Source organism: Herpailurus yagouaroundi, unplaced genomic scaffold, assembly GCF_014898765.1.
Source record: "Herpailurus yagouaroundi ecotype Mexico unplaced genomic scaffold, PumYag 187, whole genome shotgun sequence".
In the NCBI taxonomy this organism is placed as follows: domain Eukaryota; kingdom Metazoa; phylum Chordata; class Mammalia; order Carnivora; family Felidae; genus Herpailurus; species Herpailurus yagouaroundi.
Genome location: NW_024412418.1, coordinates 2518594 through 2650742, shown reverse-complemented (window position 1 = coordinate 2650742; position 132149 = coordinate 2518594). Strand labels below are relative to the sequence as shown.

At 40.3% G+C, this 132149-nt stretch overlaps 3 protein-coding genes, 1 long non-coding RNA gene and 1 pseudogene across 8 annotated transcripts; 2 read left to right on the top strand and 3 right to left on the bottom strand.

Moving 5' to 3' along the window:
• Positions 1 to 21035: 21035 nt before the first annotated feature.
• LOC121043913 (ribonuclease P protein subunit p20-like) lies at positions 21036 to 21445 on the top strand (annotated as a pseudogene).
• Positions 21446 to 33863: 12418 nt separating this feature from the next.
• On the bottom strand, positions 33864 to 54555 carry GLYAT (glycine-N-acyltransferase). Of its 3 annotated transcripts, XM_040495065.1 has the most exons (7): positions 54308 to 54403; positions 48070 to 48077; positions 46183 to 46278; positions 42728 to 42835; positions 36780 to 36906; positions 35238 to 35409; positions 33864 to 34820 (listed from the first exon to the last, which is right to left on the bottom strand). In XM_040495065.1, the coding sequence occupies exons 3-7, from the start codon at positions 46261 to 46263 to the stop codon at positions 34418 to 34420; spliced, it is 891 nt and encodes a 296-aa protein (XP_040350999.1). In that variant the 5' UTR covers positions 46264 to 46278; positions 48070 to 48077; positions 54308 to 54403; the 3' UTR covers positions 33864 to 34417. The 3 variants fall into 3 exon arrangements, with proteins under 3 accessions (XP_040350999.1, XP_040350997.1, XP_040351000.1); XM_040495063.1 differs by lacking the exon at positions 48070 to 48077 and having other exon boundaries at positions 54308 to 54554; XM_040495066.1 differs by lacking the exons at positions 33864 to 34820; positions 48070 to 48077 and having other exon boundaries at positions 35234 to 35409; positions 54308 to 54555.
• Positions 54556 to 56806: 2251 nt separating this feature from the next.
• Positions 56807 to 82143, top strand: LOC121043388 (uncharacterized). Its single transcript, XR_005796821.1, has 2 exons — positions 56807 to 57456; positions 81844 to 82143. It is a non-coding gene; the product is annotated as an uncharacterized LOC121043388 (long non-coding RNA).
• Positions 73864 to 94963, bottom strand: LOC121043387 (glycine N-phenylacetyltransferase-like). Of its 3 annotated transcripts, none has more exons than XM_040495067.1 (6): positions 94758 to 94954; positions 83387 to 83476; positions 80460 to 80567; positions 77255 to 77381; positions 76218 to 76389; positions 73864 to 74363 (listed from the first exon to the last, which is right to left on the bottom strand). In XM_040495067.1, the coding sequence occupies exons 2-6, from the start codon at positions 83462 to 83464 to the stop codon at positions 73961 to 73963; spliced, it is 888 nt and encodes a 295-aa protein (XP_040351001.1). In that variant the 5' UTR covers positions 83465 to 83476; positions 94758 to 94954; the 3' UTR covers positions 73864 to 73960. The 3 variants fall into 3 exon arrangements, with proteins under 3 accessions (XP_040351001.1, XP_040351002.1, XP_040351003.1); XM_040495068.1 differs by lacking the exon at positions 94758 to 94954 and adding an exon at positions 90515 to 90536; XM_040495069.1 differs by lacking the exon at positions 73864 to 74363 and having other exon boundaries at positions 76214 to 76389; positions 94758 to 94963.
• Positions 94964 to 102475: 7512 nt separating this feature from the next.
• On the bottom strand, positions 102476 to 110192 carry GLYATL2 (glycine-N-acyltransferase like 2). Its single transcript, XM_040495765.1, is given in 5 exon segments — positions 102476 to 103222; positions 106256 to 106427; positions 106521 to 106647; positions 108844 to 108951; positions 110079 to 110192. Coding segments are annotated over 5 exon segments (894 nt in total). The 5' UTR covers positions 110157 to 110192; the 3' UTR covers positions 102476 to 102813.
• Positions 110193 to 132149: the final 21957 nt, after the last annotated feature.

Genomic DNA, 132149 nt, shown 5'->3' with positions numbered 1-132149 from the left:
CCGCCCCGCGCCTCAAGCAGCCAGGGAGCGCGTGGCCCGCGGAGTGGCGCGGGGCGGGGGGGCGGAGAAGTGCGTGCAGGTGCAGGCCCGACCGGCCGAGGCCGCGCCTACCGGAGGCCGCGGTGCTCGCGCAGGTGCCGGCTCTGCGCCTGCCCCGACCGCGTGGGCAAACGCGGCGGAGGCGGCGCATGTGACGTCGCTCTACCCGCGGGCCATGCGGCTCCAGCCTCTCGGCGTCCTCTGGGGTGAGTACGCGGGCGCGCGCGCGCGGGCCTCGGCACGGCGTCCCTGTTAGAGGCTTGGCCTCTCGGCCTCGTTGGTCACCTACGCGCGCAGGGTCAGCAGGTGCTGCGGGATGGCGGGCTGGAAGAAGGGGGACGGGCTCGGAGCCCTCCCCGAATAGGTGCGCCACACACCCCTGGGCCCAGGCTGTAGCACTCGACGTCCCGGCAGCGGACGGAGAACGCACCGTGGAGGCCGGGGAGGAAGGAGCGTGGGATATTGACGGTGTCCTCCCAGATGTCAGGTGTCGGTGCAGCCGAGCCTGTGGGCAGTGAGCTCGGACACGTGTCTCCCGCCGCCCTCCCGCCACGCCCCACGTGCACGTGGTCTGGGGTGAGGTTCTCGCTGCTTCCGTGGTGCAGAGGCCCCAGGCTCCAGGTTGCGCAAGTTGTTCCCACCCCCCACCCCACAGCGCTCCAGGCAAGCCCAAGGCCAGAGCCTGCTTGCGGCCCTGTGCTCCGGGCCGCCATTCCCCACCCCCTCCCGCCCCAAAAGCAGGGCCTGAGGCAGGGGCAGAAGCTGGAGAGCTTTACCTTGGCAGCCTGCAGCCCTTCAGCAACTACATGGCCCCGGGAGCCGAAGTATGTCCAATCACGGGACAGTGACTCAGCAAGACTTAGGCCCCTCCCCAGTGAGTAGTCCCTTCTCAGGCTGCCCCCCTTGACATGTTCAGAGGAAAGCATGTTCCTGATCAGAAGCACCAAGGGGAGTGAAACTCGGCATAGGCCCAGGGACAGGTGGACCATGATGGTGGAGAGCAGGCTGCCCCAGGGCCCTCCCAGTTGACCTCTGTGAAGCAAATCAAATCTAATTGAGCACCCACTATTTTAGTCTCTCACTGGCTTCTGGCCACGGGGTGCAGGTAGGGTCCTGCTACTGCTACTGCACTGAATGAGGAAGTGGGTTAGGGGCAAAGCCTGGAAAATTGGGTCTTTTGCCCATTGACCAGGCAGCTCGTGTGTGAGGCACTGTGGCTGGGAGGTCACATTTACTGCAGGCTGATTTCCTTGTGGGCCTTTGGCAGATATTCCAGAAAGGAGCTCCTTTCTGGCTGGGGCAGGCTCTCAGTAGCTCTAAGAAGTGAGGGGGGGGGGGGGGCACGGGGCACTGCATCATTGCTTCAGAGCCCTGGTGTATGGGCAGGACTGAACTTCTAAAGGCTGCTTCTGAATAGTCCAGGGTCCAAGAACTTTCATCCTTCTTTTCCAATTTGGAGGTCTCCATCTCCTCTCCCTAAGATCAGCAGCTCTTCTAAATGTGACTCTGGCTGAGATGTTGTATAATCCTAGTTTAACCTGTCACCAGTTGCCTTTTACATTTGAAGAATCTGAGGCCCAGAGAAGTCAGGTAAAGTACCAGGGTTACAGTTCAGTACGCAGTGGAGCCAACATAGAAATCTAGGTGCATCGAATGCCAAAGCACAGTTTCCATCCACTGATCTGTGCCTGCCTTCCTATTCAAAGTCAGGGTCTGGATTTGGGGAGCGCTTAACCCAGTGGTAGCACTCCTGGTTAGACTTGGTTTCCACAGTGTGCTTGGAGCAAATTTACCCCCCCCCCCCCCGCCCCACCTCCTGCATCATGTGTGGGAGAGGGGGCACCAGCCAGAGGAATGGCTGCTGGCCTTGACTTCCCGATATGAGTTGGAATCTGGGCCCTAGCAATTTCAACGTTTATTTATTTTTGGGACAGAGACAGACAGAGCATGAACGGGGGAGGGGCAGAGAGAGAGGGAGACACAGAATCGGAAACAGGCTCCAGGCTCCGAGCTAGCAGCCCAGAGCCTGACGCGGGGCTCGAACTCACAGACCGCGAGATCGTGACCTGGCTGAAGTCGGACGCTTATCCGACTGCGCCACCCAGGCGCCCCCCTAGCAATTTCATCAGCTGAGCCCTCCCACATTGTGGCTTTCTTCCCAGAGTCCCACTTCTCTCATTTGTTACACGTTGAGAACAATACAAACCTCTTCAGGCTTGAGCTGTTAGTGTAAAATGCCCAGCAGAGTGCCTGGCACAAAATAAGGTGTCCATTTAGTAAAGTGGGTTAAGTGACTTGTTCAGGGTTTGGATTTGCACCCAGGTTGGTCTGAGTCCAAAGCCTAGTGCTCTTTCTACCTACATGTGGTTCCTTCCACTCTCTATTTTGGCATTCTGTTATTAAAAAGTGTAATTGATTTCTCATAAGGTAATTTGGGGTGGATTATTTGCTAGAGAGAAGACTGTTATCTTGGGGAGACAGTAATGCCTTGTTCCCCTGTTGGTGTGTCTTCCTATGACAAGGACAAGTAATCATGCTGCTTTCCCACATCCCACTCAGTCCTTTGGGCGTGTGACTTAAGAACAAACACCTGTGTCATTGTAAATCCAAGAGTTTGGAAATTCATCATGTTTGGTGATAGCTCTTTCCCAGGACCTGGGGAAGGTTTGGGCATTTTATAGCAGTGGACACTAGAGAAGATAAACGCTGGGCGGTGGGTAAGCATTTGCTATGGGGGTCAGATGCAAGCAGGAGAAGGGCAAGGAAAACTTTGCAGATGTTTTGTTACCAGCCCTGGGCAGCATTTGCTGAGGCCCAGGGATTAGGGGGTCAGATAGTGCCCAGAACTCACATCCCCTAATTGTTTAGAGGCAGCATACAGAACATATAGGCAGGACAGCCTTGGGTTAGATGCCAAGGCCCTGTGACCTCGGATAAGAAGTGTGATTTCCTGCAAAACAGGAACAAATAGGACTTTCTTTGCTATTAACTTCAAAAATTACAACAAATGGCTGTGCCTGGGTGGCTCAGTTGGTTAAGTGGGTTAAACGTCTGACTTCAGCTCAGGTCATGATCTCAGGGTTCACAAGTTCAAGCTCTGCGTCAGGCTCAGTGCTGACAGCTTGGAGCTTGCCTCAGATGTCTCTCTCTCTCTCTCTCTCTCTCTCTCTCTCTCTCTCTGTCTCTCTCTCTTTCTCTGCCCCTCCCCTGCTCACACTCTGTCTCTCTTTCAAAAATAAATAAGCATTTAAAAAAATTACAACAAATGCTTGTTATGAAAAATTAAAAGAGTAAAAAGATTAGATAAAGTTAAAAAGACCTCCTTCAGCCAGTTCTCCTCCCCAGAGAGACCCACTGTGAACTGATGGGTGTATCTCCTTTCACACATGTTTCTGTGTGTGCACCAGGCACATTTACACACAGTGTTTTCTTTTACAAAAATGGTACAGGCCTTCCACACTTTCGCTTTACCCACAGAGAAACTGATTCCCAGAGAAAGTGGTGTGCACAAGGTCACACAAAAGGTAGATTGTAGCAGGGCTGCATCTAAGTCCCTGCCTTTTGACTCCAGGTCCCAGGTTCAGGCCACGCCCAGCACTGCCTCACAGCCTCAGGGCCCAGCATAGTCCAGTAGAGCACTCTAGGGGACACCCATACAGTTACCCTTGTGGATAAGCAGAGGAAATAGTCCAAATATTTAACACCCTGCATGATGCACTCCCAGCCCATCAGAACCCATACTGGTTGCAAATGGCCTTCCTGAGGTTACTGGCTGGATATTGGCCCTGCATGTAGGGGTCTAATTTCACACTGTACCTGTGTCTCAATGCATAGTTGGGAAGGGGATACAGGAATGGAGGGAGGGAGAGAAGGAGAGAGGAAGGTGGGGAGAAAGGAAGAAAGATGCAAAATGGTCTTAAATAACACCACAGAGGAAGAAAGAAAATGCTAGGAATTTGTCCATTTCTTCCAGGTTGTCCAGTTTGTTGGCATATACTTTTTCATAGTATTCTCTGATAATTGTTTGTATTTCTGAGGGATCTGTTGTGATAAGTCCATTTTCATTTGTGATTTTATCTATTTGGGTTCTCTCTCTTTTCTTTTTGAGAAGTCTGGCTAGGGGGTTATCAATTTTGTTTATTTTTTTCAAAAAGCAGCTCTTAGTTTCATTGATCTATTTTACTGTTTTTTTTTTTTTATTCTATATTATTTATTTCTGCTCTGATCTTTATTATTTCTCTTCTGCTGGCCTTGGGGTTTCTTTGCTGTTCTGCTTCTAGTTTCTTCAGGTGTGCTGTTAGATTTTGTATTTATGATTTTTCTTGTTTCTTGAGCTAGGCCTGGATTGCAGTGTATTTTCCTCTTAGGACTGCCTTTGCTGCATCCCAAGGGGTTTGGACTGCCGTGTTTTCATTTTCATTTGTTTCCATGTATTTTTTAATTTCTTCTTTAATTTCCTGATTAACTCATTCATTCTTTATTAGGCTGTTTTTTAACCTCCATGCATTTGGAGGTTTTCCAGACTTTTTCCTGTGGTTGATTTCAAGTTTCATAGCGTTGTGATCTGAAAATGTGCATGGTATGATCTCAGTTCTTTTCTATTTATCGAGGGCTGTTTTGTGACCCAGTATGTGATCTATCTTGGAGAATGTTCCATGTGTGCTCGAGAAGAATGTGTATTCTGCTGCTTTAGGATGAAAAGTTCTGAATATATCGGTCAAGTCCATCTGGTCCAGTGTATCATTCAAGGCTATTGTTTCTTTATGATTTTCTGCCTAGATGACCTGTCCCTTGCTGTAAGTAAAGTATTAAAGTCCCCTGCAATTACCACATTCTTATCAATAAGATTGCTTATGTTTGTGATTAATTGTTTTATATATTTGGGTGTTCGAGTTGGGTGCATAAACATTTATAATTGTTAGCTCTTCCTGATGGATAGACCCTGTAATTATTATAGAATGCCCTTCTTTATATCTTGTTACAGCCTTTAGTTTAAAATCTAGTTTGTCTGCTATAAGTATGGCTACTCCAGCTTTCTTTTGACTTCCAGTAGCATGATAGATAGTTCTCCATCCCCTCACTCTCAATCTGAAGGTGTCCTCAGGTCTAAAATGAGTCTCTTGTAGACGGCAAATAGATGGGTCTTGTTTTTTTTTTTATCCATTCTGATACCCTATGTCTTTTGGTTGGAGCATTTATTCCATTTACATTCAGTGTTATTATTGAAAGATATGGATTTAGAGTCATTGTGTTATCTGTAGGTTTCATGCTTGTTGTGATGTCTCTGGTCCTTTGTAGCCTTTGCAACATTCCACTCACAGAGTCCCCCCTTAGGATCTCTTTTAGGGCTGGTTTAGTGGTGATGAACTCCTTCAGTTTTTGTTTGTCTAAGAAAACCTTTATCTCTCCTTCTATTCTGAATGACAGGCTTGCTGGATAAAGGATTCTTGGCTGCATATTTTTCCTATTCAGCACATTGAAGATTTCCTGCCACTCCCTTCTAGCCTGCCAAGTTTCAATAGATAGATCTGCTACTACCGTTATGTGTCTACCCTTGTAGGTTAAGACCTATTTGTCCCTAGCTGCTTTCAGAATTCCCTCTTTATCTTTGTATTTTGCCAGTTGTACTATGATATATCATGCAGAAGATCGATTCCTGTTACATCTGAACGGAGTTCTCTGTGCCTCCTGGATTTCAACGTCTGTTTCCTTCCCCAGATTGAGGAAGTTCTCAGCTATGATTTTTTTCAGGTACACCTTCTACCCCATTTCTCTCTCTTCTTCTTCTGGAACTCCTATGATACAGATATTACTACATTTCATTGAATCACTTAGTTCTTTAATTCTCCCTTCATGGTCTAGAATTTTTTTCTCTCTTTTTCTTAGCTTCATTTTTTCCCATAATTTTATCTTCTATTTCACTTATTCTCCCCTCTGCCTCTTCAGTCCTCACTGTCACTGCCTCTAGTTTATTTTGCATCTCATTTACAACGTTTTTTAATTCATAATGACTATTTTTTAGTTCCTTGATCTCTGCAGCAGTAGATTCTTTGCTGTCTTCTATGCTTTTTTTGAGCCCAGCGATTAATCTTATGACTATTATTCTAAATTCTTGATCAGTTTTATTGTTTATATCTGTATTTATCAATTCTTTAGCTGGCATTTCTTCCTGGAATTTCTTTTGAGGAGAATTCTTCTGTTTCATCATTTTGACTAGTTTTCTGTGCCTTATGTGTTTTAAAAGCTTGTTATGTGTCCTGCACTTGTGAGCACTACTATGTTAAAGAGGGGTCATACACTATCCACGGCCTGTCCCTTCAGGAGCTGTTTTTTGAAATGTGTTACTTGCTCTCTGTTGTTGTAACTCTGTGCTTTGTCAGATGTGCTTTGATTTGTTCGTTGAAGTAGCCCTGGAAAAGAAAACAAACAAAAACCCCACAAAAAACAAACAACCCCCCCCCGCCCCCAACACCAACAACAAAACACCAGCAACAAAAAAACAATGAGATGGGGATGGTGTTAATGGAAGAGGCCTTATCCCATACAAAGAGAGAAATGACAGGGGTGGGGAAAAAGAAAAGAAAAGAAAATTGACCAGGCAGAGAAACTATATGGCTTGGTCCAGAGAGAGAGAGAGAGAGAGAGAGAGAGAGAGAGGAAAATAACGAAGGAGATATAGAACAGGTATAGAGAGAATAGATTAAATATGTCTGCTTAAATAAACCAACAACCAGAATAACCAGACTAGAGGAGGGAAGAAATAAGGAGAAAAGGAAGAAAAAGAAATATATACATATAATAAGAATTATTCAAGAATTAAATCAGGAAATGCAAAACTGGTGGGAAGCCGTGGCAGCGCTGGGCTGGAGGAGGGGCTGTCTGGTTGGTCAGCGTCAGTCCCTCTCTGGCTCTGGCGGATCCGCAGTTACCAGGTGCGGAGGGGCGTGGCTTGGTGTGGGCGGGGCCCGCCTCCACTGTGGGCCCGCTGACCTTTCCCTGAGGCCCCACCTTGTTGGTGATGGGGAGAAGAATGGCGACACCCCAGTCTCTCCTCCACCGACCGGGTGTCCCAAAGCAGTCTGTACCGCCGGTGCGAAGGAAGTGGTCTGTCCCGCTCCGCCGAATCCCGTTCCTCCCTGGCGCTCGGCTGGGATTTAAACCCCAATGTCTTAAAGGGTCCCACTCCGTGCGCCCAGGTTTCGGGGAAGCGCTGCTGTGTGCAGCCGTTGTATGACCTCTGGCTGGTGGGTGCAGACGGTCTTTGTCCTTTGAATGGTTGTATACCTTCTTCCCACAGCACTTCAGGGAGTGGATCGCTTTCTCCCATTGCGGACTGTGCTTCTGAGCTAGTTACTGAGCCATGGGCTGGCTCCCCTCCTCCCCAGGTATGAGAACTGGGAAGTCAGCCCCAGTCCAGAGAAAGCTCTGCAGTTAGAGATTGGATCTTTCTCCATCCTGGTCCGTGGTTTTTCTCTTGTCCAGATTCAGTCCTGCATTTTTACAGCTTCTCTTTCTCTTCCCTTTGTCTCTCTGCAGAAGGGGAATCCCTCCCCTCTGTGCCTACTCGACTTGGTTTATCTCTCCCAGTTCGCCATCACGCACCTAAGACCCACCAGGTTGTCCCGGTGGGTCCCTGGAGACGTCTCTGTCACTCTGCAGCCCGGACTCTTGGAATTCAAAGTCCTTTGGCTTCAACACGGTTGTGTTTGAGGGGCAAGGGAACTTTGGGCCCCCCTACTTCTCTGCCATGTTGGATCTCCTCGCTGTCTGTTTTTAAAAATAAGAACAAGGGAGATCATGTTGCTTGAGAAAAGCATGCTTCTCGTGAGAGAGGAAGAGGCAATAATGAAAAAGGAAATAAATAGGAAGAGTTTGCCAGAACTGCATTTGGGATATAGGTTTGCACTCAGTGGCTCTGTGACCTTGGGCAAGTGACTTAATCTCCTTGAACTTCCTTTCTGTAAACATCTATGAATGTGACAGGGAGGAAAGGAACAAAGTAATTTAACCAAGATTACATCAGCTGAGTGTCAGATAGGCTGAGAGGTCTGGGGGACTTTCAGTCTGGGGGGCTCATATGTAGTTCAGTCAGGGGTGGTCCAGGGGGCCCGAATTCCAGATGGGGGTCTTAAGGCTCTTCTCACCCTGAATTAAAGCTGATGGTGATTCTGGGTTGAACCCCTAAATAAGTTTCATTCCTTATAACATTTCTTAAAAGCTTATTTATTTTGTTTTTTATTTAAAAAAATTTTTTTAACGTTTTATTTATTTTTGAGACAGAGACAGAGCATGAATGGGGGAGGGGCAGAGAGAGAGGGAGACACAGAATCAGAAGCGGGCTCCAGGCTCTGAGCCATCAGCCCAGAGCCCGACGCGGGGCTCGAACCCACAGACCGCGAGATCGTGACGCGAGCTGAAGTCGGACGCTTAACCGACTGAGCCACCCAGGCGCCCCAAAAGTTTATTTATTTTGAAAGAGAGAGAGAGAGAGAGCCAGCATGAGCAGGGAAAGGCTGGGGGGTGGGGGGAGAGAGAGAGAGAGAGAGAGAGAGAATATGAGAGAGGGAATCCCAAGCAGGCTCCTGTCAGTGCAGACCCAGATGCAGGGCTCAAACTCACAGACTGAGCCAAAATGCAAAGTTGGGCACCTAACCAACTGAGCCACCGAGGCGCCCCAGTAAGTTTCATTTTTAAAGTCCTATGGTTTGTGTGGTAGAGGCTGGGATGACTGTTGAGGGATATGGAGGTATAATCACAGGGGCAAGTATAAGAGGAAAAAGTGAAGAGTGGGGTGGCTTTCAACCTTTTCAGTTTATGGGGCAAGCTTTTGACTGAGTTTTTACACCATGAGCATACTTTTTGCCTGCTTTAAAAGCCACGAGTGACGATAAAATAAAAGACTTGTGGAGCGGTGAGGGTTCAATTTTGTTATAGAAGCCCGGGATTTTCCTCACTGCATCAGCTTCACTGACCAGCAGAGGGCAGTACAGACAGTGACATCACTGCAGGTGGTTTGGTGTGATGGAGCGACTTTTTAAAATTTGTTATCCGAATTGTGGTAAAAACGCATAACATAAAATTTACCGTTGTAACCACTTCTAATTGTATAGTTCCTTTGTTCCTTAGCGTTAAGTATCTTCACATTGTTGTGCAAACAGTCTCCAGAACTTTTCTATCTTACAAAACTGAAGGCCATAGATCGGGACCAGGACAACTCCCCATTTTCTCCTCTGTGTACCCCCTGGCAAGCCACCATTCTACTTTCTGTTTCTGGCAATTTGAATGCTCTAGAAAGCTCAGATAAGTGAAATCATCCAGAGCTTGTCTGTGTTTGGCTGGCTTCTCTTAACATAATGTCTTTCAAGGTGCATCCATGCTGTGGTATGCTTTGGACTTTAACTTCCCTCTTGAAATGATTAGTTTTGCCTTTTGCACAATATGCAGATGGTGCAAATCTCCTCTTCCTCGATTTGCACACTTCTTGGTACGTCATGTATTTGGAAGTGGGGGCATTAGTGTCTTCCTTCAACTTCTGCCTGTGTGAGCCACATCCATGCATTCACTGGACCTGTGGGGTTAACTGAAGGATGGGAAAGGAGCAGGAAATCAGCACACCCATTCAGCGGGCAGCCCCTGCGAAGGGCGTCTTGGCTGTATGCATAAGACAAGATGTTGTTCATATGCCCCTTGTAACTCGGTGTTTCCACATCTGGGGATCCAATTAAAAGAAATGACTCAAGGAAGAAAGAAGAATTCACATTCAAAACATTGAGAGTGGCATCAGTGGTGAGGTGCAGCTCACATCTCCCTGCAAGGGGGAATGTGCTGTGAGGCTGGTGGTGAGCTCACAGCCTCCAGCTGCTGCCCATTTGGGATCTGACCCACATTTGGGCCAAGTCTATATTCTTGTAGGCAACTGGAAGAGACGTCCCTTAGCAGGTGGGCGTTAAGCTAAACCCTGAAGGATGAACAGAATTTACTCAAACAGCACATAGAAGGGTGTTCTAGCAGAAAAGTTAATTCATTAGTCAGCCTAGTAGCAGAATTTCACCCCTCCACCTTGGTTGCCACGGTTTGTGCTCCCACTGGACCAATCTTGTTCTCACAATGGCCCTGAACATGCCCTCACCTTGAATCTGCAAATGCTGCTTCCAGTGAATGATTCCTGGCCAGCCAGGGATCTCTTGTAAAACCCCTGGATCTTTAAAATAGACTTGCTAAGTGTTGGTGTAGTGATCAAGGTCATATGTCATCTCCTAGGTGAGTTAGAAACAGAAAAGGAAGTAGAATGGACTTTGGAACACTGGGAGAATCTATGCAAACACAAAATGTGTTCATTTCAGCTCTGGTGTAAATATCATAGAGGAAAAAGCTCAGATTCCAATAAGAGAACAGCCACTCCTGCAATCCCTATCAAAATAACACCAGCATTCTTCACAGAGCTAGAACAAACAATCCTAAAATTTGTATGGAACCAGAAAAGATCCTGAATAGCCAAAGCAATCCTGAAAAAGAAAACCAAAGCTGGAGACATCACAATTCTGGACTTCAAGCTATATTACAAAGCTGTAATCATCAAGACAGTATGGTACTGGCACAAAAACAGACACTCAGATCAATGGAACAGGATAGAGAACCCAGAAATGGACCCACAAACATATGGCCAACTAATCTTTGACAAAGCAGGAAAGAATAACCAATGGAAAAAAGTCTGTTCAGAAAGTGGTGCTGGGAAAACTGGACTGTGACATGCAGAAAAATGAAGCTGGACCACTTTCTTACACCATACACAAAAATAAACTCAAAATGGATGAAAGACCTAAACGTAAGACAGGAAGCCATCAAAATCCTAGAGGAGAAAACAGGCAACAACCTCTTTGACCTTGGCTGCAGCAACTTCTTACTGACATGTCTCCAGAGGCAAGGGAAACAAAAGCAAAAATGAACTATTGGGATCTTATCAAAATAAAAATCTGCACAGCAAAGGAAATCAGCAAAACTAAAAGACAATAGACAGAATGGGAGAAGATATTTGCAAATGACATATCAGGTAAAGGGTAAGTATCCAAAATCTATAAAGAACTTATCAAACTCAACGCCCAAAAAACAAAGAATCCAGTGAAGAAATGGGCAAAAGACATGAATAGACACTTCTCCAAAGAAGACATCCAGATGACTAACAAACACATGAAAAAATGCTCAGCATCACTCATCATCAAGGAAATACATATCAAAACCACAATGAGATGCCACCTCACACCAGTCAGAATGGCTAAAATTAACATAACATTAACAAATCAGGCAACAACAGATGTTGGCAAGGATGAGGAGAAAGGGGAAGGCTTTTGCACTGCTGGTGGGAATGCAAACTGATGCAGCCACTCTGGAAAACAGTATGGAGGTGGCTCAGAAAATTAAAAAAAAAAAAAAAACCTACCCCACAACCAGCAATTACACTAGTAGGAATTTACCCAAAGGATATAGAAATGCTGATCCAAAAGGCACATGCACCCCAATGTTTATAGCAGCACTATAAACAATAGCCAAAGTATGGAAAGAGCCCAAATGTCCATCAGCTGATGAATGGATAAAGAAGAGTGGTATGTATACTCAATGGAATATTACTCAGGGATCAAAAAGAGTGAAATCTTACCATTTGCAACAAGGTGGATGGAACTATGCTAAACTAAGCAAAATAAGTCAGAGAAAGACAAATATCATATGATTTCATTCATATGTGGAATTTAAGATACAAAACAGATGAACGTAAGGGAAAGGAAGGAAAAAGAAGATAAAAACAGAGAGGGAGACAAACCATAAGAGACTCTTAAATACAGAGAAAAAACCGAGGGCTGCTGGAGGGGAGGTTGGTGGGGGGATGGCCTAAATGGGTGATGGACATTAAGGAAGACACTTGTGAGGATGAGCACTGGGTGTTATATGTAAGTGATGAACCACTAAATTCTATTCTTAAAAATATATATATATATTTTTATTAATAAATTAATAAAATGTCAGAAGTAAAAAAAACAAACAACAAAAAAAAACCCAGCCATTCCTGCCTGCTCTTGTGGGCAGAGGATGACTGTGTTAACTTAGGCCACCCATCTGCCAGCACCTGAAGCTCCAGTGACCCCCTCTGGTTTACATGGAAGATTGCAGCATAAACCTGTAGCAGCCCAAATAAGAGGGAGACTCCAGACATGGGAGCATGTGAATAAATCTTGAAATAAATTCATACCAGGGCTGCCAAGGTTGGGCTGTGTGGACAGCATCTTCACCACTGCAACCTTTTCCACTTGGCAAGGCTGGCACGCTGCCTCCGGAGTCCAGCTTCTGGTGTGTCCTGGAGGAGTACGATGGGAAGGCAGGAAGGCAAGTGTGGATATAAAGTTAACATAGGAGCTTGGCTTGTCCCCCATGTGATGTGTCTTTCTCTCTCAGGCCTAAATTGCCTGGTACAGGAGCTGAAGTCTTGGAAAACTGCAAACAAGGTGTTGCACCCAAACATTCCTGCATTTTCAAAGAAACTCCAGGAGTGAGGGTGGCTCAGCAGTGCCACACCTTCGAGCATCCACCTTTGCCTCTGTCAGTGTGGGGAAACTTGCCAGGACATGTTGGAAATGGAGTGGGATAAATAAAAGAAGAGCCACATGCCTGGCCCCAGTACATGCTCCGGGACAGACATGCTCCAGGCCTGTCTCTAGGAAGCCTGATTCCATGTGGTTCCCTATCACAGGCGGGCTGGGAGCTTGTAGCTCTGCTCCAAGGCACCCCTCCTGGTCAGTGACATTGTAGTTCATCCATTTTTGCCTGGAATCCAGTGACTGGACGAGCACTGGGCAGCATGAGTTGTTAGCAAAAGGGCTGTAAACATCTCCTTCCCAACTGACCAAATGTGCAATGGCCAGGGGACTTGGGGAGTGTGTGCTCATGCCCCTTCGTTTCCTGGAACAGGGGTTCTTTGATAACACATTTTGAAATAGGCTGGGAACTTTGGTGTAAGACATCTGTTTCAGAGACAGGAGGGGTTTAAGGAGGAGCCTCTTCCCTACTCTCTCTCTCTTCCTTTCTCTTTCTGTCTCATTTTAAACCACTTTTATAATGTGAATGCTCTACTGTTTATTTCTCCTTATACTCATATCCTGGCAACCGTTATAGAGGCCAAACACAAAAAGGGCTAAAAAAAACAAAAAAACAAAAAAGAACCCATCAACCAAGAGAACAGAAGAGAATAGTCATGCCAAGTTAGGGCAGGCTTAACGTTAGAAATTGGTATAAAATAGCAAAGAATAAATTAAAAAGATGGTATTAAAAGTCTAAGCATCCAAAAACAGGAAGAGAGAACATTTTTAGTGAGAGCAAAATTTAAATAAAATTCATCAATAATAAGATTGAATAAAGGAAAAGAATATTTATTCATAACAATAGCTATCAATAGCCAAAAACGTTTCTGTAGTTGTACATGAGGCACTGTCTAAGCACTTCATGGGTCTCACACGCTCCTCACAAGAACTATCCAAGAATAACAGTAGTTATTCCCACTGAAAAGATAATCACCCGGAGGCCTGACAGATAAAACAACTTTTTCAGGGTCAGTTAGGGAGCGGCAAAGATGGGATTCCAACCCAGGAAGTCTGATTGCAAAGCCTACACTCAAAATTGGATGAAAAGCTTCAGCTGTTTTCATTCACATTACTACTTTTGTTTTTCCTTTTGAGAGAGAGAGCATGAGTAGGGGAGGGAGGCAGAGGAAGAAAGAGAGAATTCCAGGCAGACTCCACACTCAGCATGGAACTGGATACGGGGCCTTGAACCCATGACCCTGGGATTGTGACCTGAGCAGAAATCAAAGAGTAGGAAGCTCAACCAACTGAACCACCTAGAAGCCCCCTATTCACATTACTTCTGACATCAAATGAGAGTGCTTTTCTTTTCCTCCTAACACCAACTACATAGTGTCTTTTCCAACACCACTTCTTGGATTCTCTGATGCCAACTGGATGTCCAGCAATTCTGTCACTACCCAGAGTTGGCACAGATGCACAGGTTAAGGACTCAGTTCCACAGGACATTCCCCACTTCAGATGTCCGTCTTAAGTCCTGGGCACCTGTACTCCTGGCAGATCGGCTCTACATCCGATATTCCCATGACCCCCTCCTCAGCCTTGATAATTTGCCAGTTGGCTCACAGAACTCAGGAAGGCACTCTGTTTATGTTTACTGATTTATTAGGAAGGATACAAATCAACAGCCAGATGAAGGCATATACAGAGAGTTCCAGAAACATCTGTGCAGAAGCTCTAGTCCCTGTGGTGTTGGGACGAGTCATGTGAATATGCTCACCAAACAGGAAATTCTCCAAGTCCTATCATTTACGGGTTTTTTTTTTTTTTAATGTTTATTTTTGAGAAGGTGAGTGGGGGAGGGGCAGAGAGAGGGAGGAGACAGAGGATACAAAGCAGGCTCTGCACTGATAGCAGAGAACCCCATGTAGGGCTCGAAGTCATGAACCATGAGATCATGACCTGAGCCAAAGTCAATGCTCAACTGACTGAGTCACCCAGGAGCCCCTCATTTAAGGATTTTTATGGAGGTTCCAATACATAGGCATGACTGATTAAATCATTGACCATTGGTAACTAAATAAAAGATTTCTCCTGTTATCCCATTGCTTAAGAAATTCCAAGGGCTTTAGCTCAGTGCCAGGAACTGGGGACAGACCAAATATATACATTTCTTCTTATGTCACAAAGCAAAGCAAAATTAAGAGAAGTATTGTGTCATCAGTTCCCAAAACCACTCTCAGGTTCAGTGATTTGTTGAACAGACTTCCAGAGCTCAGAAAAACTTTTCTTCATGGTTGATTTATTACAGTAAAAGGATACAGATTAAAATCAGCAAAGAGAAAAAGGCACATAGGGTAGAGTCCAGGTGAAAGCAGGCATGACCTTCTAGCTGTTCTCTCCCAATGGAGTTGTACAGTGATGTACTACCAGTGATGTGTGACGGCATGTACAACGGCCAACCTGGGAAACTCACCTGAGTCTTGGTGTCAGAGTTTTTTTTTTTTTGGATTCAGTCATATAGGCATGGAGGCCAGCCCCAGAGGTCAGACTGAGACAGTGTGGCTCAAGACTTCAGGTGAATGAAAAGAAGGATTAATCATAAATCACATCGTTAGCAGAAATTATCTAGCAGAGGCCACTGTCTCAGATATACAAAGACATCCTTATCAGGCTGGATAGTCCAAGGGCTCAGAGGTTATCTGCCAGGAGCTGCTGGTTTGGGAATGTGCAGGGTACTAGCAACCCAAGCCTGTTGAGTTAATCCTCACTGCTCAGTTATGTTTAAGATAAAAGTAAAAAATACACAATAAAAGGCAACGATGTAAAGCAACTGAGGGTTAACAGCATCCAAAAATGGTTTAGAAAAAGAAAGAAAAACGAAATTAGATATTAGACTTGAGGTCTATAAGAAGTTTTCTGAGAAATCCCTCAGAAAAAGATCTCTTGGGGTGCCTGCCTGGTTCAGTTGGAGGATCATGTGACTCTTGATCTCAGGGTTGGGAATTTGAACCCCACATTGGGTGTAGAGATTACTTAAAAATAAAATCTTTAAAAAAAAAAGAAAAGGAAGGGCACCTGGGTGGCTCAGTTGGTTGAGCATCTGACTTCAGCTCAGGTCATGATCTCATTGTTTGTGAGTTGGAGCTCCACATCAGGCTCTGTGCTGACAGCTGGGAGCCTGGAGACTGCTTCAGATTCTGTGTCTCCCTCTCTCTCTCTCTCTGCCCCTCCGCCTCCCCTCAAAAAAGAAAAAATAAACATTTAGGAAAAAAAAAAGATTTCTTGCTGAGCCCCAGGCTCTTTCTTCCTGAGCTATAGCTTGGTGGAGAGCCTTGACCTACCCTCTTGGCTGCCAGGCTCTGTATCTTGTGTTCTGATTACGTGTCCTTTACTGTGGATGGGGTGGAGATAGCGGGGCTAAGAGCCACTGGTCCCAGCAGCATCTCTGAGCTGGTCCCAGCAAATGTACAGTGAGGCTGCCTGGGTCCTTGCAGAGGAGAATCTCCATGTTTCTGAAGCAAGTCACTGCAGATGGGAATTGAACAAAACCAAACTGTTTTCTGACAGCTGAACCATGCAGAGAAAAATTACTGCAACTGACTTTAAAGCACAGCAGTTTATTATATGGCTTTAGCATGATATACCCCGAGGATAAAAATAAATAGAATTGCAATAACAGTTTATAAAATTTTCAGTGATAACGTTATTAGTAATGCTATCAACATTATTGTTCTGAAGTTGCTATATATATATACACACACTTATACATGATTAGGCAGTTAAGTAAACAATTATGTTAGCAATCTAAATAATTATACTAATGTCATTAGGATCCAAGATTGTCACTGTAAGAGGGAAGAATTACAGATAAAAACAAAGACAAATAAAAACCATGAAATCTGAAATTTGCATTGGAAAAGATCAGTGTGAACTCATGAAGAATTTTACCCTTAGGAAAAATAAAGTGCAAATGCATGTTTTCAGATCACACATATTTTTCATGTCCAGGCTGGAAAAAACCCAGAAACAATGACCAACCCATGTTATGATCTCTTAAGATAATTTCCCAGTGGAAGAAACCATTGCCCTTGAAGAAATGGTTGATTGCAGGTCTGAGAAAGGGAATTAACAAGATAAGCCTGGAAGACCTTTTTGAAGCTGAAGGAAAGGAAGTTGTCAAAGAATAGTGGAATTGTGTCAAAGGGCTCAGAAGCTAACATGAAGGGAGTCCCACTGACCAAGAACTCAATGGACAGAAACTTTTCGAAGATGACAAAACCCAAGGGTTCATAATGATACCACAAATATAAAGATCTTTGCTAACCAACTCATTGTTCTGAAAGCTGCTAAGTAAAGGAAAAGAGTTAAGAATTGATTCTGCTTTTCCTGTCCTAATTAATTAATGCTGTCTCACCAAATAAGTATTATGGGACATTTCTCTAGAGGAGAATTCTAGCTGGTGAATGCAGAAGGAATAACAGAATTAGAATATCACACACATTGGTTTGTGTTCTATGGCTGTTGGACGGCACCTCTCTGGAGCATGGTTTTGAAGGAAACCGCATGGATGGTCCAGCTCACCATGAGGCCAGAAGGTGCTGCTGAGAGTGGACACAGAGTTTGATTTGGAGCGGTGCTTTGCAAAGGTTGGTCCCTCAGACAGCATCATCGGCATTACCTGGGAATTCTTAGACTCCCAAGAATACTCTAAAAAATAAAGCCTATCAATCTAAACAAAACAAAACACCAATTGTTAATGCACTCCAGCAAATGTCATCAGTGGCTCCTAAAACTGATAGGCGAATAGCCAGCGGGGAACTTTGTAATGGTTGGAAAAGTCTGATGAAAAGTCAGGACCCACGGATCAGTACTGACCATCACAAAAATAGAGATGGTCACACTTTATGTGTACCCTAATGAGAGGCACTAGGAAGTTCACAACCACAGTCAGGCAGTGTTCTTGCTATAGAATTAAACCCGATCCTGATTAAGATTCTCCATCTAATTGCAAGTTTGCAGGAAGTACAAATTGCACAAAAACAGGTTAAACAACACATAGGCTTCAGAAAAACAGGTTACACAAATCCAGAATGTGGGAACGTCTATTGGACAATTTTTTTCAACAAATAATTTGAATGAAGATAAGAACACGAGTGAGAAATCTTGTTTGAATTTTGATTCAAACAAATCAACCGTAAAGAGGTGCTTACAGGCAGATTAAACCCTGACAGGATGTTCTGTAACAGCAAGAGATTATTAATTATTTTATCCATGTTAATTGCATTGGGTATATTTTCAAAAGTCATCTTTTATAGATACATAATGAAGTATCTGCAGGTACTATGATACGGTATCTGGAATTTGTTTCAAAATAATCCATACTTGATGGTATGTATTGCGGGAAGGTTTACTCTCTTTTGTGTTTGCCATTCTATCATGGATGCTCAAAATTTAAAAGCCTTTTAAAAATGGAGCATGTTCCCACCCTCCAAGGCAAAGCCAGTCTCCCAATATTGAAGGTGTTGAAAATGCTGACTACAGGGGCTCCCAGCCTCATTTATAGCTAGGACACAGGCACCAGACACAGACTCTACCAATTATATGTGCTGTTCCTTGACTTTGGATAAGCAGCCTGGTGGCCAGAGACTTGGGAGTATCAGCAAGCAGTTCTAGTGGCAACACTTAATATTCTTGATCAGAGGCGTCTGGGCACAGTAACAATGGGGCTTCCACAGGGCACCTGCAACACGATTAGGGAGATGATTGCAGACTAAATAGCATTTAGGCTATATCCTAGGAGACATTCCAGCCCAACTAGAGGGAGATTCAGGTTGTTCACCCATTTTCTTTTCTTTTTTTTTTTTTTTTTCAACGTTTATTTATTTTTGGGACAGAGAGAGACAGAGCATGAACAGGGGAGGGGCAGAGAGAGAGGGAGACACAGAATCGGAAACAGGCTCCAGGCTCTGAGCCATCAGCCCAGAGCCTGACGCGGGGCTCGAACTCCCGGACCGCGAGATCCTGACCTGGCTGAAGTCGGACGCTTAACCGACTGCGCCACCCAGGCGCCCCTGTTCACCCATTTTCTATTCGTTTCCTGCTTAAAGAGAACTTCCATGAATTACCACAAGATGGCGGTCTAACACCCCACCATCTGCTGCACATCCTCTTCCAAGCTACCCATGAATACAAGTGAACCTTACTTCCTTTCTGCTAAAGCCACCCCCACTTGCCTTCTCAAGAATATCACTTTAGCCATTTCCCCCTTTTCCCAGAATCATTGATTTTTCATGCTCTTATTGGGTCATTACCTCCAGCATACAAGACTGTGATTTTTCCTGTCGTAAAAGAAATAACTCCTCGAGTCATTTACACTTCATTCCTTTGCTCCTATTTGTCTGTATTTGGTGTCTCCGTTTCCTCTTCTACAGTTGTCTCTTTGAACAGCTCCAGTCAGGCTTCAGTCCCCCTCAGTTTATGGCGGGGCATCATCAGAATTTACCGGTAACTTCCACCTTCATACACCCAATGGTCAACAATCAGTTCTCATTTTATTGGACACATCAGTAGGATTTGTATATTTCTCTTTCCTTGATGAACACACTTGTCTTCAAGGGTTCCCTGAATTCTTCCATTCTAGTGAAAGAAGAAGTGCGAGGAGGAAAAAGGAAAGGGGAAGGGAAAGCAGATGTTGAGTATTTACTAAAATTCAGACACTGCTCAGTATTTTATATATAAATTACCTCATTTAGTATTTATAGCAATTGAGTGAGATATGTGCTATTTCTTCAGATTCTGCAGATGACAATGTGCTCCACAGAGATTAATCTCTATGTGGCTCCATAGAGATTATGGTCTCTAAAACCATTTTCACACTGAAAAACTTGTTGGAAAAATAGCTGATTTCACATTTGGATAAGGCAGATTTTTATAAGACCAACTTTTTTTTTTTTGTAAGTTCTAGGAAGTTTTTCATTCTACAATGCAAGAAAATGTCTTAAAATTAATGAGGTCATGTCAAATGAACACAGCAGCTGACCTAAAAGGGAAACCACGGACCAAAGTTGTCACAATTTGAGCTCAGAAAGGAGAGTAATGATTGTAGAATGTAGGAGGGTGTTCAATCTGAGTCCACAACGATCCACAGAAAGTTACAGAAAAAAAACATGAATGGGTCTAAAAAAAGTTGATGAGTATTGTTGGTTCATTTATTTCATTTTTAAAAATCAGAAAATTTCTAATGCTAAATATCTTTTTTGTTGTTGTTACGATTGTATGTTTGAAGAATTTCAGACCTAATGAAGTCCATGAGCTGTAAATTGAACAGCCTGGTACTCTTCATTTGGAGTCAAAATCATCAACATTTGGCACATTTTTAGGCGTCATGATCCTTTAGCCCCTAACTAGTGTATAAATACAGTGATATTTTTTTATATAACCACAAAACAGTTGGCTTTAATCAGAAAACTTGGCTTTAATACAATATAATTAACAATATTATTAATACATAGTCCATATTAAAATTTTTCTAATTTATCTCAATAATGCCCTTTATAGCAATTTATTTTTCTGGCAGCTTCTTATCTGTTGACACACTTTGCACTTAACTGCAATCACTTTAGCCCTCTCTAACCTGAGACTGTTTTTCACATTTTCATTTTCATTCATGATGGTGATGTTTTTGAAAAGTGTAGGCCAGTGTTTTTCAGAATACCCCCAATTTGGGTTTGAATGTTCACTCATTAATCGATTCAAGTTATGCGGGACATACTTGATGTACAAACTCAAGATTGTGTTTTTCTCAATGCATTGCATCAAAGCACAGGATGTTGGTGACTTTGATGGCTTGGCTATCATGAGATAGCCTCATGAGATTGTGTTTTCTGACGCAAGGAGAGGTGGCGGTAGAATGACACTGATAAAGCCATGTGAAATGTCCAAAATTCTGTTCATTTTATTTATTTGTTTTTTTTAAATGTTTTAACGTTTATTTATTTTTGAGACAGAGAGAGACAGAGCATGAACGGGGGAGAGTCAGAGAGAGAGGGAGACACAGAATCGGAAACAGGCTCCAGGCTCCGAGCCAGAGCCTGACGCGGGGCTCGAACTCCCGGACCGCGAGAGTCCCCTGTTCATTTTAAATATCCTCAGTAGTTGTATGCTCCTGAGACTAGGAGAGAATGAAACATTAGCTACAGAGAGAGGTCTTCTATATTTGCATTTCTTAAGAATCCATCCACTTTGTGCACACTCCCGGCAGCTGGCTCTAGAGCCCAGGGCTTCCCATTACGTGCTTTCTTTCCTTCTTTTCCCCTCCTGGGGTCCCGGGGTCATGCACACCACGCTGAGTGGCCAGTTGTGGGAAGGGGTGAGTGGGCTGCGTGAATGTGGAGGACAAGGCACGTGGACTGGAGAGAGGCACCCAGCATGGCAGGAAACTGAGAGCCCCGTGGGACCCTTGAGACAGAACTGGACCTGGTGGAGCACACTCTTCGGAAGCAGTTCCCCCACTGACTGCCCCGGAGGCAGTGACATTTATGTCAACGTGAAGACTGACTTAAGGCCCAGCTGGCCCGCTGCCAGAAGCTACTGGAAGGACTTGGAGACAGAACTGGTCCAGCGAGGTCCGCATTCACCCTTGAGCCTGGCCATCAACCCTGCCATCAACTTTGCCCTACCACTGCAGGTGGACAGCCTCCAGTCCTTGCAGGTGGCTGCCAGTATGCCCCCTGGGGAGCTTGTAGAGGAGCTGGAACCAGTGTTTCACAAGAACCCCTGACCCAGATCCACAACTCGGCCATCCATCTCCTGGCTTCAGGGTCACACCAAGTAACTGAAAGTAGGCTGGCCATCTTTATACAGCCAGCCCCACACAGCCAGGCCCAGATGTGGCCCCACTTGTACGGAGTTCTGTCACGGACCTCCTACCAGAGCCGTGTAAGAAAAAAAAACCAGTCCCCTTCACAGCTCAGGGGACTCTGAATTGAGAGGGGGAGCAGTGGGTCTTCCTGTGTCTTCCTCTCCCTACTCCGTTACCCAATAAACTCTTTTCAAATGCTTATTTTTTAATGTTTGTTTATTTTTGAGAGAGTGTGCAAGAACACATGTGGGGAAGGGGCAGAGAGAGAGGGAGACACAGAATCTGAAGTAGGTTCCAGGTTCTGAGCTGTCAGCACAGAGCCCTACACAGGGCTCGAACTCATGAACCGTGAGATCATGAGCTGAGCTGAAGTTGGTCGCTTCACTGACTGAGCCATCCAGGCGCCCCTAAACAATCATGTGGGGACTGATCATATGGTTGCTGAGGAAAGGCAGGCTATCCCTACTGAAAATAGTACAGAATTAACTGGACTTGTCTTTTCCAATATTTATCTAGTTTAGAATGCAAAATATTGCAATCCAGTTTGATGGAGCTATCCGTTGTGACACGAGCCTGTGGGTGAACAGATCATACCCATAGATGATGGGATATAATGGGACATTATCAGCAATACACCAAGTGAAATACTGAGATGTGCAATAGCACTGATGTGTCTCACAAGCATTTTGGTGAATGGAAATCTCAGGCATAAAATGGTACCCAGTATGTGGTGCTAATTTTATGAAGTTCAAGAACTTGAAAAACGAATCACTAAGGAAATCTTAACCATGGTTGTGTCTAGTAAGGCTGTGAATTGACTGGCAAGGGGGCATAAAAGAACTTTCAGAGGTGATAGAATTGTTCTATTTTTTGGAAGGGATGCGGGTTTCAAGAGTGTAAGCTTGTTTCAACTCTCTGAACTATAACCTAAGATCTGTGTGTTTGTAAATTATACCTCATTTTATTTATTTATTTATTTTTTATTTAAAAAAAAATTTTTTTTTTCAACGTTTATTTATTTTTGGGACAGAGAGAGACAGAGCATGAACGGGGGAGGGGCAGAGAGAGAGGGAGACACAGAATCGGAAACAGGCTCCAGGCTCTGAGCCATCAGCCCAGAGCCTGACGTGGGGCTCTAACTCATGGACCGCGAGATCGTGACCCGGCTGAAGTCGGACTCTTAACCGACTGTGCCACCCAGGCGCCCCAATTATACCTCATTTTAAAAGACTCTCTGTGTTAAGCTTTCCAAGTTACTGTATGTGCAAAAAATTTTTTAATCTGTCCTTCTAATTAAGTGTTTTGCCTGTCTTTATGACTGTAGTTGGCCTTAAATTAAACCTTATAATTAGAGCTGAACGTTTCCTGAGAACTTAAATGTTATCACTTCTCTGGTAAGTATCTGGGGCTGCTCATGAGGACCCTGAAGTCAGTGTGATTGTTATTCTTCTGAACATAACCAGCCTGTTCCCTCTTTCTGGAGGCTTATCATATCTTGTCAGCATCATTGATGCTGGAAATTCCATAGTAATATATCTAATGAGTTCTTTTCACACTCAGCTTTTAAGTGAGTTCTTTCAATCTGAAGGCATTCTTCATTTTTTGAAAATCTGCTGCTTCTGCTACCTCTTTCCTCTTTTTCCTTTTAAATTGTTTATATCACCCCATTTGCTCTGTTCTCATTTTTTGGAATTCCATTTGGATGGATGTTAAGACTTGTCAGCGTTGTTCGCTTCTCTTTTCTTTCGTGTTTTCCATCTCATCTTCATTTTCAGGTTGTGTTCTGAGAGAATCTTCTAGATCTTCCAGCTTTGTGATTGTCAACTCTATCCACTTTGCCACTTTGCTGTTCACTCCCTCTATTGAGATTTTTTATTCAGAGTTCCAGCATTTCATTTCCAAAATCTATACATGATTCTTTTTTATGCATGTAACAAATAGCACAGTTACACTTATTTGAGGTCTTCTAATTGCTCTGTTTCTCTCTTAGCAGATGTGACTTCATCTACAGGTGAGTTTCATTCCTCTCTCTGGTTGTCATGTCTTTAGTTATTCCTGGTTTTCTTTTCATCTTTGAGAGTTCCTCTTCACACTTTTAAAAAGGACATTACTGTTGCCTGTCCTGGCATGGGGTGGGGGGGTGGGATGGGACATGTTACAAAATGTGACTACAGTTTGCCATCTTTGTGTGAGGCCCTCTGCTCTTCCAAGAGTCAGCTACGGTTGCTCTCAGTCCCCAGTACCCTTCCTAACTGCCTCGTGTTGCAGTAGTCCTCACACCGGCAATACACTTGGCAAAAAATCAGTATAGAATCAAGGGTCAACCAGCAAAGCATTGCATCATCTAGCTCTGATAAATAATAGCCCTGAGCTGTGTTTGCTAAAACCTGTATGCCTATTGACTCTGGACTGAATGTGCCTCTTATGCTTTCCTTCCTTCCTTCCTTCCTTCCTTCCTTCCTTCCTTCCTTTCTCCCTCCCTCCCTCCCTCCCTCCCTCCCTCCCTCTTTCTTTCTTTCTTTCTTTCTTTCTTTCTTTCTTTCTTTCTTGTTTATTTATTTTTGAGAGAGAGAGGGATGGAGGGGCAGAGAAAGGGAGACAGATGATCTGAAGCAGGCTCTGCACTGACAGCAGGGAGCCTGATATGGGGCTTGAACCCATGGGCCATGAGATCATGACCTGAGCCGAAGTTGGATGCTCAACTGACTGAGCCATCCAGGTGCTCAGAACCAAGACCTCTTGACTGAGTGATTGATTCTATGTTTACCTGTATAGAAATGCGAAGTACATTGAGCCATTTTATGTGTCAGAAAGCAAGAAAGCTTTCAAACATTAATGAGGCCATGTCCAAAGAATTAGGAATTAAAGACCAGACGAACAGGATGTTCTACAGGCTGAAGCTATAATAATGGAGAGTTATGACTGAGGTTCAAATACACTGAATCTGAAAATTATGAGTCTTGTGACACACAAAAAGATACTCAGGGAAAACTGACAAAGTCTCAAAAAGTGTGATATTATTTACCTATTGAATCATTGAAAAATGTGAAAATTAATCTTAACTACAACAGACAGTATTTTCTTTTCTTTTTTTTTCGAGTTTTTATTTAAGTTCTAGTTAGTTCAGATATGATGTAATATTGGTTTCAGGTGTAGAATTTAGTGACTCATCACATACATATAACACCCAGTGCTCATCACAAGTGCCCTCTTTAATCCTCATCACCTATTCAACCCATCCCCCATGCACCTCCCTCCATCAACCCTAATTTGTTCCCTATTATTAAAAGTCAGTTTGGTTTGCTTACCTTTTTTCCCTTCCCCTATATTTATCTGTTTTGTTTCTTAAATTCCACATATGAGTGAAATCATATAATATTTGTCTTTCTCTGACTTATTTCACTTAGCATGATACACTCTAGTTCCATCCATATGGTTGCAAATGTTAAGATTTCATTCTTTTTTGTCATTGAGTAGTATTCCATTGTGTGTGTGTGTGTGTGTGTATACCACCTTCTTTTTTAAAAATTTTTTAACATTTTATTTTTGAGAGACAGAGAGAGAAAGAGCGCGAGCGCATGATCGGGGGAGGGGCAGAGAGAGAAGGAAACATAGATTCCGAAGCAGGTTCCAGGCTCTGAGTTGTCAGCACAGAGCCCAAAGCAGGGCTTGAACCCACAAACTGTGAGATCATGACCTGAGCCCAAGTCGGACACTTAACCGACTGAGCCACCCAGGCGCCCCTTTAACACCACTTCTTTATCCATTCATCGCTCGATGGACATTTGGGCTCTTTCTGTAGTTTAGTTATTGTTGATAATGTCCTATAAACTTTGGGGTGCACGCGGCCCTTTGAATTTCTAGTTTTGTGTCTTTTGGGTAAATATCTAGTAGTGCAATCGCTGGATCTCAAGGTAGTTCTAATTTTAAGGAAATATTTTAAGTTCTATTTTGAGTTTTTGAGGAAGCTCTATACTGTTCTCTAGAGTAGCTGCACCAGTTTGCATTCCCACCAACAGTGCACTAGGGTTTCCCTTTCTCCACATCCTCCCTAACATCTATTGTTTCCTGAGTTGTTAATTTTAGTCATTCTGGCAGGTGTGAGGTGATATGTCATGGTGGTTTTGATTTGTATTTCCCTGACGATGAGTGATGTTGAACATCTTTTCATGTGTCTATTAGCCACCTGTATGTCTTCTTTGGAAAAATGTCTGTTCATGTCTTCTGCTCGTTTCTTAACTGGATTATTTATTTTTGGGTGTTAAGTTTGATAAGTTCTTTATAGACTTTGGATACTAATCCTTGATCAGATATGTCATTTGAAAATATCTTCTCCAATTCCATAAGCTGTCTTTCAGTTTTGTTGATTGTTTCCTTTGATGTGTAGAAGCTCTTTATCTTGATGAAGTCCCAATGGTTCATTTTTGCTTTTGTTTCCCTTTCCTCAGGAGACATATCTAGAGAGAAGTTGCTATGGCTGATGTCAAAGAGGTTGCTGCCTGTGTTCTCCTGTGGGATTTTGATGGTTTCCTGTCTCACATTTAGGTCTTACATCCATTTTGAATTTATTTTTGTGTAGGTAATAAAGTTGTCCAGTTTCATTCTTCTGCATGTTGTCCAGTTTTCTCAGCACCATTTGTTGAAGGGATTGTCTTTTTTCTATTGGATATTATTTCCTGCTTTGTTGAAAATTAGTTGACCATAGAGTTGTGGGTCCATTTCTGGGTTTTCTACTCTGTTCCTTTGATCTATATGTCTGTTTTTATGCCAGTAGCATACTGTATTGATGACTATAGTTTTGTAATATCGCTTGAAATCTGGAATTGTGATACCTCCAGTTTTGTTTTTCTTTTTCAGTATTGCTTTGGCTGTTTAGGGTCTTTTGTGGTTCCATACAAATTTGAGGGTTATTTGTTCTAGCTCTGTGAAAAATGCTGTTGGTATTTTGGTAAGGATGGCATTAAATGTGTAGATTGCTTTAAACTGTATAGACATTTTAACAATTGTTCTTCCAGTCCATTAGCATGGAATATATTTCTATTTCTTTGAGTCTTATTCAGTTTCCTTTATCAGTGTTTTATAGTTTTCAGAGTACAGATCTTTCGCATCTTTGGTTAGGTTTATTCCTAAGTATCTTACGGTTTTGGTACAATTATAAATGGGATTGATTCCTCGATTTCTCTTTCTGATGCTTCATCATTCGTATATAGAAATACAACAGATATATGTACATTGATTTTATATCCTGGGACTTTGCTGAATTCATTTATCAGTTATAGTAATTTTTTGTTTTGGGTTTTTAAAAAAAGTTTTTTTATTTATTTTGAGAGAGAGAGAGAGCATGCGCAGGGGAGGGGCAGAGAGAGAGAGAGAGAGAGAGAGAGAGAGAGAGAGAGAGAGGAAGAGAGAATTATAGGCAGGCTCCATATTGTCAGCATAGGTCTTGATCCCACAAACTGTGAAATCATGACCTGAGCTGAAACCAGGAGTCGGATGCCTAACTGACTGAGCCACTCACACACCCCATTTCTAGCAATTGTTTGGTGGAGTATTTTGGGTGTTCTATGTAAAGTATGTCATCTGAAAATAGTGAAAGTTTGACTTCTTTGCCAATTTGGATGCCTTTTATTTCTTTTTGTTGTCTGTTTGCTGAGGCCAGGACTTCCAGTACTATGTTAAATAACAATGGTGAGGGTGAACATCCCTGTCTTTTTCCTGACTGTAGAGGTGAAGCTACCAGTTTGCTCCATTGAGGATGATATTAGCTGTAGGTCTTTCATATATATGGCCTTTATGATGTTGAGGCATGTTCCGTCTGTCCCTACTCTGTTGAGGGTTTTTATCAAGAATGGATGCTGCATTTTGTTAAATGCTTTTTCTGCATCTATTGACAGAATTATATGGTTCTTATCTTTAATTAATGTGGTGTATCACCTTGATTGATTTGTGGATATTGAGCCACCCCTGCAGGCCAGGAATAAATCCCACTTGACCATGGTGAATCATTCTTTTCATGTACTGTTGGATTCAATTTGCTAGTATCTTGTTGAGAATTTTTGCATCCATGTTCATCAGGGATATTGGCCTATAATTCTTCTTTTTAAAAAGTGAGGTCTTTGGTTTTGGAATGAAAGTAATTCTGGCCTCATAGAATGAATTTGGAAGTTTTCCTTACATTTCTATTTTTTTGAACAGTTTGAGAGGAATAGGTATCAACTCTTCTTTAAATGTCTGGTAGAATTCTGCTGGGAAGCCATCTGGCCCTGGACTTTTGTTTCTTGGGAGATATTTGATTACTTATTCAATTACTTTGCTGGTTAAGGGTCAGTTCAAATTTTCTAATTCTTCAGGGGAGAGGGGAAAATGGGTGATGGACATTGAGGAGGGTACTTATTGGGATGAACACTGGGTGTTGTATGTAAGCGATGAATCATGGTAATCTACCCCCAAAACCAAGAGCACACTATATACACTGTATGTTAGACAACTTGACAATAAATTATATTAAAAAGAAAATTGTTGTAAAAATTAAACAAAAATTTTTTTCTATTTCTTCCTGTTTCAGTTTGGCGGTTTATATGTTTTTAGGAATTTGTCCATTTTTTCCAGATTGCCCAGTTTTTTGGCATATAATTTTTTATAATATTCTCATGATTATTTGTATTTTTGTGGTATTGGTTGTCATCTTTCCTCTTTTATTTGTGATTTTATTTATTTGCGTCCTTTCTCTTTTCTTTTTGATAGGTTTGGCTAGGGGTTTATCAATTTTATTAATTCTTTCAAAGAACCATCTCTTAGTTTCATTGATCTGTTATAGTGTGGTTTTGTTTGTTTCTATATTATTTATTACTGTTTTAATATTTATTATTTACCTTCTTCTGCTGGCTTTAGGCTTTATTTGAGGTTCCTTTTCTAGCTCCTTTTGGTGGAAGATTAGGTTGTGTATTTGAGACTTTTCTTGCTTCTTGATGTAGATCTATATTGCTACATACTTCCCTCTTAGGACTGCATTTGCTGCATCCCAAAGTGTTTGGACTGTCATGTTTTCATTTTCATTTGCTTCCTTGTATTTTAGATCTCTTCTTTAATTTCCTGGTTAACCCATTAATTCTTTAGTAGTATGTTCTTTAACCTACATGTATTTGTGGTTCTTTCTGATATTTTTCCTGTGGTTGACTTCAAGTTTCTTGGAGTTGTGGTCTGAAAATAAGCACAGTATGATCTCAATCTTTTTGTACTTGTTGAGGCCTGATTTGTGACCAGTATGTGATCTGTTCTGGAGAATGTTCCATGTGCACTAGAAAATAATGTGTACTTTGCTGCTTTAGGGTGAAATGTTCTGTATATATCTGTTAAGTCTGTCTTGTCCAGTGTGACCTCAGCCGAAGTTAGATGCTTAACTGATTGAGCCACCCAGGTGCCCCATCCCATTCAGTACTTTGAATATATCATGCCAATCCTTTCTTGCCTGCCAGGTTTCTGTGGAGAGCTCTGCTGTGAACCTGGTTTGTCTTCCTTTATAGGTTAAGGACTTTTTTCCCCTACTGCTTTCAGGCTTCTTTCCTTGTCTGTGTATTTTGTAAAATTTAGCACAATATGTCTTGGTGTTGGCCAGCTTTTGTCGATTTTTATGAGACTTTTCTGTGCCTCCAGGATTTTGATGTCTGTTTCCTTCCCCAGATTAAGGAAATTTTCAGCTATAATTTGCTAAAATAAACTTTTTGCTCCCCTTTTCCTCTCTTTTTTTGGGGACTCCTATGATACTCATGTTATTATGCTTCATGTAGTCACAGAGTTCTCTAAGTCTACATTTGTGATCTGATACTTTCCTTTCCCTCTTCTTTCAGCTTCAGTATTTCCCCTAATTTTATCTTCTTTATCACTTATTCATTCCTCTGCTTCTTCCAACCTTGTTGTCATTACATCCTATCAGTTTTGCATCTCAGTTATGGTATTTTAAAATTTTTGCCTGACTAGTTTTTAGTTCTTTTATCTCTGCAGTAAGGGACTCTGTAGTGTCTTATATGCCTTTCTCAAGCCCAGCTAGTATCTTTAAGATTGTTGTTTTAAATTCTGGTTCAGGCATATTACATACATGTTTTGATTAAATCACTGGCTGTGACCTCTTCTTGTTCTTCTTTTGGAGTGAATTCCTCCATCTTATTTTTTCTAGGTGTGTGTGTGTGTGTGTGTGTGTGTGTGTGTGTGTGTGTGTGTTAGGAAAGCCTGTTTTATTTCCTTCTCCTGAGAGTAACGGCTATGTTAAGAAGAGGTCCTATACTGTCCAGGGCCTGATGCTTCAGGAAGTGTTTCACAGTGTGTACTCTGCTTTTGTGTTTTGGCTGCTCTTACCCTCAGTTGATCCTCTGCAGAGTTTCTCCTTGCCTGCAGTGGGGTGTTTGGACTTTGTCCAGTGTGTGGCATTTTAACTAGTTATGCTTTGGTCTCATTGTTAAAATAAGTCTGATCCTATATGCACTAGAGCTGAAGCTTTTCAGCACTCTATGAACAGTAGACTTGGTGTGTGCAAGGGTTTGTGCTGGTCGTCTAGGGTAGGAGCCTGCTGCACTGGTTCTCAGGCACACTTGCCCTAGTCCAGAAGCATCTGCAGAGCACAGGGTGCAGGGCATGGTATAAATGGCTCCAGCCTCCACTGGGGTGCTGTGTTGCTCATGGAAGTCTGTCAGCAGTGCTGATGGGAGAGGGGGAAAATATTATTTCCCTGGCTTTCTCATCCCTGGAGAGGAGCATTCATGCCTGCTGCTGTTCAGGAAGCCCTCACAGAAGAGTGAAGAATCTCCCCTTTGTGTCCCTGGCTTCTATTAGATCCCTGCCTTCATCCTGTGTCCAAGCCAGTCCTGTGTTATACCTCAGGTGCATGCTAGGTTTCAAAACTCCAAATTTTGGGGACTGGCACATTGTGGACTCACACTGATCATCTGGGGGAGGGTCTTACCATGCTGTGGCTGGTGCTAGTTTGTCCCAGAAAAGCAGTTGCACAATCACACAAGGGCTCAGACTACATGGTAAAGCACTGAAAGAAGACAGCACCAAGGTTTGCTACTCTCATCTGATGTCTCTGCTCCTATGTTAATGAACAGGGCAGCACATTGGTGCCTGCCAGCATTTTTGCCTCCTGAGAGGCTGTGCCACATCTCCCAAATGCATTCCAAGAGGGGAACTGTCTTTTCCAGTGCAATCCAAAGGATCTCAAACCACACTGTCCACTCCGGGGCCTCTGGCTCCTTCCCCACAGGAGTACCACTATTGCTGCCAGGCTTTACCTGGGGGTGGTGCAGACTCCTAAAACTTCAGACTTTGAGCTTCCCTGCTTGTAAAAACTTGTGATAATCAGCCTCTCTACTTTTCCTAGTCAATGGTTTTGGGGGAATGTTTCTCTTGTGCAATTTCCTGTGTGTCACCTTTTCTCTGTTTCTCTCTCTCTTTCTCCTCTCTCCAAGATCAAGGCTCCCTCCCCTCTGCAGCACCCACAGTTCTTTTCTCCCCAGTCATATCTCCACAACTTTTATCTTCCACAGTGTGGCTTCTTTTCTCCCTCTGGTTCTGCAGTTTGTTCTCTCAGCATTCAGATAAATTTCTTGGGTGTTTGGAGTGATTTGGCATTTATATAGCTGTGTTTGAGGGACAAGGAAAGCATAGGACCCCCTACTGCTCCACCATCTTAACTCCTTTTCTGTATGTCCCAGCATTTTCTTTTCTATTTGAACTTTTATTTTGTTAAAAAAAAACTCAGAAAAATTGCAAAAGCATTACATTAAACACACACATACTCTTCACCTCTATTCACCAATTAGAGTTTGCCATATTTTCTGTATAAGTCTTTTAAATTCTTATGTAGGCTACAGACATTATGACAATTTATTCCAAATATTTTAGCATGTATCATGGAAGTATAGGGATATTCTCTTATATAACCATAGTATAATGATCAAATTCATAAAACTTAATATTTCTCTACTACTCGTAACTAATACACTGACCATGTACAATTTTTGCCAATTATGGCAATAGTATCCTTTATGGAATTTTTTTTTCTGATCCAGTATCCAATCCTGAACCTCAGATTGCTTTTAGATGTTGTGTTTTTTAGATTCATTTTCTCTGGAACACTTCTTCCACCTTCCTTCTTTCATGATATTTAGCATTTTTACATGTACATGTCAGTTGTATTATAGAATGTCCTTTAATTTTGGCTCTTGTATTCTTTTCTGAGGTATTTAATTTTTTCCTATTGACCATATTCAGGTTATAAATTTTATTTTTTTCAGGTTATGCATTTTAGATGGTAATATATTAACATTATTATTTCTTCACTGGTGAATCACATCCAGAGACCCATGATAGGTCCTACGGTTGATGATATTAAATTTTGTTCACCTGGCTAAGGAGGCACTTTAAAAAACTCATATGTTGTATTTGAAATCTCCAAAGCCATATGAAATATCCAAATTTTAGAGATTTTTTAAAAGATATCCTTAGGAGTTGTGATGTCCTAAGTACAAAAGAATACAAGCATCCCTCAGTGGTTCCCTTCAGATCCAAAAAGTTCTCCAAGTTTATAGTTTTGCATCTGAAAACACTAAACCCAATTAGTTCTCAAGGAACTTTGAGGAATGCCAGATTGTAGATATGACTGATCATGGAGTGGTGTGAAGGACCTTCAAGACATGGGACTGGGAAGCTGAGCTGGTGCTGAGCAGTGTAGATGGAGAATGTGGCCTTGAATTGAAGCCATGGAAGACAGTAAAGATGTTACTCTGAATACAAAAGATCCTTCAGGTCACATTTCCAACTCATAGCACTGAAAGATCTTGTTTTTCCATGGCACAATTCTCAACAGCTGAAGATATTATTTTGCTTTATTAAAAATTAATCTATGCTATTTTCTAGTGACCACGTTTTATGAAGAAGTAGTGAAAGTGTAGTTTGATGTCTGCCTAATGCACTCTTTAATGACAATGTTTATAGAAGCTTTAAGAATTTGTAATGAAGTAATATTATCAATCAATTAAAGCACAATGTAAATTATAATTACAAAAGTAAAATGATATACCTAAGTAGTGTGCAATATGAATTTTCATCTATTGTTCTAGGACATAAAATATGTTCAATTATTTCTCTAAACCAATGGTTTTCAAAGCCCGATTCGTGGACCAATGCCAGTATCAGGATCACTTGGAAAGGTGTTAGAAATTTAAATTCTGGGGCTCTACCCAAAATCTACTGAATCAGAAACTTAGGAGATAGGCCTCACAGTCTGTGTTTTAACAGGTCTGACAGTTAAATCACAGTCTGTGATTCTGATGCAGGCTCAAATTTGAGAATCCTTCCTCTAGACCACTGGCTCTCAGTCACAGGTGACTTTGCCTTCAAGGCACATTTATCAATATCTGCAGACATTTTTAGTTGTCATAACTGGGACAGAAGTTGCTACTGGAATCTAGTGGATGGATGCCAGGGGTGCTACTAAGTATTCTAAAAATGCACAAGACAGCCCTCACCCCACAACAAAGAATTGTCCAGCCTAAAATGTCCATTGTGCCAAGGTTGAGAAACGCTAACTCTCCAAGAAATTAAACCTCAGTCAGTTTCTGAGGGTTGGAGGGACTTCATTCTCAATCTGTAGCCTAATGCCAGGCTTAGGTGGACCAGAAGGAAACAGGTTCTTAATCCAGGTGATTACCTTCATTCCAGTGTTCTCTTTGCTATTTCTTTTGAACTGTTGGGGCAAGGACCCCTCCCAGCTCACCTGTCACCACTAGGAAGAATATCCCTCCACACTCCCAACTAGACTCTCCCATGAGACAATTATCAGAACTTCACAGAATCCAGGCATCCTGAAATAACGTGCCCAGGGCAAGTGGGGGCAATGGGTAACCATGCCCTCCCCATCACCTTCTGTCTCTCTCAGTTAATATCCACTCCCTAGGTCTTGGCACTCCTACTTCTCTCTCTCCATAAACTCACCCATGCGCTCTCCATTATGAATCACTTTGTTTCAACCTATACAGTGAAACACAAAATTTTTTTATTGTCTGGGGTTTCAGGTGGGTTTAGGAAGGTCTGCTTTTAGAAACAATATTGAGCCAGGGCACCTGTGTGGCTCAGTTGTTTAAGCATCCAACTTTGGCTCAGGTCATGATCTCACAGTTTGTGGGTTCGAGCCCCGGCGTTGGGCTTGGTGCTGACATCTCAGAGCTTGGATCCTGCTTCGGATTCTAGGTCTCTCTCTCTGCCCCTCCCCACTTGTGCTCTGTCTGTCTGTCTCTCTCAAGAACAAACAAACATGAAAAAAATTTTAGAAACAATATTGAACCATTTTCCCTGGTGTGAGTGTGAGGAGGGGACAGACAGGCTAACATTAAGTCTTTGTCTTATTAACCCTCTCTGCTATATCATGTGTATCACATTTAACCTAATTTCTCCTATGTACTTGTATATATTTAGTCTACCTCTAAAGCAGTAATCAGAGGAAAAGATAATCTCTACAGACCTAATGAGCAGAATATGCTTGCTGAGTACTAAGGAAAAGGCCATAGAAAGAAAGAGGAATAAGTTATAATGCCCAGGAAATATTACCCTTTCCTGGAAGATTTGGCAGGGCTCTACCAATCCATATACTAGGAGTTCTAGGAGAAGCTATTTGGGGCACCAGGTAGCTGATGAAGGAGCATCACAGAGATCCCAGAAGTATGGGAGGCTAAATTCTGTGGGGCCCAGTGAAGGAGTACCTGGGCTGCTTCATAGTGATAAATCTAAAGGAATCCCATCTGCAGTTCGAGTGCAGGGACTGGGGTGGTCTTGCTGACCAATCACACTGCTTCCCTGGAGCCCAAACAGTGCCATTCCTTTACTGATGATTACAATTATAACTTATTCTTTGTGTCTTCCCAGGCCTATCTGACATGGTCTTCTGTGCAGGGCTGCTTCACAGGGGCACACAGTGCCACTGGTTCCAGCCACAGGGTATGGTGATATGGTCAAGTTTCTTACAAACTTTCTGCATAGTTTTGTTACTCTTGTCAACGTGAGAATATATGGGGAAGCCAAGTTTGTTTAGATAGTGACTATGGGAATAGATGACTTGGGTGATAAGGCCATGGGCCCGGTACTCAGGCAGGGTACCCGCCATCCGTAACTCTCCTGTCTGGTCCATCAGGTTCCAGGATACAGGCGTCCTCTCAGGCCCCAGCAGGCAGAAGGTGGGGAAGTTCTGGATACAGCGCTCGATGAATCTCTGGCTCCTCTCATTGCCGCCAAAATGCCAGAATTTATTCACCAAGGCAGCGTGGGTAACATCCAGGGAGGAGGGTTTAAACATCTCTTGGCAGCTGTGGAGGAAAAGCAAAGTCTGTGAGTATGGAGGTTTTTATTTGTTCTTCCCTCTACTGTTTTGAGAGGCAGAGTAGGTAGAGGAAATAAGAAACACAAAGCCCTGGAGTGTAGGTGAGTTTGTGATGACAAAGGGATGGAAAAGTCCACTGTTGTTGGAATGAGTGAGCAGGAAGAACAGGATAGGTCGAAGAAGCTGGCGGAAATCAGATATATTCCAGATGAGAAAAGAAATGGTGGAGTACTTTAAGCAAAGGAGGAATATGGTATGAATTACATCTTAAGAAAAGATTACTCTGACTGTTTTGAAGAATATTGACTGCAGATGGGCCAGAGTGAAAGCAGGGTGGGAAAATGGGAGGCTGTCTCAGTACTGAGAGCAGTAAGTGATGCAGAGTGATTTGTATCCAACTCACATGGCCTTGGGTTTGCCACTGTTGGGTGATAAGTTCTTTCCCTCCAGCAGGGAAGGAACTAGTTTCTTTATCGTCTCAGCCATCATATAGAGAATGCAATGTGTTTGCTTGACTTGGAAGGATTTAGTAGCTGCAAGATTTTGTATCACCTCATTCAGGCTGGGCTGTGAACCTAGATGGGATTATGAGGAGAGACAATGATTTAATAAGTATATGCTGTGGAGAAGCTCCCCATTGGAGTAGGAAGTGTCTGGGATTTACAGTCAGAGAACCTAGGTTCTGGGCTCAGTGCTGCTGCTGTGTAACCAGAGTCAAGTAGTCAGGATTTGTGCAATTTTCCCTGGTTTATGTAAGGGAAAACATGCCCAGAAATTCATTAAGCCATTGGTGGCAAAGCGAGACTGGAACCAGGTTTTCTGGGCTACATAATCATGTAGTTTTGATAATTAAAGGAGAGAAGTTTTTTTTAAAAAGTAGTAGCCAATATCCATTGTGTATTTACTATGTTCCCAGTGTAGTAGATTGTTGCAGTAATGGCCTATATTTGCCCACATCTCCTTGTATCCATTCCTTGGGGTAGTCCTCGCCTGCACTGCATCTGACCTTGGCCATATGATTTGCTTTGGCAATGGGGAAGAATGAACTTGATGCAGAGAGAAGCTTAAAAGTGCTTGCACATCGGGGTTTGCCCTCTCCTTGTGATCTCAATTACTTTGAAACCAATACCATACAAATAGGCCTAGGCTAGCCTGCTGAGGTCAGGTGCTCCTATCATTCCATCACCATGGCAGCCAACGCTGACAGCCAGAACCATCATTCAGACATGTGACTGAGGCCATGTTAGAGCAATCAGGCCATAGTCCACCCATCAACTGATGGCAATTGCATGAGTAAGCCCAAGAGACACCAGCAGAACTGCCTTGCAAAGCCTAATACAAACTGTAGATTCACAGAATTATGCAGCAAAAGTCAACTACACATCCAGGTATTATAGTAAGAAATCCCTATTCAAGATTTCATTTAATCTTTTCAATGCCCCTGTGTTCTAGGAACTATTGTTATCCTCATTTATGTATATGAAAGTCATGGTCTCCAAGAGGATAAGTCATGTGGCTAGGATCACATAGCAAGTAACAGGCAGATGCCATCCTAGGGAGTCTGACTCGGGGCAGGGGGCATATCCACACCATGACAGTTGTCCTTTATGATCTGGGAGGTGCTTTATGGCACAAGTCATCATTCTCATTCCAGGAATGGAAGACCTTGGGTGAAGCCCTCCTTTGGTACCCAGTTACCCTAAGGGATCCTGCATATGTCTACAAAATATGCCATAAATCGTTGGCTATCCAGGAATTATATTATGTTCCCCTATATGAAGCCCATTTTTTGCAAGCTTTGAAGGTGTTTTTTTTCTCCCTTTATGAGGGAGTTAAAAAATTGGCAGCAGGCTGAGGGTCTGGAGCTTGGGGGCAGGAGATATGAGTCATAGGGAAAATTGTTCAGGACAGAGAAGTGAGTCCGCACCCATCCCATTTCTCTTACTTTGGATCTGCAAATGCTGTTTCCAGTTGATGACTTCTGGTGAGACAAGACATTTCTGACAGTTCTTGAGGTCCTTGGAGTAGATTTGGTAAGTATTGGTGTAGTGATCAAGATCATCTGTCATCTCCTATGATCATTGGGAAAAGGGAAATAAAACAAATTACTTATATTTCACTATTGCAATACTTTTTCTAAATTCCACTATACTGTGAGTTTTTAACATTGAAATATTGTTGACACACAATGTTACAATAGTTTCAGGTGTACAATATAGGGATTCAACAAGTCTATACTTTATGCTGTGCTCACAATTATAGCTACCATCTGTCACCATATAACACTATTACACCACCACTGACTATATTCCCTATGCTCTACCTTTTATAGCATGAGTTATTCATGCTGTAACAGGAAGCCTGTATCTCCCACTACCCTTCACCCATTTTGCCCATCCCTCTGCCCTCTTCCTTCTGGCAACCACCAGTTTGTTCTGTGTATTTATGGGTCTGTTTCTGATTTTTGTTTGTTCATTTGTTTCTTAGATTCCACATATGAGGGAAATCATACAGTATTTGTCTTTCTCTGTCTGACTTATTTTACTTTGCATAACACCCTCTAGGTCCATCCATGTTGTTATAGATGGCAAGATCTCATTCTTTTTACGCCTGAGTAATACTCCATTGTGTGTGTGTGTGTGTGTGTGTGTGTGTGTGTGTGTGTGTACACACTACATCTTCTTTATCCATTTTTCTATCGGTGGACATTTGGGTTGCTTCCACATCTTGGCTATTGTAAATAATGCTATAAACATAGGGGTGCATATATTTTTTCAAATTTGTGTTTTTGTTTTCTTTGGGTAAATACCCGGTAGTAGAACTATTGGGTCGTATGGTATTTCTAGTTTTAATTTTTTTTCTATTTTTTTTTTCTTTTAGAGAGAGAGCACAAGCAGGGGAAAGGGGCAGAGGGAGAGAGAGAATCCTGAGCAGGCTCCATGCTGAGCATGGAGCCCCATGTGGGACTCGATCCCACGACCCTGGGATCTTGACCTCAACTGAAATCAAGAGTCAAACCCTCATCTGACTGAACCACCCACATGCCCCTCTATTTTTAATTTTTTTTGAAAAACATCCTTACTGTTTTCCACAGTGACTATACCAATTTACATTTCCACCAACAGTGCACAAGGGTTCCTTTTTCTCCACATCCTCACCGACACTTGTTTTTTGTCTTTTTGACTATAGCCATTCTGACAGCTGTAAGGTGATACCTCATTATGGTTTTGATTTGTATTTCCCTGGTGATTAGTAATGTTGAGGATCCTTCATGTTTCTGGGCTATGTGTATGTCTTTTTTGGGAAAATATCTAATTCATGTTGTCCTATTTTTTTCTTTTCTTTTTTAAATTGTATTTAATTTATTTTTTAAATTTACATCCAAGTTAGTTAGTTTATAGTGCAACAATGATTTCAGGAGTAGATTCCTTAATGCCCTTTACCCATTTAGCCTATCACTACTCCTACATCCCCTCCAGTAACCCTCTGTTTGTTCTCCATATTTAAGAGTCTCATATTTTTGTCTCCCTCGCTGTTTTTATATTATTTTTGCTTCCCTTCCCTTATGTGCATCTGTTCTGTGTCTTAAAGTCCTCATATGAGTGAAGTCATATGATATTTGTCTTTCTCTGACTAATTTCACATAGTATAATACCCTCTAGTTCCATGCATGTAGTTGCAAATGGCAAGATTTCATTCTTTTTGATTGCTGAGTAATACTCCAGTGTGTGTGTGTGTGTGTGTGTGTGTGTATAAACATAAATAAATATAAATATATATATATATATACATCATATATATGTGTGTGTATATATATATGAGTATATATATACCCCACATCTTCTTAATCCATTCATCCATTGATGGACATTTGGGGTCTTTCTATACTTCGGCTATTGTTGATGGTGCTGCTATAAACATTGGGGTGCATGTGCCCCTTTGATATAGCACACCTGTATCCTTTGGGTAAATATCTAGTAGTGCAATTGCTGGGTCATAGGGTAGTTAGAATTTTAATTTTTTGAGGCACCTCCATACTGTTTTCCAGAGTGGCTGCATCAGCTTGCATTACCACCAATAATGCAAAAGAGATCCTCTTTCTCTGTATCCTCACCAACATCTGTTGTTGCCTGACTTGTTAATGTTAGCCATTCTGAAGGTGTGAGGTGGTATCTCATTGTGGTTTTGATTTGTATTTCCCTGATGATGAGTGATGTGGAACATTTTTTATGTGTCAGTTGGCCATCTGGATGTCTTCTTTGAAGAAGTGTCTATTCATGTCTTTTGCCCATTTCTTCACTGGATTATTTGTTTTTGGGATGTTGAGTTTGATTAAGTTCTTTATAGATTTTGGATACTAACCCTTTATCTGATATGTCATTTGCAAATATCTCCTCCCATTCCATTGGTTGCCTTTTAGTTTTGCTGAAGTTCCCTTCACTGTGCAGACTTTTTATTTTTATGTGGTCTCAATAGTTCATTTTTGCTTTTGTTTCCCTTGCCTCTGGAGATGTATTGAGTAAGAAGTTGCTGTGGCCAAGGTCAAAGAGGTTTTTGCCTGCTTTCTCCTCTAGGATTTTGATGGCTTCCTGTCTTACATTTTGGTCTTTCATCCATTTTGAGTTTATTTTTGTGTATGGTGTAAGAAAGTGGTCCAGGTTCATTCTTCTGCATGTCACTGTCCAGTTTTCCCAGCACCACTTGCTGAAGAGACTGTCCTTATTCCATTGGATATTCTTTCCTGCTTTGTCAAAGATTAGTTGGCCATACATTTGTGGGTCCATTTCTGGGTTTTTTATTCTGTTCCATTGATCTGAGTGTCTGTTTTTGTGCCATTGCCATACTATCTTGAAAATTACAGCTTGGTATTACAGCTTGAAATCCGGGATTGTGATGCCTCCTGCTATGGTTTTCTTTTTCAAGATTGCTTTTGTGGTTCCATACAAATTTTAGGATTGTTTGTTCTAGCTCTGTGAAGAATGCTGGTGTTATTTGATAGTTATAGAATTGAATATGTAGATTGCTTTGGGTAGTATCAACATTTTAACAATATTTGTTCTTCCTATCCAGGAGCATGGAATGTTTTTCCATTTTTTGTGTGTCTTCTTCAATTTCTTTCATAAACTTTCTATAGTTTTTGGTGTATAGATTTTTCACCTCTTTAGTTAGAGTTTCCTAGGTATTTTATGGTTTTTGGTGCAATTGTAAATGGGATTGATTCCTTGATTTCTCTTTCTGTTGCTTCATTGTTGGTGTATAGGAATGCAACCGGTTTCTGTGCATTGATTTTATATCCTGCCACTTTGCTGATGAATTCATGGGTCAGTTATAGCAGTTTATTGGTAGAATCTTTTGGGTTTTCCATATAGAATATTATGTTATTTGCGAAGAGTGAAAGTTTGACCTCCTCCTGGCCGATTTGGATGCCATTTATTTCTTTGTGTTGTCTGATTGCTGAGGCTAAGACTTCCAATAGTATGTTGAATAACAGTGGCAAGAGTGGACATCCCTGTCTTATTCCTGACCTTAGGGGGAAAGCTTTCAGTTTTTCCCCATTGAGGATGGTATTAGCATTGGGTCTTTCATGTATTTATGCCTATTTTTAAATTGGATTCTTTAGGTTTTGGTGTTTAGTTAAAAGTTCTTTATGTATTTTGGATATTAACTCCTTATGGTAAAAAACTGAGAACTTTTCCTGTAAGGTCAGGAAGAAGACAAGGATTTACACTCTTGCCACTTTTATTCAACAAAATACTGGAAGTTTTAACCATAGCAATCCAGCAAGAAAAAAAAGAAAAGGCATCCAAATTGGTAAAGAAGAAGTTAAACTGTCACTATTTACAGGTGATATAATCCTATACAAAGAAAACCCTAAGACTTCACCCACAAACTATTAAAAGTAATAAATGAATTCATTAAAGTTCCAGGATACAGAATTCACAGAAATTGGTTGTGTTTCTATACACTAACAATTAGGTAATAGAGAAATTAAGAAAACAATTCCATTTACAATTGCATCAGAAAGAAAGAAAATACCTAGGAATAAACTTAGGAAGTGAAAGACCTGTACTGTGAAAATTATGAAATATTGATGAAAGAAATTGAAGATGACACAAAGGAAAAGATATTCCACATTCATGGGGCAGAGAAATTAATATTGTCAGAATGTCCATACTACCCAAAGCAGTGTATAGACTCAGTGCAATCCAAATCAAAATACCAATAGCATTTTTCACAGAACTGGAACAAATAACACTAAAATTTGTATAGAACCACAAAGACCCTGAAAAGCAAAAGCAGTCTTGAGAAAGAAAAGAAGTAAACTTATGCTTATGCAGTCCATTGTTCTATGACAAAGCAGGAAAGTGTATCCAATGGGAAAAGGATGGTCTCTTTAATAAGTGGTGTTGGGAAAACTGGACAGCTACATGGAAAAGAATGAAACTGGACCACTTTCTTATACCATACACAAAAATCCATTCAAAATGTATTTAGGACCAAAATGTGAGATATACTGTGATTTTTTTAAGTGCTAAAATGTTGGTATTTTCATTGGTGCATTACAATTATTCCTGAATCATTTAAATCATGAGGTCAGGAGGAGAGATTCAAGTATTCAATTTATGATGGAAAATTACATAACAATACTGCTATCTACCCACATATTGCATTAAAATTTCAAATCAAACAAAGACACAATTATTAGGAAGCATTCTTCTATACTTCTATTATTCTCAGTAGGAAGAAGAGAAAAACATTTGACAAGGAAAAGCAAAACTTCTGTTGCAAGAATGCATGTAGTAAACAGTTCAGATAGTTGCAGAACATGCCAACCATGAACATCACAGTATTAAATTTAGTTATAGATATTTCTGGATTAAAATCTCCATCTATACTTAATGAAGCCAAAGAAGATGAAAACCAATTAGAAATGCTTCCTTAAAACAATGCTATAGTTAAACAAACGGTAGTTCCAGAAAAATAAAGAGAGTACTTATTTAAGAAGACCCTCTCAACTTACTAAACAGATGAGATTATTGGGAAGTGGGAGGCACAAGAAAATATTACCACAACTCAGTGCAGAATTCAAAAGCTTTTTAAAAAATGGTTGGAAAATGTTGCCCAAAAATACACTGACAAGTCAGCAAGGATATCCACTAATACATTTTATTACTTAAGATCACATTTAAGATAAAAGATCAAATAATTTTATTTCAGGTCAGTTGTTACTACTAATACAGATTTCTTTATATATTGTTTAACTTAGTGGTTTTCAAATCAATTTTTATTTCTATGAAAGGTATAATATGTGTATTTTTATAAATTTATAATTTTACTGAATGTTTAAAAATAAGCTTGTGAATTTTTGTCTTTGAAATGTGTTTACTATTTAGTTTTGCTAGTTTTTAAATGTTTCCTCAAAATGCATATGGCGATTATAGTATTATAAGTTTGCTTTTTATAATTGCCCTAACTCACTGTACTGTCTCACACCTTCCTATCTTTACCCCTTGTGTTTTCTCTGTTGGAATGTCCTCTTTTTTTTTTTTTGTCAGCCTAACAGTATCTACAAAATATGTACAAGATCCAGTGCAGGTGAAACCTCCCATCGGGAAGTGTCTCAGACCTTAACCTTCATCTCCAGCCTCCGTTGTTGAATCAGCTTTCGCTATTTCTGTGTTGTACATCTTCTCTTCCCACACACTTCACTCTATATTGGAATTTATTTGCTTATTGATCTTTTCTTCCAAGGCTCTGAGCTCTTTGAAGAGAGGGACTTACTTTCCGTCACACAATTCATTTCTGTATCCCTGGGCTGCCATATTGTCAGGCACATGGCAGGTACACTGCAAAATGAACAGAGGCATATTCATTCCACGTCTGGCACCTTACCTGCTCCTGAGGGCGGATAACCACTGTGTTAAAATCAGGCCACTTGTCCACTAGAGCCTTCAGCTTGAATGGGTTTCCCTGGTTCATGTGGAAGACAGTCCCATAAACCTGCAGCATCCCAAGAAAGGGAGAGGGTCAGCTTGTTAGGAAGGACTGGTAAAGTACCTTGTTTGGTCAGGACAAGGATCATTTCTATCATGAAATTTTATGTTGGAAAAGGGCCAAGTAGGGCATCTAGGTCAAACAGTCTCCATGTACTACATTTTTTTTAAACCTCAAACGAGAAGAGCTTTTTCTCCCCACCCGTTATGAATCATACATGCATATAGTAAAATGTTTGGCCAGATAAAATTTGATTTTAAGAATACCATTCTTCATTTTAGGATTTAAAATTTTCTCCTTCAAGATTTTCTTCTACTCATACACATAGACACAATTTTACAAAAATTAAATGATCTGATACATGTTCCCTCCCCCAGAATGCATTGTGAGCATATTTTTATGTTCATAAACACAAATATTTTCAATTGTTTTATGATGGCTGCATAGGATTCCATCGTATGGATATATCACAGTTCATTTATTTGCTTATTGATAGTCATTTCAGCTGTTTCCAGCTTTTCACTTTGACAAATAATTCTTCATAGAGCATGCTTGACAGAAAATTTGCATGGGCTCCTGATATTTTCTTAGAATATTCAGAAGAGTAGTTGCTGGCTCAAATGTTATGCACATGTTTAAAACTTCTTAACATAAATGACCACGTTATTCTCTGGAAGGATTAAATGAACTTCCACCAACAAACAGGCTACAGCGTAGTGCTCAACAGAATGTGCTGTGTGGTCCCATGGCCTGGGGTCCAAGTCCAGTCTTGGATCCCCCTACCCCCATTTGTGTTGTGCAGGCTGTTGAGAGACAGGAAGATGGGGAGAGAATGAATGAGAACAAGTCTTGTGGACATTGTGTTTTTGTGGTTTGGGGGATTGGAATGCAGCAGCAGATACTAGCATGGGCAACTGTGAACATGAAGCCTCTGCAGATACCAGCATGGAAGCATGCCAATGACCTGAGGTCAAAAAGATGGTATATGCTTTAATATTTCCACCTTGGATACATGATGACTAAGAACTATGCCTGTATCTTTCCCCCTGCCACTCTCCACCCCACATAAACTATTGATGTTAGACAGAAGGGGGAAAAAAGCTCAGTTGACTGAATTTATCTGAATTTATTTTGTTTTCAGCCATGAGTGGAGGCTTGATATAGAATTCAGCATAATTTGGGAAAATACAGACATTATCTTTTTACATATTTGCATTTGGGCCCTGTAAAACTGATTTACACTATACTATTATCCATTATAGGATCTGAAAATACGTAGAACTGTTACTCTTTGTTATTCCCATCGCCTAATTAATTAAAAAATTTCTTTTTTCCTGCTCAGTTCAGAACATACCAGCCAGCTACTCTAAGTTGACTCAACTGGAGTTGATACACGCACTAAAATGTATTTAATATCTAGCACTAAGAGGAATGGCTGGGCTTTTTCTCAACTGAGACTCAAATAAGTATTGAATTTTAGGTTATACATCCATTACAAGTACTACACATATTCTGGATTTTAATTAGGGGGCAATGTATGTCTTTAATATGCAACCAAAAATTGAAGGTGCTATTAGGGCCACCTTATCTTACCATGGAGATCTTCCAAGAAAGGACACTTGGAATGCACCATTTTCTCAAAATATTTGGGCTCAACTTAACATAAGCAGTAAAGAGAAATTTAAGTGACAAAATTCTACACTAAATTCATGGGAAAAAAAAAACTTTGGCCTGAAGAATTGTTAAAAATAACTATTCACCATAAAAATATCTTAGGCAACTGTTTATAGAGTTTCTAACTGATGTAACCTCCCTCCCAACCCCGCAGAATTGATTGTAAGGTTGCCTGGATCTTAAGGATTATTAAGTGAAAGGAGTTAAATAGTGGGTGGTAGAGATTAATGGTAGTAGGAATCTACTAATGTGGTTAACTTTAGTTTTAGATCACAGTTGACCCTTGAACAACATGGGGGTTGGGGGGCACTGATCCCCCACTTGCAGTGGAAAATCTGTCTAGAATTTTTGATTACCCCCAAACTTAACTACGAATCACCTACAATTGACCAGAAGCCTTACCAATGATTTAAACAGCTGATTAAGATGTACAGTATGTTATATACTCTATTCTTACAATAAAGTAAGCTAGAGATAAGAAGATGTTATTAATCATATTACAAAGAAGAGAAAATCCATTTACAGTTCTCTGCTATATTTGTTGAAAAAAATCCAAGTGAATATAAGTGAACTCGCATATTTAAGGGTTAGCTGTGGTAGAAGTCATTTTTTTTAGTAGGAACTAAAGAACAGTTATTTCATTAGTCTGTTTCTAATAATTGAAAATTAAGCCTTAAAAAATAAATAAATAAAAGAAAATTAAGCCTTGTGATCTACAAATAAAATAATGGTAATATTTTTCTCCTTATACTGAAAGAAGGGAGTAGCAGAGCTATAAGGGAGTAAAGGAGGCAAATGCATTTATCTTATCTAAATTGTATGCATCTTATAGGAATGTCTTATAAAATAGTAAAAATCTAATTTCTATGTCTACAGAGGTTTTTTTAGGGAAAAGTAACTGTCCTCTAACACACACACACACACACACTCACACTCACACACACACACGGACCCTATGCCTTTGGTTGCTAAAAAAAAAAAACCACAAGCAAGTACCATAGCCTATCACTAGAGTTGCTCTTGCACAGTTCTGGATGTAAGTATTTACGTGTACATCTTAGTTAATTCTGAGATTTCTAATCAGTTGTACTAGGTTAAAGGAGACACCTAGTTGTACTAGGTTAAAGGAGACACCATAAAATAGACTGATATGCAGTCAGCTCAGGGAAATTGGGAAATTTAAGTCAAAATTGGAATTGACTCCTTATTAATTTTAGAGAAGACTCCTGATGGTTAACCTCTCACCTAGCAAGTGTTCTTTTAAGAAGAACAATTTTAACACTAATATGTCGTCTCAGCCAACTTTTGAGGAAAACCCTCAGCCAACTTTTGAGGAAAACACCAATGTTATTATGGGATGTTTTTTGGAAAGGAGAAAGGGAACACTTTATGAATGACAGAGCAAAAGCTGGTGAAGTCCCAGGCATACCTGTGTTCATGCCATGGCATTGCAACTCACTATTTGTGTGATATTGGCTAAATCACCCTAACTGAGATCCATCTTCTCATCAGTAACACAGACATAGTAGCAAATATCTTCTAGAGAGGTAATGCAAACTAAGCTAGAGAAAACATGGACTAATGCTGGACACAGGACAGAGGCTCAATGTTAGTCTCTTTTCTTCTTGACTCATGGGGTTTCTATTCCTTACTCTCCACCCAGAATTTTCCATTGTCACCTTTAAGGATTCAGGAAGGCTCTTCCTCAAGGACCTCTCCAGTGACTGCAGCATTTGGGCACCTTGCAGTGGGAACATCATGGAAGGTACCTTAGCCTAAAGAGAGAAACAGGAAACAGCTAGGAATGAGAAGAAGCTGGAAGAGATTCAGAAATATGAGTAGGAAGTTCTCTTCTAATGGCGAGGTCCCCCTTCAGTGTCTCTTCATCTGTGTCACCTTCAGTAAAGTCTTCACTAGCTCTCACCAACTCTAAGGAAGGACAAGACTGGTAGAACGCATGGGGGGGTGGGAGGATTTATACATTTTTAAATTCACTTCCTTACATTTCAATGCATTCCAGCCATCTGTTTCATTTTAGGTTAACAAGCGCATTTTTAAGTACATATAACATCTTTTGAAATTTAGTTGCCATTAGTGATTCTCGTGACACCACCAGTAATAAGCCGTATAACATTGTGGAAGTTATTTACTCTTTCTGTGCCTTGCTTGCCTCTGTTAACCTCAAAAATAAAACTATCTTACCATCAAAAATGGTTTATTTGGAAATAGCAGGGAACTGCAATACCAGATAATGAAGCTATAGAAAATTATAAGCAAGTCTGGAGAACAAAAAAGAGGAACATTCTTTTATAAAAAGGAGAGGAAGAGGACTGTTATAAACAAAAAGTCCATTGGTAGAAAGGTGGAGTTCCCAGTATCAGGGCTTTTTCTTGGCTGAGTGGTGACTCTCTCATTGGCTGGGCTGTTGCTGAAGGGAGGAGGAAACCTGTCTGCTCAGTAGGAAAGTAGTAGCTAGAGTAAAATGGAATTTGGAAGCAATGAATCATAGGAATCTACCCCCCCCCCAACCAAGAGCACACTGTGTACACTGTATGTTAGCTAACTTGACAATAAATTATATTAAAAAAATAATTATAAATAAAATGGAATTTGGAAGGTGCTCTATTCCTGTTGGGTCTGTGGTGAATGCAAGCAGGAGTTGTATGGCAAGAGCTCCCCGCTGCTGGCTTCCTGACTCCATTCCAGAGGATTCCTTTTATTGATTTTCACACTTCGAAGGTGGATGGGATAACAGCACCATCTAACTTACAGACTTTTTTTTAGGGTTAACTGAGTTATTACATTAAAGGAGTCAATAAGTGCTTGGAATAGTATCTGTCAGGGGCTCCTGGCTGGCTGTCAGTACAGCATGTGACTCTTGATCTTGGGATCATGAGTTCAAGCTCCATGTTGGGCATGGAGCCCACTAAAAAGAAAAAGAGTATCTCTTGTATAAAAGCACTGAACATGTTATTTTATTACTCCTCCTCCCTCTCCTCTTCCTTCCTGTCCTTTTTCATCCCCTCCTTTTCTTCCTCCTCCTCCTTGCCACCTGAGTTAAAGTGCTGTTTACTGCAGTACATTTTGCCGCAATCTTTTTAATGTGGGCATTTGGACATGGTCAAAATATAAACAACCTTTTAAAAAATTTCCAAGCTATATTCCAAGCTGGTATTTTCACCCTATTTTTTTTTTAGTCTTACTGTATCTCACTCTTGCATGTGTCTTGCATATTGTACGGATTACGAGGTGGAATAAAAATAGCATTTTTACATATTTGATTCACTGCGTGAAATTGGGATTTACCAAAACATTCTATAAAACCCCAACTACATGAAAAAGCAGAAAGGGCTGTGTCACAGGGTTCTATTTTGGAACCAGGATCCCTGGAGGAATACATCACTTCTAAGTGAAGGAACCAAAGAAGTGTTCAGAGAGGATGTTGCATTAAAACTGGCTGTGTGTGAGATTCCATGCTCCAGGTCGGAACTGGGTAGCTGATTTTACAACAGCACGGAGGAGGCTTCTACTTCTGGCCAAGAGAGCATAACAGGATCTGGATTTACCTCCTCACCTGAAAAAAAAAAAAAAGACAAAACTAAACAGTAAATGAAACAGCATTGCACAGAGCAGAGCCACTATCCCCAAGAAAAGGAAAAAAGAAAAGGTGAGTTTAATGATTGCATAGCTTATTGTTGGAAGACTGCAGCTCAGGGAAATGGAGCCTGACCAGATCACTGGGGTCTCAATGACTTGAGCATATAGAAGTAGAGGCCAGTGTGGAACTTGAGAAAGAGACAAAGCAGAGAGGGAGAAAGAGAGAGAGGGAGAACGAGAAGGAGAGAGAATGCATGAGAGAGGGAAAATGAGGGAGAGAGAGGGAGAATGAGAGAGAGTTCTAGAGATCTTTGGGAAAGAGCAGTCTCCTAGAGTCTTTGGCTCATCACTGAACTGTATAAGGGGAAACTACCTTGGGCTTTGGCCTAGGGAGAAAACCACTGGAAAAGATCAGGTGGAAAAATTCTTATAGCTGACACAAGTCTGGGAATAGTTTATGTTCTGACACACTGAAGTGAAAAGACCTTGTAGCATAAGGGCATTGAGTAAGAAGCTCAACAAGGGGGTTAAATTCAGACTTGTCTGTTCTAAATTCACCCTGCACTGATTACAAGAAAGTCTTGAAATGATCCATCTGATTCCAATAACTTAATTGTGCACCAGAACAAAACGTACTTAAAAATGCAAGTACAACAAAATCTATCAACTAACAGTATATAATTCATATTGTCTCACCTCCAATAAAAACTGATACGATGGAAAGAAGCAGTAAAATATGATTCAGAAGCAGAAGACAAACACAAATCAGTAAAGACAGGCCCAGAGGAGACACTGTCAGACCTACAATCAAAATGTTTTTTTTCTGTTGCAACAGTGCTTCTCCATGATGCAATAGTCCTTCTCTCACCTTCTTGCAACATTTTCAAATAAGGTTTCTCTTTACCTGAATAAATAAAAATGAGTAGATGCAGATATATTGCAACAAGCAGGCAAAGCCATTAAAAAGCTATAATAATGCTGCTCTTCATGTTTAAGAAGATAGAGGGACACATCATGATAAGAGAAATGGAAGCTACAAAAGATGCATATTGAACTTATAGAAATGAATATATACAGCATTTAAAATAAAAAATACAGTGGATGTGATTAGCACTAGATTAGACATTCCAAAAGAAAATATCAGTGAGGTTGAAGATGCAGCAATTGAAACTATCAACAATGATGCATGGAGCAAAAAACAAGAAGGATCAGAAGACTTATTATTGCTAGTATGTCACCATTTATCCCCCAAATTGATCTACAATTTCAAATTAGCCATAAAACATTTCAAGTTTTATTTGTAGAAATCACAGATTCTAAAATTTACATGATATCAAGGCTTACTAAAGAGCTACGGTAATCATCATGGAGTGGTCTTGGAATAAAGATAGACAAACCAATGAAACAGAATAGAGAAATTGATAGACATTTGTGGTCAATTGATTTGCTACAAAAATATCCAGACAAATGGGAGATAGGATATTCTTTTCAATAAATGGGGCTGATTATTTTTAAACAGTCAAGATTACTTCTTGATAGACTCAGTAGTTGTAAATTTCTAAATGTAGACGTTAGAAGAAAGTCACTCTTGTCTATACTTACTTGTCCCTCTGCTACTTTCTGCTCCCCAGGTCATTTATCTAAAAATAGATCCCCATTCCATTTAGGGTGTTTTATGAATTTGAGAAAGAAAAAAAGCAGCACCCAAAACATTACATTTTCACAGAACAGCAGAACCTGGCAAGGTCATTCAATGGCCTTGATGGAAGGGGACAAAAACGAGATCATTCCACAATCATGTTTGAGCATGGACAAAACAAGAAGGCAGTCTTATCTGCAAAAACAGCCAAATACTCTCCCCAGGTAACAAGTGGCTGCCACTTCTTTACCCCTAATCTTTCTTCCTGCTTCATGGACAAAAGTCTTCCATACAATTGCAGTGTTTTCTGACAATATTCAAGGCAGAGCAAATCCATGCTTCCTTGAATCCTTCCCCAAATCGTGTGTCAAGTCCCTCCTGACACTGTTACTGAGGTGTACCACATTTCCTTCCTTATGGTGTGCTCTCCCTTTTGTTGTAACAGATAATAAATCCCAACTTTGCTGGGTTACAGGTGTGTTCTACATGGCCTTTGACTAGAAGTTATTGATAATGTTTATAGCAGCATTATCAACAATAGCCAAACTATGGAGAGGGCGCATATGTGTATTGACTGCTGAACGAATAAAGATGTGGTACACACACACACACACACACACACACACACACACACAGATACACAGAAACACACACACTGGAATATTACACAGCCATCAAGAAGAATGAAATCTTGTTATTTGTAATGATGTAGATGGAGCTACAGTGTATTATGCTAAGCAAAATAGGTCAGAGAAAGACAATACCATATGATTTCACTCATATGTAGAATTTAAGAAACAAAACAGATGAACATATGGGAAGGGAGGGGAAGAAGAGAGGGAAAGAAACCACAAGAGACTTTTAACAATAGAGAACAAACTGAGGGTTGATGGAGGGAGGTTGGTGGGATGGGTTAGATGAGTGAGGGGTATTAAGGAGGGCACTTGTCATGATGAACACTGGGTGTTGAGTATGTAAGTGATGAATCATTGAATTCTACCCCTGAAACCAATATTGCACTGTATGTTAACTAAAATTTAAATTAAAAAAAAAGTTATTGACACTTATTTAAATATTTAGCTCTGAGGCATTTGTTCCTACTGGATTGTTCACTGTTTGCTTTGACTTCCTAGGACTCAGAGACTTCTCCTTTTCAGCTTAGCTCCTCAGGACTACTAGTTTTTCAGGGTGGTCATGAAAGATTTGGTTTTGCAAAAGTGGAACCAATATTAGTTTGTTTCTATGGAAAAACATATCTAGGTTACAAAGATTTCACTATGTTTTGGTTGCTTTAACATGTTGGGTAATGTGTAGATCATCAAATGTTCCTGATTTTTCTATGTGTGTGTCCTCTGTCTCCTTCCAAGTCCCTGTCAATCATTTGAAGAAAAAAAAATGATGAAATGGCATTATGTGATAAATGTGAAATAGCATTATGCTGCAAAAAAAAAACCTATGTACATAACCTTAATTTTAAAATGCTAACCGTTATCTCAGCTTTCAGTGAGTCATAATCTTTTTTTTGCCTTGACATTGATGGCTGTTGACTGATCAGAGTGGCGGTTGCTGAAGGTTGAGTGACTGTGGCAATTTCTTAAAAAAAGACAACCGTGAATTTTACCACATCGATTGACCTCTTGTTTTGTGAATGATTTCTGTAGCATGTGATGCTGTTTGATGGCATTTACCCACAGTAGAGCTTCTTTATTTATTTTTTTAAGTTTGTTTATTTATTTTGAGGGAGAGAGACCGAGAAAGAGAGTGTGCATGCATGCATGTGAGCAGATGAGGGACAGAGAGAGAGAGGGAGAAAGAGAATCCTGAGCAGGCTCTGCACTGTCAGCGAGGAGCTTGATGTGGGGCTCAATCTCCTGAACCATGAGATCATGACCTGAGCTGAAATCAAGAATCGGATGCTTAACCCACTGAGCCACTCACATGTCCCTGAACTTCTTTCAGAATTGGAGTCAATCCCTCAAACCCTGCCTCTGTTTCAGCAATTAAGTTTATGTAATAGTGTAGACTCTTTGTTGTCATTTCAACAGTCTTCACAACATCTTCATCAATAGTAGATTCCAGCTCAAGAAACCACTGTCTTTGTTCATCCATAGAAGCAGTTCTTTATCCATTGAAGTTTTATTATGAGACTGCAGCAGTTCAGTCCCATCTTCAGGCTCTAGTTCTGATTCTAGTTCTCTTGCTCTTTCCACTACATCTGCAGCTACTTCCTCCACTGAAGTCTTGAACCTCTCTCAAAGTCATCCATGAGGATTGGAAGCAACTTCTTCTGAATTCCTATTAATGTTGGTATTTTGACTGCTTCCCATGAATCACGAATATTCTTAGTGGCGTCCAGAATGGTGAATTTTTTCCAGAAGGTTTTCAATTTACTTTGCTAGGATCCATCAGAGGAATCATTTAGCCTTATGTGGAAGCTATAGCCTTATGAAATTTATATCTTAAATAACAAGAATGAGACTTGAAAGTCAAAATTAGTCCCTGACTTATGGGCTTCAGAATGGATGTTGTGTTAGCAGGCATGAAAATAACTTTAATCTCATTGCACATGTCCATCAGAGCTCTTGGGGGAGTGGGTGCATTGTCTGTGAGAAGTCATATTTTGAAAAGAATCTTCCTTTCTGAGCAGTAGGTCTGAACAGTGACTTAAAATATTCAGCAAACTGTGCACAGATGTGCTGTAATCCAGGCTGTTTTGTGCCATTTCTAGAGCACAGGCAGAATAAGTTTACCATAATTCTTAAGGGCCCTAGGATTTTCAGAATGTAAATGAGCATGGGTTTTAATTTAAAGTCACAAGTTGTGCGGCAACTGGGTGGCTCAGTCAGTTAAGCATCTGACTTTGGCTCAGGTCATGATCTTGTGGTCTGTGAGTTTGAGCCCTGCGTTGGGCTCTGTGCTGACAGCTTGGAGCCTGGAGCCTGTTTCAGATTCTGTGTCTCCCCCTCTCTGACCCTCCCGCGTTCATGCTCTGTCTCTCTCTGTCTCAAAAATAAATAAACGTTAAAAAAAATTAAAGTCACCAGTTGTATTAGCCCCTAACAAGACAGACGACCCATCCTTTGAAACTTTGAAGCCAGGCATTGACTTCTTCTCTGTAGCTAGGAAAGTCCCAGGAGGGCATCTTATGCCAACAGAAGGCTATTTCATCTACATTGAAAATCTGATGTTTAGGGTAGCTGCCTTCATTAATATCTTGGCTAGATCTTGTGGATAACTTGCTGCAGCTTCTGTATCACCACTTGCTGCTTCCCATTACACTTTGATGTTGTGAAGACATCTTTCCTTAAACCTCATGAACCAACCTCTGCTAGCTTCAGACTTTTCTTCTGCAGCTTTAACTCTCTCAGCCTTCATAGAATTGAAGAGACCCAGGGCCTTGCTCTGCATTAGGCTTTGACATAAGGAAATATTTTGGCTGATTTGATTGTCTACCCAGATAACTAAAACTTTCTTCATATCAGCAATAAGGGTGTTTTGCTTTCTTATTATTCATGTGTTCACTGAGTAGCATTTTTTATTTCCTTCAAGAACTTTTCCTTTGCATTTACGACTTGGCTAACTCTTTGGTGGAAGAGGCTTCGCTTTTGGCCTGTCTTGGCTTTCGGTAAGCCTTCTTCACTAAGCTTAATCTTTTCTAGCTTTTGATTCACAGTGAAAGACATGTGACTCTTCCTTTATCTTTGACCCTTAGAGGCCATTGTTGGGTGATTTCTTGTCCTAATTTCAATATTGTTTGTCTCAGGAAATAGGGAGGCCCAAGGAGGAGGAGAGAGACAATTTAAGGGCCATCAGAACACACACAGCATTTATTGATGAAGTTTGTCATCTTATAGGCACACAGTTGGTGGCACCTCCCAAACAATTAGAAATGTAACACCAAAGATCACTGATCACAGAGCAATGCAACAAATATAATAATAATGGAAAAGTTTGAAATATTGGTGAGAATTAGCAAACTGTGACCTAGAGACACAAAAGAAGCAAATGCTATTGGAAAATGGTGCCAATAGACTTGCTTGATGCAGGGTCACCACAAATCTCCAGTTTGAAAAAACACACTATCTGCAAAGCACAACAAGGTGAAGCTTGATCAGACAAGGTTCACTTGTATTCATCTACTTATTTCTTTTCTAACTTTAAGTACGGCAACCCTCTTAGGAATCACAGGCAGGGAACAAAACTGCCTACCTGGTAATACAACCAGAAGGATTAAATATGGTAATATGTGCAGTGTCTCCACACATTAAAGACTCCATTCACCCCCACCCCGCCGCTTCCAGAAAGCATCCAAATCTCTCCTCATTCATTTATTAGTTCAAATCAGAGACCTGTAAGAACTTTTCATAGTACCTAGCAAGTTAGCCTTCACAGAGTAAGTGCTAGATATAGGTTTCTTAAGTTAAAGTTATTTCTTTCCCTTAAGTATGTTTGCCATCATATTCTGATGTAACACAGTATGGGCATTTTGATTTGTCTCATGTAAGTGGAGATGATGTCACAAAGCAATGACTATCTTTTTTTTTTTTTTTTTTGGTATGAGCCCCCACCTGGAAAGCTGTCTCCACACCAGTCTTTGCAGGTGTCCCCAGGAACAAATGAAGAGCAGACTTCCAGGCTATGAAATTTCCCTCTGATGGTGTCAGTTCGGCAAGATCTCTCAGACTGAGTTTAGGTCTGTCTCCTCCAGAGATTGCTGAGCTGAGGCTCAAAATGTGGACCTTGTACATAAGCAAACAATTCTAGGTGTCAGCTCTTGTGAAATCCAATCTTCCTCTCTGGGACTCATGTTGTGGGAGCTCTTTATGCAAATTCAGGGGCTGGGAGTGTGTCACCTGAGCTTCTCTTTGCAAAACACCAGGTTGCTCTTTGCTCCCACCAGCCTGGCCATGACTCTGGAATCCAAAGCTGTGTGAACCCAACAGGCCAGGTGTCAGAAGGGGGGTCATGTTGCATAAACCATACTGTCTACCTCCCCTTCCCATTCTTAACAAAATGCAATCAGAGCAAGGCAATAGGAAAGATAGGGATAAGGTCTGATTTACAGAATCTGGTCTCTTTCCTTACACGTATGCAGAACAGAAAATATTTGCGTGGAGTGACTAAAACCTTTAGGATCCTCCTTTTTTTTTTTAACGATAAGCTGTGCCCTCTTCCCTGCCTATTGTGAGTCTGCAGTTAAACATCCCAATGATTCAGCGTACACACTTCTTAGTCTCACTGTTATGGAGGAGGACACGGAGGCTCAGTGTGCCTGAATTAGATGGAATTTAAACCCAGAGCCTTCTCACTCTGAAGTATCCACTACTCCACATTAGCATTTGCTCTACCATTCTCAGGAAAGGAAGGAGGATTCATAGAAAAGATATTTTGAGCCACAGCTCCTCTGTGTGAAACTACCAAGGAGGGAAGTTTGACACTGTCTGGTCCTTGCCTTCATCACCCTCGTCCTTCTTCACCATAAGTAGTTGATTTCATTATGAAAGAAAGAAGGGTCATTCCCATCAGAGGAGCAGAGACAGGGGTGGCTAGTGTCTAGAGAAAAAGTAGAAAAATCCTGTGTGCTTCTTCAGTCCATGGGCCAGCAGAGCACATATTTCTCCCTGTCCTTTCTAGGAGCCTTGATTCCTAGAATACTAATTCTCAATTTTATCTCCTGGTGTTGAAGTCATTATAATCATTCCTTATTCTTTCTCCAAAGCCAAAGGCCACTGAAGCTGCTCTGTCCCTGGACAGTCAGCAGAGTGGACCCCTGGGTCCCTGTAGAGTCTCATAAAGGCTGGCTATTACAAAAGAGTAGTGTCCCCTGTGCCCCAGTCCCAGAAAACCTCTATCTCCTCTATAGACCTCGATCTCCTTCAGCACTAACAGTCAGTCAAGATTTGGGTCTCTACCACCCTTGTATCTTAAACTAGTCTCTTAATCTCGCTAGGTTGGTTCCCCAGCTGCCAAAAGTGTTGTATTAGGTAACCAAGAATTTTTCATGCTATTCCTTGATTCTGTGGTGGTTATCCTTGCTCTGTTATATGAAATAATACATATAAATCTTCTCACGTACTTTGGGACCGGATACAAGGAGAAAGATTCAGGAGCACTGGCCCTCAGTGTATTTATGTGTTTTCCTCTGGGTGCTGGGTGCAAGCCCAGATGATGATGATAGAAGCAGCATTGCATAGTAGCTCAGAGGGAGGACGATGGGGCCAAACTAACATGGTTGAGATCTTGACTGACCCCACATACCTACTGTGTGACCTTGGACAAATTATTTCCTCTTTCCATGCCTCTGTTCTTCTGTCTAGAAAGAGGAGTAAATAATGGCACTTACTCTGTAGGGTTTAGAGGAATATTAAGTTCTCCCTCCGCCCTGCTCTGCCACAAGTGACCCAATCCATGTGTCCCTTTTTGCTGAAGAAGTTCCCATCCAGGCTCATGGGTTGCCCTGTGCCTGCAGGTCCTTAATGAGTTCCAGGAAAATGTGTGAGTTGTAGTTTATCCAGCCTTTTCTGATCATTAGTGTGGGATCAGTGCTTTTTTACAGCTTTCTAAACCTAACTTAGAAGCAGAAATGAGACCATATATTTTCTTAATTTAGATATACATAATAATTATAATGGCTTAGACAGTAATTGTTTAGACAAGCTCCTCGTACATGGTAAGCATTTATAAATGTTTAATTAAATAAAGAATTATCGAATACAATGCATTACGCATGTACAGGTATTTAGTAGAAATATTGTTTCCCTTACTATAAACCATTTCTGCTTTCTATAGTCAGCATGTTTAATGGGGAATGTGAAAAGGGTAATTTGTATCTGCCTACCAGGTAATCCAATGGAAGGGTTTCAACTGACGTCCATATTGGGACTCTCACCAATAGAAATGTATATTTCCTTTTCCTGCCACTGAAATTTTTGATACAAGAACCACTGCACATATATAAGGGGTAGATGCTAGATTGTACCCAATTATTATGAGTCCAATTTGTAAATTATACTCTGGAAAACTTATAGCTCAGTCCCACCCAATTTGCTAACCATTCCCTGCCCCCTCCCATGTAATAATAATCTTTAGTCCAGATTGTACCTGTTCCTGGTACTTAATACCAAAAATTACAACTAATATTTTTGGAATGCTTAATATGTGCCAGATATTTTTCCAAGTTGTTCATTTAGATTTTCTCATTCATTTGATTCTTGAAATAAATCTGTAGTTTGGGAACTGTCATTTTCCCTCATTTTAGAGATAAGGATTCTGTGGCACAGAGAGGTCAAATCATTTTCTCCACTTTACAGAGCTGACAAAAAGCATATCTGGGATTTTCATTCAGAGAGTACAGCTCCACCATATATATGAGAATGCACTACACTGCCCTACCCCATAGTGTTTCTAGCATTATGGATGTGCTTTATTTTATATTAATAAGTAATCATTGAAATGTAGGCTCACCAAGGGATCTGTGTTTTATTCAATATTTGACCAAATTCCTAGAACAGTCCCTGACACATAGTAGGTGATCAGTTAATATATATTGCTGTTGTTAAAATGAGAAAATTGTGGAGGGTTTAACACATGTTTTGTGCTACCAGCATGGAGAAGGAGCATGAGAAGTTCATATGAAAAGGCAGGAGAATCTTTGCTCGTTTGGACATCACTACATCCCATTCTGGAATTTTCCCCAAGGAAAATAATTTTTTAAGAGGTAAGAAAAGAATAAAGGAAAGAAGGAAGAGTAGGAAATAGAGTGGGTGCCCCCACTATCTCCTCTCAATGTCTTCCAACTGATGGACCCTCTAGTTTAACTTCTACAATCAAACACAAAATTTGTTTATGGCAGGGTGATTATAGGGGTAGAAACTGACCCATTTCAAGAAAGATAACACTGTTCTCACTTTCTTGGGGTTTCTATGAGGAAAAATGCTGCCACTAGTCAGTCTTTCTCCTAAGAACTCCCCCAGATCATATGCACTTAGTGTCAAGTATTCATGTGCCTAATGCGTTAACATGATTTTTTAAATCTTAGTTAATATTCAGTACAAAATTGGTTTCAGGAGTAGAACTCAATGATTCATCACTTACATACAACACCCAGTGGTCATTCTAACAAGTTCCCTCATTAGTACCAATCACCCATCTAGCCCATCTCCCACCTATCTCCCTCCATCAACCCGCAGTTTGTTCTGTATCATTAAGAGTCTCTTGTGGTTTGCTTCCCTCTCTTCTCTAGCCTCCTTCCCCTATGTTCATCTGTTTCATTTCTTCAATTCCACATATGAGTGAAATCATATAGTATTTGTCTTTCTCTGATTGACTTACTTTGCTTATCATAATACATTCTAGCTCCATCCACATTGTTGCAAGTGGCAAGATTTCATTCTTTTTGATGGCTGAGTAATATTCCAACATGTGTGTGTGTGTGTGTGTGTGTGTGTGTGTGTGTGTGTGTGTGTATTTTATTCATTCATCAGTTGATGGACATTTGGACTCTCTCCATAGTTTATCTATTGTTGATAGTGCTGCTATAAACATCAGGGTGCATGTACCCCTTAAAATTCATATTTTTGTATCCTTTGGGTAAATACCTAATAGTGCAATTGCTGGATACTAGGGTAGTTCTATTTTTAGTTTTTTGAGGAACCTCTATACTGTTCTCCAAAGTGACTGCACCAGTTTGCATTCCCACCAATAGTGTTAGAGGGCTCCCCTTTCTTTGCATCCTCACCAACATCTGCTGTTACTGTGTTATTAACTTTAGCCATTCTGACAGGTGTGAGGTGGTATCTCATCATGGTTTTGCTTTGTATTTCCCTGATGATGAGTGATGTTGAGCATCTTTTAATGTGTCTGTTAGCCATCTGGATATCTTCTTTGGAAACCATCTCTTCATGTCTCCTGCCCATTTCTTAACTGGCTTGTTTGTTGTTTTGGGTGTTGAGTTTTATAAGTTCTTCATAGATTTTAGATACTAACCCTTTATCAGATATGTCGTTTGCAAATACCTTTCCCATTCTGTAGGCTGCCTCTTAGTCTTGTTGATTGTTTCCTTCACTGTGTAGAAACTTTTTATCTTGGTGAAGTCCCAGTAGTTCATGTTTGCTTTTGTTTCCCTTGCCTTCTGCCATGTGTCTAGTAAGAAGTTTCTCTGGCTGAGGTCAAAGAGGTTGCTGCCTGTGTTCTCCTCTAGGATTTTGGTGGTTTTCTGTCTCATATTTAGGGTTTTCACCCATTTTGAATTTGTTTTTGTGTTTCACCCATTTGTGAATTTGTTTTGTCTCATTCTTCTGCATGTCGCCATCCAGTTTTCCCAACATCATTTGCTGAAGAGATGGTCTTTTTTCCATTGGATATTCTTTCCTGCTTTGTTGAAGATTAGTTGACCATATAGTTGTGGGTTCATCTCTGGGTTTTCTGTTTTGTTCCATTGATCTGAGTGTCTGTTTTTGTGCCAATACCATGCTGTCTTGATGACTACAGCTTTGTAATACAGCTTGAAATGGAGACTCATGGTGCCTCTAGCTTTGTTGTCTTTTTCAGGATTGCTTTGGCTATTCGGGGCCTTTTGTGGTTCCATAAATGTTTTAGGATTGTTTGTTCTGCCTCTGTGAAAAATGCTGATGGTATTTTGACAGGGTTTGCATTAAATGCGTAGATTGCTTTGGCTATTATAGACATTTTGACAATGTTTGTTCTTCCAATCCAGGAATGCTTTTGCATTTCTTTGTGTCCTCTTCAGTTTCTTTCAAAGTGTTCTATAGTTTTCAGAGTACAGCTCTTTTACCTCTTTAGTTAGGTTTATTCCTAGGTGTCTTACTGTTTTTGGTGCCGTTGCAAATGGGATTAATTCCTTGATTTCTTTTCCTGCTACTTCATTACTAGTGCATAGAAATGCAACAGATTTCTGCATATTGACTTTAGTATCCTGCAACTTTGCTGAATTCATGTATCAATTCTAGCAGCTTTTTGGTGGAGTCTTTTGGGTTTTCTACATAGAGTATTATGTTGTCTGCAAATAGGAAAGTTTGACTTCTTCCTTGCTGATTTGTATGCCCTTTATTTCTTTTTGTTGTCTGATTGCTGAGGTTAAGACTTCCAAAACTATGTTAAATAGTAATGGTGAAAGTGGAAATCCTTGTCTTGTTCCTGGCAGTAGGGGAAAGGCTCTCAGTTTTTCCCTACTGAGGGTGATATTAGCTGTGGGTCTTTTGTATATGGCATTTATGATGTTGAGGTGTGCTCCCTCTATCCCTACTTTGTTGAGGCTTTTTATCAAGAATGCATGCTGCATTTTGTCAGATGCTGTTTTTGCATCTATTGACAGGATCATATGGTTCTTATCCTTCCTTTTATTAATGTAGTTATCACAGTGATTGATTTGCAAATATTGAACCAGACCTGCAAGCCAGGAATAAATCCCACTTGATCATGGTGAATAATTCTTTTCATGTACTATTGGATTTTATTTGCTAATATCTTGTTGAGAATTTTTGCATCCATCTTCATCAGGGTATTGGCCTGTAATTCTCCTCTTTAGTGAGGTCTTTTTATGGTTTTGGAATCAAGGTAATGCTGGCCTCATAGAGTGACTTTGGAAGTTTTCCTCCTCTCTCTCTCTCTCTCTCTCTCTCTCTCTCTCTCTCTCTCTCTTTCTTTCTTTCTTAACAATTTGAGAAGAATAGGTATTAACTTTTCTTAAATGTCTGGGTAGAATTCTGCTAGGTAGAATTCTGCTAGGAAGGCATCTGGCCCAGGACTCTTGTTTGTTAGGAGATTTTTGAATACTGATTCAATTTCTTGCTGGTTATGGATCTATTCAAATTTTCTATTTATTCCTATTTCAGTCTTGTTAGTTTTTGGGTTTCTAGGAATTTGTCCATATCTTCCAGATTGCCCAGTTTGTTGGCATGAAATTTTTCATAGTATTCTTACAATTGTTTGTATTTCTGTGGTGTTGGTTGTGATCTCTCCTCTTTCATTTGTGATTTTATTTATTTGGGTCCTTTTTTACTTTTGATAAGTCTTGTTAAGTGCTTACCAATTTTGTTTATTCTTTCAAAGAATGGGCTCTTTGTTTTGTTGATCTGTTGTTGTTGTCATTGTTGTTGTTTCTATTTCATTTATTTCTGCTCTAATCTTTGAAAAAAAATTTTTAATGTTTATTTTTGAGAGAGACAGAGACAGAGTGTGAGCAGGGGAGGGGCAGAGAGAAAGGGAGACAGAATCCAGAACAGGCTCCAGGCTCTGAGCTGTCAGCACAGAGCCTGACGCGGGGCTCGAACCCACAAACCGTGAGATCATGACCTGAGCCATAGTTGGACGCTTAACCAACTGAGCCACCCAGGCACCTCTTTATTACTAATCTTTAATTCTTCTGCTGGCTTTAGTTTTTATTTGCTGTTCCTTTTCTAGCTCTTTTAATTGTAAGGTCAGGTTGTATATTTGGGACCTTTCTTGCCTCTTGAGATAGGTCTGAATTGCAATATACTTCTCTCTTAGGACTGCGCTTGCTGCATCCCAAGGGGTTTGGACTGTTATGTTTTCATTTTCATTTACTTCCATGTATTTTTTAATTTCTTCTTTAACTTCCTGGTCAACTCATTCATTCTTTATTATGATGTTCTCTAACCTCCATATATTTGAGGGCTTTCCAAATTTTTTCTTGTGGTTGACTTCAAGTTTCATAGCATTGTGATCTGAAAATATGCAGGTATGATCTTGATCTTTTTGTACTTGTTGAGGGCTGATTTGTGACCCAGTATATGATCTGTTCTGGAGAATGTTCCATGCACACTCGAGAAGAATGTGTACTCTGCTGCTTTAGGATGAAATGTTCTGAATATATCTGTTCAGTCCATCTGGTCAAGTGTGTCATTCAAAGTCATGGTTTCCTTCCTGATCTTCTGCTTCGATGATCTGTCCATTGTTGGAAGTGAGATGTTGAAGTCCCCTACTATTATTGTATTATTACCAACAAGTTTCTTTATGTTTGTTATCAATTGAGTTATATATTTGGGTTTTTCCAAGTTGGGAGCATAAATATTTACATCTTCTTGATGGATGGACCCCTTAATTATGATATAATGCCCTTCTTCATCTTTTGTTACAGTCTTTGGTTTAAAATCTAGTTTTCTGATATAAGAATGGCTATTCTGGCTTTCTTTTGATATCCATTAGCATGATAGGTGCTTTTTTTACCCTTAACTTTCAATCTGCAGGTATCTCTAGGTCTAAAATGAGTCTCTTGTAGGCAGCATATAGATGGATCTTGTTTTTTTATCCATTCTGACACCCTATGTCTTTTGATTGGAGCATTTAGTCCATTTGCATTCAGAGTGATTATTGAAAGATTTGAATTAAGTACCATTGTGTTGCCTGTAAAGTTGGTTTTTTTTAGTCATGTTCTCTGGTCCTTTCTAGTCTTTGTTGCTCTTGCTTTTTTTTTCTTCTTCAAGGAGTCCTCCTTAAATTTCTTGCAGAGCTTGTTTAGTATTCACAAACTCCTTTAGTTTTTGTTTGGGAAACTCTTTATCTCTCCTTCTATTCTGAATGACAGCCTTGCTGGATCAAGTATTCTTGGCTTCATATTTTTCCCATTCAGCACATTGACTGTTTCTTCTCACTCCTTTCTGGCCTGACAAATTTCAGTGGACAGGTCTGCTGCTAACCTTATGTGTCTACATTTGTAGGTTAAGGACCTTTTATCCCTAACTGCTTTCACAATTCTCTCTTTATCTTTGTATTTTGCAAGTTTCACTGTGATATGTTGTGGCATTGATCTGTTTTTGTTGATTTTGAGGGGAGTTTTCTGTGCCTTTTGGGCTTGAATGCCTGTTTCCTTCCCCAGATTAGGCAAGTTCTCAGCTAATATTTATTCAAATGATCCTTCTGCCCCCTTTTCCTGTGCTTCTGGGATTCCTAGGATATGGATATTGTTTCACTTTATGGAGTTGCTGAGTTCTGTAATGATCTAATAGTATTCATGATCTAATAGTATTCTTTCCCTCTTCTTTTCAGCTTCAGCACCATTATTTTCCATAATTTTATCTTTTATGTCACCTATTCTCCCCTCTGCTTCTCCATCCTCATTGTGATTATATCCAGTCAGTTTTGCATCTCATTTATAGCATTTTTTATTTCAGCCTGACTAATTTTTGGTCCTTGATCTCTGTAGTGAGGGTTTCTCTGGGGCCTCCGTTTGTTGTTGTTGTTGTTGATTTGTTTTGTTTTGTTTTGTTTTGTTTTGTTTTTGAAGCCCAGCCAGTAGTCTTATGACTGTTGCTCTAAATTCTTATTCAGGGGCACCTGGGTAGCTTTGTTGGTTAAGCACCTGACTCTTGATTTTGGCTCAGGTCATTATCTCACATGTCATGTGTTTGAGCTCCACATTGGGCCCCATGCTGATGGTGCAGAGCCTGCTTGGGATTCTGTCTCTCTCTCTTTCTGTGCCTCCCCTGCTCGCTCTATCTCTCTCTCTCAAAATAAATAAACATTTTTAAAAAATTAATTATTCTTCAGATATGTTGCTTATATCTGTTTTGAGCAAGTCCCTGGCTGTGATTTTTTTTAAGTTTATTTATTTGTTTTGAGAGACAGAGAGAGAGAGCATGCATGCAAGCAGGGGAGGGGCAGAGCAAGAGGGAGAGAGAGAATCTTAAGTAAGCTCTGCACCATCAGCACAGAACCCAACATGAGGCTCAACCCCAGGTGTATGCTGTGTGTACTCTGCTGTTGTGTTTTGGCTGCTTTTTCCCACTAGTCAGTCTTCTGCAGGGCTCCTCCTTGTTGCAGTGGGGAGTGTTTGGATCTTTAACTAGGTGTGCTTTGATTTGTTTGTTAAAATAAGCCTGGAAAAAAAAAAGGAAAAAAAGAGCCTGATTCCCCCCCCCCCACCACCAAAACAAAAAAGAGAAAAAGAAGAGGAACAAAGAAAACCAAGCAGACATCAAAAAACCATAAGCCTAAAAAAAAAACAAAAAAACAAAAAACCATAAGCCTGATTCCAAGGAAAAAAGGAAAAATGATAGAAAAAGAAAAAAAGAAGCCTGATTCTGAAAGAGAGAGAGAGAGAGAGGGAGAAGGAGGGAGAAGGAAATAAAAACACAAACAACAGACTATTAGCCTGATTTAAAAGGGAGAAAAAGAAGGGGGGAAAAAAAAGTAAACCTGGTCCTATTTTTACCAGAATTGTAGGTGACACTTTGAAGCACTCTATGATAATCAACTTGGTGTTTGCAGGGTGATGCCTATTTTGGTCTTCTAGAGGAGACGCCCACTGTGTTGACTCAGAGTCAGTCCTGCCCCCATAAATAGGCAGTTGCCAGGCACAGAGAGGTGGGGTTTGGTGCACACAGGTCCTGCCTCCACTGGGGGATACTGTGTTGCTTTCTGAAGTCCCATCGTGTTGGCATGGATGGGGGAAATGGTGCCCCTCCACTTTCTCAACCTCAGACAGAGGATCTCACACCCCCCACTGTTCTGGAAGCCCTCACAAAATAGTGAGGGCAGTCAGTGTGCCCTGCTCCACAGCTCTCTTGCCTTTTTGTCTTTGGCACCCAGGTGGGATTCCAAACTTGAAATCTTAAAGGACCCAGCATAGCATGGACCCTCCCACCTCCTCTGGAGGAGAGCCTTTCCGCTGTGTCTGATGTTCTTTGTCCTAGAAAAGCAGCCCCACTCTTGGGCACTCTACACAATCTGTGGCCTAACACCATGATAAGCAGTAACCAGGTAACATGCCCTCTGTGTGTGCTTCTGTCCCCTGCCTATGAAAGGCCTTTGGTGGAGCTTGCAGGGTGTTTTGTCCTTGGGGAAGCAATACACCTTCTTCAAATGTACTCCAGGAAGGGGAATGTTCTTTTCCACTGTGACCCAAGAGATCCCTACGCCATGCTATGCACTCTGGGGCCAGTGCCCTTCTTCTCCCCAGAAGTGCATGCCACAGCTTCACTCCAAAGTTGCACACTTCCAAAACCTCAGATTTTGAACTCCACAAGTTTGCAAAATACCTGCGACACTCAGTACCTCTGGCTCCCCAGTCCTTGGTCTGGAGAGGCTTTCCTCTTGTGCAAACCTCCCACCATACTCGCAACCCCTCTCTCTTCCTCTCCCTTTTGTGTCTCCAGGGAAAGCGTTCCCTCCCTTCTGCAGCACTGCTGTTTTTCCCTCCCCCAGATTCACTTCCATGCTCCTTTCACCTGCCATGTTGTCTCCTCCCAAATGTGGAGATCCTTCTGTCAGCCCTCAGATTGATTTCCTGGGTATTCCAAGTGAACTGGCCTCAATATAGCTGTGTTTGAGGGATGAGGAAAGACCAGGGTTCCCCTACTTCTCTGCCATCTTAACTCCTCTCTTAACATGATCGTGAAACAAAGACCAAAGGGCTACTTGTCAAAGAATCAATTCACTTTGGTCCCTAAATTACATGGGGTCACAAGTGATGTTACCAAGGTGGTGGGATGGGAAGCTCTTGACTTTCTCTGTTCCTAAGGACACATTCAGAGGGGGCAATTACCTCTGAGAAATCCAGAAACTGGCCAAGCAATCTCTACACATTACGTGAACTAAAAAAGAGCCACACTGAAATGGGTAGGAAGGGCTGAGATACACTTGCAATAAACCCTACCCTCAGCACAGCCCCTTACAATCAGGAGGGAATCCCTAACTCTCAGTTTCTTCCTGAGAAGCGAAAGATTTGGACCACACATCTAGTGCCCCATTTTTAAAGCTGCCACCCAAGGGATAGACCTGTGAATCACCTCGCTCTGAGAGCCATTGTGGCTTGGCATCCATGAATCTTACAGGGCCACATCAAACAAAGAAGCAGTTTTTAAAATGGGTGCATGGGCATTTCTTGTCGCTATCTCTTCCAGGCTCAGCACAGAAGGAGCAGGCAAAATGCCCATCACCCAGTCTCCCTGGAAGTCTTTGACTGCATACTTTCCCAGCTGCTACCTGAGGTTCTGGCTTCTAATCAACCCATATATGGGAGCTCACTGGGATCTTCCCAGAAGCCTAAAAGAGCTAGTGGAGACATCCTTTGCCTTCTCTCCTCAGGTAACCCCCCTAATAAAGCCAAGTGTCCAGCTTCTCCCTAAAAAGAGTTTGTCTACAAATCTAACACCTCGTCTTCTAAGGCTGCCAGGGAGGGACTGGCTTCTAAATCACCTAGCTCTGGGAGCTGGCAAGGCTCAGTATTAATGAATCCTTCCAGGAACACACAAAATAAAGAGGTGGCTCTACATTTGCAATAATATGGATGAAGGTAGAGTGTATTGTGATAAGTGAAATAAGTCAGAGAAAGACAAATACCATATGACTTCACTCATAGGTGGAATTTAAGAAACAAAACAGATGAACACAGGGGAAGGGGAAAAAAGAGAGAGGGAAGCTAACCATAAGAGACTTAACTATAGAGAACAAACTGAGGGTTGATGGAGGGAAGTGGGTGAGGGAGGGGCCAAATGGGTGATGTGTATTAAGGAGGACACTTGTGATGAGCACTGGGTGTTACATGTAAGTGATGAATCACTAAATTCTACACCTGAAACCAATGTTACCATTTATGTTAATTAACTAGAATTTAAGTAAAAACTTGAAATAAAAAAAAAAGAGGTGGCTTGGGGCACCTGGGTGGCTCAGTTAGTCAAGTGTCTGACTTCAACTCATGATCTTGTGGTTTGCAAGTCTGAGCCTGTGTCAGACTCTGTGCTGACCACTCAGAGCTGGAGCCTGCTTCAGATTCTGTCTCTCTCTGTTTCTCTCTCTCTCTGCCCGCCCCCCAATGCTCTTTCTCTCTCTAAAATAAACCATTAAAAAAAGAGAGGTGACTCTAAATGGGTACAAATGCATTCCCAGAGGCTATCCTCTCTGGCTAAGCACAGAATACATAGGCAAAAACAACCGGCTCCCAGTTTATTCCTGATTGCATCATATCTAATATTTTGACTTGCCCAAGTGCTGTCTGGAGATTGGGTTTCAAATTAGCTTGCATTGGAAACTGAAGGAGCTGGCTAATAGTTCTCTGGGAGCCTAAACAGGCATGTGTGCAATTCCCATGCTGTTGGGATACCAACAGGTCTTGGACACCCTAGTCTCCTGGGAATCACTAAGAGCAAAGGCAGTGGTTTACAAAAACACAGAGGCTTGAGGAAAATAAATACTCAGGTCAAGCTTATTGACAAAGTTTATTTCCTATACGAGACCAGTCTGTTAAGACTTGGATAGGTGGCTGTTTTATCTAATCTATAAAAACCAATACAGAGAGTCAAGGAAAATAAACAGAAAAATATGTTCCAAACAAATAAGCAAACTCTCACACACACACACACAAACAAGATAAATCTCCAGAAACCAATCTTAATGAAACAGGGGTAAGTAACTCTCTGAAAGAGAGTTCCAAATAACAGTCATAAAGATGCTTACCAAGGTCAGGAGAGCAATGCATGAACAAAGTGAACATTTCAACAAAGAGAAGATATTTTTATTTTTTTAATGTTTATTTATTTTGAGACAGAGAGTGAGAGCGGGGTAGGGGCAGAAAGAGAGAGAGAATCCCAGGCAGGCTCCATGCTGTCAGCACAGAGCCTGACATGGGGCTCAATCCCACAACTCTGGGATCATGACCTGAGCCAAAACCAAGAGCTGAATGCTTAACTTACTGAGCCACCCAGGCACCTTGAGACAGAAGATTTTTTTTTTTAATTTTTTAAAACTTTTTTTTAAATTTATTTTTGAGACAGAGACAGAGCATGAATGGGGGAGGGGCAGAGAGAGAGAGACACAGACTCGGAAGCAGGCTCCAGGCTCTGAGCTGTCAGCACAGAACCCGACGCGGGGCTCGAACTCACGGACTGCGAGATCGTGACCTGAGCTGAAGTCGGAGGCTTAACAGACTGAGTCACCCAGGTGCCCCGAGACAGAAAATATTTTTAAAGTAGCAAATAAATCATTGAGCTGAAGAACATAATAAACTGGAAAATTCAATAGAGGGGTTCAGCAGCAGACTAGATCAGATGAGGAAAAGGATCAGCAAACTCAAAGACAGGTCAATGAAAATCATCTAATCAGAGGAGCAAAAATAAAAAAAATAAAAGAGTGAAAATAGCTTCAGAAACATATGGAACACAATACAGTGGACCAATATACCCATTATAGATGTCCCAGAAGGAAAAAGAGAGAGAACGGTGCAGAAATGTGTTCAAAAAAATAATGGCTAAAATCTTCCCAAAGCTGGGGAAAGAAACAGACACCGAAATCCAAGAAACCCAAAAGGGACCAAAAATATTAATCCAAAGAGGCCCACACCAAGACACATTATAATTTAATTGATAAAAACTAAAGACAAAGAATCTTAAAAGCAACAAAAGAAAAGTGATTTTGGGGGCACCCCTGTGGCTCAATTGGTTAAGTGTCCAACTTCAGCTCAGGTCACGATCTCACAGTTCATGAATTCAAGCTGACAGCACAGAGCCTGCTTTGGATTCTCTGTCTCCCTCCGTCTCTCTCTCTGCCCCTCTCTTGATCTCTCTCCCTCTCCCCCACCTCAAAAAATCAATAAACACTTTTAAAAAGGTTTAAAAAAAGGATTTTTTTTTACATACAAAGAAACCCTCATAAGACTATAAGCAGATTTTTTTCAGCAGAAAGCTTGCATACTTGAAGGGAGTGGAATGATACATTCAAAGTGCCAAAAGAAAAAACAGCTGACAGCCAAGAATTCTTTACCCATGAAAGTTTCCTTCAGAATTGAAGGGAGATAGGTCTTACCAGACAGACGAAAGCTGAAGAGTTCGTCGTCACTAGAGCAGCCTTACAAGAAATGTTAAAAGGAATTTCTTCAAGTTGAAAGATATTCCATACAAATGTAAACCAAAAGAAAGTAGGAGTAGCTACACTTAATCAGGCAAAATAGACTTTACGTAAAAAAAACTGTAGTAAGAAAGAAAAAAGGTCATTCATAATGATAAAAGGGTCAGTGTATTCAAATAATGTAACAATTGTAAATGTCTATGTACCAAATGATGGAGCACTTAAATATATAAAGCAGATATTGACAGATCTGAAGGGAGAGATAGAAAACAATACAGTAATAGTAGGGAACTTCAGTACTCCACTTTCAACAATGGATAGATCATCCAGGCAGACAATCAGTAAGGAAACACTGGATTGGGGCTACATAGTAGACCAAAAGGACCTAACAGATACATACACACATTCCATCATACAGCAGATGAGTACACATTTTTCTTAAGTGCACATGGAACATTCTTCAGGACAGATTATATGTTAGGCCACAAGACAAGTCTTAACAAATTTAAAACAATTGGAATCATACCAAGCACCTTTTCTCACCACAATGTCATACAACTAGAAATCAATAACAAAGATGAAAACTGGAAAATACACAAGTATGTGAAAATTAAACAATATGTTCCTGAAGAAAAATGACTCGAAAAATTGTTTAAAGAAATTAAAAAATTTTTTCAGACAAATGTAAAAGGAAATACCATATACCGAAACTTACGTGATACAGCAAAAGTATTTCAAAGAGAAAAGTTTATGATGACAAATGGTTAAGTTAAGAAAAAAGATCTCAAATATACAATCTAATCTCACACCTCAAAAAAATGGAAAAAGAAGAAATAAGTACAAGGTTAGTAGAAAGAAGAAAATGATCAGAGCATAAATAAGTAAAATCGAGACTAGAAAACTAATAGAAAGATAAGTGAAACTAAGAAGTTTTTTTTGGAAGATAAACAAAATTCATTAACTTTTAGCTAGACCAACTAAGGCAAAAGAGAGAACACTTAAATAAATAAGGCCAGACAAGAAAGAGGAGACATTACAAATGATGACACAAAATGAAAAAGATAATAAGAAACCACTATGAACAATCATCCACCAACAAATTGGATAACCTAAAAGAGACTGATAAATTCCTAGAAACATACAACCTATCAAAACTAAATTATAAAGAAGTATAAGATCTGATCAAACCAATTACTAGTAAAGAAGTTGAATAATCAAGAACTCCCAATAAATAAAAGCTCAGGACCAGAAGACTTCACTGGTGAATTCTACCAAACATTTAAAGAATTAATGCAAATCTTTCTCAAACCCTTCCAAAAAATTGAAGAGGAGGGAATACTTCTAAACCCATTTTATGTGGCCAGAATTACCCTGATACCAAAGCTAGACAAGAATCCAAGAAAAGAAAGCTAAAGACCAATAGCTCTGAAAACAAAGATGGAAAACTCCTCAACAAAATAGCAAGCCACATTCAACAACACATTAGAAGGATGATAAAACATGAGCAATGGGGTTTTATCCCTGGATATTAGCCCACAGCTAACATCATACTCAATGGTGAAGAACTCAAAACTTTTCCTTTAAGATTAGAAAAAAAGACAGGGATGCGTACTCTTGCCACTTATCTTCAACATAGCAGGTAAAGGAGACAAAAGGCACAGGTTAGAAAGGAATAAGTAAAATTGTCTGTACTGGTGACATTATTTTATGTATAGAAAACATTAAAGATTCTACCCAAAAAAACCTGTTAGAACCAAGAAATCAGTAGAGTGGCAGGATACCAAGTCAGTATACAAAACTGAGTTGCATTTCCATACATTAACAATGAATTATAAGAAAGAGAAATTAAGAAAATTACATTTACAGGGGCTCCTAGGTGGCTCAGTCAGTTAAGTGTCCGACTTTCGCTCAGGTCATGATCTCACAGTTCCTGAGTTCGAGCCCCATGTCGGGCTCTGTGCTGACAGCTCACAGCCTGGAGCCTGCTTCGGATTCTGTGTTTCCCTCTCTCTCTGCCCTCCCTGGCTTGCATTCTCCCTCTCTCTATCAAAAATAAATAAACTTTAAAAAATAAATCCCATTTACAATAGCAAAAAAAAAAAAAAAAGAAAAGAAATGCTTAGAAGAGTTTTAATTAAAAAGGTCAAAGATCTGTACACTGAAAACTATTAAAAGATTAATGAAAGAAATTTAAGAAGATGCAAATAAATGGAAAGTGATTCTGTGTTCATGGACTGGAAAAATTGTTATTATACAGATGTCCTCCATTCTACCAAAAGCAATCTTTATCAATACAATCTTTATCAAAATTCCAATAGAAATAGAAAAAAAACAATCCTAAAATGTGTATGGAACCACAAAAGCCAAATAGCCAAAAAAGATGCTGAGAAAGAAGAACAAAGCAGAAGATATTGCACTTTCTGACTTCTAACTATGTTATAAAACTATAATAACAAAGCAGTATAGTATTGGCATAAAAACAGACACATAGATTAGGGAAACAGAATAGAGAGCCCAGAAATAAACTCATGTAGGTATGGTCAGGTAATTGTTAACAAAATTGTCAAGAATATATAATAGAGAAAGGACAGTCTCTTCAATATACAATGTTGAGAAAACTGGATATCCACATGCAAAAAAAAAGAAGAAAGAAAGAAAAAGGAAGGAAGGAAGGAAGGAAGGAAGGAAGGAAGGAAGGAAGGAAGGAAGAAAGAAATTGGACCACTATTTTACACTATATACAAAAAATCAACTCAAAATGAATTAAAGACCTACACATAAGATCTGAAACCATAAAACTAGAAGACATAGGGGAAAAAAACTCCTTCACATTGGTATTGGCAGCAGTTTTTTGGATTTGACACCAAAAACACAATAAAAACAAATATGAATAAGTGGGATTATATCAAGCTAAAAAGTTTCTGCACAGCAAAGGAAACCATCAACAAAATAAAAGGCATGGTATGAAATGGGAGAAAATATTTGCAAACTATATATCTAGTAAGAGGTTAATATCCAAAATAAATAATGAACTTATACAACTCAAGGGCAAAACAAAACAAAACCCCATATAAGCCAACGAAAAAATGAGCAGAGGACTGGAAAAGACATTTTTCCAAAGAAGATACACAGATGGCCAACATGTACGTGAAAGGATGCTCCTCACGAATCATCAGGATAGGCAAATCAAAACCACAGCGAGATATTACCTCACACCTGTCAGGTTTCTGTTATCCAGAAATAACAGAGACTGGCAAGGATTTGCAGAAAATGGAACCCTTGTGTACTGTTGGTGGGAATGTGAAGTGTTACAGCCTCTATGGAAAACAGAGGGGAGGTTCTTCAAAAAATTAAAAATAGACCTTCATATTATTCAGAAATCCTACTTCTGGGTATTATATAGAAAGGAAATGAAATCACTATCTAGGAGAGATTTCTACATTCCCATGTTCACTGCAGCATTGTTCACAATAGTAAAGTCATGCAAACAAGCTAAGTGTCCATTTAGTTGAATGAATAAAGAAGATGTGATACACACGCACACACACACGCACACACACACACACAGAGAGAGAGAGAGAGAGAGAGAGAGAGAGAGAGAGAGAGAGGAATATTGTTAAAGTATAAAATAAGAAGGATGTCCTGCCATTTGTGATAACATGGATGATTCTGAAGGACATTATGCTAGTGAAATGAGACAGATAAAGACAAATACTGCATGGTATTACTTATGTGTGGAATCTAAAAACACAAACAAAAACAGGATTTTTGAAACTTTTAGAAATCATATAAACAGTAGAATGATGGTTGCCAGGGGCTGGGATGTGGAGGAACTGTGGAGAGGCTCATAAAAGGGTTCAAATTTTCAATTTTAAGATGAATTGTTCTAAGGATGTAATGTATAGGATGGTGACTATTGTTGAAAATTCTTTAATGTGTCATTGAAATTTGCTAAAAGATTAGATATTATGTGTTCTCTCTCTCTCTCTCTCTCTCTCTCTCACACACACACACACACACACACGGTAAATATATAAAGTAATGGAAGTATTAATCAACTTGGTTGTGTGTTGTAGACTCTGGGTCTGGAGTTCTCTCTTGTCCAGCAAGAGAGCAGGATGCAGGAAATGAAAACGCAAGAGAGGCTAATGTCCAGGAGGAGACAAGAGCCCTGAATAAGGGTCCTTGCTACATTTTAATTAAGATCAGAAGGCTTACAAGCGTGATGGATGTGCACAAAGAGACAATGAAACTGTGAATTAACTTATGGGCGTGGGGGAGAGGGGGTTTTGAAGATATGCAGTGTTAGGAGTTTGGGTCAATATAAAACAAAATCCTGGTGCTGGGCGGATGGTTGTTTACAGCAGACATGAAGCCCCACCTGTGTTTACCTAAACTGGCCTAGGGGACAAGAAAGACAGAGCATGCCACCTCAGGGTCAACAAGGCATCTTTCTTTTGCTACTTAGCTCCACTATAGGCAACTTTGCCCGCTGTGGTCTATAGCCCTATTTACCTGTTTACTTAATTTGGTCCTTCCTTCCCTTGGAAGCAACTTTCTGCTATTGTCCCAAACCTTTGTCCTATACTGGGGCCTTTGCCCTGTTTACCTAATCTTATTTACCTAATCTTTGATGTTTTCATCCAGAGGTTTCCTGTTCCTATATCTTTGTCCTATACTGGGGGTCTTTACCCCATTTACCTAATCTTGTTTACCCAAACTTGGGTGTGTTCATCCTATGGCTTTCTAATTCTTTATGCCTTATTAACCCATCGGTGCAAGCTCAGGGAGTTCCTAAGCTTATTTCCCATAGTTGTGGGAATCCTTCCACAACGTGTGTGTGTGTGTGTGTGTGTGTGTGTGTGTGTGTGTGTGTGTATGTGTGTGTGTGTGTATCACCATGTTTCATACTTTAAAGAGATTACAATTTTATTTGTCAATTATACCTCAGTGAAGCTGGCTGGGGGTGGGGGACAGAGAGAGGGAGGGTAAAGCAAAAAAGAGGAAAATTAGACTACACTTAAGGTAATACCACATCTTGGCAAAAGGGGCAAGATATGCTCATTAGCAATTATCCACTTGTAAGACAGGAGAAGCATTAGGGCAGCATGCAAATGAATAAAGAGTGTCACTGGTACCCAGAGGTGCAGGAAACTAGACAAAAGCAGGGTCCACTATAGGAGAGTCTGGCCATGGCAGGTCTGCTGGACCCAAAGGGGAGTCCATGAGTGGTTTGAGAGCAAGGACTGTGGTGGTTCTGTTGACCATTCACACTGTTTTCCAGAGCCTAGACAACACACACTACTTTAAAGCTAGTTACAATTTATTATTTCTCTCCATCCACCCATACACTCCTCCTGCCACATCAGCCCATCCAACACTGTCTTGTGTTCAGGACTGCGTCACAGAGGCTCACAGTGCCACTGGTTCCAGTCACAGGGCATGATGATATGGCGCAGACGGTGACTTATTTTCTGTGTGATTTTGTTGGTTATAAGTGTATGGTAATATGTAGGGTAGTCAAGTTTGTCCATAGTGCGGATGTGAGCATCTATGACATAGGTGGAGAGACCCTGGGCCCGGTACTCAGGCACAGTACCCCCCATCCGTATCTCTCCTGTCTGATCCATCAGGCTCCAGGATACAGGGGTCCCCTCAGGCCCCAGAAGGCAGAAGGTGGGGAAGGTCTGGATACAGCGCTCGATGAATCTCTGGCTCCTCTCATTCCCACCAAAACGCCAGAATTTATCCACCAAGGCAGTGTGGGTAACATCCAGGGAGGAGAGTTTAAACATCTCTTGGTTACTATTGAGAACAAGGGAAAAGAACACAGATAAAGGTATAGATTCTGCAACCAGATTGCCTGAAATAATAATCTTTTTTATAAAATGAGACATTAACATAAGTGGGGGATTAATAGCACCTCTGTCAAATAATATAAGAGCTATTGCATGATAAGTACCTAGGACCTGTGCCACGCAAAAAATAAGAATTACACAAAAATTAAGCATTAATTAATGCTGTGTCACTAAGCATTAGTCACTGTTGTGATTCTCCACTTAAGATGAGAGAATTGATAACATCCCTGTTCTACACATAAGAATAGGTAAGCAGAAAATAAACAAGTGCCCCCAAAGCATATGCTAGCAAGCTGCAAAGCCAGAGCTTAGAATCTTGGGATCTTGGAATGTTGGTGTCACAGAATCCTTTTTTTTTTTTTTTTAATTTTTGTTTTTTTAATTTTTTTTTTCAACGTTTATTTATTTTTGGGACAGAGAGAGACAGAGCATGAACGGGGGAGGGGCAGAGAGAGAGGGAGACACAGAATCAGAAACAGGCTCCAGGCTCTGAGCCATCAGCCCAGAGCCCGACGCGGGGCTCGAACTCCCGGACCGCGAGATCGTGACCTGGCTGAAGTCGGACGCTTAACCGACTGCGCCACCCAGGCGCCCCTGTGTCACAGAATCCTTAGCCACTGTGGGAAAGCTGAAGTCCAGAGAGAGGCAATGGTGTGAAGTGAAGGCAAGCCGCATGTTACAGAACACTGAAGTCTGAAGGCTGCTGCAGGGGGGTGAAAGGGCTTTGGGAGGTGTCCTGGAAAGATCCCACAAGGTGGAATGAGATCTACCAGTGAGCTCCAGTTATGCCCTTAACCATCCACAGTACCTGAACAAGCTATTTCATTAACTGAACCTATCTTCTGTCAGGAAAATGGGGATAATGTCTTCTACCTTGTTTATCTCATGGGATAGACAAGAGAATCAAATGAGATTGTAGATTTAGAGGTGTCTTTCAGGTGTTAGGTGCAATACAGTATGAATACAGCTTTTCCAGACATATTAACACACACAGGGCCACAGGATTGGACATCTGCAGATCAAATCCCTATATCAGTTTTAATTCTATTCAGGCATCAGTGGAAGGAAATATATAATATGTTTAAGTTCTCCATATTGGAAAACTTTTGCTCTGAGAAGCAAATTCATTGAATGCATATTTACAAAGCAGTGTTTTCTGTTCTGTTCTGGCTACTGAAAACTTATTGGTGAACAACATAAATAGTGTCCCTCCATAAATAGTGGAGTTTGAAATGTTGCAGGGGAGGATCAAATAGCAAACAGGTCAATAAAACACAAAGAAGCTGATTTTGGATAATGGTAAGTGCACCGAGGAAAATAAAACTTGGGTTTTGTGATGAAGAATTACAGGAAAGGGTAGTTTTAGGTTGTTCTGCAGAGAACTCTCTAAGGAAATGAGTTTTGAGAGAGTGAATGGCAAGAAAGAAGCAGATATGTAAAGATGAGAGGAAAGGACATTTTAAGCAAATGCAATCGTCCAAAGGCATGGGTGAGTGTATGAGAACAAGTCTCAGAAAGAAGGCCAGAGCTACTGGTGGGAGTGAGCAAGAGAAACAAGGTGAAATCCAAGAGGTGGTGGATTACAGGTTTTACAGGACCCTGAAGGTCCATAATGGGTATGTGAACGAAAAACAGTGATGGCTTTTAAGCGGATGAATTGACATAGTCCTTGTCACATACCAAAAGGATCACCCTGGAAATGGATTGTAGGGAGGCAAGAGTGAACATAGGGAGAGAAGTTGGGAGGCCACTTCCATACAGAAAGATGAGAGTAATGCAGAGCATCTTTTTTCAAACTCACATGGCCTTGGGTCTGCCAGATTTAGGAGGTAAGTTCTTTGCCTCCAGCAGGGAAGGGATCAGTTTACTTGCTGTCTCAGACAGCATATACATAATGGCTTGATCTTGCTTGACCTTGACCAATTTAGCAGCTGCAATGTTTTGTATCACCTCATTCAGGCTGGACTGTGAACCTAGAAAGGGGTAAGGTAAGGTGAGAAGTAATTCCCCCTGTAGACACTGAAGAAGCTTCCTGGTGGAAGTATGCAGAGTTTAAAGTCGGACAGTGTTGCTTCTGGTGTTGCCATTAACCATGTGACCATAGCCAAGTCACTCCTTGAGCAACTTCCTCTTATGTAAGACAGATAGTAGTAGAGATCCTGACTTTATCATTGTGAAATCAATGGGACAATGGTATTTAAAAGCAGTAGCCAACCTTGAGTGTGCACATACTTCATGCCAACGTATTGGTCTAATACCACATTTAATTCTTCCATTGACCCTATGTTTTGGGTATTTCTGTTATACTATCCTCACTTTCTACATGTAAGGAAACTGAGTAACAGATAAGTTACATCACTTGCTCAAATTACAAAGCAAATAACAGGCAGAGCAAGAATGCCATTCTAGAGAATCTGACTCTGTAAGGCACACTCATAACCATGGTAGTTATCTGTGTGATCTGAAGGTCCTCTGTGGCACAAGGAACTGTCATTCTTCTTCTAGTAATGGATGGCCAGATGGGGAGTTCTACTCTCACACCTAATCATGGTAAGGGATCCTGAATATGTCAGCAAAATATATTATGAATGCTCAGCTAACAATAAGTTCCATTGCTCACAGTTCCTTGTATCAACTCCGTAGTTTGCAGTGTTTGAATTCTGCTCCACTAAAGAGGTGGTAGCAGCTGATGCAAGGAATAAACATCAAGCTGAGTGTCTGGGGTTTGGAAGAGAAAGTAAAGGCTGTAAGGGAATGTGCTCAGGATGAAAAGTGACCCTGCAGATGTAAACATGAACAGTCACAGAAGTCAGCATACCTCCTAGATCCCTTACTTACTTTGGATCTGCAAATGTTGTTTCCAATTGATGACATCTGATGCACCAAGGAATTCTTGGCAGTTTGTGGGATTCTTATAATAGATTTGGTAGGTGTTGGTGTAGTGATCGAAATCATCTGTCATTTCCTGTTTGGTTAGATAATGTGGAATAAATCAAATTGATCTATACCCAGTGATTGGAACACTTGGCTTTAGTTCATTATACTGTGCTATTTTATAAACTTATGGGGGTGCCTGAGTGGCTCAGTCAGTTAAGCATCTACTTTGGCTCAGGTCATGATCTCATGGTTCGTGAGTTCAAGCCCCACCTCAGGCTCTGTGCCGACAACTCAGAGCCTGGAGCCTGCTTCGGACTCTGTGTCTCCTTTTCTCTCTGCCCTTCCTGCACTTGTGCTCTGTCTCTCTGTCTCTCAAAAATAAATAAGTGCAAAAAAAATTATAAACTTATAAATAGTGATGTTTTTCTTGATATAATCATTATTCCTGAATCATTTATATCATGTAAACAAGTCAAGGATTTAATCAATTACTCAACCTATGATTAAGAAAAATATACTGAACTAGATATTTATATGTTGCTTTGCAATTTCAAATCAATCAAATGTGCACTGTTTAGAAAGCATTCTTCTATAATTCTGTAATCCTCAGGAGAAAGAAAGTATTATTGTCAAAGCCAAGGTTCTGTTGCAAGAGTAAATCTTACTCTCTTTAAAGGAGTCTCAAAAAAATAAATAAATAAAAGAATCTCAGAAAAATTGGATTATAAATGTAACAATGTTGAAATTGACACAAGTAACCTTGTATTACAATTTTCACTTATATATGATATAGCTACACAAAATAAAGACACATGGTGTCTTTATTTTTTCATTAAAATGTTTTAAATTCAAAGTATAATTAATATACAACATTACATTAGTTTCAGGTATGCAATATATTGATTCAACAATTCTATACATTTCCCAGTGCTCATCATGATAAGTGTACTCTTAATCCCCTTCACCTCTTTCACCTATCCTCTCCCCCACCTCCCTCTGGATACCATTTGCTGTCCTCTGTATTTTTTTTCAACATTTATTTATTTTTGGGACAGAGCGAGACAGAGCATGAACAGGGGAGGGGCAGAGAGAGAGGGAGACACAGAATCGGAAACAGGCTCCAAGCTCCGAGCCATCAGCCCAGAGCCTGACGCGGGGCTCGAACTCACAGACCGCAAGATCATGACCTGGCCAAAGTCGGAGGCTTAACCGACTGCGCCACCAGGCGCCCCTGTTGTCCTCTGTATTTAAGAGTCTGCTTTTTGTTTGTCCCTTTTTTCTTTGTTTGTTCATTTGTTTTGTTTCTTAACACATATGAGTGAAATCATATGGTATTTGTCTTTCTCTGACTCATTTCATTTATCATTATACCCTCTAAGCCCATCCATGTTGTTGTAAATGACAAGATTTCATTCTTTTTGATGGCTGAATAGTATTCCATTACATATATATACCGCATCTTTATCCATTCATCTATTGATGGACACTTGAGTTGCTTCCATATCTTGGTTATTGTAAATAATCCCACAATAAACATAGGGATGCATATATCTTTTCAAATTTATGTTTTCATTTTCTTTGGGTAAATACCCAATAGTAGAATTATTGGATCATATGCTAATTTTATTTTTAATTTTTTGAAGAACCTCCATACTGTTTTCCTTAGAGACTGCACTAATATACATTCCCACCAACAGTGTATGAAGGTTCCTTTTGCTCCACATCCTCTCCAACACTTGCTTCTTGTGCCTTTTATTTTAACCATTCTGACAAGTATAAAGTGACATCTCATTTTGGTTCTAATTTGCATTTCCCTGATGATTAGTAATATTGAGCATCTTTCCATGTGTCGATTGGCCATCTATATGTCTTCTTTGAATAAATGTCTATTCAGATCCTCTGCTAATTTTTTAATTGAGTTATTTGTTTTTTTAGTGTTGAGTTGTAGAAGTTCTTCATATATTTTGGATGTTAACCTCTTATTGGACACATGATGTCTTTAAAATGTAAACCACATGCACTATTATTTAAAAAAATAATTTACATTCCTCAAAAAAATGAAATTTGAACACAAAATTTGTTCAAAGAGATCCTCTGAAATTTAACAAATGAAAGATTAGGTTATTTGAAGATGAAGGAAGGGATCAGAAAACAACCACCCAACAAGGGGGTAGAATAAGGTAGAAGGTGTTGCACAGAAATGCACTAATAATTTCATTTATTATTTCAATAATTAATGTAAATGTCTTCATTTTTGTATTCTGTTTAGTTCAGTATTTTTATTTTTAAAATTTTTTTTTTCAACGTTTATTTATTTTTGGGACAGAGAGAGACAGAGCATGAACGGGCGAGGGGCAGAGAGAGAGGGAGACACAGAATCGAAAACAGGCTCCAGGCTCTGAGCCATCAGCCCAGAGCCCGACGCGGGGCTCGAACTCACGGAGCGTGAGATCGTGACCTGGTTGAAGTCGGACGCTTAACCGACTGCGCCACCCAGGCGCCCCAAGTTCAGTATTTTTAAACAGCCCTATACATTTAAATTTTATTTGAAAAAATTTATGTTAAAATGACATTATATGGTTGCATATTTTGCATGCATAAATTTTTACTTTATATTTTCCAATATGCTTATAACAGATTTGTATTTGAAATGTATTAACCATTTAGTGTGAGTGATCAGTTGGCACTGAAAATGTATTCCCAAATATAGGCATTGCAATTTGTTGTTTACATTTCCTTAAAACTCTTCATATTTACCTTTACATATTTTTGGGTGTCATTTTTCTGCTTAGAATGCCCCTCTAGTCTTGTCAGCCTGTCAAACACCTATTGATCTTCAAAATCCAGTTTTGGTGAAATGTCTACTAGGAAGTTGCTCTGATCCTCTCCTTGTACACCCTGACTTCGGTGATTTAATCATCTCTTGGATAGTGCTGCTGTGTGTATCTTGTATGTTGTATGTTTTTGTACAATTTTCACCCCATGTTGTAATTTATTTGCTTATCTGTCTTTTCCTCCAAGCCGTGAGTTTCTTGAGAACAAGGACTTTTTCACCATTATGCAATTCATTTCTATATCCCCTGTGTCTGCCACATTGCCAGGTGCATGGTAGGCAAGTAGCAAATATGAACACAAAAGCTTATTCATTCCACATCTGGCACCTTACCTGCTCCTGAGGGCGGATAACCACTGTTGTAAAATCAGGCCATTTGTCCACCATGGCCTTTAACTTGAACGGGTTTCCCTGGTTCATGTGGAAGACAGTTGTATAAACCTGTAGCAACCCAAAAAACTCAGAGGGTCAGCTTATTAAGAAGGGCTGGTGAAGTGCCTTTTTTGATCAGGACAAGGATTATTTCTGCAAAATCAGGGTGATAACTTATAAGGCATATGGTTGAAACCACCTTCAGATTCCACTTCATTACTCCAAATAGAAATAGGGTTGGGAGTCAAACCATGAGAATATTATGAATATAGTTAAATATCCAGGTAAATAAATTGATTAATTAAAAATCAGGGGTGTCTGGTTGGCTCAAGTCAGTTGAACATCTGACTCTTGATTTGGGCTTAATCATGATCCCAGGGTTGTGAGATCAATACCAGCAGCAGGCTCCATGCTCAGCTTAATTTTCTCTCTCTCTCTCTCTCTCTCTCTCTCTCTCTCTCTCTCTCTCTCTCCCTCTCTCCCTCTCCCTCTCCCTCTCCCTCTCCCTCTCCCTCTCCCTCTCTCTGCCCCTCTCCCCGACTCACACTCTCCTAAAATTTAAAAAAAAAAAATCATCGACTATCACATTGTAGAACTTAGTGTTATAGCTTTCCATTTTATTTCATTTATTTACAAATACACATAAAATTTTTAATGTTAATTTTTGAGAGCAAGAGAGACAGAGTGCAAACAGGAGAGGAGTAGAGAGAGACAGAGACACAGAATTTGAAGCAGGCTCTAGGCTCCGAGCTGTCAGCACAGAGCCTGCTGTGGGGCTCAAACCCACAGACGGCAAGATCATGACTGGAGCCAAGTTGGATGCTCAACTGACTGAGCCACCCAGGAGTCCCATACACATACAATTTTTAAGCAATGAAATTACCTAATATATATTAGTTTAACATGTACCCCCCCCCACACACACTATACTATGGGTATATTTCCATATCAATAAACACAAATCTACATAACCATTTTTAATGACTGCATAATATCCATCATATGAAAGAACTCCAATTCAATTTTCCTATCTCCTATTGCTGGTCATTTCAGCTTTTTTGAATTTTTTAGTTTAACAGTTTATTCTTCAAGGAATTTTTTGTATAAATCTTTGCAAATATGTCTATTATTAGAAATATTAGAAGGGCAATTTCTGGGTCAAAGGTCAATTGCTGTTTAAAGACTTTTTTGTTCTTACACATATCTCCAAATTGCTTTCCAGAAAGGGTGAGTTCTGACCTATTTAATAAGTAAAGACAGAACAGTGCTAAGAACCTGAGTTTTGCTGACCAAAGTCTGTGAATATCACATATTCAGCAATCTGTTTTTTAATCTTTTCCACAAGCATTTATTCGAACACCAGTGCTATCAAGAAGGACATTGTAGAGTCTGAGAAAGAGAAATCCTCCAAACTGGAAGGGTCCCTGTGGTTGTGAGGGAAGGAAATACAGCAATGCATACCAGTGTGGACCTTGGGAGCTAAGTGCAGTTGGAAACATAATGCTTCAGCAGATTGTATGGAAAGATGCTAAAGACCAAGGACCAATGAAATGATAAGTTCCATGACAAAGGACCACACCTCACCCTGTACTTCCCTACTCCTGGCATATTTAATACCATATTAAACTTAAGATAAGAGGACATACATGGTATTATTTCAATTCTTTCAAAGGTCTTAAAAATATGATCTATCTTTGTACATGTTCCATGTGCACTTGAAAAGAATGTGTATTCTTCTATTGTTGAGGGATGTACTCTGTAAATATCAATTAAATTGGTTCATAGTACTTTCCAGATCTTGTATATAGGTTATAGACTTTCTGCCTATTCTATAAATTACTCATAGAATCTTTAATGTCAAAATCTTTTTTTTTGTTTTGTTTTGTTTTTTGGTTTTTTTTTTTATTTTTTTTAACGTTTATTCATTTTTGAAACAGAGAGAGACAGAGCATGAATGGGGGAAGGTCAGAGAGAGGGAGACACAGAATCTGAAACAGGCTCCAGGCTCTGATCTGTCAGCACAGAACCCCATGCGGGGCTCGAACTCACAGACCGCGAGATCATGACCTGAACCGAAGTCGGACGCCCAACCGACTGAGCCACCCAGACGCCCCTAATGTCAAAATCTTTAATTACACCTATGGGTTTACCTATTTATTCTTTCAGTTCTATCAGTTTTTGTCCCGTGTTCTTTGAACCTCTGTTGTTAGGTATATACATTTCAGCATTTTTCATGTCTTCTTGGTGAATTGATACCTTTATCATAGTGCAATGGCACCTTTATCCCCAGTAATATTCTAGTCCCTTTGCAACATGTTATTGCCCCCCCTAAAAAAAGACCCTACCTCTTTATGTACACGATCACTGATCTATTTCTAAAATGAAATTTCTGTCTCATTCCCAAATTAAACATAATCATTTGGGGTTTGACAAAATAGAATTTGGCCTCTTAATTTCAAAGGAGAATCATACTGGTTAACTTTTTCAGGCACTTGATTATTTAGAAAGAATAAATCAAACATTAATGTGTTCAGCCAATTGTGCAATTCTGGGAAATCTTCCAATGTTATATAATGGCACATGGAATGGGACAAAGGGATGTTTTTGGTTTATCACACAGCAAAGATCATAGTGGATTTAAATCACAGGATTGCCACTCACTAGTGGCGTGACCTTGGTCAAGTCCTACAGCTGAGCTTGCATTTCCTCTTTGGTTACATGGATATGAAAGACTTGCCTTGCAGTGAAGTGATGTAAACTAAATGAGATGCAAGATGAGTGAGTGCCTGGCACAGAGTAGGTGTTCAAAGAATACTGATTCTCCCTCCTACCTCTTTCATAGGTCATTGCTAGTCCTTTTTTTTTCTCCCCATGTGTTTTACTCTCACCTTTAAGGACTCAGGGAGGCTCTTCCTCAAGGATTTCTTTAGCATCTGCAGCACTTGGGGGCCTTGTAAGTGGTACATCTTGGCCTTACCCTAAAGAGAGGATGAGGAAATATCAAGGAATGAGAAGTGATAGCAGACATACAAAGACACAAAACAGAAACAAAAGGCTGTTCTAGCTAATGGCCAGGCCTTCATTCCTGCTGTTTTATTAGTGTCCCATTCACTGAATTCTTCATTGACTCCTAGGAAGAATAAGACTGACAGAAAGCACAGATCCCTCTTTCTGAAATTATTTTTCAATATTTTCTAAACTTTAAAAAATCTTTATGGTATAGTTTTTTAATTTTTTTACATTTATTTATTTTTGGTAGACAGAGACAGTGCAAGTGGGGGAAGGGCAGAGACAGAAGGAGACACAGAATCTGAAGCAGGCTCCAGGCTCCGAGCTGTCAGCACAGAGCCCGACGCAGGGCTCAAACTCACAAACCACGAGATCATGACCTGAGCCAAAGTCAGACGTTTAACCGACTGAGCCACCCAGGCATCCCTCTTTATGATATCATTATTTTAATTTTCATATCACCCAGAATACCAATAGTTAAGGATGCACTAAGATTACCATATATATTATCTAAACATGCATGAGCATCTTTGAGATTAAGTTTCCATCCATGACACACCTGAGGTTGCCACTTAGAAGCTGTATGATGTTAGGCAAGTTACTTGTCCGTGTCTTCATTTTCTCATCTATAAAACGGCAGTGACCATAGTGCCTGTCCCATAAAGTGGTTGTGACAATTATATAAATCAGTACAGGTAAGCTACTTAGACCAGTGTGTTTGAACAAATGCTTTTATTTCTCTTGAGTAAACATGTGGAAGTGCACTTGCATGGTCATATAGTAAGCGTGTGTTTAACTTTATCAAATGCTTCCGACATCTTTCCAAAGTGGCTGAACTATTTTATATTCCCTTAACAGTGTATGAGTTCCAATTTCTCTTCATTCCCTCCAACACTTCTCCAGATGATTTTCTTATGCAGCCACATTTAGAAATCATTGCTATAATAGGTAACAGTTTTATAGGGTAAGTTCTCAACAATATCCTTCAGGGGTCAGAGAGAGGAAGATGATGGCAGAGTAGGAGGACTCTAGGCTTCTTTCATCCCACAAACACAACTAAATAAGTATTCAATCATCCTAAATACCCCAGAAATCTACCCGAAGACTAGCAGAACAAACTCCACAACTAGGGGAGAGAAGAGGCCACATCAAGGAAGGTAGGAAGTGCAGAGACATGGTTTGGGGGAAAAATGAATAGTGGGTGCAGCAGAAGAGAGGGAGCCTTGGTCATGGACAAAGGCAAGAGAGGGAGGAACACACAGGGGAATGTACAAGGAGAACATTTCCCCAAAGCCATTGGCTTGCAAAATGAGAGGGGCTGATTTTTGTGAATTCTTGCAACTAGCAGCACTTAAAACTTGGAGTTTTAAAGATCAGCAGGCTTGGCAGACACCATTTCCATCCCCCATGCATAAACACAGACCTACCTGCAGAAAGCAGCTCAGCACAGACAGTAGCTGCCTAACCTGCCTAACACCAAGCTCCTCCCTCCTATCCTCTCACGGGTCTGCCTTTCTCAGTCAAGCTTGCCTCATCCCAGGGTGACAGTTCTCTCCCACAAAAGACCAGCACAAACCCCCTCGCACACCACGTCTCCCAACCAGAGAGTCCTGCAGGGTCTCAGTTTTGGTAGAGTTGGTGTGGGGTCTCATTTCACAAGTGGACCAGAGCACACCTAGTTAAAACTCACCACATTTCAGCAAGAGATCAAACACTGCTCACTTCAGGCAAGGAGAGCACCTGCAGATGACTGGTCATAAGAATAAAGCAACCACAACACGACAGCAGAGCACACTCAGCACACACCAGAGTCATACCCTGAAATTCCAGGCCCTAGGCACTACATGATCTCTTCTTCATAAGGCCATTACTTTCAGAATCAGGAGAAATTGCTGGTTTTTCTAACACACAGAAGAACTCAGAGAGACTTAGACAAAATGCCAAAATGGAGGAATTTATTCCAAATGAAAGAATAAGATATGGCTACAGCCAGGGATCTCAGTAAAGCAGATATAAGTAATATGGTGATGGAGAATTTAAGGCAACAATTGTAAAGATACTCACTGGGCTTGAGAAAGCAATAGAAGACATCAGGGAGACTCTTCCCTCAGAGGTAAAAGAGTTAAAAAGAATCAATTAGAGGTGAAGAATGCAATAAATGAGATTGGAAGCAGGCTTAATGCAATGAACAGCAGGCTGGAAGAAGCAGAGGAATGAATTTGTGATATAGAAGACAAAATAATAAAAAATAATGAAACTGAACAACAGAGAGAAAGAAGAATTATGGAACATGAGAGTAGACTTAGGGAATTCAACAACTCCATCAAATGTAATAACATTGGTATTATAGGAGTCAAAGAAGAAGGAGAAGAGGAGGAGGAAGAGGAGGAGGAGGAAGAAGAGAGACTAAACAACATGCTACTAAACAAAGAATGGGATTGGGAAATCAAAGAAGAAATTTAAAAATACATGGAAATAATATAAATGAAACACGATGGTCCAACACCATTGGGATGCAGCAAAAGCAGTCCTAAGAGGAAAGTATATACAGGCTTACCGCAGGAAGCAACAAAAATGTTAAATAAACAACCTGACATTACACCTAGGGAGCTAGAAAAAGAACAAAGGAAGCCTAATTCAGAAGAAGGAGGGAAATAATATAGATTAGAGTATAAACAAATGATACAGAAACTAAAAAAAAAGAAAAAATAGAACATATAAATGAAGTGGAGCAGGTTCTTTTTAAACATCAATAAAATTGATAGACCTCTACCAGACTTATCAAAGAGAAGAGAAAGGATCCAAATAATATAAAACCACAAATGGAAGAGAAGAAATAACAACCAAAAGCACAGAAATACAAAAAATCATAAGAGAATATTATGAAAAATGATATGCCAACAAATTTGACAACCTGGAGGAAATTGATAAATTTCTACAAACATATAAATTACCAAAACTGAAACAGAAGGAAACAGAAAACTTGAACAAACTAATAAGAAATTGAATCAGTAAACAATCCAATCTGTAAACTCCCAACACAAAAAGTCCAGGGCCAGATGGCTTCACAGGTAAATTCTACCAAATATTTATTTATTTATTTATTTATTTATTTATTTATTCATTCATTCATTCATTCATTCATTCATTCAGCATGAGTGGTGCAGAGGGAGAGGGAGAGTGAGAATCCCAAGCAGGCTCCACACCCAGTGGGGAGCCCCATGGAGGGCTTGATCTCAGAATCATGACATCAAGACATGAATCAAAATCAAGATTAAGATGCTTAACCAACTGAGCCACCCAGGTGACCCTACCAAATATTTATTTAAAAATATTTGTTGGGGCGCCTGGGTGGCGCAGTCGGTTAAGCGTCCGACTTCAGCCACGTCATGATCTCACGGTCCGTGAGTTCGAGCCCCACATCAGGCTCTGGGCTGATGGCTCAGAGCCTGGAGCCTGTTTCCGATTCTGTGTCTCCCTCTCTCTCTGCTCCTCCCCCGTTCATGCTCTGTCTCTCTCTGTCCCAAAAATAAATAAACGTTGAAAAAAAAATTAAAAAAAAATATTTGTTAATGTTTATTTATTTTGGAAGAAAGACAGAATGTGAGTGAGGGAGGGGCAGAGAGAGAGGGAGACAGAATCTGAAGCAGGCTCCAGGCTTTGAGCTGTCAGCATAGAGCCTGATGTGGGGCTCAAACTCACGAACCATGGGCTCATTACCTGAGCTGAAGTTGGATACTCAACTGACTGAGCCACCCAGGCGCCCCTTAAAGAAGAGTTAATATCTATTTTTCTCAAACTATTCCAAAAAAAAAAAAAGAAAAGGAAGAAAGACTTCCAAATTCATTCTATGAGGCCGCCATTACTATGATACCAAAACCAGATAAAGACTTCAGTAAATAAGAGAACTACAGGCCAATATCTCAGATAAACATGGAAGCAGAAATTCTCAATAAAATACTAGCACACCAAATCCACAACACATTTTTAAAAAATCATTCACCATGATCAAGTGGGATTTATTCCTGGGCTGCACGGGTGGTTCAACATTCACAAATCAATCAACATGATACAGCACATTAATAAAAGAAAGGATAAGAACCATATCATCCTCTCCATGGATGCAGAAAGAACATTTGACAAAGTACAGCATCCATTCATGATAAAAACTCTCAATAAAGTAGGTTTAGAGGGAGCATTACCTCAACATAATAAAGGCCATACATGGAAAACCCACAGCTAATGTCATCATCAGTGGGGAAAATCTGAGAGCATTACTCTACAGTCAGGAACAAGACAGAGATGTCCACTCTCACCATTGTTATTTAACATAGTACTGGAAGTCCTAGCTACAGAAATCAAATGACAAAAAGAAATTAAAGGCATCCAAATCAGCAAGAAAGAAGTAAAACTTTGTTCATCTTTGCAGATGACATGATACTCTATGTAGAAAATCCAAAAGATTCCACCAAAAAAACTGCTGGAACTAATACATGAAGTTAGTAAAGTTGCAGGATACAAAACCATTGTATGGAAGTCTGTTGCACTTCTGTACACCAATAATTAAGCAGTAGAAAGAGAAATTAAGGAATCAGTCCCATTTACAATTGCACCAAAAACAATAAGATATCTAGGAATAAACATAACCAAAGAGGTGAAAGACCTGTACTCTGAAAACAATAAAACACTAATGAAAGAAATTGAAGATGACACAAAGAAATGGAAAAACATTCCAGACTCATGGATAGGAAGAACAAATATTGTTAAAATGTTTATAGTACCCAAGGTAATCTGTATACTTAATGCAGTCTCTACCAAAATACCACCAGCATTTTTCACAGATCTAGAACAAACAATTCTAAAATTTGTACAGAACTACAAAAGACCCTGAATAGCCAACGTAAAGCTGGAGGCATCACAATTCTGGACTTCCGGTTATATTACAAAGCTGTAGTGATGATGACAGTATGGTCCTGAAATAAAAATAGACACATAGATCAATAACCAGAATAGAAAACACAGAAACAAATCCACAACTGTATAGTCAGTTCATCTTTAACAAAGCAGGAAAGAATATCCAATGGGAAAAAGACAGTCTCTTCAACAAATGTGTGTTGGGAAAACTGGACAGCAACATGCAGAAGAATGAAACTGGACCACTTTCTTACACTACACACAAAAATAAATTCAAAGTGGATGAAAGACTTAAAAAGACCTTTTGAACCCATAAAAATCCTAGAGGAGAATACAGGCAGTAACATCTTTGATATCAGCCATAGCAATTTCTTTCTAGATAGGTCTCCTTAGCCAAGGGAAACAAAAGCAAAAATAAACAATTGGGATTTCACCAACATAAAAAGCTTTTGCACGGTGAAGGAAACAATCAACAAAACTAAAAGACAGTTTATGGAATAGAAAAAGATATTTCATATTTATTTTTGAGAGAGAAAGAGAGAGACAGAGCATGAGTGGGGGAGGGGCAGATACAGGGAGACAGAATCAGAAGCAGGCTCCAGGCTCTGAGCTGTTGGAGCTCGACACAAGACTCGAACCCACATGCTGTGAGGTTGTGACCTGAGCTGAAGTTGGACACTTAACTAACTGAGCCACCCAAGCACCCTGGGAGAAGATATTTGCAAATTACGTATCTGATAAAGGGTTAATATTCAAAATATATACACAACTTATAAAACTCAAAATCCAGACAATGAAAAATCCTATTAAAAAAATGGGCAGAAGATATGAATAGACATTCTTCCAAAGAAGACATACAGATGGCCAACAGATACATGAAAAGATGCTCAACTATCACTAATTATCAGGGAAATGAAAATCAAAACTATAATGAGATTTCACCTCACAACTGTCAGAATGACTAAACTAAACAACACAAGAAACAACAGGTTCTGGTGAGGCTGTGGACAAAGAGGAACCCTCTTGCACTGTTGCTAGGAATGCAAACTGGTGCAGCCACTCTGGAAAGCAGTATGGAGGTTACTCAAAAAGTTAAAAATAGAACTACCCTATAATCCATTAATTGCACTACTAGATATTTACCAAAGAAAACAAAAATAATAATTCAAAGTGATATATGTATCCCGATGTTTATAACAACATTGTCTACAATAGCCAAATTATGGAAACAGCCGAAATGTCCATTGACTGTTGAATGGATAAAGAAGAGGGTGTGTGTGTGTGTGTGTGTGTGTGTGTGTGTATATATATATATATATATATATATATATGGAATGGAACATTAATCAGCCATAAAAAAGAATGAAATCTTGTCATTTGCAACAATGTAGATGGAACTAGAGAGTATTATGCTAAGTGAAATAAGTCAATGAAAGAAACACAAATGCCATATGATTTCACTCGTGAAATTTAAGAAACAAAACAAATGAGCAAAGGGGGGAAAAGAGGGAGTGAAAGAAAAATCAAGAAACAGACTCTTAACTGTAGAGAACAAACTGATGGTTACCAGGAGGGAGGTGTGGGGGTGGGGGATGATGGGTGAAATAGGTGTTGGGGATTAAGGAATGCATTATTGTTATGAGCACTGGCTGTCGTATGGAACTGTTGAATCCCTACATTGTACAACTGAAACTAATATTACAGTGTATGTTAACTAACTGGAATTAAAATATTGTTTTTAATGTTTATTTTTGAGACAAAGAGATACAGAGCATGAGCAGGGAGAGGCAGAGAGAGAGGGAGACACAGAATCAGAAGCAGGCTCCAGGCTGTGAGCCTTCAGCACAGAGCCCAAGGTAGGGCTCGAACTCGTCAACTGCAAGATCATGACTTGAGCCAAAGTCGGACGCTCAACAGACTGAGCCACCCAGGCACCCCTTAACTAACTGGAATTTAAATAAAAACTTGAACACACACACATAATACCCTTCAAGTGTGTAAAGCAAGAAGATGTGTAGAGGTAATTCTCAAGGCAGGCCAAAAGACTGAGATCAAAATGTATTTCAATAAATACAAATCTCTGAGGGACTTACAAAATGGAGTTTTACCCAAGTCCTTGTTTTACTGGAAAACAGCAACAGCTGAAGAAATCCTTCCACCTACTTTGTGTTCCTGGAATGGCTAACTGCAAGGAATCTTCCTTCCTCCCATCTGCTTTAATAACATGGATTGATACCCCACTTGTTTACCTATGACAAAGCCAGACACTGACCCTCCAAATTCCCAGTATTTGCTCTGTAAAGGATTAGCTGAATTCTGAATCCCCACTGATAAATCAAAACAAGCCAAATGTTGGTTAAACTTCTCTTCTTCCTGTAGGCTGAGTCAATATGTAACCCCTTCTTAACAGCCCCTACAAAGAGTAGGCTGAACTCAGTGTAAAACATTCTCTGAGCTATATTGGTCCTGCCTCTTCTACATCCCTCTTCCCCAGATTGGATTTTCTCCTGCCCTGTTTACTCTTCATAAATGGTTAGGTTGACTGTTTATCCCTACTAATCCTTCAGAACAGTTGACTAGGGGCGCCTGGGTGGCGCAGTCGGTTAAGCATCCGACTTCAGCCAGGTCACGATCTCGCGGTCCGTGAGTTCGAGCCTCGCATCAGGCTCTGGGCTGATGGCTCAGAGCCTGGAGCCTGTTTCCGATTCTGTGTCTCCCTCTCTCTCTGCTCCTCCCCCGTTCATGCTCTGTCTCTCTCTGTCCCAAAAATAAATAAACGTTGAAAAAAAAAATTAAAAAAAAAAAAAAAAAAAAGAAAAACTTTAAAAAAAAAAACAGTAAAGAATTTCCCCTAAACATAGGAATCTGGACTTTGACCCACCCTCAGCCTGAGCCATCATCTGCTTGCAGAAAAACACTCCATGAACTTTGCTTACTCCTCTCTATAAAAGAATATCCCTTCTCTGCTTGACCTTTCATCCGTTTGTAGATATTATGGCCTGAGGATTCTCCCTGTTCAAATTGATCTATTATTCATCCATTCATTTATTCAAGATTTATTCATTAAATCTTGATCAAAAGCTCACTCTAGTGGCTTTGTAAGGCAGTCGCCTGACCTAGGCTGAACTGCCTTTCCTGGAATTCCCTGCCTTGCATATTGCCCTCTAGAGTGGGCCACATGAGAGTTCCTAGGGGAGATTTGTAGGGCAGAATTGAAGCATCAGGCATTTAGTTGCTAACTTCATGACATGAGGCTGCAGCTGGGCTGGCAAATGTTTCACTGTCCCCTGGGTTTACCTTCAGTTTCTCTGTCATCTGGGCCAGGGTGTTTAGCTTCCTAATGAAGGAATCTGTCCTTCAGGACATTCAATCTACCAAGGCCAAAGTCGGCAAGAACTAATAAGATTCCTGTCCCTCTGAGCTTCAGCTTTAACATGGTGAGAAATAACGTTTTGGTTTTTTCATATGTGCTCCTTTTCCCCAGATTCTTGTCAGCTATTTGGATTTTTGCCAGTGAAACAGTCCTTTCACTTAACTTAAAGAATTCCTTTTGTGATTTGAAGGGAGTCTTGACCAGAACCACTAAGGCAGTGGTTGTATCTTTGTTTTTTCTTTTTTTTCCCTCAGCTTTACTGAAATATAATTGACACTAACATTGTGTACATTTAATGTGTGCAATGTGATTATTTGATACACAGATAACTTGTGAAATGATTACCACAATAATGTTGGTTAACACCTCCATTATATCACCTAATTACCTCTCTTTTTGTTGTAAGGACATTTAAGATCCACTTTATTAACAACTTTCAAGTATATAATACAATATTAGTTATAGTCCCCATACTGCACATTAGATCCCCAGAACTTATTTATCTTTTTCTAATTTTGTTTTTGTTTATTTATTTGTTTTGAGAGAAAGAGTGAGAGAATTCATGTGAGCAGGGGAGGGACTTCATGTGACAGAGAGGGAGAGAGAGAATCCTAAGCAGGCCCCACACTGTCAGTGCAGAGCCTGACTCAGGGCTTTATCTCACAAACCATGAGATCATGACCTGAGCAGAAACCAAGAGTCAGACACTCAACCGACTGAGCCACCCAGGTGCCCCTATCTTACAACTGGAAGTCTGTACCATTTGACCAACATCTTCCCATTACCTCCAACCCCCAGTCCTGGCAACCACTATTCTATTCTGTTTCTTTCATTTTGGCTTTTTTTAGATTCTACACATTAGTGAGATCGTACAGTGTCTTTCTCTATCTGACTTATCTCACTTAGCATAATGCCCTCAAAGTCCATCCATGTTGTCACAAATGGCAAGATTTCCTTCTTTCTCATAACTGGATAATATTCCATTGTCTGTGTATACCACATTTTCTGTATCCATTCATCTATCTCTGGACACGTAGGCTGTTTCCACATTTTGGTTATTGTCTATAATGCTGCAGTAAACATGTGGGTACAGATATCTCTTTGATATTGTGATTTCATCACCTTCAGATATATACCCAGAAGTGGGTTTGCTGGACCATATACGGTAGTTCTATTTTTGATTTTTTGAGGAACCTGCATACTGTTTTCCATAGTGTTTTTACAACATCTGAGACATAGTAAGGACTCAGTAAATGTCTGTTGAATGATTGAGTGTATGAAGTATTTATATCAACATAACCATCTAATTAGTCTCTCCACTTACCAGGGGCAAAGACTCATTTATTCATTCAACAGGTACCTATAGACGGCCTACTATGTTCTGGGCATGCAAGCTTGTACCAGATGCTTCTTTGAAAAAAGCCTCAGGCCAGAATAGATGCAGCCATGCCGTATCTTGGAAGCTATCAAGGCAGTAGAAATATAACATTTCTGAAAATTAATCTGACGCTAGATAGAAGCAGCTCACAAGGGGCACCTGGGAGGCTCAGTCAGTTAAGTGGATGGCTCTTGATTTCGGCTCAGGTCATAATCTCATAGTTTGTGGGCTTGAACCCTGCATCGGGTCTGTGCTGAGGGCATGGAGCCTGCTTGGGATTCTCTCTCTCCCTCTCTTTCTGCCCCTACCAGCTCATGTTCTCTCTCTCTTTCAAAATAAATAAACATTTTAAAAAAAAATTTTTTTAAAGAAGCAGCTCACAAAAAGATCACATGTCACTACGAAGCCAAGTTGAATTTGATGCCAGATTACTGAGGATATAATATTAATGCCCAATACTTTTGTGACAACCTTCAGCACACACACACACACACACACACACACACACACACACACTAAAAACACATATGATGTGCAACAAATGCATTTGACTGAAACTGAGGAGATTCAAGGGCACTGGCACATTTTAGTGGTTGCCAGCACTGATAATGGACAAAGTCCTATAAAGGACACTTTGAAACCTTTGATGAAACCATTCCAATATTTGGAATTTATCCAAAGAAAACAACTCAAATGAAGAAAAATTCCCTATCAAAAATTTTCTAAAGCCATACCAACTTGTGGAGAAGTACCAGACACAATCTCAGACAATTTACATAAATAATTGTCTATTATTACTTTACTACTCTAAGACCCATTAACATGGAAGTTATGATATATATGCTGCTATATGAAGACTTAAGACGAACACAAAAAAGGCAGAAACTGACAATATATAAATTCTAATCAGATATGTAAAGTCTTTTTATGTGTGTGTTTATATAAGTCACATATATAATATGAAAATATAGATGGAAACACCAAATAATATCATAAGAGTGTTACAGCTGAGACTTTTTTTAAATTACATTTTTAATGGTTTTAAATTTACAATTAATCTCATCTGTATTACAGTCCCCTTACTACAATCTACCTTGTCCCTTTGCACCTCTAAGCAAGGCACTTAATTTCCTTGGTCATCATTTATCCAAGGCAAAAAATTTGACTACCTTACAATGTTACTAGGGGGTTAAATAGGATAATGTTTACATAGTACATCTATAAATTGTGTTATATGTCATCCAAACCAGCAGATTCCTTCTAAAGGCTGTTAGATTTTCTGTCATCCCTCTACCAAGAGCAAGCTCCCAGTTCTCTTCACATTTATTTACCAATTCAAAACAAGAACCTGGTTTTACCCTGTGAAGAATTTCTCTCAGAAGTAGGATATTGCCCTATGCACAGTAGGTGCCTGATACACGTTTCTGAAATGAAAGAGCTTCTTTTTTGTCTGGCATAATTCTCAACACAAACAAGTTGAGAAATTCTTATTTACATCCAACAGTAGCATTCTGATTCGTTCTACTTTTGTGGGGAAGCAAAAGGAGATGAGGGGTCCCAGAGCAATGATTCTCCTCTTTCTTACCTGCAAGCTGTCAGTCTCTGGAGAGATCCCAAAGAAAAGACAGGAGTCTGTAGGCTATTCTAGAAGATGAAATATACTATCTGTACAAACTTCTGGCAACAGGGTATGAAATGCAGTCCTTCTCTCATGTTCAGAGAGGCGGCTCCCTAATGTTGATAGGTTGGCAGTATGCCTCCTGAGGCTCTTTCCCCAGAAAGCTCAACTGCTTTCTGGTGGTAAAGTTCCTGTCACTCAGGGCCGTGAAACCAGCTGGCTAAACACAGGGAAGTAGGTGGACCTCTGTAAGAAATAACCCTTTCCTTCCCTCCCCTTTCACAAGCACCAACAAGATGAGACTGCTATTGTTCAGAGTTGATGTATAGAATCAGAGTTCTTAACTGTAAATAAAGAAATTCCTTATTTGGAAAGACTAAAGGATTTAGGATGCTCCCCTTTTAGAATAAGCTCAGTGAAAGTCAAGCAAGATAAACAGAAAGAAAAACACCCAGACACATGATGATTAAACTACTGAAAACCCCGTATAAAGAGACAACCTTAAAAGCAACCAGAGGAAAAAAAAAAAAAAGATGTATTACACATAGGGCAATAAAATTACAAATAACAGCTGATTTTTGGAAGATGCATAATATGAAAGAAAAATAACTCTCAACCTAAAATTCCATATCAAACAAAGCATCCTTTCAAAATGAAGTCAAAATATAAACATTTTCAGATAAATGAGGCAGAGCTGCCAAACAAAAGAGAAAGTCTGTAGGCTAGAAGGAAATGAACTTCCACAACATTTTTGGAACTACAGTTAGGAAGGGAGAGCACTGAAAATATTCCATGACTTAAAACCTGTGTTTCTTTCTTTTCTTAAATTCCTTAAAAACAATTCAGTATTTTTAATTCAGATATAATAACTGTATAATAACAGCGTAAAATATTTAACAATGGCACCAGTGGGGACAAATGGAATTATACTGTTTTTAAATTCAGGCATCGTATGTGAAGTGGTGTAACATTAACTCAAGTGAAAAAATGTGATAAGTTGGGGATGCATATTCATAATTATTAGAGAGCCACTCGTTTAAGCAACGAGAGCATGACTTTCCCCTGGAAAGTACACGTCTAATGGGATTTTCCCTGTCTGTGTCTCTCTTGCTGCATGTTAACAAGGCCCTCCACTGGCAGCCAAATCACAATCATAAGGAGAAACAACCCTAGGATGAAAGCCATGGTAATCAGACAAAGAGAAAGAACCCAGCTCCTTGATAACACCATTGAGCTTTAAACCAGATTTGGACTGAATTTGGACTCTCAGTTTTGTGGGATAACAAATTTTCTCATGACTAAAGCCATTTTGAATCAGGGTTGTGTTTTTTTTTCCTTGCTTGAAGCCAAAAGCATCTAAATTAATATATGATGTGACAATATCATGGAGTCATTTGAATTGTGCTTATCAAAAGACTTAAATAATATGAAAAATATATAATTTGCAACAAGAAGTATTAAAAAGTTGAAAATAAATGTTAATACTTTTCTTCTGAGGGTTTAAGAAACCAAGGAATCTAATATTATTTCATAAGCTTCTAATATATGTCATTAGGCATTGTGCATGTTAGGCTAACATATATCCTTTCTTATTTCATCTTAACAACTACCCCATGAAGTTTCATTAATTCATTTATTTTTATTTATTAATTTATTATATATATTCATTCATTATCCATTTGTTCAGCAGGTATTAACTGATAAGTTCCTGGCTAGGTCTTTGAGCTAAAGTTTCAATATTTTTTTGCAGCCTCGAATTTTTCTTTCCAGTGTTGAGGAGAGAGCAAGCATTTAACACATAATTGTACGAGTATTTAATTGCATTTGGGACAAGTTATAGAAGGAGAACTACAGGGTTCTAAGAGAACATGCATCGGGGAAAGTGGATCTTGGTGGGCTATTAATGGTGGGTGAGTCATGGGAAACTTCCCTCTGGAAGTCACCCATAAATCCATATCTGAAGGCTGCACAGGGGCTTTTCAGGGATTGGGTAATAGCAGTTTTAGAGAACCAGAGGAAAAACCTAAGGGGATTGGAGCAGATAGTTTCTGAGGTCTGTTCCCAGTGCAAACATCCAATGATGTGTCTTAATCATTTCTAAGCTCTGACCTGCACATAATAGGTCTCATTAACTTAGTAGACAAAAGGAAGGGGAAGATGTGATCAAGGTATGTAATAAATATTTTTTAATTCCAAAAGATTAGGATGCTTTGGGTCCACCAGTTGGGACGACCTAAGCAGGGGCACATTTCCACTGATGCCAGGCTTGGGAAGCAATTCAGAAACCTGAGTGTTTTACGATCCTTAGGGTTTGTTCAACTTCCTCTGCCTCATGTCCATAAAATGGGATGCCTTGCTGAATGAAGTGTTTCACCATGTGTCCTGTGACCTGCCCTGAGAAACTATGAAGGTGGATACTTGATGGGTAAAAGCCATTCTCCCTTCTCAGGACTGCTGTGTTGCACTCCAGGAGATGCGTATCTCTCAGTAGAACAGAAAGCACTGGATTCAGCACTAGTTAATACTCAGACTCCATTCATTCTGACCAAATTTTCAGTTACTATTCACCAACCCTGCACGGGAGACCATTAGCAAAGACATTTTGAAGTCCATGTCTGCTCTGCAAAGAAAAATTTTCAAATGAGAACCATATCATACAGACATGAAGAAAGAACACTTGGATTCTGGCTCATTCTGCCAGATGTCCTGCATGTAATACACTGGATCTTAATCCCTGCCATACTGACCCTCAAAAAGAGAAGAAATGTAGGCTAGGCATTAATTTCAGGTCCTTCTCTGTCTCCTATCCCACATACCCATACATCTTTTTATGGGCCAAGAGTTTAGTTTTAGCCTATCTTGAAACTTAAAGACAAAGTTCAGTCCATTTCTGCCAACTTACTATAACTGCTTACGACTATCCATCACACCTCAAATACACATCTATTTGTTCTTTGCCTCTCTTCTTGTCTTAATAAAGACAGTTAAGTATGTGTGTAGGTGGAAAGGTGCTCAGTACACTAAGACAGGACTAGTAGTGGCAAAAATTCAAAATATTTTCGTTTTCTTTGGTATTATCCCTTTCAGTGCTCTTCTCCTAACTCATCCTCTGGGAAACCATCCTCTCCCTTTCTCCTGCTACTTTCTCAGAAATAATTTCTGTCTATTCCCTCATGGTGCACTGTGTCCATATTCCAAGTTTTTCCTACTTATCTCAAATCCCTTTTGTGCTAGGTGTTAGGAATGCAAGCTATATACATCACGCTCTTACAGCAGACTGAGATACAGACCAGCTGTTTGTATTTCACTAATTGACTCACCTGCACCTCTCCCCCATTCCTTCTCTTCTCACCAGCTGCCACTTTTAACTATGGCTTTCAATGTTCTTTGGGGCAGATTTTGTTGCTTTGTTGGTTTGTTGGTTTCATTTGGCTTCTGTTATTAGAGAAAGAGATGATCAGACACAGCAAACCCACAAAACCTATCCATTTTGATTTTCTTCCTGGAGTCCCTATACTCTCAGTCATTTTGTGCTTTTGAATATTAGGTCCCTCTGGCCAGCTTGTAAAACAAAACTAGTAGGAAAGAGGAGGAGGCTTCTTGAGGGGCCTCAACTTCTCCCATCTCCCAGCATACACTTTTTTTTTTAAGTTTTTATTTATTTGTTTTGAGAGAAAGAGACAGAATGAGCAAGTGGTGTAGGGGTAGAGAGAGGGAGAAGGAGAGAGAGAATCCCAAGCAGGTTCCATGCTGTCAGTGTGGACCTGATACAGGGCTTGAACCCACAAACCTCTGAGATCATGACCTGAGCAGAAACCAAGAGTCGGATGCTTAACTGACTGAGCCACCCAGGTGTCCCGCCCAGCATACACTTTCTGAAACCTTGGCCCACAAGTGGTTGGTCTGCTCTACTGACATAATCCTCACTATTTTCATGTATACAAATTAATGTTTATGCCAAATTACTGTGCAATTTAATGAGCAACATACATACTTTAAAATGCATGTCCTACTTTTTTGTTGTAGTTATATCTCAATATTAAGCTCCACACACTGTCAGCCTTTACAGTCTATGGCAGGTGGCAATCCACTCACAACCCACAATTTGAGCAAACCCCAAGATGGAGCTGGAGGACTCTTCTTCATCCATCCATCTGGTTACCCTGCGTTTGGAAGCTTGTTTCAGATGACGACCCCGTGAGAATCCAGGATTTCCTGGAGTTTCCAGGGTGCCCTGATGAAGATGTGGTAGGTGTTGGTGTAGAAATTTAAATGATCTGTCATCTCCTGTATGATGTGGAGAATAGAGCAGGGGAGGTGTGAAGTAACTGTCACTTCTCCCTCACTCCACATCTATGGATCCAGACCTGTCCTTGTCCATTAGGTCACAGAGCCAGGATTTCAAACAAAATGAATGTGAGGAGATTAAAGAGAAAAGGCTCTGTCCATGGAGGCAGTGTGTCCACTCTTATGTCCAGAGACCCTAAAACACTGCTTGGCACATAGTAGGCATGCAATAGGTATTTGTTTTAAAAAAAAACTTGAAACATTTGCACTAATAATAGTGCATTGAGTGCTTGTTATGTACTAGGCACTGTGTTGAGCAAACAATGTCTGGAGGAGGCTGATTCCCATTTCACATCTGAGAAAATTGAGACACAGAAGGGATTTAAAGTACTAGCCCAGGGCTTGTAAATATGTCTAAAACCCACTGGTCTGACTAGAACTCTCCTCAATACTGCTATTTCCATGTCAGCTCTGGGAGCTGATTTCCTTCCATCTCTTGAAACAAACTCCTTCCATTCTTTCCATGAGAATCATCTCTTCTCTCATGGTTGCCTGTTTCCCAACATCTTTTCCTCTAACTATTTTCTAATTTCCAAGTAATGTTGAATTTCCTGAAACTGTCCTATAAATGCCTTAACCCTGGGTTTGTCCATTCAAGGGGATTTTTAATAATGGGTCATTTTCACTGTGTGCATGGGCTTTGGAGCTTGGCCATCACATAAATTGTGATAGAGATTTTCACTAAAACTATAGCTAACACCACTGTATGGTATAGGAGAAAGTTGTTAAGATAGTAAACCCTAAAATTTCTCATCACAAGAAAAATTACATCCTTTTCTTTACCTTTTTCTTTTTGTATCTCTGTGAGATGATGGATGTTAATAAAACTTACTGTGGTAATCATTTCACAATATAGGTAAGCCATTCATTTTCTACACACCCTAAACTTATATGGTACTGTGAGTTAATTATATCTCAAAAAAACTAGGGGAAAAAAGTTAAACAGAACTACTGAAGATCCAGCAGTTTCACTTCTAGTATGAACCCATACCTCAGCTCATTTGTCAGTGTTTATTAAGTCTTAGCCATTTGTTATATACCCCAAAGAACTGAAAGCAGGAATTCAAACAGATAATTTGTAACACCCATGTTCATAGCAGCATGAGTCACAATGGCCAAAAGGTGCAAACAACCCAAATAAATAACCATCAACAGAGGAATGATAAACAAAATGTGGTATATACATACAATGGAATATCATATAGGCATAAAAGGAATGAAGTTTTGATGGATGCTACAACATGGATAGACTTTGAAAGCATTGTTAAGTAAAATAAGCCAGACACGGAAGGACAGATGTTGTACAATTCCACTTATATGTGGTATCTAGAACAGGCAAATTAATAAAGACTGAAAGTAGAATAAAGTTTACCAGGAGCTGGGGGACAAGGAAATGGGATGTTATTGTTTAATGGGTCCAGAGCTCATGATGAAGATGATGAAAAATTTTGGTGTAGGTAGTGGTGATGGTTAACATTGTGACTATATTTAAGGCCACTGCATACTTTCCAATTACAGATAAGAAAACAGACAGTGGACAGGAATCCATATGTCAGCTTATTTGTCAGTGTTTATTAAGCCTTAGCCATTTGTCATAGGTGATAGCCCAGAGGTTAAGAGTACCAGCTTGGGAGCCACACAAACTGAATTCAGTTCCTGAATTGGCTATTATAGTTGGGTGGCCTGAGCCTTAGACAAAGATGTAACACTCTCTAGTGTGGTTTTCTCTTCTGTTTTTTTTTTTTTTAATTTTTTTTTTAGTTTTGAGGAGGGGGGAGGGGCAGAGAGAGAGAGAGGGAGAGAGAGAGAATCCCAAGCAGGCTCCATGCTGTCAGTGCAGAGCCCAACGTGGGGATTGATCACGTGAACTGCGAACACTTAACCAACTGAGCCACCCAGGCGCCCCCTGCTTTTCTCTTCTGCAGTAACCATGCCTGCCTCTCAGAGCAGTTGTGAGCGCCAAATGAGTTAAAGTGTGCCAAGCACGTAGAATGCAGCCTGGAACCTGTTAAGTAGGATCTAGATATAAGCTATTATTAGCATGTGCCCTTTCTCCCTCATTTTATTGTGTCTCTGATTCCTTTGACACTGTCTTGAATAAGAGCTTTCTACTTTCTGTTCTACAGCCAAGATGAGTTGTGGCTGCCACAGAGATCGATTACAAGGAAGGACCCAGTCAGTCCTGGAGTGTAAATTAGGGCAGGAAAAGTGGTGTCCAGAAGGAATCTGAATTCCTAAGGTGTTACCTTAGTGTATAGGTAGGGTGGCTGGAAGCCTATCTCTGCTCAGAGAATGCTGCTCATGGAGTCACAGGGGCTGTTAAGGCCTTTGTCTATTGTTAATGTGTGACTGTATCATTTTTTACCAACCTGGGTGGGCATCTATTTTCAAGCACTAAGGGCATTTTCAAGATGAAGATGTTGGTTCTTTTTTACTTAGATTTAAGTAAACATTATCTGTGGTGCCTTCGTCCCCAAATCCCTTATATGAATGGGCCCTGCATATCAATGTTTGTACATGGCCTTGACCTCTAAGTCATAGTTGATAGAATTTTTGATAGACACAGGGTTCAAACTAGAGTAAGTTCTCCCATGAATATGGACCTAAGATATACAAATGCTAGTCAGTCTCTGACTGAGAACATATGAGTTCTGAACGTATGTGGTGACTTTGCTCATAGAGTAACATAAACCTGACACTCATATATGGTAGACTGGATAATGACCCCCAATGATAGCAGCTCCTAATGCCTAGAAGCTTCAAATGTTAAATTATATTGTAATAAGGACTTTGCTGATGTGATCAAATAAAGATCTTGAGATGGGAAGACTATCCTGACTTACCCAAGTGGGTTCTGAGTTTACTGACAAGTGTCCTTGTGAGAGGGACATGGAAAGAGATGAAGGGTACAGGGGGAAAACAGAAATAGTGGGAGCAAAGGGATGCCAGACCACAGCCAAGGCATGAGGGCAGCTTATTCAAGCTGGAAAAGACCAGAAAATGGATTCTCCCCTCCAAACTCCAGAAGGTACTGACCTTGCTGACACTTCGATTTCCCAACAACAATAGGAAACCAATACAGGACAGAAAAGTCGTATTGAAAATATGAAGTTAAGACACACAAGTCAACCTACCCAGCCCCTGTGATTAAAAGCCAATCAGAAAACCAAATGTTCACTGATGGCTACATAATTTAATTCAGTAAAATATCTCAAAACTCTTGAGAGGGCACCCAGGATCAAAAGCTGAGGGCTTTTCAAGGGTCCTTTGGAAAACTTTGTCAGAGGAAGGGGAGAATACCAAAGGAGACACTTCTCAAAACAGTCTTTTTATTCTTAAACATAGAAGCATGAAAAAGTAGTAGACTTTCATGAAAGAAGACTTCAAAGAGGAAAATGTTGCTCTGAAAGGGTTATCTTGGCACTAATGATTGACATTGGATGATTTTAATTTTGAAATGTCTGTCACCATAAAGGAAAAACCTAACACCGAAAGTTCAAGCTTCTAGTTCTCTGTAATGTGGAGGAAGACAAAAATGTTGTACAAGCGTGGGTTAAGTAATGCACGGAACCAAAATAATTGGATGTTTTTGTGCTAATACAAATTATCATGATTGTATGTGAACTGATACTTTTTTTCACTGATGAGGAAGGCTTGCAATAGAAAATGGCACTAATCAACAATATTTCTCAGGACTGCATTTCCACTGATGCCAACCACAAGAAGCAGCCTTAAACTTCAGATCCCTCAGTGCCTGATTGGATTCTTCTTTATGTTCTGACACATGAAAATAACATGGCACTTTTTTCTGAATAACATAATTCATAAGGTGAACACTGGTTTTCTTCATATAGCCGTGCTTTCAGTATTTGGGGACAGTGTAGCCCATTCTCATCTCACAGGACTGTTCCATCACAATCCAAGAGATAAGGCACCCCTCTGGACCCAGCACACCGAATCCTGGAAAATTCTGGAGGCAGCGTTCAATATATTTCAAGCTCCTATCATTTTTCCCAAATGTCCACTGTTCATTCACAAGCCCTGCATGGGAGGGATCCAAGGAAATGTTCTGAAAGCTTCCTTTCCTGTCAAGAAAAGAAAATGTGCATTTATTCAGCCAACATTTACAAAACACCAGGATTGTAGAAAATGAATATGACACCAATCCTTTCCTTGAGGATCCCACAGCCTAGAAGAGGAAACAGGTGGACAAAAAACTAATTCTTTGTCCCCTTGAAAATGTTCCCAAATAATTAAAAGGGCTATCACCCTATGTACTTAATGATACATTTCATAACAGAGAGTTAGTATCATATAGTACAGTACATCTCAGAAAAGTCTAACCATTTATCCCAAGGAAGAAGGTAAGCATATGTCTTAAAAGAGGAAGGCTATAGATACACCAGAGCAGTCCTCAATTTTGTTCGAAGATGCATGTGTGAAATATGTAGTTTGAATTCTCTCCCACAAAATATCTAAAGACACAAGGTAATACTTCTTTCAACAGATATTTCCAAAAAATGTGTATCACCGGAAGATGAGAGCCATGTTGATCTTAAGCTTCATGTGTCCCAAAGCCCATCACCACATACCTCTAGGAAAGTACCAAAAATGAAATTTAACAAGCACCAATACAGGAAAAGAATATCAGATTTTTTGGTGATAACAATAGGATTTCATCCTGAGTCTCTCACTGGACAAGTTATCTGAGACTGAGTCTTCTCATCTGCAAAATCAGAATCACATCCTCTGTGGGTAGGGGAGGTTGGGACAGATGGAAGAGCCCAAAGAAGTTTCAACTATCTGCCCCCGGGAGAAAGAGTTTTCAGGAATTCATCAGTTTTAAGGTCACTTTATGTCTGCCAGTAAGTGGGGTTGCTGCACACTAAATTGTCCACACATGGGTGGGGCCTTCTTTTCTCTCTGCCTGCCTGACCTTTCCTGGCCCTGCTTCTTCAGAGATCTCAAGCATCTCACCTGACCTTGTCTTGTGGCAGAGCCAAACTGAGGCTGGCAAGATATCAAGATATGCATTTGGGTTTAGAGGAAAGAAAGATCACCTTAGGGCAGGTACTCCATTCCAGATTTTCAGAGTTATAGTATTATTGACTCCCCATTTACCACTTTTCCCTATGCATATGTTTCTTCTAAGATTCTCATGGGAACACAGCTGGGCCACAGCAAGATTTGAATATTGTTGGCTCTCCTGGCTAAATTAGTTGCATGTGTGAGCATATGTTTCGATTTTATTTTATTTTTTGAATTAGCAATATAATTATAGAGCATAAATGGATATTAATGAAAAATAATTCTTTCTTTTTTCTTTGATCTCCTATTATCCAGTTACCTTCTCTAAAGTCTACCAGGAATGCAATATATTTATGTAACCTTCCAGAGGTGTTTGATGCAATTTAAGATGTTTACATACTATGATAGCATACTGTATATATTATTCTATTTTATTTGTTGTGTTTTTTACTTAGCATTATATTTTGGAATTCTTTCCATATTAGTTCCTATAGAGCTGATTCCTTCTTGTTAATGGCTGCATATTATTCCTTTGTCTGGATTATACCATAAGGAATTGACCTGCATTCCTATTGATGGACACTTTGGTTGTTTCTACGTTATGCTATCACATATTGATTTTATCAAAGTCTTGGGGTGCCTGCATGGCTCAGTCAGTTAAGCATCCGATTTCAGCTCAGGTCATCACCTCTCAGGTTCATGAGTTCAAGCCCTGCATTGGGCTCTGTGCTGACAGCTCAGAGCCTGGAGCCTGCTTCGGATTCTGTCTCCCTCTCTCTCTCTGCCCCTCCCCTGCTCACACTCTCCCTGGCTCTCAAAATGAATAAACATTAAAAAAATTTTTAAATAAATGTATCAAAGTCTTAAAATCCAATTTGAGAATATCTTCCATTTAATATACATATTATGTTACCCAACAATTCCAACTCCAGGATTTATCTTTCAGAAATATTTATACAACTTGTGCAATGATCTGTTTACGACGACATTTCTTGTAGAATTTTTGTTATTAGGAAGAACTGGAGATAAATCAAAAGTGTGTTAATATGGGAATACATAATTGTGCATCTCCCTCTTATGGAAATCTATGCAGCTGCCAAAATACATGAAGATACCCATATGAGCTTACATGAAAGGTTTATATAACCTATTGAATGAGAAAGGTTGCAGTACAATAATTTCCTATGTTGTAAAAACAAAAGAAAAAGGAAGACAACAAAACCAATTCATACACACAAAGTACTAAAAGCATACACACTAATATTAAGAATATTTACACCTGGGGGCGCCTGGGTGGCTCAGTCAGTTAAGCATCTGACTTCGGCTCAGGTCATGATCTCATAGTTCATGAGTTCAAGTCCCATGTTGGGCTCTGCACTGACACTGCAGAGCCTTCTTGGAATTCTCTCTCTTTACCTCTCTCTCTGCCCATCCCTGTTCTTGCTCACTCTCTCAAAATAAATAAATAAACTTAAAGAAAAAATTTACACCTGAAAGAAAGATTGCGGAGAATCTAAGTGGGCAAACTTTCGCTTTTTACTTTGAATGCTTGTATACTTGGTATAGCATGCAGTATTTTTTTAATGTTTATTTATTATTTTTGAGAGAGGGAGAGAGACAGAGACAGAGAGACAGAGCACAAGCGGGGGAGGGGCAGAGAAAGGGAGACACAGAATCTGAAGCAGGCTCCAGGCTCCAAGCTGTCAGCACACAGCCCAACACTGGGCTTGAACCCATGAACCTGAACCAAAGTCTGATGCCTAACTGACTGAGCCACCCAGGCACCCCTAGCATGTAGTATTTTTGCAAGAAATTGAAAATAATCTCAGTAAAGATTCTCTATGTCACCATGATGTCCTGTACCCTCCCAGGAAGGCTCCAAGTGAGTTAAATATATATATGGAAATAACCTCATCTAATGAAGACCCTGCCCATGCTCAGCAAACCTCAGCTAATATAGTTCCCTCCCTTTACCCCTACAACTGTGTACCCCATAATTTAGTCTCAAATCTTGCCTTTCCAAGTCTGGCCCTTACGACAACTCAATGATTTCTTATCAGGACTTTGGGAAGCAAAAGGCAAAATCTCACTTGGTATCGTCATCCACTTTGGGCATTTTAAATGACTCCATCACATCCACCTGGTCATCATTGGGTTCCACCGGCATTTCTGTCATAATGAGTATCGTCTTCACGTAATCCACCCGCACTGATTTTGAAGCCGAAATCTTTCTTATTGCCTCTTGAAAGCTCTCTTGGCAACCTGGAGAGAAGAGAAAGACAGCCACTGTCTGCCCCCTTCCACATCTGCTGTGAATGAACCAGAGGTCTTGGCTTCTTAACTCAGATCAGTTACCTTGGATCTGGAAGACTTGGTCCCAATTGATGAGCTGGGGCTGTGCCAGGACTTCCTCTAACTTGTCAGGAGCTTTGGTGAAGATTTGGTAAGTGTTGGTATAATGATCCAGGTCATCCTGCATCTCCTGATACAACAAACGGTCAACCTTATTTACACAGCAGTACAATTTACAAAATGCTCTTGCATATGCCTGGAGCGCTGCAGACTCCGTTGTTTGATACCCTCTGTTTTTCCCAGAGGTGTGGGCAGAAAATGGCCTTGGAATCCCTTGAGAAATAAATCACTATTCACAGATTTATGCTGGTCGCTTTTGGATGATACCCTGAAGGCACCTGCTCTTGGGACGGTGCTTAAGGACCTTTCTTGCCTGGGATGGGAGGTGCACCAGCAGGGTGTGTTAAGGGTCTAAAAGAGAGAGTGTCTACCTTATAGGGAGAAATAATGGGAACAGGGTTGGAGTCAAGACTGTGGGTCTGTGAGAAAGCCATGCCTAGGCTAATTCTGACTCAGCACTCTGGTGCTAGCATGGTGACTGGCCCTTGCTGTGCAAGTGAACAGAGAGGACTTTTAGAAAGGGCCATCACAGCGGGTTCACAGCGACACCTGGAGGGGAGAGCCCAGTCTCTCACTGCCCTGCATTCTTGCTCACCTTCTGCAGCAGATACTCCCCTGGGGGTTTTTACAGGTAAGGTTGGGTTCTAATTCTCCTGATAACTATGTAAATGGAGAAGTGTGGGAGGAGTGGTTAAAATATCTGGGATATTTTTTTTAAATTTTTAAATTTAAAAAAAAAATTTTTTTTGAGAGAGACAGTGATAGAACTTGAGCGGGGCAGAGGCAGAGAGAGAGGGAGACACAGAATCTGAAACAGGCTCCAGGCTCTGAGCTGTCAGCACAGAGCCTGACACAGGGCTTGAACCCATGAACTGTGAGATCATGACCTGAGCTGAAGTTGGATGCCCAACTGACTGAGCCCCCCAGGCGCCGCTAAAATTTTTTTTAATGTTTATTTTTGAGACACAGAGAGACAGAGCATGAACGGGGGAGGGTCAGAGAGAGGGAGACACAGAATCTGAAGCAGGCTCCAGGCTCCAAGCTGTCAGCACAGAGCCCCACACGGGGCTCGAATTCACAGACTGCGAGATCACGACCTGAGCCGAAGTTGGATGCTTAACCGACTGAGCCACCCAGGCACCCCTATCTGGGATATTTTAACTCTGGGATGGAAGGGATTCAATACTTATACTCCCCAAATCTGAAAGATGGGAAAGACATTTTTACATTTTTATTAAACAGACAGTTGGCTCTACAACACAAGTTTGAACTGCAATTTTTTTTTTTAATTCGATAAGTGTATTTTCCTTATGATTTTAAGGACATTTTCTTTTGTCTAGCTTACTTTGTTGTAACAATACAGTATATAATACATGTAACATACAAAATATGTGTTAATAGACTATGCTATCATAAAGTCTTCTAGTCAACAGTAGTCTATTAATAGTTAAGTTTTAGAGGAAGTCAAGAAATATATGCAGATTTTTGACTGAGTGGGGGCTGGCGCCCCTAACATCTGCATTGTTCAAGGGTCAACTGTACATGATGTATCTGTAGTTTAACAATACTCTGACATAGTAATTTCTGTCAACTTCACTTTTTATAGTGAAGAAAGCAGCAGTCTTTCCACGCTCACACAACTTGACAGATTTAGATCTCAAACCCAGTACTGATTCAAATGTTATTGGATTATGTTCATTCAGATCCAAGGAAAACAAAACATTTCCTAACCATTTCCAGCCACAAACATCTTGAGGTATATGCCTGTGATTAGAATCTCAATGGAAAAGAAATGACCAGGGGCACCTGCATGGCTCAGTTGGTTGAGCAACCAACTCTTGATTTCAGCTCAAGTCATGATCTCACACTTTGCAAGACTGAGCCCCAAGTCTGGCACCTCTATGAGTGTGGAGCCTGCTTTAGAACTCTCTCTTCCCTCTCTCTGTCTCTCTGTCTCTCTCTCTCCCTCTGCCCTTCTCCCATGTGCTCACTCACTCTAAATAATATAATATAATATAATATAATATAATATAATATAATATAATAATTGACCAGATGGGATCCCAATGTTATTAATAAGCCCTGTATCACTGGCCATTTGGTTTACACCCATGCCTTATTTCACTGCCCCCTCTCCCATCCAAGCAGCCATTCCAAAATCTATATGTATCGGGGATGCCAAGGTTCTCAGCTTCAGTCCCCTCATTTACACACAGAGAACATCCTGAACATGACTGGCTTGGCATTCAGTAACTAATGCTCTTACCTCTCGCTGAGGCCGAGTAATGACTATCTGATAATCTGGCCAGGCATCCACCAGCACCTCCATGTTGAATGGATTTTTATTTTTAATGTTGAAAACGGCACCATATACCTACAAGAGCAACAGATCAAAACAGGAGGAGATGAAGTTTTTCTCTGAGGTAGGGTCTTGTAGGTGGTATGGGCAATAAAGCCAGGAGACAGGAAAACTTGACAAGATCAATCCAGTGCTTTCGGGATGGCTCACTGAACTATCCATCAGGAAGTATGCTGCAAAAAAGCCCAGGAAAGGTCCACAAAAATCTAAGTTAATCAGTGAATCATTAGGAAATGGTTCGTCTGACATTTTTTCATTCATTTTTTTAAAATTCATACCATCTTTTTCATTTCATACTATACCATTTTTGGCACATATTATGTGTCAGATTTGTGTCAAGTGTGGAAAATCCAAAGGTGAGTATGATATGGCCACTGCCTTCAAGTTTACAAGGATGGGGAAGTATATAGTTTGATCATAATAAGACACATATTCTGATAGATGCATGCATATGGTTGTGTGGGATCTCAGAGAAGAAAGTCACTACCTCTCTAGGAGTGGTAGGAAACTTACAGATAAGGTAATATTTGAATTCGGTCTTCAGAGATAAGTAAAATATTTTCCTGGCAAAGCAGAGAAGAAAGGCAAGTAATTCCAGGTGAGAGAAAAGCATGCATGAGTGCTTGAAGTTGTGGCAGATTATATCATCCCTGATGAGCTTTGAGGGCTCGGTGATTGTAGCATGTGGTATATGGAAGAGACATGTTGGGAGATTAAGCGGAAGAGTCTGGGACATTTTGTGATAAACCTCAGAATTAAGGAGTGTGGACTTTTGTGCCTTGGACATGGATCACTACTGAAAGTTTAAAACAAGGGAGTGGTATGATCATATTTGGGTCAGATAGATGACTCCGGTTACCAAGTGTAGGTAAGCTAGTAATATTGTAGAAAGGCAGATATTGTAATAGCCTGGAGCAGATAAGGAATTCCACTAGAGATAGCAGTAGAATGGATTCAAACAATGTATAAAAGAGGAGAAGGAGAAGGAGTAAAGTAGGTGTCTGGATATGGGTATTAAGATCATCCTTGCCAAAGGAGTCTGACTTTAGACTTGTATTTCCATCTGCCTGGAAGGTTCTGAGCCCTGAACCTATATTCCCACACTTTACCCCTCTCTTCCAGATTTCTTCCTACTCTCTCACCTTCAAGGACTCAGGGATGCTCTTTTCCAGGGATTCATACAGAATATGCAGCTTCTGGGATTCATGAAGCACAAACATATTGTATAGCACCTGAGCCTCCTTCTCCCAGGAAGATGACCTAAGGAAACAAACATACAAACAAAAATACCTGGAAAGATGAGACAGGTGTCCAGCAAGAGGAGAAAGGAAAAATCACCTAGGACATCATACACTGCCAAAAATAAAGGGCTTTAGAAATTTTCAAGTCCAAACCTTTCATTTTGCAAGTGAGAAACTAAAGCCTGGAACTGCAGCTAGACTCAGGGTTCATTGGTGATCTTTCTACAATTCCATGGAAAGTACCGTAACATATTTGGTGAAACAAATATGATTTGAGAGAGATTTGATTTTATTTGATTTGATTCAAATCAGGCCAAGAATCTGAGGAGCAAATGTCTTCAGCTGTCCAGATACAAATGAAGAACAACGAATCTTTTCAGAAAAACTATCTCAAGGGACCCTGAGATCCCTGGGCATTGAAACACTTGTGCAAATGTTGTCATAGGATCAGTAGTATTTTCAGACCTCATGAAAGAATGCAATCTTCCGGGAAAGGTCCTAGAGACTATATTGAGTATAGTCACTTTTTCCTACGGAACAAAATCATAGGAAGGAAAAAATTGTTGATCAGGAATGAAATTACCCAAGTATAAACTGGCAAAATCTAGAAACTGGAATTATACCCTAGCAATCTTAAAAATAGAGCAAACCCTTTTATTCAACAATTCTGCTTTTAGAAACTCATCCCAAGGAAGCGATAACAGATATCTATAGATATGTAAATATAAGGAAATTCACTGCAGTATTATGATACTATAAATTTAGAAATTATCCCAAAATGGGGTGTTTTCTGTCTCAGAAAAACATGTGACTGTTGATCTCGGAATCATGAGTTCATACCCTATGTTGGGTGTAGAGATTACTTAAATAAGCAAAACTTTAAAAAATAGAAATGATCCAAATCCATTATAGAGGAATGCTTAAGTTAACGATGGCATATCTAAATTATGGATCACTGGACAGACATGAAAGTAATGTCTACAAAGTGTGTTTAATGACAGAGGAAAAAGTCTGTGTTAGAAAGTCAGGAAAATATCTAATATAATACCATGTGGGTAATATAAAGATGGATAGGTAAAATGGTTAGCCATGTATGTGTATGTGTGTGTATATTCACCTCGAAGTCTTTCTGAAATAAAGTAGTATATAAATAAGATACACATAGGAATTTTTTTCCATTCTTATACCCATGAATATGTATATATATTTATATTACATATACCCGATTGAAGTATATATGATACTTAAAGACATTTATAAGAGTAACCATATTTTCTAAAAACTAACAAAAACAAGAAACTCAGAGCAATTTTGATGGCTGATAGAGGAGCCATCATTTTTTTTTAAAATCATAACTATCCTGGAAAATCTAGCACCTGTCATATGGTATTGGTGTATGTAGCCAAAATCAAACCAAAAGGAAGTACAGTGATTAAGAACATGGTCTTTGGAGTCAAACAGACCAGGACCCAAACCTTGGCTCCTCTACTTACTAGCTGGGTCACTTTAGGTAGATTACTTTACTTGAAACTCTCTGAGATTTACTTTCTTCATCTATAAAATGGGGATAATCATACCTACTTTGTGGGTTGTCCTAAGGATGACATCGTGAAATGTATATGTATATGAAGGGCTTAGTGTTCTGTTGGATGGTGTACACATGTGCTTCTGAGGGAAATTGTGAAGACCTGCAAACCCAATCAAGGGGACCATTCTATTGGACAGGAGCATAACCAAACAAAGTTTCAAATATGGCACTAAATATAAGTTGTCTAAGTAAATCTGTTAGCACAAAAACAAAACAAAAGACATCTTGAGGCAAATCACAGCTCTAGAACAAGCCAGTATATTTCTGGCCCTGTCTAGGACAATGGACATACTAACCAAATGGCAGATTATTCTGCTCATTCTTCAGGCCTTTTGTAGCAAATTTCCCCAGAAGAGTGTAATCTCCTTGGAAAGTAGGACCATCTCTTATTCTTCCTTACAGTTCAAGCATCAAGCACAGCACTTGGCATAGTATAGCCACCAATGAACTTTTTGTTCAGTGAATGAATGGAATCAGTGAGGCATAGAGAGGGGACTCTTGGGATATTTTTTGGGGAAGACTGAGCAACAATTTTCTTCACTCTCCAAGCTTTCAACTCCAGCTCTGAAGACAATGTGGCTGCTAATGGAAGCTTTCAAATAAAGAAGAAAATGTTCAATGATGAGTTGGTTTTAGTACCTTATGTCAGATATATAAGATGTAGGGGGATGCATTAAGAAGGGATGGGAGAATGGTTGTGCATAACTTCTGTTCCCTGCTGCCACATCCCATCATTCACAGCACATGCTCTCCCATTTCTGTGCCATGTTACAGCCAAGTGCCCTTCAGGGCAAGACCCTTGCTTGGCTCCCACCAGTTGGAGACATCTATTTCCAGTTCACTCTGGGGCCTCCAGGTGATAAAATCCTTCTGACTTAACCTAATCCAATAGACACTCTGTTATGATCATCCATAAAAATATGTAGAAGAACATAGATGTGTAATGAAACTAGGAAGGTTCCAACAGAGGAGATTGGGGGAAAGTGGCCAAAGAAGAGTGTGAAAAATAAGATGAGCGGCATCTCAGAAGTCAAAATAGGAGAAAATTTATTTAAAGGTGGGAGTGATTAGAAGAGTCAAATGCTGCTGGGAAACTAAGAGATGACTACTAAAAATGCCACTGCAATATGGAGTTGGGAATTGATTACTGATCTGGAGAGAGATAGACCAGGAAATGATGGAGAAGAAATCAGGTGAAGAGAATTAGAGACTAAATGAACCATGAGGAAGTGAAGATAAGTCTTTAAAGAGCTTGGCCACAAAAGGAAGGAGAGGAATACAGGAGTATAGAGGGAGGAAGGAGACTGTGGGAGCTCAAAGGAAGACATTTCTTATTAGATGAGAGTGGTAAGCATATTTATGCTAACTACAGAAATCCAGGTATGATGGAGAGTAACTGGATAGGCCCATGGATAAAACAGGAGGTGGGAAGAGGAAAGAAAAATAGCTAAATCCACTGACCAGGCACTGTTCCAAATCCTTTGTGTTTATTAGTTCATCTAATTTGTAACCTTATCTCTAAGAGTAGGTGTTGGGATTAGTTTTGGGTGGGAAGAATACCTCTTCCACTGAGGTGGAAGAGAAAGCTTTTAGTTCAGGCGTATGCATGTGCATGTGTATGCATGTACTTGGGGCGAGACAAAAGAGCAGGAAGGTGACAAGTTATCTTTGTCCATCTTCTGGAAGAAATAGAATGACAAGTCTTTCTTTGGAAGTGAGTAAGGTGGGAGAGTGCGCCAGGAAAGCATAGAGAAAAAATAGTAAGTTTTTATGGGAAATGATTAGGGATTGAATGGCATCTGATGTTAGCAGGAGAAAGCACAGACAATGAATACATACAGGGATCTCCAGGCATTGCTTTGGACTAGGTGCAGAGGGAAAACCACTATTTGGGAGTGATATTCATCCACACTTATGAGCTCACCACCCAGAGAGTAGAAGCAGAGAAAACAAATTGAAATGAACCAGGCTAGAGCAGAAAATAAATAAATAAATAAATAAATAAATAAATAAAGGAGGCGAAATATTTGAGAACAAGGAAATAAATTTAAATTGTAGGATTTAGAAGAGAGAAGGAAGGAAAGAAGGTAGGATAGAGACCAATCAAGTGGGACAAGATGGAGAGAGCACACTTTATAAGGTCAAAGAATAACAATGGTGACAGGGAAAATGTATGCAGACTACATGAGAGCAGAGTCAGAAATTAGGCTGTCAGAGGTTAGGATTTCAGAGGTAGATTAGTTCTGGATATATGGCTGTTGGCTTCAACTTCAAGTCAATTGAGTAGGAGCCAGTAAGGGACTAGGAGTATCATGTATGATAGGCATCACCATGATGTGGCTGGAGTTTGATGAGAGAAAAGTCAGATGCTAAATGCATCCATGAATGGAGAGAAATTTGACAGAAAGCAACAGGAAAGAGGAAGACTTCATCTTAGCCATCTGGCACAGCCCTCAAAGGTTTTTCTATTCAAATGGACAAGTAACACTTTAGAAGATGGGTTAGAGGCCAGGAGAATGCTGATTCTTGTTGTTAGCATGGTATTTTTGTGGATGTCTGGAGGGTGCAGGGACAGGCACATGTATCAGTAATTTATGGTTCAAGGAAAGCATTTCTACGGCTTACCTGTTCAAAATAACACAACACTAGCATGGCAGATTCTTAAGGTATTTTCCAGGTTCAGAGACCTACAATATTTTCAGGATTTGGTTCTCAACATTGGGACTTGTGAGCGCTCCTTCCAAGGATTTGCATGTGGCAGGGGGCAGGGGGGAGTCAATTAACAAAATACTAATTATTTAGAACCAGGATTCTGATTAATTGAAAGGCTTAGAAAAAAGACTTTGGCTGTCCAAAATAATTCTGCTTACCTGAAGTTTCTTTGTAAACGTGTATACACACCACCTTCTGTCGTTGCTTAGTGTGGCAGTGGAGAGGCTTCCGTAGCTACTAACTTACAGTCATCCACACTAAAACTTGAACTGACTCATGTTGTCACTGGTCAGCATAAAGCTCCAAGAAGCTATGGGTTCCAATAAAGCACACTGGAGGTTCTGTTCTTTGACATGAAGTCAGACGCTTTGTGTGGACCAGAGGAAGACCAGGAATATGTTCTGTATGAGCAATTTCTATGATTATAAGAAGTTTCCCGCTGAAGTTTTTGATTTATATGCTATCACTTATAGCTGATTGGCTATTTCCAAGCAATAATAATGAGGCAACTTTAGAGTTAGCAGAAATGACTCAGCTCCAGCATTATTCAGGTAGTATCATTAGGGCAAACAAAAGGTAGAAAATTTGGCTTCACTGCAAACCTCCTGGTTTAATGTCTTCAACCTGGAAAAGCTAGAATACCCCTGGGCATTTGCTGTTAGTATAAGAACTGAGCTCATACACCTTGTCCTTTGTATTGTTTACAGTGAAAAGGACAGTGAGGGGGGTATAGTAACACAAGAAGAATAAACAGCTACCAGACAGAAGCATGGATGGGGCTGGAATTCATTTTGGAGAAGAATGGTGGTAAAATGGTTTCTCAAAGTGCTCTCCTCACACCATCAAGATCATCTGTGCTTGCTTGTTAAAAATACAGGAACTTTTCCAAATCAGTTGAATCATGGCCTCCCAGAACACTTGGGAGTCTGTATTTATAATAAGCTACCTAAAAGATTCTGGTCTGCATTAACATTTGGAAACATAGGAGAGGGTAAAAAAGCTTTCAAAATTTTACCCACTTTCTGAAACGGTGTGGAACAACTTCAAAAATTTTAATCATTCATGAAGTGAGAAAAGCAAGAGGTATTTTCACACTAATCAGGAAGATGGTGTTGAGAGAGAATGAATGCCTTCCACAAAGTCACAAAACTAGCCAACAGCAATGCCTCAACTGAAGCCAAAGACCAGATTCTTTTAATGACACCATGATTCTTCAATGAGTCATTCCTTACCCTTGGCCAGTTTCTGTCTTCTTACAAACCTACTTCATTCATTTAGATAACATTTTAAATCCCACAGATGAGGATTTAGCACTATGCATGTGCTTGTTATATAAGGCCTTAAAGTTTTAGTAATTCCATTTTTTGAACCAAAAAAATTTGACATACTTGTAGTGTTTTATGATTAATTTGTTCACAAAATTACATTAGTTACAATATGTTGATTCATCCTCTTTTTTACATATGTTGACCTATTTCCTGCCAATAAAAGTATACTTTCTTTGATAGTTGAGATCATATTGTGGATAGTTGAGATCATACAATTTTTATGTCCCACACTGAGTATCACATAAGTGATTTCTCAAGCCATTAAAATTTTTTTCTAAAGATAGTTTATAATGGTTGCACAATTGAATTGCCCACTTAAGAAAGAATTTTATTTCATGATATTTGGACTCTCCTAGAAACTCAGTATGTAGGAGACATAATTACTAACATTAGGTTCCTGGATGCCCTCTCCTTACTTCTATAGAACTGTATGGACAGTCACTTTTTCTTTCTTATTGTTTGTTCTACCAAATATTCCTACCCCAAATAGAATCACTGTTATTACTTGTGCCTTTACGCAACCTGGACACTTTGGGATCTTTTATATGCAAATTGTCAGTCACCTGTAAATGTGTAGAGAAAGAAAGTTGAAAACAGAAAGGGGGGAAGCCAGATGGTAGAGTAGTATAATGAGAGATCTTGTCATTGAGATATTGAAAAGATAAGTGTATCAGTCAGGGCAGGCCACTCCAAAATTTCAGTGACTTAACATACAAGTAAAGAAAAGTTTTACTTCTTCCCCACATCACAGTGCCATATGAGGTTACCCTGTCCCACACAGTCCTATCAGCACGCAGGCTTTTAAAAAATTTTTTTTAATTCCAGTTAGTTAACATACAGTGTATTTTTAGTTTCAGGTGTACAATATAGTGATTCATACATTGCCCTGTGCTCATCACAACAAATGCCCTCCCTAATCCCTTTCACCGATTTAACCCATCCCTCTACCCCCTCCCATCTGGTAAGGATCAGTTTGTTCTCTGCAGTTAAGAGTCTGTTTCTTGGTTTGCCTCACTTTCTTTAGGATGCAGGCTTTTTTCCATATTGTTATTCTGTCTTCCTCTAAGACCTCAGAGTTCTCTCTGGTCAGCTCATAGTGAAAGAGAGGAAGGACCAGCCACAGAAATGGTGCCATCACTTCACTAAAATTTCACTAGCCATAATTCAGGCACACGACTATACTTAGCTACAACTGATATTGGACAATACCCTCTAGCTGTTGTCTCAAGATAAAAAAAGAGAGAATACGGTATTGATGAGCACATGAAGAACCTGCCACCATAAAGGAAAATAACCCATTGTGATAAGGAAGGAAGCTGGGAAATGAATCAAGAAGCCCAGTGGAGAAGGCAATCAACATCTTCCAAATCCTAAAATCAGAAAGGCGTTGGTGCATGGATGGAAAACCAAACACAAGGAAATATGTGTTCCCCACAACAGACTTCAGTGATGCTATCTTAGGGAAAATGGAAAGGAAAGAAGTAGTGATTCTGTCCAGGGAAAGGCAAATAGAAATAACTGCCTTAAGTCCTTTAGTGAACATGGCTAGATACAACAAACCATTCACTTGCCATTCCTTTACTTATCACAAATACTAGTTGAATACCTACTCTGTTACACTGTCCTAGACTGTGAGGTTCAAGACAGCCAGCCAAGTGAAGGAGAGTAGGGATGTTGAAGTTGATGAAGACCATACTGCAGATAGAGGGACAGTATCTGTGACTTCTCAGAGCAAGAGAGAATAGAGCACTTTGGAAGATGTACTTGAAGAACTCAGGTAAGACTGGAGCACAGATGGGAGGGTGAAAGAGAGTGCCAGAGGGAAAGGCACTAATCAGCCCTGTTAAGGACTTTCTAATTCATCCCAAAGGTGATGGAAGGCCATTGGAAAGTCAAGACTGGAGAAACATGGCTGGGAGGGGGATGTCTATTGGTGGGATGCGCACAGAGGTGATGGCCACCTGAGCTGGTACACTAGCCATTGTCATGGAAAGAGGTAGGTTGTTTTGAGATAATTCAAATGTAAAACTGACAGTATTTAGTGACTGATTGAGAAGGAGAAAGAAGCAAAAGATGACAGAAGGATCTGTGGACTGATCTAATGGAAGCATCAATAATCTTAATTATTTTAAAGGAAAAATATGTGAGTAAGAAACAATCTTACTTCACTTGAACTCTGTATTATGGTTTTTGAACAACTATAAAAACAAATCTTTCTCTGTCTTTATGAATGTCCTTACTTTGGATAGGGGTTTCACAGTCTCAAACCTTCTAAATCCAGTTTCCTCCACCCCATTCTTTCCATGAGACCACACGTTTCTCCACAACAAATTCTGCAGTAGAGGTTATCAGATGCCCAGCCACCTATCCACCCTCCCATTATGCTTCATGAGGAAGGATTTGCCATTTACCAAGGGAAACTTTTAAGTCTGCTTATGGACATTCCATTAGAGAACAGTGAGAATGTAAACAACATAACTTTAAAGATGTTCAAGAGTTTCCAGGAATTGCCAGGACTGTAGGTTTAGAATAATAATGGTTAACATTGATCAATTAACAAAATACCAAGCACATTCTAACTGATTAACATACTGTTTTATTTGATCCTCACCTATGAGGTAAGCATTACTAATTTTACTATCACACAGAATGGAAATAGCTGAGCCAGAACTCAGATCTAGATAGTTTGGGTCCAGAGCCTAACGCCCCAAAACCTTTGCTAACAGCCTCCAATGAGATGTGGAGGTAAACCTCATTATTGTGCTTCTGATTGCCACCAGCTATTTGAGACCACATTACCTGCCAGTTTCCTCAGGGATGTGGAAAAGGCACAGATTTCCAGAAAGGCATCAAAAAGGTAAAAATAGATAAATAACTATTGAGAGATTTGTTTGTTTGACTAGTCTTATTGAAAGTGAATTGCCAAAGGGATAAGACAGCACTTGTCTCAAGAATATTCTCAGATCAAAGTAGGTTAGAGTAAAGGTATCAAGGTCCACAATGTTCAGGGGTGAGTATTTGGGGGATATTGGCAAGTAAGCCAGAAGGAACTTGGGCCAGAGGCTACTGTATCCTCCTTTTCCTTTGAGTCTCCCCCGCCCGCTATTGGTAGAGATGCAATACAAAATAACAGTTAAAACTGGGAGTTTTTGGTCATTGGGCCTAGGTTCTCAAGCAGATCCTGCAACTTAGCATCTATGTGACTTTAAGCAAGACATTTAAACTCCCACAGCCTCAATGTACAGAGCAGTGACATTTAAACAATGATACTATCTACCTCACAGAGTAATTGATGATAAAATAATTCATGGGGTGCACTAAGCACACTTTCTGGAACCTACTGCGTGTTTTTAAATCATGGTTATCTCCCCCATGATGCCAGTGTCCTGGTATTTATGGTTTTATCTGGTTGCCTAGTGCCCATCCTCTTTTCCTAATAATGTCACATTCTTAATTCAAGAAAACATTCTGTTCCTCCGAGCCCCTGGTATGGATGCAACGTCAGCATCCCAGGTACTTTCACTGGGGATGTTGAATCCTGAGTGGATGGTGCAAGGCAGATACATGCTAATCAAAGGGCTGCTTGTGGGAGAATGCTGCTGTACTTCTTTCTTCCTGGGCCTCCAGAACTTTCCTTAGTTACTCTCTATTCCCAAGGCTGGTTCTAAGGTCTCTTCCACCACAATGAATTCCTTGTGTTAGCTTGTAACCAATAACCCTTATGATGAGGCACCTGTATGTGATAGTGGTACATTTGATATTCATTCATATGTTATACATTCATTTGATTCAGCATTATTTGTACATGTTTTCAAGAATTCCACTCATGTCGTCATTTACTCAAACCCAGTTTTAGCTCTGCCATTTACTGAGCTGTGTGGCTCCAGGCAAAGTAACCTAAATCTCAGCTTCTTTCTCTAAAATATGGATAATTAGACCAGCCCTGAATGGTTGCTTGCAGGATTTCCAGCTATATGAATATATGTAATTTTTAAATACCATGACAATAGTATTAACTTGAGCTTCCATACGTTTGGGAGAGAAAAGTCTTTTTTTTTTTTTTTTAGAAAAACAATGCCATGAAGAAGAAAGAATTAATGTTTAGTTTCTTTTTCTCAAGCATAGGACTATGTAGCAAAGCTTTTTTTCTTTCCCCCCTCTTTATCATCTCAAAAATCAAGCTGAAAGACTCCTCAGAGACATCTTCCGTTCTGTTTATGGCATCAAATCCTATGATGTGCTGCCCTGTATCAATCACTTAAATATCACTACTCCATGATACAGGACACCCAAAGATATCCAATGTAAACAAATCCAGGTATCTTTGATACATTGTCAACTTTTAGTCATCTTAAAATGTATTTACTAGGGTTCTTTTTATTGTGTCATTATGCAAGTATATTTGTCAAGGTGGGAGCACAAAATGTTACTTAATAGTTTGATTACTGACTTATAAAATATAAATATTTAGAAATAGACATACATATTTACACATTTAGGCATGTGGTCCTCCATCTGTCCCCTTGCCCTCAGTCCTATAAAGGTGGGGGTGTGCCTGCTTGAAGCTTACCCCTCCCCAGCGGTGTTCAGTTTTTGCACAGCAGGGATACTGAGTTGATTAGGACAGGACTGGTGGGGTCTTCTAGGTAAGAGCAGGTAGAAGAAGGACATAGGGGCAACTATAGGGTCTGCAGCCAAGCAGATGATGCAGGAGACACCTAATCAGTAAGAAGGAGGTTGCCAGTATTCCCAAGGAGCATTGCATGAGTCAAATAATGGCCTACCAGTTCCCCATATAGTAATGCCAGAAGGGAAAGAAGCTACCAGACAGATGGGGTCTAGAAAATCATGAAACTGCCAGCCCAAAAACTCTGTCTGAAGTTGCAAAAAGCTACTGTCCTCCTCCTGTACACTGAGACAGCATCTTGTAAAATTTCAGGAAGAGTTGAAAAAAATTAGAGACTGACAACCTAACCTTATACCTAAAGTCGCTGGAAAAAGAACAGTAGGTAAAGCCCAAAACCAGCAGAAGAAAGGAAATAAAGATTAGAGCAGAAATCAATTATATAAAAAAGAAAAACAAAAACAAAAAAACAGTGGAGCAGATCAACGAGACTAGGAGCTGGTTCTTTGAAAGAACTAACAAAATTGATAAACCCCTAGCCAGATTTATCAAAAAACAAGAGGAAAGTACCCAAATTAAAACAACAACAACAACAGCAACAACAACAACACGAATCACAAAGAGGAGAGATCACAACTAACACTGCAGAAATACAAACAATAACAAGACAATAGTATGAGCAATTTTATGCCAACAAATTGGGCAATCTGGAAAAAATGGACAAATTCCTAGAAACATACAAACTACCAAAACTGAAACAGTAAGAAACATAAAATGTGAATGGACCCATAAGCAGTAAAGAAATTTAATCAGTAATCAAAAATCCCCCAACAAACAAGAGTCCAGGGCCAGGTGGCTTCCCAGGGGAATTCTACCAAACATTTAAAGAAGAGTTAATACCTATTCTTTTGAAACTGTTCCAAAAAATATAAATAGAACAACTTCCAAACTCATTCTACAAGGCCAACATTACCTTGATTGCAAAACCAAAGACACCCTAAAAAGGAGAATTACAGACCCATTTCCCTGATGAACATGGATACAAAAATTCTCAACAGGATACTAGCAAATTGAATCCAACAATACATTAAAAGAATTATTCACCATGGTCAAGTGGCTGCAGGGCTGGTTCAATATTTGCAAATCAATCAATGTGATACATCACATTAATAAAAGAAAGGATAAGAACCATGTGATCCTCTCAATAGATGCAGAAAAAGCATTTGAAAGAATACAGCATCCTTTCTTGATAAAAACTCTCAACAAAGTAGGGATAGAAGGAACATATATCAACATCATAAAAGCCATATACAAAAGACCCACAGCTAATATCATCCTCAATAGGGAAAACCTGGGAGCTTTCCCCCTAAGGTCAGGAACATGACAGGGATGTCCACTCTCACCACGGTTGCTCAATATAGTACTAGAAATCGGCCATGGCAATCAGACAACAAAAGGAAATTAAAGACATACAAATTGGCAAGAAAGAAATCAAACTTCCACTGTTTATAGATGACATGGTACTCTACATGGAAAACCTGAAAGATTCCACCAAAAAACTGCTAGAACTGATATGTGAATTCAGCAAAGTCGTAGGATATAAAATCAATGCACAGAAATCAGTTGCATTTCTATAAACCAATAATGAAGCACCAGAAAGAGAAATCAAAGAATTGATCCCAATTACAATTGCACCGTAAGATACCTAGGAATAAACCTAACGAAAGACGTAAAAGATCTGTACACTGAAAACTACGGAAAGCTTATGAAAGAAATTGAAGAAGACACAAAGCAATGGAAAAACATTCCATGCTCATGGATTGGATAAGCTTTCTGTTTTGATTTGCAAGCTAGATGCATCAGAGAAGTTGATCTGAAGTCCTTCAAAGAGACTACTTTCTATGAGATAGTAGATGTTCCGAAGAAAAGAAGCATAAGGATCTAGGAGCCCTAGCCCTCTGTACCCCATAAGCCTAGGCTGAGCTCCAGAGACTCCAGAGATGATTGTAAGGGCTAGTGAAAAGAAGACTGGTCTAAGGAACTGGAAAATTCTGCAGCCCTGCAAACAGTATGGGAGCCCATAAGGAAGTTATTCTCCTGGCCAAGTGCCTGAGATATTGTATTCAAGAAACTCAGGCAGCCTTGAGGCAGATAGGAGCTAATGCTGGGGTTGGAAACACACAAGATGGTGCAGATCTTGTTACCACCACTGTCTTAATCAAATGACCTTGAATAATTCACCATTTGAGCTTTGGTTTTCTCATCTGTAAAATGAGAATAACTTGAACTATAAAGAATATTAAAGAAGATATTGTATGCAAAGGTTACTAACACATAGCAGAGGCTGAATAAAGGCTGGCTCTTACATGTTTCTAGAACAAAATATTAACCACTCATGATTCCCAATTTCCATTCTTGAAATGTAATCTAAGGAAATAACTGTGGCTATTTACAAAGATTTGGAAGTATGGAAGATTAATTACAGAGATATTTGGGAAAGCAAAAACCCAGAAAAATATTTAAATGCCCAACTATGCGGAGGTGGTCAAATAAGTTTTGTTGTACTCATCAGTAGTATTAAGTAAAAAGTGCTCGATGTCCAGAGCCTATGTTTTTGAAAATACTGTCAAACGAAGAAAGCAGACTGCAAAACAATATGGAGAGCATATCATTCTTACAAAAATGTTACCTATGTGAGTTTTGATTCTCTCCAAGGACCCGTGTCTGGATCCTGTCCCAAGCCCAACACATTGCCCCTCTACCAAAATTAGGAGGCTGCCCAGACACATCTGGACCCCACAAGTACATATGCTTCCTGGGCACACCTCTGTCCTATTGCTGAGATCGATCTGTGGACAAGTCCGTGTCTCCCACTGGAGGACAGGACCACCCTAACATTTGTGGCACTCAGGACAAAAATATAGGTGCAAATATAGATACCATGTAAGGTACTCTAAATATTCAGGCTCTTAGTGTCAACCTTGACAGTTTTATTTTCTTTTTTGTAATGCAAGTGTCTGGCCTAAGCTTTGATTGCTGAGGCATCCATTTCAAAGAGGCATCCACTTGAAAGAAGGCTATTTTGAATATACACATTGCCCTGCCACACATCTAGATAAAGAGCCAGGCCACCTCCCCTCACTGCATTTCCTTCATTTTAGAGATCCTGGTTGATTTTGATAACTGATCTTTTGAGCCACTTGCTTTTTCACTTCTTGTGCTTTAAATTCCTGCTCTTCCCCAAAAACTTAACTAATAGCCTACTATTGACTGGAAGCCTTACCAATAATGCAAACAATTAATAGATATTTTATTGCATGATATGTGTAATGTATATTGTATATTTACAATAAAGTAGACTAGAGAAAATAAAATGCTATTAAGAAAGATCACAAAGAAAATACATTTACAGAAAAAAAATTCCTGCTCTTACATTATCAATTCACCAATGAAGAGTGAGATCCTTAATTCCCAAGCCCCCAAACCTTAACCCCCCAAAAAAGCAGAACCCCAGGCATCTGTTCTCTCTCTCTCTCTCTCTCTCTCTCTCTCTCTCTCTCTCTCTCCACCTTGACCTCAAGGTGTGGCCCCCAGTGTGTAATTCCCAGGTCCGTGAATAATAAGACTCTACTTTTTTCAAAGTTCCCTGATGGTTATGGCTGAGGGCATCTTGCAATCATAATAGGAACCACAAAGGCCGGTCCAACCACAATATTGGTTATTGATAGGCTGATACTGGCACAAAACAAGGCTACAGAAAAACCCTGAAAACTGTTAAATAAAATGTCTCTCCCCTATCTTGACAAATATACCTTCATAACTAAAGTATCAATCATGGACAATAACACTGGAATAATGTACATTACAGTGTTCGCAGTAGCTCTCTCTAGATAGTGGGGCTGTGTATTGGTAGCTGGGAGCAGTGTATTGGTCCCATATTGTGTGAGGAATTTGACACTCAAGAGGTCACATAGCCATTGTGCAAAACAGTATGGTGACTTCTTGAAACCTTTAAAATAGAATGACCAGGGGCGCCTGGGTGGCGCAGTCGGTTAAGTGTCCGACTTCAACCAGGTCACTATCTCGCAGTCCGTGAGTTCGAGCCCCGCGTCAGGCTCTGGGCTGATGGCTCAGAGCCTGGAGCCTGTTTCAGATTCTGTGTCTCCCTCTCTCTCTGCCCCTCCCCCGTTCATGCTCTGTCTCTCTGTCCCAAGGATAAATAAACGTTGGGAAAAAAAAATTTAAAAAAAAAAAAAAACAAAAAAAAAAACAAAAAAAACAACAACAACAAAAAAAAAAATAAAATAGAATGACCATATGATCCAGCAATTCTACTCCTAGGTATATACCCAAAAGAATTGATAGCAGGGACTCAAATACATACTTGTACATCAATATTCCTAACAGCACTCTTTATAATAGGCAAAAGGTGGTAGTAACCCAATGTCCATCAAGAGGTGAATGGTAAAATAAATGTGTGTGTGTGTGTGTGTGTGTGTGTGTGTGTGTGTGTGTATTCATATACACAAACACACAATGGGACTTTTCTCCACCTTAAAAAGAAATAAAATCTTGAATGAAATTTTGAAATTAAAACATGGGTGAATTTTGAGAGCATTATGCTAAGTGAGATAAGCCAGACACAAAAGGATAAATGCTACATGCTTGCAGTTATATGAGGTATGGAGAGTAAGCAAGTTCATGGAGACTGAAATAGAAGAGAGCTTACCAGAGGCTGGGGGGAGGAGGAATGGGAATTATTGCTGAATGGGCACAGAGTTTCTTTTTGGGATGATGCAAAAATTCTGGAAATGGATAGTCGTGATGTGGTTGTACCACACTGTCAATGTCCTTAACATGGCTGAACTATAATATATCCTTAAAACTTGTTAAAGAGATGACTTTTATATTAGGTATATTTTACCACAATAAAAATAGAGTTTAGAAAAGGGTCTACTCAGGGGTCCCCGGGTGGCTCAATCAGTTAAGTGTCCAACTTCAGCTCAGGTCATGATCTCACGGTTCGTGGGTTCAAGCCCCACATCAGGGTCTGTGCTGACAAGTCAGAGCCTGGAACCTGCTTTGGATTCTGTGTCTTCCTCTCTCTGTGCCTCCTGTTTGCCCTCTCTCTCTCTCTCTCTCTCAAAAATAAATAAATGTTTAAAACATTAAAAAGAAAAGAAAAGGGTCTACTCATATTTTTCAGCAGTTTTCTTATTTAGAAAGAAAAATCTGATGGTGAAGCTCGAGAAAACTTGTATTTGGGTAAATGTTGGAGGCAGAACCAATGTGAGGAGGTAAAGGGTATATCTGATGTAAGGAGAAGGCTCTGGACTGAGGCCAGCCAGGACAGAGTGTGACGGAAGGAGAGGGTATGCAGGGCGTCGTGGAGGACATAACTGCTGACAGATCTGTGTGAGGAATAACGCTCTGTTCTCCAGTGTCAGCCGGGGCCACCGTGTTCTCGGCACAAATGGAACCACAAGTTCTTTTTGCAGGCTGCACAAGCATGATGGACCTGGAATTAAAACTTCTAAAACCTTGGGGCGCCTGGGTGGCTCGGTCGGTTAAGCGTCCGACTTCAGCTCAGGTCATGATCTCATGCTCCGTGAGTTTGAGCCCCGCGTCGGGCTCTGTGCTGACAGCTCAGAGCCTGGAGCCTGTTTCCGATTCTGTGTCTCCCTCTCTCTCTGCCCCTTCCCCCTTCATGCTCTGTCTCTCTCTGTCTCAAAAATAAATAAACGTTAAAAACAAATTAAAAAAAAACTTCTAAAACCTTAACCGAAAGTTAGAAGGAGAAACTAATAGCGAAAGACATGGGACTGGGCAATTTTAGATAAATTGAGGGGGAAACAGGGAGCGAGGAAAGTTCATGGTGGTGGAAAATAAAGTAGCTTTTTCCAACAGCTACAAGAACAGCGTAGGAAATTTGGTTCAAGCATTTTGAAATTCTGAGGCCCAGCAACAGGATGTGTTTGTTTAGAGATTGCTTCATCAAGCCACAGCGTATACCACAACCTTAGCCCCAGGGGAGGCAAGGTATATTTAATCTTGCTGGTCTGTTAACACATATTTGTTAACTATTTCACCTCCAGGACTGAAACATTTTTAAACATCTATATTAGCTAGTTGGCTAGTGATTGCTTTACATATCTGGTCCCTGGGCTCTTTCTCTTATGTTGAGTAACTTAGTAAGTTTCTCACATTTTTAACAATTCTTCGCATCACTGAATATAAATGCTGACTCTATAAATTAGCATGTTGATGATGTAATCAATGCAACGATCTAACATATGTTAGTTACCAGGCATAATGCTAAGCATTTTACATGCACTGCATCGTGTAATACCATACTTCTGAAAAGTCTGCACTCTCATTTCTGGTTTACTGATTAGAAAACATTTTGAGACTCTGATTGGTTAGGCAACAAAATCTGAACCCATCTTGAACCACCCTCAGTTACGCCAGTGGCCTTCTCCAAGTAATTACTAAATTGTTGGCATGTTTCCGACAACTGTGAATGTCATTTCAACTGAACTTCATGGATAAGGGTCAAAATTTGTCCTTGTGTGTAAAATATTGTCATGGAACAGGCAACTTCTGAAATGGCCACTACACCTTAAATATTTACTAGCTGGACCTTTCAGCAAATGTTTGCTAACCCTAAGTTTTCCTTTCTCACCTGCCCATGGAAAGCTGACATTCTCTATTCCCAATAAAAGAAGGCTTGTTAGACATCGGGGACCAAGTTATAGGAAAGGGGTTATGGAGGTGGCAGAGGGTTCTGTTGTGGGCATTTGGGAACCTCATAGAACATTTAATGTTCCCTTTTAACATTCACTCCTTTAGGGAGGAAGAGCGTGGGTTTCAGTCATTCATACATGATCTCAAAATCTGCCTCTGCCCCTTCTTTCTGGATGAACTGAAGGAAGTTGCTCAGTATCTCTGAGCTGTGGTGCCTTCAAAATGAGGATGATAACAGCCTCATGAAGGTTACTTGGTGGGTATGTGTCAAGTGCAGTCTTCAGTCCCTGAACACTCTCCCTTTACTTACCTTGTCAGAGTTTCGCCTCGAAGAGCTCAGACTGAAGCATCCATCCCACAAAGTGCTTCTGCTGCATGATTCCCAGAAGCTGCTGACCTCATGCAAATTCCTGGCCAGAAGCATCCCATAGTCCCCAAAGGTGAGGCAGTGGTGGGAGGTCGGGGTGTTGAAGTGCGATATTGAGGGTCAGAAAGTAGCAGGCTTGTAATTCTTGTCCTTCCCCACTGCCTTTCTGCAGAGGGTTGGAGCTGCTAAGAGGATGGAGGGGGAGGCCCATCTAGACCTAATGCTGCCTCTCAGCGCATCCTTCCAGTTCTGTCATTCACCTGGGGAGGCAGCAGAGGATGACAGCTAAGGGCATGGGTTTTGGAGCCAGACTGAATGGATATGCATCCCAAGTCTGCCACTTTCCGATTGGGTGGTTTTGGGTGTGTTACTTTACCTTCCTGTGCCTTGCTCTCTTCCCATGTGAAGTGGGAATAAAATTAGCACCTTCCTCTTAAAGTTGTTATGAGCACTACAGTCTGTAGGATATAAGTACTAAGAGCCTAGCAAATGCCTGCTCAGCGCACACTGGCTGTTCATGATCATGAAGATGCCTGTGAGTTCTTCCACCTGCTTGCTGGTAACTTCACTTCCATCAGTGTGGTCCTGGAGACACGGCTCATCTGTCCTGTCACTGACTTGGTCCCAGGACCCTCTCCTGACCTCTGTGTCTCCCTCACTCATCACATCCAGGCCCCCATGTCTGAGGATGCCAGTGCTACCTTCCCAACCCCTCCTAATCCCTTCTGCTCCTCCAGGCATATGGCTCTGTTTATCACATCAGCCATGGAAATCCCTTCAACTTGGATGTGCTGGTGGACTCCTGGCCTGAGTATCAGATGGTCATCATCCAGCCTCAGAAACAGGTAGATGCACCAACCAGGACAGGTGGGGACTGGTCAGCATCAAAAGACTGGAAGAGCCAACCCCAGTTCAGACTCACCATGGCTGCTTGTAGCGTTGAAGAGAAGTTGGAGTGTCTTAAAGACACTTCATCAATGCTTGGTACCTTGGGTGAGTGCCACATCCCCACGCTTCCTGTCATGGCATAGAACTCATCTAGGCAACAGTAGGATGTGAGGAGAAGAAGGAGGAAGAGAAGGAGGAGGAGGAGGAGGAGGAGGAGGAGACCGGCACTGGAAGGTCACCTCTAATCTGATGGAAATTTGGGACTTACTGAGTAGCAGGTGTCAGTGACAGGGGCTGAGACAAGGCCAATATAAAGGGAAAGGTGGATGTCCAGGATATCAGAACAGTGACTTGGAAACAAACACCAGGCAGAAGTCCACTACTAAAAACTGTCTCTCAGAAGCCAGAGACAAGACTCATAATGACTGCTGTCAACTATGTGGAGACACTTCTCGTGTTAGTGGGTGTCATCCTCAGGACAACCTTGGAAAGTGAGCCTTAATATCTCTAATTTAGAAAGGGAAAACAATGCCAAGGTTGGGGGTGTCAAGTCACATGGCTGCGGGAGACCATGTGTTAAAGCATGGTCTTTGGCTTTGTCTAGTGTGACCTGAATTCAAATTTGAATGCCGATTTTACTAGGTCTGCCACCACAGGTGCAAATTTTTCTGAGCCTCAATTTCATCCTCTATAAAATGGAGATGGTAATTTCTTCACAGAATTGACTAGTTTAAGTGAGACACCGTATATCAAAAACTTAAGTCTATAGCATATGCTGGTAAATATTATTATTGGTACTGGCTGAGGACCCACAAGGAGCAAATCATTACACTGATGTGCAAACCTATATCGGCTTTTGTCTGAAAGCCTCTGAACTTTGCCAGACATGCAGTCAGTGAACTGAAACTTCAAGGCCAGCTGACTTTATTGTGGGTGCAGAAGTTGGGCCCCCAAATATTAATAATCTAAGCCAGGTCGAGCTGACCTTGCAAACCAGGTTGGGCCTAGGATGCCAAAGGCAATGAAACTGTCCCAGCTTGAGGACACCAGGGAAGCAGACAGGATCAGGTGTTCTCCACATCCTCTTTGCTACTTCTTTCCCTAGCGCTGTGCCTTTGGTCTCCTGCTTCCTGATAGTCTGGGTTTGGAGACTGACACTCAGTTTAGTACATTCCATAGCCCAATTCCTTTAGAGTGTGAAGGGCTCCTATTCGTTTTTATTTCAATAATTTCATATTTGGGATGTGTATTAGAGCAATAGAACTATGGCATCAAACCCATGCTTTCACATCTACGTTGCTTTGAGTGAGGCCAGTTTTTAAAAAGTGAGTCAATAAATAAAAATACTAAATATGTGCAAGTGCCATGATACACATATGTGACAAAAATTGGGAAGACAGTACAATTTATTTTGAAATCCATTTGCCTAGCCTAATTCCATGACATATGATGTTCCTTTTGGTATTAAAAGTCAACCCAATTGTCATGAGATTATGACCAATTTTTTATTTTTATTTATTATTTTTTAAAATGTTTTATTTATTTTTTGAGAGCGAGAGACAGAGTGTGAGTGGGGGAGGGACAGAGAGAGAGGGAGACACAGAATCCCAAGCAGGCTCCAGGCTCTGAGCTGTCAGCGCAGAGCCCGACGCGGGGCTCGAACTCATGAACCAGAGATCATGACCTGACTGGAGCCGAAGCCGAATGCTTAACTGACTGAGCCACCCAGGTGCCCCAAGACCATCTTTCTTTATTCCCTGGGCCAAATTCCTTTTACTTTATGGTGTTCTAAAAATTCAAATTTACATGCAGAGGTGCCTGGGTGGCTCAGTCGGTTAAGCATCAGACTTCGGCTCAGGTCATGATCTCGCGGTCCGTGAGTTTGAGCCCCACCTCAGGCTCTGTGCTGACACTCAGAGCCTGGAGCCTGCTTCGGATTCTGTGTCTCCCTCTCTCTCTGTGCCCCTCCCCTGATCATACTCTGTCTCTCTGTCTCTCTGTCTCTCAAAAATAAATAAACATTGAAAAAAAATTACATGCAGATACTTTACTCAGACTATCAGAGGACGTGTCCCACAAATGTTAGTGGTGTTATCCAAAAGAAGATCAAAATCCTGTTAAACACTGAAGTACTTAAGGATGAAATCATCCATTGGAGGGTCCAGATGAAACAAGGTTGGTCCTGGGTTGCTAATCACTGAAGCTGGGTCATGGGTTCATGGGGGTTTATTACACTTTTTTTTTTTTTGTCTCACTTCCACATTTTCGATAAAAAAATGTAAAAAAAAAAAAAAAAAAAAAAAAAAAAATTAAATAAAAGAACCAAAAAATCTGTTAACTTCCTCACCACTTCGGAACAGTGGCCAGAAGAGCAGAACTAACCCTGGGCCAGTCCTCCCTCTAAGTTGGCCCCTCACTTACTAGCTGACCCTGGGAATCTTTCCACTACACAATCTTGTTACTGACCTTCCTTCAGTCTTTCATTTGAAAAACAGGGGGTCCTCGCCACATCTGAGTCCAGTGAGATGCTAATTTAAGCTACAGGTTTTGAAGTCTTCCCCAGATGTAATGACTGAGAAGCTTTAGAGAGGCGGGATGCAGCAGAATTCATGTAGATAAGGTTCCAATTTTTCCTTTGTTAGTCTTTTTTTTAAGTTTATTTATTTATTCTGAGAGAGAGAGGGACAGGGAGGGAGAGAGGGGGAGAGAGAGAGAGAGAGAGAGAGAGAGAGAGAGAGAGAGAGAGAATCCCAAGCAGGTTCCATGCTGTCATTGCAGAGCTGGATGCAGGGCTCAGTCTCACAAACCGTGAAATCATGACCTGAGCCGAAATCTAGAGTCACATGCTTAACCCACTGACCCACCCAGGCGCCCCACTTTTGTTAATCTTTAATCACAAAGATAATATATGCTGATTATACAAGAGGGACAATCCTGTGTTGCTTTAAGAAGCTACTCTGAGCTCTTCTCTTCCCCTCCTTTTCTACGCCCTGAGGTAATCAGTGCCCTACCTCATTCCAACACACATGGGGGTATTGTTATCTCTTCTGCCAAAACTTTCTGGTTTGTATTTAACTCAGCATGCACATCCCTCCAAGTCAATCAATGCAATAGTAATTCTTTTCAATAACTATGTAATATTCTGAAGAGTGAATGCACTGTCATTAAGTCAGCCATCCTATTGCTTCAAATTGCTCATGGTTCTTTGCCACTACAAACTGTGTTTCAACAAACATCCTTGTACCTGTATCTTTACACCCTGAAAATCATTTCCTCAGTAGAACTGATTCCTGAAAGTGGTCAAAAGGTATGTGTATTTCAAAGTCTAGTAAGTGCTTCCTGATTACTTTCCCAAAAGATTGCTGCTCTTTAATTTTGTTAACCATGACTAGAAGAACTGTTTCCCCAGCACTGGATGTTACCCTCTTTTTAATTTAGGCCAAATTCGTGGATGAAAAATAGCGTGTTATCATAGACTTAATTTGCATTTCCCTAATGAGATCGGACATATTCTCATATGTTTATCAGTCATTTGGGGGTTACTTCTGAATTGTCTGTTCATATCTTTTGAGCATTTTTACACTGAGTTTTTGTGTCTTTCTTAAAATTCTGTAAGAATTTTTAAAAGTTAAGGGTACTAACATTAACGGTGTATGCCACAAATTATTTCCCAATGTATCATTATTTTTATTTTATCAATGGGGCTTTTCATTCCAAACTT

Bases quoted from the DNA above. Each gene is read 5' to 3' on its own strand.
- GLYAT (XM_040495063.1), bottom strand. From the start codon at position 54,487: ATGTACAAGGTCCACATTTTGAGCCTCAGCTCAGCAATCTCTGGAGGA. The intron at 46,279-54,307 runs GTGGGGGCTCAT...TTCTCTCTTTAG, and splicing joins GTGTGGAGACAGCTTTCCAG to GCTAAGGTACCTTCCATGAT. The intron at 35,410-36,779 runs GTAAGAGAAATG...AATCCCATCTAG, and splicing joins ACAGCATTTGCAGATCCAAA to GTTCACAGCCCAGCCTGAAT.
- LOC121043387 (XM_040495067.1), bottom strand. From the start codon at position 83,464: ATGTACCACTTACAAGGCCCCCAAGTGCTGCAGATGCTAAAGAAATCC. The intron at 80,568-83,386 runs GTGAGAGTAAAA...GGGTTGCTACAG, and splicing joins GCCTCCCTGAGTCCTTAAAG to GTTTATACAACTGTCTTCCA. The intron at 77,382-80,459 runs GTAAGGTGCCAG...CTAACCAAACAG, and splicing joins TTATCCGCCCTCAGGAGCAG to GAAATGACAGATGATTTCGA.